Raw genomic sequence first — 144,179 nt, 5'->3', positions numbered from 1 at the left:
AAACCACCTGCCATGCTCCACTACCATTATCAGTGTTATGGAAACCACCTGCCATGCTCCACTACCATTATCAGTGTTATGGAAACCACCTCCCATGCTCCACTACCATTATCAGTGTTATGGAAACCACCTCCCATGCTCCACTACCATTATCAGTGTTATGGAAACCACCTGCCATGCTCCACTACCATTATCAGTGTTATGGAAACCACCTCCCATGCTCCACTACCATTATCAGTGTTATGGAAACCACCTGCCATGCTCCACTACCATTATCAGTGTTATGGAAACCACCTCCCATGCTCCACTACCATTATCAGTGTTATGGAAACCACCTGCCATGCTCCACTACCATTATCAGTGTTATGGAAACCACCTGCCATGCTCCACTACCATTATCAGTGTTATGGAAACCACCTGCCATGCTCCACTACCATTATCAGTGTTATGGAAACCACCTGCCATGCTCCACTACCATTATCAGTGTTATGGAAACCACCTGCCATGCTCCACTACCATTATCAGTGTTATGGAAACCACCTGCCATGCTCCACTACCATTATCAGTGTTATGGAAACCACCTGCCATGCTCCACTACCATTATCAGTGTTATGGAAACCACCTCCCATGCTCCACTACCATTATCAGTGTTATGGAAACCACCTCCCATGCTCCACTACCATTATCAGTGTTATGGAAACCACCTGCCATGCTCCACTACCATTATCAGTGTTATGGAAACCACCTCCCATGCTCCACTACCATTATCAGTGTTATGGAAACCACCTCCCATGCTCCACTACCATTATCAGTGTTATGGAAACCACCTGCCATGCTCCACTACCATTATCAGTGTTATGGAAACCACCTCCCATGCTCCACTTGTCATGCAGGTGAAAGAGGACCCAAACGCGACTTAACAGAAACAGAGTTTATTAATGTTCAAAACGGAATAACTGAAATCCTCTAGATTTGTAGAGGGGAAAACAACTGGAGAAGCGGCCACAGACTGCAGGTCGCTTCGGGTAGGCGCAGGCCGTAGTCGACTGAGACACCTGCTCACACGCAGCGTCTGAAGAAGGCACAAAACACGACAGGACAGGGTGATACACAATCACGGCAAAAACACGACAGGACAGGGCGAAACGCAATCACAGCATGGAATACAAAACAAGGAACCGACGGCACAGGAACGGATCACAAAGGAATAAATAGGGACTCTAATCAGGGAAAGGATCGGGAACAGGTGTGGGAAGACTAAATGATGATTAGGGGAATAGGAACAGCTGGGAGCAGGAACGGAACGATAGAGAGAAGAGAGAGCGAGAGAGTGAGAGAGGGAGGGGGAGAGAGGGGATAGGAGGGAAAGAACCAAATAAGACCAGCAGAGGGAAACGAATAGCATGGGGAGCACAGGGACAAGACATGATAATAAATGACAAACATGACAGTACCCCCACTCACCGAGCGCTCCTGGCGCTCTCGAGGAGGAACACTGGCAGCAACGGAGGAAATCATAGATCAAACGGTCCAGCACGTCCCGAGAAAGAACCCAACTCCTCTCCTCAGGACCGTAACGAAAACGATAAAAAGGGAAACTAGGGTACTACTCTAAAAAAAAATGAGAACTAGGGACAGACTGAGACACAGCAAGGGCAGGGACAAGAACAGGAGAGATGCGATGGCAGGGAACAGACTGAGACCCAGCAAGACCAGGAGCAGAAGCAGAAAAAAATTACCAGACTTCTTCTGCGCGCAGTCTGAACACGCAGCCACGAAACGGCGCGTGTCACGCTCCTGAGTCGGCCACCAAAAGCGCTGGCGAATAGACGCAAGAGTGCCTCGAACACCGGGATGACCAGCTAACTTGGCAGAGTGAGCCCACTGAAGAACAGCCAGACGAGTGGAAACAGGAACGAAAAGGAGGTTACTAGGACAAGCGCGCGGCGACGCAGTGTGCGTGAGTGCTTGCTTAACCTGTCTTTCAATTCCCCAGACTGTCAACCCGACAACACGCCCATAAGGAAGAATCCCCTCGGGATCAGTAGAAGCCACAGAAGAACTAAACAGACGGGATAAGGCATCAGGCTTGGTGTTCTTGCTACCCGGACGGTAAGAAATCACAAACTCGAAACGAGCGAAAAACAACGCCCAACGAGCTTGACGGGCATTAAGTCGTTTGGCAGAACGGATGTACTCAAGGTTCTTATGGTCTGTCCAAACGACAAAAGGAACGGTCGCCCCCTCCAACCACTGTCGCCATTCGCCTAGGGCTAAGCGGATGGCGAGCAGTTCACGGTTACCCACATCATAGTTGCGCTCAGATGGCGACAGGCGATGAGAAAAATAAGCGCACGGATGAACCTTATCGTCAGACTGGAAGCGCTGGGATAGAATGGCTCCCACGCCTACCTCTGAAGCGCCAACCTCGACAATGAATTGTCTAGTGACGTCAGGAGTAACGAGGATAGGAGCGGACGTAAAACGTTCTTTTAGAAGATCAAAAGCTCCTGGGCGGAACCGGACCACTTAAAACACGTCTTGACAGAAGTAAGAGCTGTGAGAGGGGCAGCAACTTGACCGAAATTACGAATGAAACGCCGATAGAAATTAGCGAAACCTAAAAGCGCTGCAACTCGACACGTGACCTTGGAACGGGCCAATCACTGACAGCTTGGACTTTAGCGGAATCCATCTGAATGCCTTCAGCGGAAATAACGGAACCGAGAAAAGTAACGGAGGAGACATGAAAAGAGCACTTCTCAGCCTTTACGTAGAGACAATTCTCTAAAAGGCGCTGTAGAACACGTCGAACGTGCTGAACATGAATCTCGAGTGACGGAGAAAAAATCAGGATATCGTCAAGATAGACAAAAACAAAAATGTTCAGCATGTCTCTCAGAACATCATTAACTAATGCCTGAAAAACAGCTGGCGCATTGGCGAGACCGAACGGCAGAACCCGGTACTCAAAATGCCCTAACGGAGTGTTAAACGCCGTTTTCCACTCGTCCCCCTCTCTGATGCGCACGAGATGGTAAGCGTTACGAAGGTCCAACTTAGTAAAGCACCTGGCTCCCTGCAGAATCTCGAAGGCTGATGACATAAGGGGAAGCGGATAACGATTCTTAACCGTTATGTCATTCAGCCCTCGATAATCCACGCAGGGGCGCAGAGTACCGTCCTTCTTCTTAACAAAAAGAACCCCGCCCCGGCCGGAGAAGAAGAAGGCACTATGGTACCGGCGTCAAGAGACACAGACAAATAATCCTCGAGAGCCTTACGTTCGGGAGCCGACAGAGAGTATAGTCTACCTCGAGGAGGCGTGGTCCCTGGAAGGAGATCAATACTACAATCATACGACCGGTGAGGAGGAAGGGAGTTGGCTCGGGACCGACTGAAGACCGTGCGCAGATCATGATATTCCTCCGGCACTCCTGTCAAATCGCCAGGTTCCTCCTGAGAAGTAGGGAGAGAAGAAACGGGAGGGATGGCAGACATTAAACACTTCACATGACAAGAAACGTTCCAGGATAGGATAGAATTACTAGACCAATTAATAGAAGGATTATGACATACTAGCCAGGGATGACCCAAAACAACAGGTGTAAACGGTGAACGGAAAATCAAAAAGAAATAGTCTCACTGTGGTTACCAGATACTGTGAGAGTTAAAGGTAGTGTCTCAAATTTGATACTGGGAAGATGACTACCATCTAAGGCAAACATGGGCGTAGGCTTGTCTAACGGTCTGAAAGGAATGTTATGTTTCCGAACCCATGCTTCGTCCATGAAACAACCCTCAGCCCCAGAGTCAATCAAGGCACTGCATGTAGCACCCGAACCGGTCCAGCGTAGATGGACCGACATAGTAGTACAAGATCTAGATGAAGGGACCTGAGTAGTAGCGCTCACCAGTAGCCCTCCGCTTACTGATGGGCTCTGGCCTCTTACTGGACATGAAATAACAAAATGTCCAGCAACTCCGCAATAGAGGCACAGGCGGTTGGTGATCCTCTGTTCCCTCTCCTTATTCGAGATGCGAATCCCTCCCAGCTGCATGGGCTCAGTCTCAAAGCCAGAGGAGGGAGATGGTTGCGATGCGGAGCAGGGAAACACCGTTGATGCGAGCTCTCTTCCACGAGCCCGGTGACGAAGATCTACCCGTCGTTCTATGCGGATGGCGAGAGCAATCAAAGAGTCCACATCTGAAGGAACCTCCCGGGAGAGAATCTCATCCTTAACCGCTGCGTGGAGTCCCTCCAGAAAACGAGCGAGCAGCGCCGGCTCGTTCCACTCACTAGAGGCAGCAAGAGTGCGAAACTCAATGGAATAATCCGTTATGGACCGTTCACCTTGGCATAAGGAAGCCAGGGCCCTAGAAGCCTCCTCACCAAAAACTGAACGGTCAAAAACCCGAATCATCTCCTCTTTAAAGTTCTGGAATCTGTTAGAGCAATCAGCCCTTGCCTCCCAGATAGCTGTGCCCCATTCTCGAGCCCGGCCAGTAAGGAGTGAAATGACGTAAGCAACCCGAGCTCTCTCTCTAGAGTATGTGTGGGGTTGGAGAGAGAACACAATCTCACACTGCGTGAGAAAGGAGCGGCACTCAGTGGGCTGCCCGGAGTAGCAAGGTGGGTTATTAACCCTGGGTTCTGGAGGCTCGGCAGGCCAGGGAGTAACAGGTGGCACGAGACGTAGACTCTGGAACTGTCCAGAGAGGTCGGAAACCTGAGCGGCCAGGTTCTCCACGGCATGGCGAGCAGCAGACAATTCCTGCTCGTGTCTGCCGAGCATGGCTCCTTGGAACTCGACGGCAGTGTAACGAGCGTCTGAAGTCGCTGGGTCCATTCCTTGGTCGGTTCCTTCTGTCATGCAGGTGAAAGAGGACCCAAACGCGACTTAACAGAAACAGAGTTTATTAATGTTCAAAACGGAATAACTGAAATCCTCTAGATTTGTAGAGGGGAAAACAACTGGAGAAGCGGCCACAGACTGCAGGTCGCTTCGGGTAGGCGCAGGCCGTAGTCGACTGAGACACCTGCTCACACGCAGCGTCTGAAGAAGGCACAAAACACGACAGGACAGGGTGATACACAATCACGGCAAAAAACACGACAGGACAGGGCGAAACGCAATCACAGCATGGAATACAAAACAAGGAACCGACGGCACAGGAACGGATCACAAAGGAATAAATAGGGACTCTAATCAGGGGAAAGGATCGGGAACAGGTGTGGGAAGACTAAATGATGATTAGGGGAATAGGAACAGCTGGGAGCAGGAACGGAACGATAGAGAGAAGAGAGAGCGAGAGAGTGAGAGAGGGAGGGGGAGAGAGAGGGATAGGAGGGAAAGAACCAAATAAGACCAGCAGAGGGAAACGAATAGCATGGGGAGCACAGGGACAAGACATGATAATAAATGACAAACATGACACCACTACCATTATCAGTGTTATGGAAACCACCTGCCATGCTCCACTACCATTATCAGTGTTATGGAAACCACCTGCCATGCTCCACTACCATTATCAGTGTTATGGAAACCACCTGCCATGCTCCACTACCATTATCAGTGTTATGGAAACCACCTGCCATGCTCCACTACCATTATCAGTGTTATGGAAACCACCTCCCATGCTCCACTACCATTATCAGTGTTATGGAAACCACCTGCCATGCTCCACTACCATTATCAGTGTTATGGAAACCACCTGCCATGCTCCACTACCATTATCAGTGTTATGGAAACCACCTGCCATGCTCCACTACCATTATCAGTGTTATGGAAACCACCTGCCATGCTCCACTACCATTATCAGTGTTATGGAAACCACCTGCCATGCTCCACTACCATTATCAGTGTTATGGAAACCACCTGCCATGCTCCACTACCATTATCAGTGTTATGGAAACCACCTGCCATGCTCCACTACCATTATCAGTGTTATGGAAACCACCTCCCATGCTCCACTACCATTATCAGTGTTATGGAAACCACCTCCCATGCTCCACTACCATTATCAGTGTTATGGAAACCACCTGCCATGCTCCACTACCATTATCAGTGTTATGGAAACCACCTCCCATGCTCCACTACCATTATCAGTGTTATGGAAACCACCTCCCATGCTCCACTACCATTATCAGTGTTATGGAAACCACCTGCCATGCTCCACTACCATTATCAGTGTTATGGAAACCACCTCCCATGCTCCACTACCATTATCAGTGTTATGGAAACCACCTGCCATGCTCCACTACCATTATCAGTGTTATGGAAACCACCTGCCATGCTCCACTACCATTATCAGTGTTATGGAAACCACCTGCCATGCTCCACTACCATTATCAGTGTTATGGAAACCACCTCCCATGCTCCACTACCATTATCAGTGTTATGGAAACCACCTGCCATGCTCCACTACCATTATCAGTGTTATGGAAACCACCTGCCATGCTCCACTACCATTATCAGTGTTATGGAAACCACTCCCATGCTCCACTACCATTATCAGTGTTATGGAAACCACCTGCCATGCTCCACTACCATTATCAGTGTTATGGAAACCACCTGCCATGCTCCACTACCATTATCAGTGTTATGGAAACCACCTCCCATGCTCCACTACCATTATCAGTGTTATGGAAACCACCTCCCATACTCCACTACCATTATCAGTGTTATGGAAACCACCTGCCATGCTCCACTACCATTATCAGTGTTATGGAAACCACCTCCCATGCTCCACTACCATTATCAGTGTTATGGAAACCACCTGCCATGCTCCACTACCATTATCAGTGTTATGGAAACCACCTGCCATGCTCCACTACCATTATCAGTGTTATGGAAACCACCTGCCATGCTCCACTACCATTATCAGTGTTATGGAAACCACCTCCCATGCTCCACTACCATTATCATTGTTATGGAAAAACCACCTGCCATGCTCTACTACCATTATCAGTGTTATGGAAACCACCTCCCATGCTCCACTACCATTATCAGTGTTACGGAAACCACCTCCCATGCTCCACTACCATTATCAGTGTTATGGAAACCACCTGCCATGCTCCACTACCATTATCAGTGTTATGGAAACCACCTGCCATGCTCTACTACCATTATCAGTGTTATGGAAACCACCTGCCATGCTCCAATACCATTATCAGTGTTATGGAAACCACCTGCCATGCTCCACTACCATTATCAGTGTTATGGAAACCACCTGCCAGGCTCCACTATCATTATCAGTGTTATGGAAACCACCTGCCATGCTCCACTACCATTATCAGTGTTATGGAAACCACCTGCCATGCTCCACTACCATTATCAGTGTTTAGAATACTGCCACATTCCCATAGAGAAGGCAGCTAAGCAGCGAGCATCGCTTGCATCTCCGAGGCTGCCTGTGGGGAGAGAATGTTTGGGTCTATCCGAGGTGGGGGATGACATGCATGAGGTGCCAAGCAGGGCCCCTTATTCTTAACAATTCACCACAGTTCCTGGCCCTCTCCCCAATGCACAGATGTATCAATAATGTGCTGACAAAGTTCACAGAGGTCAAACCAGAATAAAAACATAATTAGGGACATACTAATCATTGAAATAGTTAACAGTTAAGCTTTTCTCCCTATGCCTTGATAATCCTAATGGGTTTAATTAGAGCATATGGGTAATAAACTCAGCAAAAAAAGAAACGTCTCTCACTGTCAACTGTGTTTATTTTCAGCAATCTTAACATGTGGAAATATTTGTTTGAACATAACAAGATAGAACAACTGAGACATAAACTGAACAAGTTCCACAGACATGTGGCTAACAAAAATAGAATTAAGTGTCCCTGAACAAAGGGGGGGGGTCAAATCAAAAGTAACAGTCAGTATCTGGTGTGGCCACCAGCTGCATTAAGTACTGCAGTGCATCTCCTCCTCATGGACTGCACCAGATGTGTCAGTTCTTGCTGTGAGATGTTACCCCACTCTTCCACCAAGGCACCTGCAAGTTCCCGGACATTTCTGGGGGGAATGGCCCAAGCCCTCACCCTCCGATCCAACAGGTCCCAGACTTGCTCCATGGGAAAGAGATCCGGGCTCTTTGCTGGCCATGGCAGAACACTGACATTCCTGTCTTGCAGGAAATCACGCACAGAACGAGCAGTTTGGCTTGTGGCATTGTCAAGCTGAAGCATCATGTCAGGATGAGCCTGTAGGAAGGGTACCACATGAGGGATGAGGATGTCTTCCCTGTAACGCCCTGCGTTGAGATTGCCTGCAATGACAACAAGCTCAGTCCGACGATGCTGACACACCGCCCCAGACCATGACGGACCCTCCACCTCCAAATCGATCCCGCTCCAGAGTACAGTGCTCGGTGTAACGCTCATTCCTTTGACGATAAACGCGAATCCAACTATCACGCCTTGTGAGACAAAACCACGACTCGTCAGTGAAGAGCACTTTTTATCAGTCCTGTCTGGTCCAGCTACGGTGGGTTTGTGCCCATAGGCAACGTTGTTGCCGGTGATGTCTGGTCAGGATCTGCCTTACAACAGGTCTACAAGCCCTCAGTCCAGCCTCTCTCAGCCTATTTGCTGACAATCTGAGCACCGATGGAGGGATTGCGCGTTCCTGGTGTACCTCGGGCAGTTGTTGTTGCCTTTCTGTACCTGTCCCGCAGGTGTGATGTTAGGATGTTCCGATCCTGTGCAGGTGTTGTTACACGTGGTTTGCCACTGCGAGGATGGTCAGCTGTCCGTCCTGTCTCCCTGTAGCTCTGTCTTAGGCTAACAGTACGGACACATTGTCTCACAGTACGGACATTTCAATTTATTGCCCTGGCCACATTTGCAGTCCTCATGTCTCTTTGCAGCATGCCTAAGGCACGTTCACACAGACGAGCAGGGACCCAGGGCATCTTTCTTTTGGTGTTTTTCAGAGTCAGTAGAAAGCCTCTTTAGTGTCCTGTTTTCATACCTGTGACCTTAATTGCCTACCGTCTGTAAGCTGTTAGTGTCTTAGCCACCGTTCCACAGGTGCATGTTCATTCATTGTTTATGGTTCATTGAATAAGCATGGGAAACAGTGTTTAAACCCTTTACAATGAAGATCAGTGAAGATATTTGGATTTTTACAGATTATCTTTGAAAGACAGGGTCCTGAAAAGGGACGTTTCTTTTTTTGCTGAGTTTATGTTCCAAAGTTTTATCTCTAAGTACGCCATGTATGGCTCAGTGACAATACAGGCTGCTCTTCTCTGTCTGAGGTGCATGCCAACACGGCCAGTGATGAATATTCAGCCCAGGCCGTATTAGTCCCTGATGATCTCTTATCTTTCAGACCTTGTGGTTTGGAACCAATCCAAACACACATGTTATACAATTGTCTGTCAGCCCATTGAAACATGGAGTGCTTTCCAGACAGAAAAAGGGAGAGGGTAGTTGTTGGTTTCAATTAGGCAAGTTGTGAATGTGAGAAATCTGTTAATGATAATGATGTGAATGACAAAACAAATCATGGCGATTAGAGGAATGTCATATGTTGCCTGACTGGTGCCGACAGAGATGGCCGCCTCGCTTTGCATTCCTAGCAAACTATGCAGTATTTTGTTTTTTACGTGTTATTTCTTACATTGGTACCCCAGGTGATCTTAGGTTTTATTACATACAGTCGGGAGGAACTACTGGATATAAGAGCAACATCAACTCACCATCATTACGACCAGGAATACAACTTTCCCGAAGCGGATCCTCTGTTTTGCCCACTGCCCAGGACAATGGATCGGATCCCAGCCGGTGAACCAAAACAACGACCCTGTAAAAGGGGCAGACGAAGCGGTCTTCTGGTCAGGCTCTGGAGACGGGCACATCGCGCACCGCTCCCTAGCATACTACTCGCCAATGTCCAGTCTCTTGACAACAAGGTTGATGAAATCTGAGCAAGGGTAGCATTCCAGAGAGACATAAGAGACTGTGCTTTGCTTCACGGAAACATGGCTCACTCGAGACACGCTATCGGAGTCGGTGCAGCCGCCTGGTTTCTTCACGCATTGCGCCGACAGAAACAAGCATCTTTCTGGTAAGAAGTGGGGGGGGGGTATGTCTTATGATTAACGAGACGTGGTGTGATCATAACAACATTCAGGAACTCAAGTCCTTCTGTTCACCTGACTTAGAATTCCTCACAATCAAATGTCGACTGCATTATCTACCAAGATAATTCTCTTCGATTATAATCACAGCCGCATATATTCCCCCCCCCAAGCAGACACATTGATGGCCCTGAACAAACTTTATTTGACTCTATGTCAACTGGAAACCACATATCCTGAGGCTGCATTCATTGTAGCTGGGGATTTTAAGAAGGCGAATCTGAAAACAACTCTCCCTAAATTCTATCAGCATATTGATTGTGCTACCAGGGCTGGTAAAACCCTAAATCATTGTTATTCTAACTTCTAACTTCTGACGGACCTGCCCCCAGGTGGTGAGGGTAGGTAACAACATCTCCACCCCGCTGATCCTCAACACTGTGGCCCCACAAGGGTGCGTTCTGAGCCCTCTCCTGTACTCCGAAATTCGGCTTGTCACCAAAAGCACTCACAAACTTTTACAGATGCACAATCGAGAGCATCCTGTCGGGCTGTATCACCGCCTGGTATGGCAACTGCTCTGCCCACAACCGTAAGGCTCTCCAGAGGGTAGTGAGGTCTGCACAACGCATCACAGGGGGCAAACTACCTGCCCTCCAGGACACCTACACCACCCGATGTCACAGGAAGGCCATAAAGATCATCAAGGACAACAACCACCTGAGCCACTGCCTGTTCACCCCGCTATCATCCAGAAGGCGAGGTCAGTACAGGTGCATCAAAGCAGGGACCGAGAGACTGAAAAACAGCTTCTACCTCAAGGCCATCAGACTGTTAACCAGCCACCACTAACATTGAGTTGCTGCTGCCAACATACTGACTCAACTCCAGTCACTTTAATAATGGATATATTGATGTAAAAAATGTATCATTAGCCACTTTAAACAATGCCACTTCAACAATGCCACTTATGTTTACATATCCTACATTACTCATCTCATATGTATATACTGTACTCTATACCATCCACTGCATCTTGCCTATGCCGTTCTGCCATCACTCATTCATATATCCTTTTTATGTACATATTCTTATTCATTCCTGTTGTGAAATTGTTCGGTTAAATTACTTGTTGGATATTACTGAATTGTCGGAACTAGAAGCACTAGCGGCAAAATACAATACACACTTAATCCAGAAAAAAGGAAAGAAATTAGGAAATATCAGAACGAGATGGAATATAAATATACAGTGTGGCAAAAAAGTATTTAGTCAGCCACCAATTGTGCAAGTTCTCCCACTTAAAAAGATGAGAGAGGCCTGTAATTTTCATCATAGGTACACTTCAACTATGACAGACAAAATGAGAAAAAAAATATCCAGAAAATCACATTGTAGGATTTTTTTATTTATTTTTAAACTCTGTTTATTAAGTTTTACACACACACACACACACACACACACACACACACACACACACACACACACACACACACACACACACACACACACACACACACACACACACACACACACACACACACACACACACACACACACACACACACACACACACACACACACACACATAGACAAGACAAAGCAATATAAATAATATACTCAACTAGAAAAAAAATACAAATAAAAATACAACTAAAAAATAGCTTTAAAGATACCATACTTTAGACAAGTTAAACATACCAGGCAGAAGGCTACAGAGGTTAAAGGGCAATCTATAGTACAGGGACAGAGCAAACACATTTACATTTTACATTTACATTTACATTTAAGTCATTTAGCAGACGCTCTTATCCAGAGCGACTTACAAATTGGTGCATTCACCTTATGACATCCAGTGGAACAGCCACTTTACAATAGTGCATCTAAATATTTTAAGGGGGGGGGGTGAAAAGGATTACTTTATCCTATCCTAGGTATTCCTTAAAGAGGTGGGGTTTCAAGCGTCTCCAGAAGGTGGTGATTGACTCCGCTGTCCTGGCGTCGTGAGGGAGTTTGTTCCACCATTGGGGGGCCAGAGCAGCGAACAGTTTTGACTGGGCTGAGCGGGAACTGTACTTCCTCAGTGGTAGGGAGGCGAGCAGGCCAGAGGTGGATGAACGCAGTGCCCTTGTTTGGGTGTAGGGCCTGATCAGAGCCTGGAGGTACTGAGGTGCCGTTCCCCTCACAGCTCCGTAGGCAAGCACCATGGTCTTGTAGCGGATGCGAGCTTCAACGGGAAGCCAGTGGAGAGAGCGGAGGAGCGGGGTGACGTGAGAGAACTTGGGAAGGTTGAACACCAGACGGGCTGCGGCGTTCTGGATGAGTTGTAGGGGTTTAATGGCACAGGCAGGGAGCCCAGCCAACAGCGAGTTGCAGTAATCCAGACGGGAGATGACAAGTGCCTGGATTAGGACCTGCGCCGCTTCCTGTGTGAGGCAGGGTCGTACTCTGCGGATGTTGTAGAGCATGAACCTACAGGAACGGGCCACCGCCTTGATGTAAGTTGAGAACGACAGGGTGTTGTCCAGGATCACGCCAAGGTTCTTAGCGCTCTGGGAGGAGGACACAATGGAGTTGTCAACCGTGATGGCGAGATCATGGAACGGGCAGTCCTTCCCCGGGAGGAAGAGCAGCTCCGTCTTGCCGAGGTTTAGCTTGAGGTGGTGATCCGTCATCCACACTGATATGTCTGCCAGACATGCAGAGATGCGATTCGCCACCTGGTCATCAGAAGGGGGAAAGGAGAAGATTAGTTGTGTGTCGTCTGCATAGCAATGATAGGAGAGACCATGTGAGGTTATGACAGAGCCAAGTGACTTGGTGTATAGCGAGAATAGGAGGGACACCAGTGGTGACACCAGTGGTGAGAGCGCGTGGTGAGGAGACAGATTCTCGCCACGCCACCTGGTACGAGCGACCTGTCAGGTAGGACGCAATCCAAGCGTGGGCCGCGCCGGAGATGCCCAACTCGGAGAGGGTGGAGAGGAGGATCTGATGGTTCACAGTATCGAAGGCAGCCGATAGGTCTAGAAGGATGAGAGCAGAGGAGAGAGAGTTAGCTTTAGCAGTGCGGAGCGCCTCCGTGATACAGAGAAGAGCAGTCTCAGTTGAATGACTAGTCTTGAAACCTGACTGATTTGGATCAAGAAGGTCATTCAGAGAGAGATAGCGGGAGAGCTGGCCAAGGACGGCACGTTCAAGAGTTTTGGAGAGAAAAGAAAGAAGGGATACTGGTCTGTAGTTGTTGACATCGGAGGGATCGAGTGTAGGTTTTTTCAGAAGGGGGTGCAACTCTCGCTCTCTTGAAGACGGAAGGGACGTAGCCAGCGGTCAGGGATGAGTTGATGAGCGAGGTGAGGTAAGGGAGAAGGTCTCCGGAAATGGTCTGGAGAAGAGAGGAGGGGATAGGGTCAAGCGGGCAGGTTGTTGGGCGGCCGGCCGTCACAAGACGCGAGATTTCATCTGGAGAGAGAAGGGAGAAAGAGCACAGGGTAGGGCAGTGTGAGCAGAACCAGCGGTGTCGTTTGACTTAGCAAACGAGGATCGGATGTCGTCGACCTTCTTTTCAAAATGGTTGACGAAGTCATCTGCAGAGAGGGAGGAGGGGGGGGAGGGGGAGGAGGATACAGGAGGGAGGAGAAGGTGGCAAAGAGCTTCCTAGGGTTAGAGGCAGATGCTTGGAATTTAGAGTGGTAGAAAGTGGCTTTAGCAGCAGAGACAGAAGAGGAAAATGTAGAGAGGAGGGAGTGAAAGGATGCCAGGTCCGCAGGGAGGCCGAGTTTTCCTCCATTTCCGCTCGGCTGCCCGGAGCCCTGTTCTGTGAGCTCGCAATGAGTCGTCGAGCCACGGAGCGGGAGGGGAGGACCGAGCCGGCCTGGAGGATAGGGGGCATAGAGAGTCAAAGGATGCAGAGAGGGAGGAGAGGAGGGTTGAGTCTCTGCCCGAGCAAGATGAACAAGGCATCTGCAGATCACAATCAATAAGCACATGGACCTTAATGCCCCCCCCAGCAAAAACACAGAGAGAGGCTCCTCCAACCCTTAAGTCACAGACTTATTTTAGTATTAATTGGAATGCCATCAGAGGATGGACTGTTTAAAGTAAGACCGGAATGGAGCCCAAGCCTCATCAAACAGTTTGGGGTTCCCACGTGAATTGAATTTGATTTTTTTCTAGTTTCAGAGAGCACAACACATCCCTCAACCAATATTTATAAGTTGGGGGAGCTGCCATCTTCCAGTTCTGTAGTATTAGCCGTCTAGCTAAAAGAGTTGTATAAGCAACAGTGTCCGACTGGATTCTTGATAGGGGGCTACCCATGGGCAGTACTCCAAAAAGGGCTGTAAGGGGAGACGGATCTATAACAGTGTCATATATATCAGAGAAACATTTAAATATTAATTCCCAGAAACCTGACAGTTTATGACAGCCCCAAAACATATGCAACATTGTGGCTGGTTCCACTTTACATCTGACACAGGTATGATCAAAATCAGAGAATATTCTTCCAAGTTTGGCCCCCGACCAGTGGATACGGTGAACCACCTTGAATTGAATGAGGCTGTGTCTAGTGCTAAAAGAGGACGAGTGCACCCTGTGCAGCACAGATTCCCAGGCATCTTCCCCAAGTTCCTCCCCCAAATCCTTTTCCCATCGAGTCTTTAAAGGCACCAAAGAAGGGTTCTGTAAGTCATGAATGATTGCATATACATCTGAAATTGCGCCCCTAGGAAGCTTGTTCAGCTCCAAGATGCTCTCTATAGCTGTATTCGCAGGCCTATTGGGAAATCCAGGTGTGTTAGCCCTGACAAAGTTTCTAGTCTGGAGATAGTGGAAAAAGTGGGATTGGGAGAGATTGAACTTTTCCTGCAGCTGAGAAAAAGAGGCAAATGTATCATCAAAGAATAATTGGGCTAGCGAGGAGAGGCCTAGTGAGTGCCAAATGCCAAAAGCCCCATCATTCAAAGATGGAGGAAATAAAATGTTCTGATTGAGAAAAGCCTCGGAGGTTAAAGGCTAAACATCCTGCTCCTCCTCTCCATACCTCCTCTCCTACTTTCCTCTACGACCCCCCCCTGCCCAACTCCCTCCCAAACCCTTCTTTTATACAGTGTTACAAGGTTGTTACTTTGACCATGTTTCTTGACTGTTTTGACAGACCTGAGTATCCCATAAACACTCACACTCCCCATAATCCCCACTCCCTCCAAAGTTTGGTAAACTTGATTTTATTTGTTCTTGAAGAGCTCTTTACATTTGTTGCTGTCTTTTGAGTTGTTTTGGAATCTTAATGTTTTGTTTTTAAAATTAAAGTATTTAAAAAAAAAAATAATAATTAAAAGGCTAAACGGAACTGATTCCAAATTTTAAGAGACTGCTTACAATTGGTTTGACACACCTTTTGCATAGGGACACTGGGAGAGACGAGCACAGCACAGAGGAAAGTGCTGCAGGTTTACACGATTCAGACTCCATCTGGACCCAGAGTGGTCTAGGGCCAGTAGGATCAGTCTGCAGCCAGTACAGAACGGCTCTGAAATTTGCAGCCCAGTAGTATGTCTGAAAATTTGGTAGAGCTAAACCCCCCAATGACCTAGGCTTCTGTAAATGTTTTCTACCAATCCGTGGTACCTTGCCATCCCAAATAAAATGCATGAATGTTTGATCCAGTGAAATAAAAAAAGATTTTGGAATAAAAATGGGTAAACATTGAAATAAATATAAACATTTGGGCAACACATTCATTTCAATGACATTAATCCTTCCGATAAGAGAATGGGGTAGCGAATTCCAAAAAGTAAGATTGTTTCAATCTGTCTGCTAGAGCAACAAAGTTTTCCTGAAACAAATTTGAATATTTCCTTGTCACTTTTACTCCCAAGTAAGTGAATTGATCCCAGACAATCCTAAACTGAGAACTTGTAAAAGAGCACTTTAAAGCAGCCTTGTTTACCGGAAAAAGCTCACTCTTGCCTCGATTCAGCTTGTACCCTGAGATTTAAGAACAGATAGGGCACGTGGCAATGAGGTATCGGGGTTGGAGATAAACAAAAGGAGGTCGTCAGCATATAGCGATACTTTCTGCTCCCAGCCCGCCCTGATTATGCCTTGAATGGCATCATTAGAGCGTAGTGCAATGGCGAGAGGCTCGATTGCCAAAGCAAACAACAAGGGGGAGAGTGGGCAACCCTGTCTGGATCCGCGGTGCAAGGGAAAATAGTCAGAGGACAAGTTATTAGTCCGTACCGAAGCCATGGGGGAAAAATAAATAATCTTTATCCACGCAATGAATTTGGGGCCAAAGCCAAATCTATAAAGGAAAGCTGTTAGGTAATCCCACTCAACGCGGTCAAATGCCTTTTCGGCATCAAGTGAGACCACCACCTCCGGGTCCTCCGACGCTGGGGAGTACAGTATATAAATAAGGTGCCTAATATTGAAAAATAAATGGCTATTTCTCACAAAGCCAGTCTGGTCAGAGTGTATTACTTGGTGCAGCAAGCCTTCCATACGGATGGCTAAAAGCTTAGCTAGGATTTTGTAATCATAATTTAAAAGCGAGATTGGGCGATAGGATCCACATTCCAGGGGGTCTTTGTTTTTCTTTAGTAGTAATGAAATTGAAGCCTGATAAAGACTAGGCGGTAGCTTTGAAGTATTGAGGCACTCTGCAAATAGTCGAGACAAGAATGGGCAAAGCAGACCAGAAAACATCCAGATCAGAGGAAGGATCCGTAGCATACTTCTCATCCAGTGTGGCTATGGACTCGCTCAGGTCCCGAAGTCACTGGGAGCGAACTCTGTTTTGGTTGGCTGTATAAGAAATAATTTGGCCACGTAGGTATGCTTTGAGAGACTCCCATATGGTAGAGCAGGACATACCTGGTGTTGAATTCGTTTCTAGGAATAAGGTGATTTCAGAAGAGATGAAATTGACAAACTCCTTATCTGAGAGTAAAATGGGGTTGAGACGCCATTGATAACACATAGGAGGTTGCTGGGGAAACTCTAGTTCAAGCACTAATGGTGAATGGTCCGAGATAACAATACTCTCGTCAGTACACTGCCGAAGGTTAGGCAGAAGTTTTTTGTCCAAAAAGAAGTAATCAATCCGGGAGTATGTTTGATGAACATGAGAATAAAAGGAATATTGTCTATCTGTAGGATGTAGGAAACGCCAGGCCTCAAACATAGCATATTTCTGAAGAAAAGATTGAATAAGTAGGGCACATTTAGATGGGCCTGTATTTGTTTGTGAGGACTTGTCAAGAACTGGGGACATTTTACAGTTGAAACCCCCCCCTAAAATCAACAAATGAGAATCTAAATTGGGAATAGTAGACCGAAAGGAAGAAATGAAACTTGTGTCATCCCATTTGGGAGCATAAACACTAGCCAAGACAAGATGGGTAGAAAACAGTTCACCGGTTACTATGACGTATCGTCCCTTAGGATCAGCAATAACCTCAGAAGCTACAAAGGGAGTAGCTTTATCAACCAGAATAGCAGTACCTCTTGATTTACTATGAAAGTTTGAGTGGAACACTTGACCAACCCAGTCCTTACGCATCCTAAAATGCTCTCCAGTCCTCAAGTGAGTCTCTTCTAGAAATGCAATATTTGCATTCAAACCCTTTAAGTGTGTCAACACCCTCTTACGCTTCACCGGGTTGTTAACCCCTTTGGTATTCCAAGGAATGTACTTGATCGTATTATTTCGGCCCCTCTGGGCATTCCCGTTATTCAACCCTGTCATTAGAGCATAGAATGGAAAAGCAATGAGCGCCCAAAACCCCCAGAATAACTTGTCTCAGAGTAATAATGTATGGTGGTAAATGTTTGGAAAAAGTACAGAAAAAAAACAGATAAAAAAACTAAAAAGACAGAATGGCAACATTAGAACTGAACAATTCAACCTGCCCACCCACCCCTTCCCCCCATCCCAGACAATACCTCCCCGAACGAGGTACAAGCCTAAATAGAACATGTTCTCTTCGCACAGTATGTCTGTGAGAGTGCGGTCTTAAACCTAAAACCACAGTCCCGCTCTTTAAAGTCGCGTTTTGTTAGTGGATCAAGCAGCAAAAAGAAAGATTTGTATGTATTTTTTTTCAAATAAAAAAAAGGCGAATCCCTTGTGCAAACGGAGTGACAAAAGCACCACTTGTAGATGTATATAATTGTATTCCCAGTCTTATAACAGGCATTGAGAGGGAAAATAAATAAAATGTATAAAGCCTCTCAGCCAAAAACCTAATTTGAAGTAAGGAAATCATAGTAAGACAATCAAAAATAATAGTAATTATAATAGTAGTCTAGTTGAAGCTGAGACGGCTTACAACCAATACCAAAAACTATGCGTTTGCTGGGCATAAATGACGCTCAAAACTTTTCAAATTAAAGTGAGGCCCCAAAAACCGTGTACCCTCGGGAGACATTTACTGTTAACTGGGTCAATGCAAACAGATGCAGTAAACAAATAACCAAAAATATTTTGAGTCACCGAGACAATGTGTAAACGAACTAAATAGGTGAGCGAGATAAGGCACGCACACGAGACGATCAAAACATTAGATCACCTCAAATAAGCCTGAATAGTTTCAACAACTATACAAGACTAGCCTGTTATGTCTAAGCATAATTATACCACAAGTGGGTTACTTACTATCCACAGTACGCAAGCAACAGTTGCTGAACTGTGAGCATATTCAAGACTTCTTGATGTGACGTTGAATGTGAGCCTTAGCCTCATCCGGAGATTCAAATGTGTAGTCTTTACCCCCGTGAGATATCCATAAACGGGCCGGGAATCGCAGTCCATACTTCACACTTGGATGGTCCCGAAGTACTCGTTTGGCCTGTCCGAAAGCTGCGCGCTGCCTGGAAATAGTGGGGGAGTAGTCCTGGTAGATGGAAAAGCTCTGTCCTTGAAAGCTCAGAGTGGTATTGCGGGCTCGTCGGAGGATCTCCATCTTCTCATGAAAAAAGTGCACTCAAAGAATTATGTCACGTGGCCTCTCCCCATCCCGGGGCTTTGGGAGCAGCGACCGGTGGGCTCGATCAATCAGGGGCTTTTCATCTAAGGCAAGAACATCCTTCAGCAGCCCCGAAACTAAATCCGTGGCGCGATGCATTTCGGCGGACTCTGGGACCGATACAAGTCTCAGATTATTGCGGCGAGAGAATCCCTCTAGACTATCCCTCTAGAGAATCCCTCCTTCACCTTTTTCAAATCCGCAGCTAGGCGTTTAACTTCAGCCTCCAGGGATGTAGTTAAATCGGAGACATTAGTACCGGAGGCCTCCAGTGCCGCAATCGTTGTAGTGTGTGACGCAGTTGTTGTTTTGAGTATTGTGATTGCTGGCACAGTCTCGTTCCGCAGGATGGTTACATCTGCTTTTAAAGTATCAGAAACCTCCTGTATTCTGGCCTCAATCGTAGCAACCACCTGTGTTTTCATTTCAACTATCTCAGAGCGTAGTAGTTTGATGGCCTCGAGAATGTTCATTTCAGCGCCGCCAGGCCAAGCCGCGCCCCCAGTTAAAGTGTGCGTCCCCGGGCCCTCAGACTCAGGAGAGGGCGGTGATGAGAGCGTGTCTTGTAGGTCAGGTTTTCTCAAAGTCATGCTTTTGGCCTTATGTTTGGTCGACATGCTGACATTCGGAAGCAAAGTAGTCTTGTTTTTTACGGAAAGGGATCACCAAATTAATATTTGAAAATAAATACGGTTCTGCTGCAGAATTCACATAAACTTTAAGAATACCACGGGAGCAAACCGAAAACACGACAGTCGCACATATCGTCCCCTACATTGTAAGATTTTTAATGAATTAATTTGAAAATTATGGTGGAAAATAAGTATTTGGTCACCTACAAACAAGCAAGATTTCTGGCTCTCACAGAGCTGTAACTTCTTCTCTAAGAGGCTCATCTGTCCTCCACTCGTTACCTGTATTAATGGCACCTGTTTGAACTTGTTATCAGTATAAAAGACACCTGTCCACAACCTCAAACAGTCACACTCCAAACTCCACTATGGCCAAGACCAAAGAGCTGTGAAAGGACACCAGAAACAAAATTGTAGACCTGCACCAGGCTGGGAAGACGGAATCTGCAATAGGTAAGCAGCTTGGTTTGAAGAAATCAACTGTGGGAACAATTATTAGGAAATGGAAGACATACAAGACCACTGATATTCTCCCTCGATCTGGGGCTCCACGCAAGATCTCACGCCGTGGGGTCAAAATGATCACAAGAACGGTGAGCAAAAATCCCAGAACCACACGGGGGACCTAGTGAATGGCCTGCAGAGAGCTGGGACCAAAGTAACAAAGCCTACCATCAGTAACACCCTACGCCGCCAGGGATTCAAATCCTGCAGTGCCAGGCGTGTCCCCCTGCTTAAGCCAGTACATGTCCAGGCCCATCTGAAGTTTGCTAGTGAGAATTTGGATGATCCAGAAGAAGATTGGGAGAATGTCATATGTTCAGATGAAACCAAAATATAACTTTTTGGTAAAAACTCAACTCGTCATGTTTGGAGGACAAAGAATGCTGAGTTGCATCCAAAAAACACCATACCTACTGTGAAGCATGGGGGTGGAAACATCATGCTTTGGGGCTGCTTTTCTGCAAAGGGACCAGGACGACTGATCCGTGTAAAGGAAAGAATGAATGGGGCCATGTATCGTGAGATTTTGAGTGAAAACCTCCTTCCATCAGCAAGGGCATTGAAGATGAAACGTGGATGGGTCTTTCAGCATGACAATGATCCCAAACACACCGCCCGGGCAGCAAAGGAGTGGCTTCGTAAGAAGCACTTCAAGGTCCTGGAGTGGCCTAGCCAGTCTCCAGATCTCAACCCCATAGAAAACATTTGGAGGGAGTTGAAAGTCTGTGTTGCCCAGCAACAGCCCCAAAACATCACTGCTCTAGAGGAGATCTGCATGCAGGAATGGGCCAAAATACCAGCAACAGTGTGTGAAAACCTTGTGAAGACTTACAGAAAACGTTTGACCTCTGTCATTGCCAACAAAGGGTATATAACAAAGTATTGAGATAAACTTTTGTTATTGGGCGGCAGGGTAGCCTAGTGTTTAGAGCGTTGGACTAGTAACCGGAAAGTTGCAAGTTCAAACCCCTGAGCAGGCAGTTAACCCACTGTTCCTAGGCCGTCATTGAAAATAAGAATTTGTTCTTAACTGACTTGCCTGGGTAAAAAAAAAAAAAAAATTGACCAAATACTTATTTTCCACCATGATTTGCAAATAAATTCATTAAAAATCCTACAATGTGATTTTATGGATATTTTTTCTAATTTTGTCTGTCATAGTTGAAGTGTACCTATGATGAAAATTACAGGCCCTCTCTAATCTTTTTAAGTGGGAGAACTTGCACAATTGGTGGCTGACTAAATACTTTTTTGCCCCACTGTATACAGTGTCACGGCCGTCAAAAGAAGTGGTCCAAAGTGCAGCGTGTTGAGGTGTTGAGCGTACTTTCTTTTATTAAAAAATGTCACCAACAAAACAAAAAACGAAAGAAACAACCGTGAAGCTTACAGGGTTACTTGCCACAAACAAAGTTAACTACCCACACTGAAAGGAGGGAAAAAGCGCAGAGACAGTGGATTGAGAACCATACCCGGCCAAACATAGAAATAAAGAAACCTAGAAAACAAAACAAAGAATGCCCACCCCACATCACACCCTGACCTAACCAAATCCGGCCGCAAAACCTGAACCTATAGTGGAGGGTCCGGGTGGGTATCTATCCGCAGTGGCTCTTGAGGGCGAAAAAATGGGGGACCCTCGCTGGTGGCTCTGGACTGGGGACCCTCAGGACCCTCACTGGAGGCTCTGGGCCCAGGCGGGCTCCCTCGCTGGAGGCTTCATGCCATGGATCATCACTGGACTGGAGAGACCCACAGGAGACCTTTCTCTGGGAGCAGGCAGAGGACTCACCAGGCTGGGAAGACATACAGGAGGCCTGGTGTGTTTGGCCGATACAGGTGGCATCGGGCTGGTGACACGCACCTCAGGGCGAGTGCGGGGAGGAGGCACAGGATGTACTGGACTGGGGACACGTACTTCAAGGCGAATACGAGGAGGAGACACAAGACGTACCGGACTGGGGAGGTGCACTGGAGGCCTGATGCGTGGGACTGGCACAGATTTCACTGGACTGGTGACACGCTCCTCCAAACGCCTATGTTGCTGCATACTCCTCGCCAACTCCATCCTCCGGTATCCCTTCTCGCATTGTTCTATTGAATCCCAGGCGGGCTCTGACACTCTCCCTGGGTCGACCGACCACCTCCTCCCAGGTTGTCTCTGGTTCACACCTCGGCACCACCGACCATCCTGTGTGCCCCCCAAAAACATTTTTTGGGGGGGGCTGCCACTCCTGGCCACGCTGCTTGGTCCTTTGGTGGTGGGTAGTTCTGTCACGGCCGTCATTGGAAGGAGACCAAGGTGCAGCTTTGTGAGCGTACATTTTCTTTTATTATTGTAAATGTCGCCAACAAAACATCAAACGAAAGAAACAAACGTGACGCTTACAGAGCTCTCGTGCCACTATCAAAGATAACTACTGTCGTGTCTTTGGCAATGCCAGATTAAGTGATATGACATGCTATTCTATAAACTAATTTCTCCGTAATTAATATTACCTGATTGAGCTAATCATGTAAATGTAATTAACTAGAGAGTCGGGACACCACAAAATAATATTTATAGACCTGTTATCTTCCGAATAAACTCTTAAAGACCTAGTAATATTTTACATCAATAGCATTCAATATTAATCGTCACCTTAATTCAGTCTCATCTGAAAGTTGTAAATTCTTGGCTAACCTTCACAAACCCTGGCTAACAAGTTGAATCAGCAATACAAAATTGGGTTTAATATTTTTTTTACTAAATACCTAACTAATCACACAGAATTACACATAAGAATCATAAAACACGAGACGAGATATTAAAAACTGTCCATTGTGCCAATAGATGGAATGCACTCGCACGAGATTTGCCGTGATGTTGACAGAGTGGCATGGGAGGTTTATTTCTTAGACTGGGGTAAGATGTCAATTTTTGGGACACATCCTCAGTAGTGTGCCTTCGAATCAGTGGGTGTTTCGGCCTTTAATCACTAAACACCCTCATCAAAGGTGGCCAGCTAAAGGGTGATCAAGCCTTAGCTTGTGTCCCATGCCCAATTAAGATGTCCCACGGGACTATGCAAGGCAGGGGCGTCCTCTACCCTGAGCCAGCCATACAGCTGACCGCATACCTCATATGCCCTCCTCAAGTTGGAGGGATCTGAATTGGGTTCTCAGGTGGGGGTGGGGGGTCATGAAGTTATAGCCCAGCAAGGGTCCTTCCGTTTGATCCAGATCCACTGGCTGCCTCTTTCAGCTGCTTGAGAAACTGCTCTGACGGTCTGCCGCAGAGCCTGTCCATGGATTCCAAGTTCTTTCAGCAACCTGATAATGGAAGAAGCCACGAATCCTCTGCATCCCACTTCAACTAGCCAGACTTTTGCATTCCAGCCACGCTGAGTTGCGTCTGCTGCCAACTCTGTGTAACGCAGTTTCTTACGCTCGTAGGCCTCTTCAACAGAGTTTTCCCACGGGACTGTGAGCTCTATGATGTACACAGCCTTTCGTGAAGGGGACCAGAGTACCATGTCTGGCCTAAGGTTGATAGAAGCAATCTCAGGTGGAAAAATGAGTTGCTGGCCAATATCGACAAGCATCTTCCAGTCCCGGGCCATGGCTAGGTGTCCAGTTTCTGGCTTTGTAGGAGGATACTTGGGCCTTTTCTGTCCCTCTCGGATGAATGTTGTTGTTTTGACGGGATTGCTTGTTTTTGGAGGTAATGAATTGGTTGCACTCCTCTTGGTCTCAAGTGCTGCAGCCAGGCTCTTGAGGACCTGATTGTGCCTCCAGGTGTAGCGGCCTTGTGAGAGGCTGGTCTTGCAACCTGTCATTATATGCCTGAGAGTTGCTGGAGCTGGGCAGAGGGGGCAGGTCGAGTCCTCGCCATACCATTGATGTAGATTTTTTGGTGATGGAAGCACATCATAAACAGCTCTTATGATGAAGCTGATGTTGCTTGCCTCCATTTGCCAAAGCTCACTCCAGTTGATCTTTCTCCTCTTCAGGCCTTCCCACCGCGTCCATTGCCCTTGTTTAGCAAGAGAGACAGCCTTTGCACTTCTTGCAGTCTCCTCCTGTCTGCGCACCTCCTCGACCACAAGCTTCCTGCATTCAGATGTTGTTGCCTTATGGAACGCTGATTTGCTTGCTGCCAGGCCAAAGCCTCCTCTTCCATGCTGGATATTCCCCACAATGTCTTGGTGTCTCAGGGCTGATGTTGCTTGCTGCATAGCCTTGGATGATGTCCATTTCCGTCCAGTTTGTAGGGGAGGTGCAGCCTTGCTAATGGTCTGGTCTTTGGAGTCCTTCAATGTCATCTGAAGTCTTACTTTAGAGCACTTGTACTCCTCCGTTAGACTTGTAAGAGGTAGTTCATGGACCCCTTTGCCATAGAGGCCGATGTTACTCAGGCATTGTGGGACACCCAGCCATTTCTTCACGTATGAGGTAATGGTTCGCTCCATCTTCTCCACTGTTGTTATTGGGACCTCATAGACGGTGAGTGGCCACATTACCCGGGGGAGAAATCCAAACTGTAGGCACCAAAGCTTGAGCCTCCCAGGCAGTAGGGTCTTATTGATGTTCTCAAGACCGTCGGCGATGTCCTGCCTTACTTGCTGCACTTGATCTTTATCGCAGAGGCTTTCGTTGTACCATCTACCCAGGCTCTTGATGGGTTGCTCAGACACCGTTGGTATCGGGTCATCTCCAATGCAGAACCTCACATCTTTAAGCTGGCCCTTGACTATGGAGATGCTTCGAGATTTGCTTGGCTTGATTTTCATCCGGGCCCACTTGATGTTATCCTGCAGTTTTGCAAGTAGCCGCCTGGTGCATGCTGCAGTGGTGGTCAGTGTAGTCATGTCAGCCATGTATGCTCGGATAGGTGGGAGACGGAGCCCTTCCTTAGTTCTCTCACCGCCGACCACCCATCTCGATGCCCTGATGATGACTTCCATGGCCATAGTGAAGGCCAGAGGAGAAATTGTACAGCCTGCCATTATGCCTACTTCCAAGCGCTGCCATGTTGTTGTGAAGTCAGGTGTTGTGAAACACAATTGCAGGTCTTGGAAATAGGCCTTTACCAGTGTAGTGATGGGTTCTGGTACGTGGAAAATGTTGAAGGATTCCCAGAGGAGTTCATGGGGAACTGAGCCAAAGGCATTGGCCAGGTCGAGGAAGATGACATAGAGGTCTCTCTTGTCCTTCTTAGCTGTTTGGATCTGGTGCCAAATCATACTAGTATGTTCCAGGCAACCAGAGAAACCAGGAATGCCTGCTTTCTGTACAGATGTATCAATGTACTTGTTCCTTTCCAGATAAGTGGACAGCCTCTGTGCTATTATACTGAAAAAGATCTTCCCTTCAACGTTGAGAAGGGAGATTGGTCGGAATTGACTGATGTCTGTCGCATTCTTCTCTTTCGGGATTAGCACACCACCAGCCCTTTGCCATGCCTTTGGTATTATTTCCTTCTGCCACACTATCCTCATGAGCCTCCAAAGAAAGCGTAGAACATCCGGGGCATTCTTGTAGAGCTTGTATGGTACTCCATTAGGCCCAGGAGCCAAGGCCGCTCTTCCTCTTCAGACAACGTTCTCTACTTCCCTCCATTTTGGAGGGTCAGTGTCCAGATTGAATTCTGGTGGTTGAATAGGTGGGATGTCATGTGGGATGACTATCTGCTCATGCCTTTTCATGTCCTGGTGGACCTTTTCCAGATGTTCTTCCAGTTCAGGCTTTGGAGTTTTTAGGATTCCGCACTTTTCCTTTTTCGAAGAGATCTTTGACAAACTTAAAGGGGTTTTTATAGAACCGTGTTCTTGAGTGTTCCTTCTTCCTACGAAGTTTCCTTAAGTTTTCCGCTCTTCGCAAGGTTGCCAGCCGACATTTAATGTCTGCTTGGAGTAGCATGAGACCTTCTCTCTCTGCATCAGAGGCCTTCTTCCACTGCTTCCTCAGCTGCCTTCTCTCTCTGACAAGTATCTGGATCTCCTGCTGCCTCCTAGATTTGGCTGGCGCGGGTGGTGTCTTGCCACTTCTCCTTTCGTTTACTCCAAAGCGCTCTTCTCCGTAGTGGTAGATAATGTCTCCCATCCTTTCAAGCTTTGTCTCTGCTGTTCCTGTCATGTTTGTCAATTATTATCATGTCTTGTCCCTGTGCTCCCCATTCTATTCGTTTCCCTCTGCTGGTCTTATTAGGTTCTTTCCCTCTTTCTATCCCTCTCTCTCCCCCCCTCCCTCTCTCACTCTCTCGCTCTCTCTTCCTCTATCGTTCCGTTCCTGCTCCCAGCTGTTCCTATTCCCCTAATCAATCATTTAGTCTTCCCACACCTGTTCCCGATCCTTTCCCCTGATTAGAGTCCCTATTTCTTCCTTTGTGTTCCGTTCCTGTCCTGTCGGTTCCTTGTTTAGAATTCACCGTGCTGTGATTGTGTATCGCCCTGTCGTGTCGTGTTTTCCTCAGATGCTGCGTGGTGAGCAGGTGTCTGAGTCTGTCTGGTTCAAGTGCCTTCCCGAGGCAACCTGCTGTTCACCTGCTGTTCAAGATCGAGTCTCCAGTTTGTCCTCGTCATTTCGAGTGAAAGTTGTGTTTTTTGTTTGTATTTTCTTTACTGGATTAAAGACTCTGTTTTCGCCAAGTCGCTTTTGGGTCCTCTTTCACCTGCATGACAGTTCCTACCTGTTGTTCCAAGATTTTTGTCAGGTCGTTGTTGATTGTTTCCCATTCTCTCTTTTCAACGGCTTTGGGCCACTTCACACTCTGTCTGTGCCCTTTTGATCTTTTCCTCTTTTAGAGGTCTCTGTGGTTGGGTGAGTTCATCCACCAACATTTCTGTGCTTGTGTTATCCTCCTCAGTTACAGGGGTTTAATTAATCATAATTTGATTACAAATTACGTCATAAAGGAAAACGTCCCTAGTGGGTGGAACAGATATGACAGCTTGTTACACAAAAGAACAGGGCTGGGTTTGAGTGAAAGAGCTTGGAAGACTGAGTAACAAAGAAAGAAGCTGTGCTGTCGTAAATACAGTATCTTGTGCATTCTAAATTACCGCCAATTTGGAAAAGGAAAATGCAATAAATATTTACTCTGAGCTGCATTTTGGTAGGTTGGTGATAGATGGAAGGCCTTGTTGCCAAACCGAGTCCTTTGTCCTTTGAAGAATGTCTCTGGTGGTCAATTGGTACATTGTAGTAACATCGTTGTGTGATAGACGGGATACTCTGTCTGTACCTTCCTAACCCTCGTTTACAGCTGCTGTTGCTAACTCAACGGCTAGGAGTTATCACTTCTGTAGTGAATAAGAGTTCAAAGTTCATACCATTCGCAACCAAAGCTCACGCTGATGTTGGCTTCGTTCTGTAGTTATTATCTGAACGATTCTGACATCGGACCGTCGTCCTCACATCCTCGAAACAGGAGGTTATATTGTTGTCAAGGCTTTATATAGGAAGGGAGAGGAGGGCGTGTTTGAAACGTTTTATAGCCCATGTCCCTTCACAGGGGTGGGCCGCTGATTCAGCAGAGCCCTAACCTTATGAAAACCCAAATCTCACATTTGAGAAGCTAAAATCACATTTCATCCCATCACAAATAATTTCATATTCAAACATTTAAATTGAACAACAATTCCATGTGAATCTGATAACTCTGATGTGTAGACTTTCCACTGTAGAGTTTGTCATCTTATCATTGATGAGAATGTCTCAGATGACAACCGAACTGACATCATATTCATTAAGTACCACCGCATATGTTCAATTGGTCGAATTACCAGAATATTGTTCATTTCCCCCCACCTTCTGATGGTCCCAGAATCTCTATATTAACCAAGGGGTTTACAAATGTAACATCAGTAGGGTAGAGAGAGGAAAAAGGGGGGAAGAGGTATTTATGACTGCCATAAACCTATCCCCAGGCCAATGTCATGACACTACCCACACTGAAAGGAGAGAAAGGGCTACCTAAGTATGATTCCCAATCAGAGACAACGATAGACAGCTGTCCCTGATTGAGAACCATACCCGGCCAAAACATAGAAATAAAGAAACATAGAAAACAAAACATAGAATGCCCACCCCACATCACACCCTGACCTAACTAAATAGAGATATAAAATGTCTCTCTAAGGTCAGGGCGAGACATATAGATATAAATGACAGTATATGAACAGAAAAGGTGTGTACAGCAGTAGTTATATAGGATGGTGTGTATAGACAGCATGGACAGTATATGAATAGAAAAGGTGTGTACAGCAGTAGTTATATAGGATGGTGTGTATAGACAGTATGGACAGTATATGAACAGAAAAGGTGTGTACAGCAGTAGTTATATAGGATGGTGTGTATAGACAGTATGGACAGTATATGAACAGAAAAGGTGTGTACAGCAGTAGTTATATAGGATGGTGTGTATAGACAGTATGGACAGTATATGTCATGCAGGTGAACGAGGACCCAAACGCGACTTAACAGAAACAGAGTTTATTAATGTTCAAAACGGAATAACAGAAATCCTCTAGATTGTAGAGGGGAAAACAACTGGAGAAGCGGCCACAGACTGCAGGTCGCTATAGGCGCAGGCCGTAGTCGACTGAGACACCTGCTCACACGCAGCGTCTGATGAAGGCACAAAACACGACAGGACAGGGTGATACACAATCACGGCAAAAACACGACAGGACAGGGCGAAACGCAATCACAGCATGGTGAATACAATACAAGGAACCGACGGCACAGGAACGGAACACAAAGGAATAAATAGGGACTCTAATCAGGGGAAAGGATCGGGAACAGGTGTGGGAAGACTAAATGATGATTAGGGGAATAGGAACAGCTGGGAGCAGGAACGGAACGATAGAGAGAAGAGAGAGCGAGAGAGTGAGAGAGGGAGGGGGAGAGAGAGGGCTAGAAGGAGGGAAAGAACCAAATAAGACCAGCAGAGGGAAACGAATAGAATGGGAAGCACAGGGACAAGACAAGATAATAAATGACAAACATGACAGTACCCCCCACTCACCGAGCGCCTCCTGGCGCTCTCGAGGAGGAACACTGGCGGCAACGGAGGAAATCATAGATCAAACGGTCCAGCACGTCCCGAGAAAGAACCCAACTCCTCTCCTCAGGACCGTAACGAAAACGATAAAAAGGGAAACTAGGGTACTACTCTAAAAAAAAAATGAGAACTAGGGACAGACTGAGACACAGCAAGGGCAGGGACAAGAACAGGAGAGATGCGATGGCAGGGAACAGACTGAGACCCAGCAAGACCAGGAGCAGAAGCAGAAAAAAATTACCAGACTTCTTCTGCGCGCAGTCTGAACACGCAGCCACGAAACGGCGCGTGTCACGCTCCTGAGTCGGCCACCAAAAGCGCTGGCGAATAGACGCAAGAGTGCCTCGAACACCGGGATGACCAGCTAACTTGGCAGAGTGAGCCCACTGAAGAACAGCCAGACGAGTGGAAACAGGAACGAAAAGGAGGTTACTAGGACAAGCGCGCGGCGACGCAGTGTGCGTGAGTGCTTGCTTAACCTGTCTTTCAATTCCCCAGACTGTCAACCCGACAACACGCCCATAAGGAAGAATCCCTCGGGATCAGTAGAAGCCACAGAAGAACTAAACAGACGGGATAAGGCATCAGGCTTGGTGTTCTTGCTACCCGGACGGTAAGAAATCACAAACTCGAAACGAGCGAAAAACAACGCCCAACGAGCTTGACGGGCATTAAGTCGTTTGGCAGAACGGATGTACTCAAGGTTCTTATGGTCTGTCCAAACGACAAAAGGAACGGTCGCCCCTCCAACCACTGTCGCCATTCGCCTAGGGCTAAGCGGATGGCGAGCAGTTCACGGTTACCCACATCATAGTTGCGCTCAGATGGCGACAGGCGATGAGAAAAATAAGCGCACGGATGAACCTTATCGCAGACTGGAAGCGCTGGGATAGAATGGCTCCCACGCCTACCTCTGAAGCGTCAACCTCGACAATGAATTGTCTAGTGACGTCAGGAGTAACGAGGATAGGAGCGGACGTAAAACGTTCTTTTAGAAGATCAAAAGCTCCCTGGGCGGAACCGGACCACTTAAAACACGTCTTGACAGAAGTAAGAGCTGTGAGAGGGGCAGCAACTTGACCGAAATTACGAATGAAACGCCGATAGAAATTAGCGAAACCTAAAAAGCGCTGCAACTCGACACGTGACCTTGGAACGGGCCAATCACTGACAGCTTGACCTTAGCGGAATCCATCTGAATGCCTTCAGCGGAAATAACGGAACCGAGAAAAGTAACGGAGGAGACATGAAAAGAGCACTTCTCAGCCTTTACGTAGAGACAATTCTCTAAAAGGCGCTGTAGAACACGTCGAACGTGCTGAACATGAATCTCGAGTGACGGAGAAAAAATCAGGATATCGTCAAGATAGACAAAAACAAAAATGTTCAGCATGTCTCTCAGAACATCATTAACTAATGCCTGAAAAACAGCTGGCGCATTGGCGAGACCGAACGGCAGAACCCGGTACTCAAAATGCCCTAACGGAGTGTTAAACGCCGTTTTCCACTCGTCCCCTCTCTGATGCGCACGAGATGGTAAGCGTTTTTGGTCCAACTTAGTAAAGCACCTGGCTCCCTGCAGAATCTCGAAGGCTGATGACATAAGGGGAAGCGGATAACGATTCTTAACCGTTATGTCATTCAGCCCTCGATAATCCACGCAGGGGCGCAGAGTACCGTCCTTCTTAACAAAAAGAACCCCGCCCGGCCGGAGAAGAAGAAGGCACTATGGTACCGGCGTCAAGAGACACAGACAAATAATCCTCGAGAGCCTTACGTTCGGGAGCCGACAGAGAGTATAGTCTACCTCGAGGAGGCGTGGTCCCTGGAAGGAGATCAATACTACAATCATACGACCGGTGAGGAGGAAGGGAGTTGGCTCGGGACCGACTGAAGACCGTGCGCAGATCATGATATTCCTCCGGCACTCCTGTCAAATCACCAGGTTCTTCCTGAGAAGTAGGGAGAGAAGAAACGGGAGGATGGCAGACATTAAACACTTCACATGACAAGAAACGTTCCAGGATAGGATAGAATTACTAGACCAATTAATAGAAGGATTATGACATACTAGCCAGGGATGACCCAAAACAACAGGTGTAAACGGTGAACGGAAAATCAAAAAGAAATAGTCTCACTGTGGTTACCAGATACTGTGAGAGTTAAAGGTAGTGTCTCAAATTTGATACTGGGAAGATGACTACCATCTAAGGCAAACATGGGCGTAGGCTTGTCTAACGGTCTGAAAGGAATGTTATGTTTCCGAACCCATGCTTCGTCCATGAAACAACCCTCAGCCCCAGAGTCAATCAAGGCACTGCATGTAGCACTCCAGCGTAGATGGACCGACATAGTAGTACAAGATCTAGATGAAGGGACCTGAGTAGTAGCGCCACCAGTAGCCCTCCGCTTACTGATGGGCTCTGGCCTCTTACTGGACATGAATTAACAAAATGTCCAGCAACTCCGCAATAGAGGCACAGGCGGTTGGTGATCCTCCGTTCCCTCTCCTTAGTCGAGATGCGAATCCCTCCCAGCTGCATGGGCTCAGTCTCAAAGCCAGAGGAGGGAGATGGTTGCGATGCGGAGCAGGGAAACACCGTTGATGCGAGCTCTCTTCCACGAGCCCGGTGACGAAGATCTACCCGTCGTTCTATGCGGATGGCGAGAGCAATCAAAGAGTCCACATCTGAAGGAACCTCCCGGAGAGAATCTCATCCTTAACCACTGCGTGGAGTCCCTCCAGAAAACGAGCGAGCAGCGCCGGCTCGTTCCACTCACTAGAGGCAGCAAGAGTGCGAAACTCAATGGAATAATCCGTTATGGACCGTTCACCTTGGCATAAGGAAGCCAGGGCCCTAGAAGCCTCCCCACCAAAAACTGAACGGTCAAAAACCCGAATCATCTCCTCTTTAAAGTTCTGGAATCTGTTAGAGCAATCAGCCCTTGCCTCCCAGATAGCTGTGCCCCATTCTCGAGCCCGGCCAGTAAGGAGTGAAATGACGTAAGCAACCCGAGCTCTCTCTCTAGAGTATGTGGGGGTTGGAGAGAGAACACAATCTCACACTGCGTGAGAAAGGAGCGGCACTCAGTGGGCTGCCCGGAGTAGCAAGGTGGGTTATTAACCCTGGGTTCTGGAGGCTCGGCAGGCCAGGAAGTAACAGGTGGCACGAGACGTGACTCTGGAACTGTCCAGAGAGGTCGGAAACCTGAGCGGCCAGGTTCTCCACGGCATGGCGAGCAGCAGACAATTCCTGCTCGTGTCTGCCGAGCATGGCTCCTGGATCTTGACGGCAGTGTAAACAGCGTCTGAAGTCGCTGGGTCCATTCCTTGGTCGGTTCCTTCTGTCATGCAGGTGAACGAGGACCCAAACGCGACTTAACAGAAACAGAGTTTATTAATGTTCAAAACGGAATAACAGAAATCCTCTAGATTGTAGAGGGGAAAACAACTGGAGAAGCGGCCACAGACTGCAGGTCGCTGGTAGGCGCAGGCCGTAGTCGACTGAGACACCTGCTCACACGCAGCGTCTGATGAAGGCACAAAACACGACAGGACAGGGTGATACACAATCACGGCAAAAACACGACAGGACAGGGCGAAACGCAATCACAGCATGGTGAATACAATACAAGGAACCGACGGCACAGGAACGGAACACAAAGGAATAAATAGGGACTCTAATCAGGGGAAAGGATCGGGAACAGGTGTGGGAAGACTAAATGATGATTAGGGGAATAGGAACAGCTGGGAGCAGGAACGGAACGATAGAGAGAAGAGAGAGCGAGAGAGTGAGAGAGGGAGGGGGAGAGAGAGGGCTAGAAGGAGGGAAAGAACCAAATAAGACCAGCAGAGGGAAACGAATAGAATGGGAAGCACAGGGACAAGACAAGATAATAAATGACAAACATGACAGTATATGAATAGAAAAGGTGTGTACAGCAGTAGTTATATAGGATGGTGTGTATAGACAGTATGGACAGTATATGAACAGAAAAGGTGTGTACAGCAGCAGTAATTTCCATATCATAAAACTCATGTCATATAACCTAGAGTGTCAATGTTTATGATCACCATGTTTGATGTACAGTTACAGGATTACATGGCGACATACCCTGGGTTATTCTGAACAGAATGTATGTCTGTTGTGAAGGAAATTTGCTGCAGCTGAAGTACCTGAATGCACTCATGACCCTATGCGCACCAAAATGATGATCTGTTTCCCTGAATTGCATTGTGAAAGCCTAACACTGTTGTGTCCTATATTATAATGTAGCTAGTCATGTCGACAATAGAACAGACTTTCAAATGATGCCCATCTGACCCAGATTGTGATTTATAATGAACTGTTTTTGGATTGCGTAAACAGCAACAGTAATTGTGTGATGGTGGGGATGCAGGGTTGTATTCCAAACAAAACAACCACAAGTGTGCTGCTCTAGTTCCTCAACGGCACAGCCAGGAGAGCTAAAAAAAAGCACCTTATAGTTGAAGACACTCTGAGTCATAAAAGTGCATTGAAATTCATGTGTCATAACACTGTCCATGTGTCATAACCTCACATGGTCTCTCCTATCATTGCTATGCAGACGACACACAATTAATCTTCTCCTTTCCCCCTTCTGATGACCAGGTGGCGAATCGCATCTCTGCATGTCTGGCAGACATATCAGTGTGGATGACGGATCACCACCTCAAGCTGAACCTCGGCAAGACGGAGCTGCTCTTCCTCCCGGGGAAGGACTGCCCGTTCCATGATCTCGCCATCACGGTTGACAACTCCATTGTGTCCTCCTCCCAGAGCGCCAAGAACCTTGGCGTGATCCTGGACAACACCCTGTCGTTCTCAACCAAAATCAAGGCGGTGGCCCGTTCCTGTAGGTTCATGCTCTACAACATCCGCAGAGTACGACCCTGCCTCACACAGGAAGCGGTGCAGGTCCTAATCCAGGCACTTGTCATCTCCCGTCTGGATTACTGCAACTCGCTGTTGGCTGGGCTCCCTGCCTGTGCCATTAAACCCCTTCAACTCATCCAGAACGCCGCAGCCCGTCTGGTGTTCAACCTTCCCAAGTTCTCTCACGTCACCCCGCTCCTCCGTTCTCTCCACTGGCTTCCAGTTGAAGCTCGCATCCGCTACAAGACCATGGTGCTTGCCTACGGAGCTGTGAGGGGAACGGCACCTCAGTACCTCCAGGCTCTGATCAGGCCCTACACCCAAACAAGGGCACTGCGTTCATCCACCTCTGGCCTGCTCGCCTCCCTACCACTGAGGAAGTACAGCTCCCGCTCAGCCCAGTCAAAACTGTTCGCTGCTCTGGCCCCCCAATGGTGGAACAAACTCCCTCACGACGCCAGGACAGCGGAGTCAATCACCACCTTCCGGAGACACCTGAAACCCCACCTCTTTAAGGAATACCTAGGATAGGATAAGTAATCCCTCTCTGTTATGCAGGTGAATGAGGACCCAAAAGCGACTTGGCGAAAACAGAGTCTTTATTCCAGTAAAGGAAATAGGCAATACTCCTAGACAAATCGGAGCAGAAAACAAAACATAAAAAACTAATTCCACTCGTAGTGACGAGGACAGACTGGAGACTCGACCATAAACTGTAGGTTGCCTCGGGAAGGCACCGACCGTAGCAGACTCAGACACCTGCTCACACGCAGCATCTGAGGGAAACAAGACACGACAGGGCGAGACAAAGACACAGCACGGTGAACAATATACAAGGATCCGACAGGACAGAAACGGAAGACAAGGGGAGAAATAGGGACTCTAATCAGAGGGCAAGATACGGAACAGGTGTGAAAAGATTAGATGATTGATTAGGGGAATAGGAACAGCTGGGAGCGGGAACGGAACGATAGAGAGAAGAGAGAGAGGGAGGGAGAGAGAAAAAAGGGAACGAACCTAATACGACCAGCAGGGGGGAAAACGAACAGAAGGGAAAGCAAAATGACAAGACAATATAAGACCAAACATGACACTCTCACCCCCCCCCCCTTAAGATTTAGATGCAGTATTGTAAAGTGACTGTTCCACTGGATGTCATAAGGTGAATGCATCAATTTGTAAGTCGCTCTGGATAAGAGCGTCTGCTAAATGACTTAAATGTAATGTAAATGTAAATTACTTAGGAATTGTGCACATTGGAGAGGTGTGTAGCCACTTGGAGACACCCGTTCGTTCTCTCATCCGGAGTGGCGCAGGAATATTCTTATGTTACTGAAAGTATTTCGTTATCAACAAATGCGGCGAATGGTACAGTAAATATAAAATGCACATCAAATCAACAGTATAATGTTTGGATTCAGTCTTCTGTCAGGTGAACTGTGTTCTCACCTTTAGTCTAATCATTTTCCAATATTCTCCAAACGGTTCACTTTTAATTGCTATTATCTTTATGAATATGCTTTCCATATTTCTTCTGTAAGAAACATTTCAATTTAGCCCTATCCATATAGCCCTGTTTAAAAGGTTAAGTATTCTGTGAAAGTAAATGGTTACCTTTTTAGAATAGGGCTAGGTCTGATTATCTAGCCCATGCAAGGTCTTCATCAATGTGTGGTAACACCTCATCTTGTTCCTATTGCATCAGGTGCATGTGGTTCCTCTTGTCATTTGTATCCATCGAAAGAGGAGGACTGATGCCTTTACCTTGTCAGTGAAGTTATACAGTATAGCATTCTTCCCACGGGACGTCGTAAAAAATGGACCAAAGCGGAAATAGGATATGGAGAAAGTTCCATAGCTCAAGTGGTCAAACCACAGCTCTTTCCGTTTCTCTGCAGAAAATGGAACACATGCTGGAATAAAAAACAAAGCTACATAAACTGATGACTTGACCTTGGCGGCAGAGCAACATATAGATTGATCAGGACAGAGATCCCGTTGATTTCTACTGAAAGAAGAGAGGAGAAAAGGGCCGGGTTGTTGATACAGTGATGATGATGTCATGGGTTTGTGTATGATACTGAGATAGATGGGCTTTTAGACAATATACAATGAAAGTCCTGTGAAGTTGCCATGAAGGGAAACTATGCTGGTTATAGCACTACTTCACTGCCTCCCACTGCGCACAGACATCAGTTCAACGTTTAGTTTTTATTTACATTTGGTTGAGTTGTCCACTAATGTGAATTCAACATGAAATAAACAAACTAAGATTAACTTTGGTACCAAGGTCTTTAAATCTGACCCACATATACAATGCTAAATGAAGCATATATGTGGTATGTAAATTGAAAAGTACCCTAGATAGAAGCAAGGGAGCTGCAGCAGCAACACCTCTCTTTTGAGTTTCACAGTCCCCAATTAGCCATTTAATTGTGGCATGGCTTCTTGTGCCCCAATGGTAAATATAGTATCTCTGCCCCAGAGTAGTTGTGGTCGTTGTCAAGGCCAAGTGGGCAAGAACTGGAGGTGCTGCGAGGGGGCTACGGTGGCTGACTGTGCGACAGGGGCGGGTCGCACCCATCCTCATGACCATAACAGGGATCATGTTGTCTGTTGTGTGGCAGGCTGGGGGAGAGGCAGGGGGAGGGGAAGAGTGGCGGGTCTCTGCCACAGGAACCAGATGACTTGGCACACTATCATCTCTGTTTCCTCTGTGGAACAGAGGGATGGGTGGGGCCTGCAGGCGCGGCGGCACAGCCAACCATCCCTGAGCCCCGAGACTGTCCCGTACCCAAAGAAATGAAAGCCTGCACACTGCTATTTTCAGTTTGGCTTTGTGTTTCGGCGGTTGGGTGTGGGAAGAAAGGGGGGTGGGGATAGTGAAGATAGTAGCATGGGCCAAAAACTGTGAATGGGCCTTTACTGCAGTTGGTTGGCTACTCTCGTCATTATCACGGTGTTGATTACAAGTAGCTGTTAGTTGTGGCTTGAATTGAACATTTAGTAAATATAAACAATCACCATGTCAAAATAAATGTTTACTTATAGTGGTGATGATCATAATTATAGAATGTCTGTTTTCTATAATAATCCCCTTCAGGACTGCCTTTAACTTGAGTCGAAACACAGTAGCTTCTGGGATAGGACTGCTGTACAATACTACAATAGTTACATACATTCCAAAGTGAGCAACTATAGCCAGGATATTTACAACTGAAACTATAGACACTTTTCTGTAAAAAGTGTGGAATCGGTCCAAAATTGTGTTCATGCTGCATTTGTGCATGGTCTTCCACTAAGTTAAAAACCAAAGAGGAAGAAAAAAATAACTTAACCAAACAGAGGGTGCATGCAGTGTGCTGGCTGGATGTTGGCATGTGTTTAGTGGGTTGAGGTGAGTGTGGGTGTTAGTCTGCCTTTGTGCATGTCAAGTAAACAGTACCATGCCCTCGCCATTGCTATAGCGCATAGCTTTCAGTATTATCTTTTTTAATTTTGGAATCTAGGGCCATTTAGAGACATTATTGAAAACAAAAAGGATTACCGGTAGCTCCAGTAGTTCATTTGATGAGATAAGTATGAAGTGTAGTAAGAAATAACTTGAGTAATAACAGTGAGGACCTTGAAACCAGCACTTTTAACAGTTCTGTACTGTCACTGACAGCACTAAGCATGGTTTAGTTCATGTTAATGTGACAACAATCATTTTACAGGATACCTTACTGCCATTAACTTACATTTATGTCAGTGATGAATAAATTGTGAATGAGGAACAAACAAAAAATACGACATTCTTAACAAACCATGGGAATTGGTTAACTAACTCACCTGTTGCTTTGACCAAAGTCACCCTACATATGTAGGATCTTAATTTGAGCCAGTTTGCTACCGCTGGAAAATGATCCTGCAGCAAAAGGAAATGTGAATTATATGGATTATAATTAATAGACATATTTGTAGTGGTTGATACATTTTTCCCAAGGGATAATCAAGTCTGACATTTCAAAGTGGAAATTACAAGCTTCAGAAGCCTTTTCAAGCCTCAAATACACTACAAGTTTTAAATGTCCTGCATTGCAGGAAGGTTCTGCAACAGGGTGATCAAATGAAGATCCTACATTTGTACCATGAACCCCTCCCTCCCCTTGTTACAGAGCTATAAAACCCTGCCAGTAGAGAACTATACACATCTAAGTCAGCATGAGCAAACCATTCATCCTTTTTCCCATCCTGTATATCCTAGTGATATACAGCCAGACGTCAAACCCAGTTTGGTTCTGTCTTAAAGGAGGAAAATGCGATGGACTGTCACTAATTTGCATCCAGTGCTATTTACCTCTTATGGCTAATCTCACATTGTGGACTGTAACAATGTAGCTCGAGATGAGGAGGAAATGTCAGGTTATGTTTCAGTGCCAGCCTCCTCCTCACTCTCCATCTGTAGCAATAGCCGGTGAGTATTGGAACATATGCTGCTTGTTACACACCAACCATCTGTTGGCTGAACTGATGGAGTGGTCCTGTTGCCAGGGTGATGGGGCCATTCAGTGAAATAACCCTGTGTACAAACATTTCCTGTTTCTAGTACATAGGAATGTCTTTGCTACTGCATGTTACCTAGAGCAACTTTTGTCAGTGAAAACGGTTTTGAAGACAATAAACATTTTTGTAAAGTAACAACCTAACAATTTTGTGTCTTAATCCCAAACTGCTTTTAGGAGATGTCAATATCTACATTTCAATCATCAAAATAAGTCTGCTTCCAATATGATCTAACATTTAGTGATATGAAAGTAACTGCCCAGTGATGATTTATAATTACTTACAATTACTTACAATAATTACTCTATAATTACTTATGAGTGAAGTAGATTTCCTTTAAAAGAAAAAAGGTAATTAAGGTATGTTAAAAATCAGCTTTTCTGTGTTGGAATGGTGTAGGCGTACCCCAACAACAGAATGGTGTGGGTGTATAATGTTATTTAAAAATATTCATGCAAGTAGACCCCTGATTGGCCAGTTCATCTTCCTCTAGGCAGCTGATTGGCCAGCTCATCTTCCTCAGGGAGTTGACATCATGTTCTCTGAGGAAAAAGCAAGCATTTTTTAAAAAGGTCGGTTTGAGATACAAGTTTGAGGTGGGGTTTGAGTGTTTTTCTCAAATGTATGATTTGGCCACAAATACATGTATAGGATGAGTCAACAATATTATTTTGGTATAAGTTAACAGAATATGAACTTTAAAAAGTATGATTTTCACTGGGCAGTTACTTTAAGACATGTTACGTCTCTCCCAACGGAAAGTATCATTCAAAGCCTATCTACTGTTGATTTCCGTTATGTTCATGTAGGTATGGCTCTCAGGGGTATAGACCTCAGGTATATTTCCCCAAGGAAGGCCATGCCCAGAGAGAGAGAGAGAGAGAGAGAGTTGTGCTGTGCACACTCTAGTGTGATGTGTCGTTGAGCCCAGCCGTGTCTGATTTCTGTTCATTCAACTGCCGTCACTCCAGCCAACCTGAGACACAAAGGGGAGAGGAGCGCCCCAACACAAAGGACAAGGGAGAAAGTAAAAGCATTTGAAACCCAATCCTCAAGACATATGCTACCATTTTGGCCGTCTACTTTGCTCTCAACTGTATCTAACTGATGCTGTATTCACTTGAGTCAAAAGGCTGAAGGACCCTCTATACTCCCTACTCCACCCTCCATTCCATAGGCCTGGTGACCATATGTCAGCCCCAAACGTGACTTACTACTGTATCAAAGTCACAGAGCATCTCCAGGGAAAAGTTCTCAAAAGTGCACCAAACTCTTTGGGTAACCTTGTCTGAATGAATACAAGGGTATAGCTATGAGTTGCAGCTGTGGCTTGCTGAAACACTGTGAACTAACTGAATGAAACAGCAAAATATTAAATGACAGCCTGGTGGGGATGATGTCATTCAACGTACAAAACAGAAATTCAAGGAAAGTTGCCTTCGACTGTGGTCTCGTGTGATCAGTGTTAGGACAGAACTTGCATTGTTGCAGCATAAGCTCTTTTTGTCACATAAGTGACGACAGCCGCTCACCACCACCACAAGGTTCTGTGAAATACCCGGAACAACAGGTCAGCCAACAGGTCAGCCAAACATGGCTGTCTGTGCCTTCCCCACATTGAAGCATATCAACATGACAGGTAGGCTATCTATGCCTTCCCCACATTGAAGTATATCAACATGACAGGTAGGCTATCTATGCCTTCCCCACATTGAAGTATATCAACATGTCAGGTAGGCTATCTATGCCTTCCCCACATTGAAGTATATCAACATGTCAGGTAGGCTATCTATGCCTTCCCCACATTGAAGTATATCAACATGACAGGTAGGCTATCTATGCCTTCCCCACATTGAAGTATATCAACATGACAGGTAGGCTATCTATGCCTTCCCCACATTGAAGCATATCAACATGTCAGGTAGGCTATCTATGCCTTCCCCACATTGAAGTATATCAACATGTCAGGTAGGCTATCTATGCCTTCCCCACATTGAAGTATATCAACATGTCAGGTAGGCTGTCTATGCCTTCCCCACATTGAAGTATATCAACATGTCAGGTAGGCTATCTATGCCTTCCCCACATTGAAGTATATCAACATGTCAGGTAGGCTATCTATGCCTTCCCCACATTGAAGTATATCAACATGTCAGGTAGGCTATCTATGCCTTCCCCACATTGAAGTATATCAACATATCAGGTAGGCTATCTATGCCTTCCCCACATTGAAGTATATCAACATGTCAGGTAGGCTATCTATGCCTTCCCCACATTGAAGTATATCAACATGTCAGGTAGGCTATCTATGCCTTCCCCACATTGAAGTATATCAACATGTCAGGTAGGCTATCTATGCCTTCCCCACATTGAAGTATATCAACATGTCAGGTAGGCTATCTATGCCTTCCCCACATTGAAGCATATCAACATGTCAGGTAGGCTATCTATGCCTTCCCCACATTGAAGTATATCAACATGTCAGGTAGGCTATCTATGCCTTCCCCACATTGAAGTATATCAACATGTCAGGTAGGCTATCTATGCCTTCCCCACATTGAAGCATATCAACATGTCAGGTAGGCTGTCTATGCCTTCCCCACAGTGAAGCATATCAACATGTCAGGTAGGCTATCTATGCCTTCCCCACATTGAAGTATATCAACATGTCAGGTAGGCTGTCTATGCCTTCCCCACATTGAAGCATATCAACATGTCAGGTAGGCTATCTATGCCTTCCCCACATTGAAGTATATCAACATGTCAGGTAGGCTGTCTATGCCTTCCCCACATTGAAGCATATCAACATGTCAGGTAGGCTGTCTATGCCTTCCCCACAGTGAAGTATATGAAATGCTGTGCCGTTGTACAGAATTTAAATTCTAACTTGCAGGGATGAATGTTGGAGACGCAAGCCAAATGAGATGACAAGCCAAATCTGTGCAGAGTGACAGTCGGGCCAAATATAACCTTTGTGTGCTCTAGAATGTTTTAATTTCAGGCCAGACTTTTCTCAGTTTTAAAAAATAATGTGTATCATGTTAAATATTAGCCACCACTGTCAGTAATACCCACCCACACACTTTTAGAACTGTCACTTGTCTCCAAGGGCAAGTGCTGAGGCACATTCTATTAGACATTCGAATGTCCCTATTCATGTGGCCGCTGTAGAGGTCTTTTTTCTCCCTGTATATTAAACCCCGCCCTCCACTTTGGCCTTTATTTATTATAATAGTGCTACTGCAAGTGACTACAATTCCCATCCCACTGGGCAAAAACTGGTTGTTTACACATCATTTCAACCAAAACAATCTATATGACGATGTTGAATCAATGTGGAAACCTGATTGGACTGAAAAAGTCATCAACGTAAGAGTATTTCATCTTTTTTTCACACGACTTTTAACCTAAATCCAATGAAATGGTGACATTTGTTGTTGATTTCACATTGAATTCATGTCAGTTGACAACTCATCCAATTGTAATTCAAAACTAGACGTTGAACTGACGTCTGTGACCAGTGGGATGATGTGCTCTTGTATATTAGAAGCATTTGTCTGCAACTCATTCCCACAGCATTGTGTTAGATCTGGGTTTATGTGCCACTGACTGCCACCAACCATTGCCCTCGTTGGCATTCTTTTGTCTCGATTTATATTGAAGGTAAACAGAGGGAGGTGCCTTGGTTGCATATCAATGAGGAGTAAGGGGGTTGGTGCCCATAGAGGACCCAGTTATTTAAATACTCATCTCCATGCCAATCCACCCATCCTGCTAACATTTGATTGAGCCACCAACTCATGGTTTGGAGTCCAGGTTCACCGGATTTTACTAAATGTGAATTCAAGTAAAACCTCAACAGTGTTTTATGTTCATTCTGGATCTGTTTATTTTGAACCAGCATGATCAAATAGTGACAACAATGGCTTGAGGAGGTCTCTACCAATATCATCGCCATATTCCCCTCTGAATTAGATCAACAACAGTGCTAACTAAAGCACACAGAATCTTAGTAGACACAGTAGTAATTGCCATATCATATACAATATTTAGGGGTTGACATTATCAATGCATACAATTTTTATTGTAATCAACCAGATCACTCAGAAATAAACTGTGTTGATGCAACAGGCACAAGGATACCTAATGTTTCGTAGCTGCAAACGTGTGTGTATCATTTTGTTTGTTTGGGGGTTCATTTTGTTACTTGGGGGGAAAAACACCCCCAACCCCATTGGCCTTTCATATTCTGCCACAATTGCCTGCGCATGTCCTCAGACAAGCTAAGCATCAAGTTTAGCAGAGTTGTGATTTACTGGAGACTGTCACAGCCATAGATCCTCCCCTAGAAAAACTGAAGAAAGAAACCTCACCGATTCCATGCAATGGCTTACCCACTAAATCATCAGGGTTCTGGTGGCAAACTGATCCAAACCAGTCTTATTTCCCAAGACATTTGAGGGACTTCTGTACATTAGACTCAAGTATGTTTTCACGCAACACACAGAGTCAACCAAGAGGACAAGGACAGACAATAAAAAGTAACAAGGAGGTCATAATGGTGCTTAGTCCAGTACCAAGCCTGTCATTATGAAGTTCCTTGATCTCCTTCTGGCCGTTTCGCTCCCAGTTCCAACACAGCGACATTTAAATAACTTTTCTCCTAACAGGATGGCTTTGGCAAAGTCTCGTTCAGATCCGCTATATTTAGATGTCAGTGTTTATAAATTGCATCCGTTCACAAATGTGTCAAGCTCGGCTTTACCGAGGCAGGCAGGCAGAAGGCCTAGCAGCCCTTTCTCTCTGGTCTCATCCAGGCAGTCAGAGGTTGCTGTGGCAGTAGTCAGCTAGCCATGGGGGGACAGCAGTCAGCCAGCCATGGGGGGACAGAAGTCAGCCAGCCATGGGGGTACAGCAGTCAGCCAGCCATGGGGGGACAGCAGTCAGCCAGCCATGTGGGGACAGCAGTCAGCCAGCCATGGGGGGACAGCAGTCAGCCAGCCATGGGGGGACAGAAGTCAGCCAGCCAGGGGTGGACAGCAGTCAGCCAGCCATCGGGGGACAACAGTCAGCCAGCCAGATGTGGACAGCAGTCAGCCAGCCAGGGGGTGGACAGCAGACAGCCAGCTGGGGGTGGACAGAAGGCTTGCAGCCGGCTGCATTCTCCCGGTCACAGAGGGCCAGCGTGCCCTAAATTCTTGCACTTAACCGTCCCTTCTCTTTAGAGTTACTGTATTCTGGAGAATTTGGCCACAAGAAAGATGGTGAGGACGATAGTAGGCTATGTAGTCAATAGAACACTGGAGCCATTGTCTCCCCTTTAGAAAGATTTGGACTGTGTCCTCTTTCCCATTGTGATTCCCCAATTACTCTTAATGATACTGTCAGAATGGTAAAAGTTGTGGTTCTTACATCTATTGAGGATTTATGCTATTGGAATCTTTCCCTTGGCCATCATTACCCCTAAAGATGTTTTCTCGGTAGCGTGAGGGACACTGCCATGCTGCTGTGTACTTTGTGCTCGTAGATGACATCTGGAACAGGCTGAGGGGCGTTGCGGGTCCAATGAGCCCAGTGATCATTTAGCACGTCTTTAGCAGGGCCGGTGACTGAGGAGCTGCTAGACTGACTCCCAGTAGCATATGGCTTTGTAGTTAGGCAAGGAATCACCCCCTCCTGAGCCGAACAGCTGTCAGGCCACAAACAGCCAATTACATGTACATTTAAAAGCCAGTGAACTGAACAGATCCAACAATCACTGCTAGGTTCCCTCAACCTCAGGATGCCCCCATGTCTTCCTCCTCCTGGGTTATTTCCATGGAAACTTCTGCCCTGGCCAGCCGGCCCCACACTCAGGAACATCGGGTTGTGAATGGACTAGCTAATTCCACCCAGATGGCACCTGGAATGGAGATGCCGTGCACTTCCTCTGATCTGGTGTCAATCACATGCTTGAAGCCTGGTGTTAAGAGGGAGTGGCAGGGGGTGCAGGGGTCACCACGGGCCAGGATCCTCTCTTCCATGACCTGAGCTGTGGAAGATCAGCATAAGGTGAGTCACTCAGGTGTTTTCTCCCTCCCATGGGTTCCTTATGATAAATCATGGGGAAGTGGCGGCCGCTATTCCACAGAGCAGACCCTTTGATCCTGTCTCCATGGTAATAAAGAGCTTTGAAGCTGCTTTAGCACTGTCCATGTTTCACAATAGACTCCAAGCTGAGATTGCTTTCCTGAATGGAGGTGTTGTTGCCTTGATCTTAAATTTTAAAGGGGCGTGGCCTCCTTGGCTACTGTTAGGTGAGAGGCAGGACATCACCTCCTTGGCTACTGCTAGGTGAGAGTCAGGACATCACCTCCTTGGCTACTGCTAGGTGAGAGTCAGGATGTGGCCTCCTTGGCTACTGCTAGGTGAGAGTCAGGACATCACCTCCTTGGCTACTGCTAGGTGAGAGTCAGGACATCACCTCCTTGGCTACTGCTAGGTGAGAGTCAGGACATCACCTCCTTGGCTACTGCTAGGTGAGAGTCGGGACATCACCTCCTTGGCTACTGCTAGGTGAGAGTCAGGACATCACCTCCTTGGCTACTGCTAGGTGAGAGTCAGGACATCACCACCTTGGCTACTGCTGGGTGAGAGTCAGGACATCACCACCTTGGCTACTGCTAGGTGAGAGTCAGGACATCACCACCTTGGCTACTGCTAGATGAGAGTCAGGATGTGGCCTCCTTGGTTACTTTTAGGTGAGAGTCAGGACATCACCTCCTTGGCTACTGCTAGGTGAGAGTCAGGACATCACCACCTTGGCTACTGCTAGGTGAGAGTCAGGACATCACCACCTTGGCTACTGCTAGGTGAGAGTCAGGATGTGGCCTCCTTGGCTACTGCTAGGTGAGAGTCAGGACATCACCTCCTTGGCTACTGCTAGGTGAGAGTCAGGACATCACCTCCTTGGCTACTGCTAGATGAGAGTCAGGATGTGGCCTCCTTGGCTACTGCTAGGTGAGAGTCAGGACATCACCTCCTTGGCTACTGCTAGATGAGAGTCAGGATGTGGCCTCCTTGGTTACTTTTAGGTGAGAGTCAGGACATCACCTCCTTGGCTACTGCTAGATGAGAGTCAGGATGTGGCCTCCTTGGCTACTGCTAGGTGAGAGTCAGGACATCACCTCCTTGGCTACTGCTAGATGAGAGTCAGGACATCACCTCCTTGGCTACTGCTAGATGAGAGTCAGGACATCACCTCCTTGGCTACTGCTAGGTGAGAGTCAGGACATCACCTCCTTGGCTACTGCTAGATGAGAGTCAGGATGTGGCCTCCTTGGCTACTGCTAGATGAGAGTCAGGATGTGGCCTCCTTGGCTACTGCTAGGTGAGAGTCAGGACATTACCACCTTGGCTACTGCTAGGTGAGAGTCAGGACATCACCACCTTGGCTACTGCTAGGTGAGAGTCAGGACATCACCTCCTTGGCTACTGCTAGGTGAGAGTCAGGATGTGGCCTCCTTGGCTACTGCTAGATGAGAGTCAGGATGTGGCCTCCTTGGCTACTGCTAGGTGAGAGTCAGGACATTACCACCTTGGCTACTGCTAGGTGAGAGTCAGGACATCACCTCCTTGGCTACTGCTAGATGAGAGTCAGGACATCACCTCCTTGGCTACTGCTAGGTGAGAGTCAGGACATCACCTCCTTGGCTACTGCTAGATGAGAGTCAGGATGTGGCCTCCTTGGCTACTGCTAGATGAGAGTCAGGATGTGGCCTCCTTGGCTACTGCTAGGTGAGAGTCAGGACATTACCACCTTGGCTACTGCTAGGTGAGAGTCAGGACATCACCACCTTGGCTACTGCTAGGTGAGAGTCAGGACATCACCTCCTTGGCTACTGCTAGGTGAGAGTCAGGATGTGGCCTCCTTGGTTACTTTTAGGTGAGAGTCAGGACATCACCTCTTTGGCTACTGCTAGGTGAGAGTCAGGACATCACCACCTTGGCTACTGCTAGATGAGAGTCAGGATGTGGCCTCCTTGGTTACTTTTAGGTGAGAGTCAGGACATCACCTCCTTGGCTACTGCTAGGTGAGAGTCAGGACATCACCTCCTTGGCTACTGCTAGGTGAGAGTCAGGATGTGGCCTCCTTGGCTACTGCTAGGTGAGAGTCAGGACATCACCACCTTGGTTACTTTTAGGTGAGAGTCAGGACATCACCACCTTGGCTACTGCTAGGTGAGAGTCAGGACATCACCACCTTGGCTACTGCTAGGTGAGAGTCAGGATGTGGCCTCCTTGGCTACTGCTAGGTGAGAGTCAGGACATCACCACCTTGGTTACTTTTAGGTGAGAGTCAGGACATCACCTCCTTGGCTACTGCTAGATGAGAGTCAGGATGTGGCCTCCTTGGCTACTGCTAGGTGAGAGTCAGGACATCACCACCTTCACTACTGCTAGGTGATAGTCAGGACATCACCACCTTGGCTACTGCTAGGTGAGAGTCAGGATGTGGCCTCCTTGGCTACTGCTAGGTGAGAGTCAGGACATCACCTCCTTGGCTACTGCTAGGTGAGAGTCAGGATGTGGCCTCCTTGGCTACTGCTAGGTGAGAGTCAGGACATCACCACCTTGGCTACTGCTAGGTGAGAGTCAGGACATCACCTCCTTGGCTACTGCTAGGTGAGAGTCAGGACATCACCTCCTTGGCTACTGCTAGGTGAGAGTCAGGACATCACCACCTTGGCTACTGCTAGATGAGAGTCAGGATGTGGCCTCCTTGGCTACTGCTAGATGAGAGTCAGGACATCACCTCCTTGGCTACTGCTAGGTGAGAGTCAGGACATCACCACCTTGGCTACTGCTAGATGAGAGTCAGGATGTGGCCTCCTTGGCTACTGCTAGATGAGAGTCAGGACATCACCTCCTTGGCTACTGCTAGGTGAGAGTCAGGACATCACCACCTTGGCTACTGCTAGGTGAGAGTCAGGACATCACCTCCTTCACTACTGCTAGGTGATAGTCAGGACATCACCACCTTGGTTACTGCTAGATGAGAGTCAGGATGTGGCCTCCTTGGCTACTGCTAGGTGAGAGTCAGGACATCACCACCTTGGCTACTGCTAGGTGAGAGTCAGGACATCACCTCCTTGGCTACTGCTAGGTGAGAGTCAGGACATCACCTCCTTGGCTACTGCTAGGTGAGAGTCAGGACATCACCACCTTGGCTACTGCTAGATGAGAGTCAGGATGTGGCCTCCTTGGCTACTGCTAGATGAGAGTCAGGACATCACCTCCTTGGCTACTGCTAGGTGATAGTCAGGACATCACCACCTTGGCTACTGCTAGGTGAGAGTCAGGACATCACCTCCTTCACTACTGCTAGGTGATAGTCAGGACATCACCACCTTGGTTACTGCTAGATGAGAGTCAGGATGTGGCCTCCTTGGCTACTGCTAGGTGAGAGTCAGGACATCACCTCCTTGGCTACTGCTAGGTGAGAGTCAGGACATCACCACCTTGGCTACTGCTAGGTGAGAGTCAGGACATCACCACCTTCACTACTGCTAGGTGATAGTCAGGACATCACCTCCTTGGCTACTGCTAGGTGAGAGTCAGGACATCACCTCCTTGGCTACTGCTAGGTGAGAGTCAGGACATCACCACCTTCACTACTGCTAGGTGAGAGTCAGGACATCACCTCCTTGGCTACTGCTAGATGAGAGTCAGGATGTGGCCTCCTTGGCTACTGCTAGGTGAGAGTCAGGACATCACCACCTTGGCTACTGCTAGGTGAGAGTCAGGACATCACCTCCTTCACTACTGCTAGATGAGAGTCAGGATGTGGCCTCCTTGGCTACTGCTAGGTGAGAGTCAGGACATCACCACCTTGGCTACTGCTAGGTGAGAGTCAGGACATCACCACCTTCACTACTGCTAGATGAGAGTCAGGATGTGGCCTCCTTGGCTACTGCTAGGTGAGAGTCAGGACATCACCACCTTGGCTACTGCTAGGTGAGAGTCAGGACATCACCACCTTCACTACTGCTAGGTGATAGTCAGGACATCACCTCCTTGGCTACTGCTAGGTGAGAGTCAGGACATCACCTCCTTGGCTACTGCTAGGTGAGAGTCAGGATGTGGCCTCCTTGGCTACTGCTAGGTGAGAGTCAGGACATCGCCTCTTTGGCTACTGCTAGGTGAGAGTCAGGACATCACCACCTTGGCTACTGCTAGGTGAGAGTCAGGACATCACCACCTTCACTACTGCTAGGTGATAGTCAGGACATCACCTCCTTGGCTACTGCTAGGTGAGAGTCAGGACATCACCTCCTTGGCTACTGCTAGGTGAGAGTCAGGATGTGGCCTCCTTGGTTACTTTTAGGTGAGAGTCAGTGGAAGTGCTTGGAGTCAGCCATGGTGTCCTCCTGTCCTCCTATAGTCGTGCTAATGAGAACTTCCAATTCTGATCCAGATATATCTTTCCACAGGAAACCAAGCAACATAGGTCTACCTATATAGTACCCTACACAGTAACCATGGTATGCTGCTAATATTACCACGTCAAAAGCAGGCTTACTCATTTAGTCAGTTTCTCAATTTAGTCAGTTTCTCATTTTAGTCAGTTTCTCATTCCATCCTAAACTACCACAGCATCCTGAGGACAGAGGACATCCTGTAGACGAGCTGTGTAATTGAGCAGTAAACAGGAATCGTTCCTAATAGTCAGGTACATGCCATCAGGCTGTCTCTTTGATAAGAAGACGTGCTTCCCCTTGGCAGGGTCTTGTCAACCGCATCCTGCCAAGGAATTCAACAAGCTCTCACAGTCTCACTTCAGAATTCGACGTTCATACGTTTCTCAAACGTCAAATTTCTAAATTGTTCCAATCATCAAATTTCTAAGGGTTTAAGGTTACGTGTAGGCATTAACTCCGAATTCTTAGTTAAGCATTAACCCCGAATGGTTAAAGTAAGGGTCAAGGTTTGTGATAGGCTTAAAACAAAAATATAAAAAACCAGAGGCAGAGGCACACGCCCATTTTTAAAATGTGTTTATTTAACCTTTATTTAACTAGCTAGGCACGTCAGTTAAGAACAAGTTCTTATTTACAATGACTGCTTACCCTGGCCAAACCGTAACCCAGACAATGCTGGGACAATTGTGCGTCATCCTATAGGAGGCATTACACCCATCCACCATCCCTGTCCACAACACCCTAGCAAAACCAAAATCTACTTGAAAGTAACAGTGCTCACTGTTGCCCCTAGCGGCCGGTTTCCATGTAATCTCCCGACATGAATGGACGTCGAATACTGACTTGTATGAAGGAACTTGCTAATATACTGTAACCTCTAGAGCGAGGAGCCCAAGGTCTACTTTCAAAGGGAGGAGCCCAAGACCTACTTCTAGAGGGAGGAGCCTACTTTTAAAAAAAAGGTTAGTAATTTGGGTAGACTCTTATCCAGAGAGACTTACAGGAGCAATTACGGTAAAGAGCCTTGTTGAAGGGAATGGGATTCAAACAAGCAACCTTTCAGTTAATGAACCAAAGTTCTTAACCACTAGGCTACCTGCCACCCTTTTAGAGGGCTGAGCCCAAGGCCGACCGCTGGTTCTTTAGGGGACAGTAAACATGTTCTAATGCAGCAGACTGGTAGACACGCGAGGCAGTGTGTGTGGGGGGGGTTCTCTCTTGTTTGTCTGTGTGTGAGTGAGTGTGTGTGTGTGTGGGGGGGGGTTCTGTCTGTCCTTCTGTGTGTGCATGTGTGTGTGCGTGTGTGTGTGTGTGTGTATGTGGGGGTGGGGTCTGTCTGTCTGTCTAGGTGTGTGTGTGGGATGTGGGTGGGGTTCTGTGTGTGTGTGAGTGAGTGAGTGAGTGAGTGAGTGAGTGAGTGAGTGAGTGAGTGAGTGAGTGAGTGAACTGAGGGTCAATGGGGAGGAACGCCTGAGCTAGCTGCTGCATCGTTAACTCCAGTCAAGGAGCATCCCCTGCTGCCAGGCAGGTGTGAATAACCCCCATTTTCACCTTGGACCGTTCCCAAGTGCCAAATGCCTGCTGGGCTACCACTTCACAGATTCCTGCTGGGCTGCCACTTCACATAGGCCTGCTGGGAAAGATCCAGGCAGAAACAACACAGACAGAGAGACCCCAACCAGAGGAACACCAGGAAGTAGCGACACCAGAGGGACACCAGGAAGTAGCGACACCAGAGGAACACCAGGAAGTAGCGACACCAGAGGGACACCAGGAAGTAGCGACACCAGAGGGACACCTGGAAGTAGCGACACCAGAGGGACACCAGGAAGTAGCGACACCAGAGGGACACCAGGATGTAGCGACACCAGAGGGACACCAGGAAGTAGCGACACCAGAGGGACACCTGGAAGTAGCGACACCAGAGGGACACCTGGAAGTAGCGACACCAGAGGGACACCAGGAAGTAGCGACACCAGAGGGACACCAGGAAGTAGCGACACCAGAGGGACACCAGGAAGTAGCGACACAAGGTTATGCATACAATGACTTCGTAGTTTTTTAAGGCATAGTTTTTTAAGGCATTGTTTTTTATCTTATAACCTGTGCTTTGCTAAGTAGGGAAGACCATGATTTTGACCCAGATTATTGATGAAGTGGTTTAGTAGAGGGCTCTCCAAGAACAGGGCTGTCGGAAGCACACATCTGTCGGTTTATAAGGAATCCTTTATTTATCTAGATGACTACTGCATAGTGTATATCACAGCATATGTGACTCACCACCTGAATTTGCTCTTTTGGAGCAATATTTGAAATTGTGTTTTTTACATTAGATAAAAGTAGAGAGGAACAATGGGAAAGTATTTCTGCTTTGAAAGTTGATAAACTTATAAACTCAATTTTGAGAAAATGGCCTTTGAAGGTTTTGGTATCTAGTGAAGAGCTCTTCTTTGTCTACACCCATTCAGCATCGTACACACCCTCTTAACCTTTAGCCCAACCCATATCGTTTCGCTCTTGAAGCATTCAGAGAGCACAATTGACGCTATGGCCAATGATTTGTTTACCTCTGAATAACATGATAACAGCCTAACCAGCTCGGCTGGCAAGAATTTCATTAGGCTTTTTTGGCAACGTTTCCTGACACCGGCCATATTCAACGGGTGTTGTACACTTTAGCTTAAGACATGTAGCTAGCTAGGTAAACAATGAACCTAGCTAGGTAAACAACGATGAACATAGTGCCAAATCATGTCGTTACTACCCTGCATGAATCTGCTGGGAGCTAACCAACCAGGTTCAATATTAACTAGCTAACATTAGACTCTAACTACCAATGCAAACAGCGCTGGGATACGAATAATAACGTCAGCTATGGAGCCAGCCAGCTAACTTTAGCTAGATAGCTAACAGTACACTTTAGCTTGAAATGAAACCACTTTCTGTCAAAATTGGAAACGTGTAATATCTGAAAAGAAAATGTAGCTAGCTAACACTAGACTATCTTACCTGTATACATCATCGTGTCTCCCTGTCACAGATGCCATGCCATGGTTGCCCTTTGTTTGAAGATGTAATCTCTAGACAAGTGTTTTCTATTTCTCTTTAGCTATCATACTCTAATTCCACTGATTTCAAAACTCTTATCAAATCAAATCGAATCTATTGGTCACATACACGTGTTTAGCAGATGTTATTGCGGGTGTAACGAAATGTTTGTATTTCGAAATTATTATTATTTATGCAGCCCCACTACACAATACATTTTTAAAACGTTGCGTTGAACAGGATTACCAACACAGACTGACCAGCTCAAATAGACAGAAGCTTTCTATATGGCAGACCAATCCAAACCCCTCTTTCGTCATGTTTATAGGGTATATAGGGTATATAGGATATATAGGGTATATATGTATACAGAGTATATATGATATATATGGTATATAGAGTATATATGATATAAAGGGTATATTAGGGTATAACATGGATTATAGGACATATACAGAACCAAATGTTGGACACACCTACTCATTCCAGGGTTTTTCTTTATTTTACTATTTTCTACACTGTAGAATAATAGTGAAGATATCACAACTATGAAATAACACATACGAATCACGTAGTAACCAAAAAAGTGTTAATCAAATCAAAATATATTTTAGATGTTAGATTCTTCCAAGTAGCCACCATTTGCCTTGATGACAGCTTTGCACACTCTTGGCATTCTCTCAACCAACTATTTTCTACACTGTAGAATAATAATGCCAGACGGCATCCCCAGCCGCGCCCTCAGAGCATGCGCAGACCAGCTGGCCGGTGTGTTTACGGACATATTCAATCAATCCCTATACCAGTCTGCTGTTCCCACATGCTTCAAGAGGGCCACCATTGTTCCTGTTCCCAAGAAAGCTAAGGTAACTGAGCTAAACGACTACCGCCCCGTAGCACTCACTTCCGTCATCATGAAGTGCTTTGAGAGACTAGTCAAGGACCATATCACCTCCACCCTACCTGACACCCTAGACCCACTCCAATTTGCTTACCGCCCAAATAGGTCCACAGACGATGCAATCTCAACCACACTGCACACTGCCCTAACCCACCTGGACAAGAGGAATACCTATGTGAGAATGCTGTTCATCGACTACAGCTCGGCATTCAACACCATAGTACCCTCCAAGCTCGTCATCAAGCTCGAGACCCTGGGTCTCGACCCCGCCCTGTGCAACTGGGTACTGGACTTCCTGACGGGCCGCCCCCAGGTGGTGAGGGTAGGCAACAACATCTCCTCCCCGCTGATCCTCAACACGGGGCCCCACAAGGGTGCGTTCTGAGCCCTCTCCTGTACTCCCTGTTCACCCACGACTGCGTGGCCACGCACGCCTCCAACTCAATCATCAAGTTTGCGGACGACACAACAGTGGTAGGCTTGATTACCAACAACGACGAGACGGCCTACAGGGAGGAGGTGAGGGCCCTCGGAGTGTGGTGTCAGGAAAATAACCTCACACTCAACGTCAACAAAACTAAGGAGATGATTGTGGACTTCAGGAAACAGCAGAGGGAACACCCCCTATCCACATCGATGGAACAGTAGTGGAGAGGGTAGCTAGTTTTAAGTTCCTCGGCATACACATCACAGACAAACTGAATTGGTCCACTCACACTGACAGCGTCGTGAAGAAGGCGCAGCAGCGCCTATTCAACCTCAGAAGGCTGAAGAAATTCGGCTTGTCACCAAAAGCACTCACAAACTTCTACAGATGCACAATCGAGAGCATCCTGGCGGGCTGTATCACCGCCTGGTACGGCAACTGCTCCGCCCTCAACCGTAAGGCTCTCCAGAGGGTAGTGAGGACTGCACAACGCATCACCGGGGGCAAACTACCTGCCCTCCAGGACACCTACACCACCCGTTGTTACAGGAAGGCCATAAAGATCATCAAGGACATCAACCACCCGAACCACTGCCTGTTCACCCTGCTATCATCCAGAAGGCGAGGTCAGTACAGGTGCATCAAAGCTGGGACCGAGAGACTGAAAAACAGCTTCTATCTCAAGGCCATCAGACTGTTAAACAGCCACCACTAACACTGAGTGGCTGCTGCCAACACACTGTCATTGACACTGACCCAACTCCAGCCATTTTAATAATGGGAATTGATGGGAAATGATGTAAATATATCACTAGCCACTTTAAACAATGCTACCTTATATAATGTTACTTACCCTACATTATTCATCTCATATGCATATGTATATACTGTACTCTACATCATCGACTGCATCCTTATGTAACACATGTATCACTAGCCACTTTAACTATGCCACTTTGTTTACTTTGTCTACACACTCATCTCATATGTATATACTGTACTCGATACCATCTACTGTATGCTGCTCTGTACCATCACTCATTCATATATCCTTATGTACATGTTCCTTATCCCCTTACACTGTGTATAAGACAGTAGTTTTGGAATTGTTAGTTAGATTACTTGTTGGTTATCACTGCATTGTCGGAACTAGAAGCACAAGCATTTCGCTACACTCGCATTAACATCTGCTAACCATGTGTATGTGACAAATAAAATTTGATTTGATTTGATTTGATTTGATTTGAAGATATCACAACTATGAAATAACACATACGAATCACGTAGTAACCAAAAAAGTGTTAATCAAATCAAAATATATTTTAGATGTTAGATTCTTCCAAGTAGCCACCATTTGCCTTGATGACAGCTTTGCACACTCTTGGCATTCTCTCAACCAGCTTCATGAGGTATTCACCTGGAATAAATTTCAATCTCAATCTCTTTCCCACCTGGACAAAAGGATCACCAATGTGAAGATACTGTTCATTGTCTACAGCTCAGCGTTCAACACCATAGTGCCCACAAACTTCATCACAAAGCTATAGACCCTGGGACGAAACACCTCCCTCTGTAACTGGATCCTGGACTTCCTGATGGGCCGCCCCCAGGTGGTAAATGTAGGCAACAACACGTCTGCCACGCTGATCCTCACAGAATCCAAGATGGCCTAGCAGTGGAGACATGTTTTGTTCGTCCTCTCGTGTACTTTTGTATTTTTCGTCTTTTTGAATATATTTCTATTTTATATTCAATCTCTTTTCCATTTTAATTCAATTATACATTCCGGTAACCTGCCTCACCCAAGATGATACGGAACCGCTATTATTATATATTTCTTTAGACCTTATAGCCAGAACCACCTAGCCATCAGATGCTAACCAGCTAATTAGGTACAAGCTACTTTGTCATTGTTAGCCACTGATAGCGGCCTTTAGCTTCTGCACAGATACCAGCCCTTTTTTTAGCCTGGATAATACTTACCAGCCTACCAGTAACGGATTGTCTCTCCACTACAACGCCGGATTCCTGCCGTCATCCCTGGACCATTACTCCTGATCTTCACAGCTAGCTAGCACCCACCGAGTTACCAAGTACCGAAGCTCTCCCTGAGGCCCAGCTCCCGGCCTACTCACCCGGACTTCACCCGTACTCCACCCAAACACAGCTGGAACCCACTACTCAACCGGATCCTTGCAGTAAGCTCTGGAACTTGGAACCGGATCACCGCTGCTGCCAAGTGGCTATAGTGGCTAACCCCCCTGCCCCGAAGCTAGCACCAGTTAGCCGTGAGCCAGGCGCATCTCCCGGCTAGCAAACTAAATTACTACAACTACAGTACCTCTTTCGTCATCTGGCTTGGATCCTTTGTCGACACAGCATCACACCGCATCACCACGACTGGTCTGCCGACGAATACTCCATCCGCTATGCCTTCAACCGGACTCAGTCGGACGTCGGAGCAGAGGCTTCTGATTGCCCCGGGCTACTAACTTTAAACGCTGTGTCGCCCGCGTGCTAGCGTAGTAGCGACTACTCCACTGCTTCCCTGTTCCATCTATTGCTGCCCCCTGAACCATATGATCACTTGACTACATAGCTAATGCCTGCTGGACTGTCCATTAATGACAGTACTCCCATTCTGTTTATTTTTTTGTTTATCTGTCGGCCCCAGCTGCGAACTCAGGCTCTATGTGTAGTTAACCGACCCTCTCTGCCCATTCATTGCCATTTTACCTGTTGTTGTTGTTTTAGCTGATTAGCTGTTGTTGTCTGAGTTAGCTCTCCAAATCAACACCTGTGATTACTTCATGCCCCGATGTATGTCTCTCTCAAAAGTCTCTCACTGTTGCCGCCTGCTATTGACCCCCCTCCGCTCCCAGCTGTGCCCTGGACACCATTTGTGAATTGATCGCCCCCCATCTAGCTTCAGAGTTTGTTCTGTTAGGTGACCTAAACTGGGATATACTTAACACCCTGGCAGTCCTACAATCTAAGCTGAGCCGGTCACGGGTGCACCTCAGCCACGCTCAAGGTACTAAACGATATCATAACCGCAATCGATAAAAGACAGTACTGTGCAGCCGTATTTATCGACCTGGCCAAGGCTTTCGACTGTCAATCACCGTATTATTATCGGTAGACTCAATAGCCTTGGTTTTTCTAATGACTGCCTCGCCTGGTTCACCAACTACTTTGCAGACAGAGTTCAGTGTGTCAAATCGGGAGGGCATGTTGTCTGGACCTCTGGCAGTCTCTATGGGGGTACCACAGGGTTCAATTCTCGGGCCGGCTCTTTTCTCTGTATATATCAATGATGTCGCTCTTGCTGCGGGCGATTCCCTGATCCACCTCTACGCAGACGACCCCAGTCTGTATACTTCTGGCCCTTCCTTGGTCACTGTGCTAAGTAACCTCCAAACAAGCTGCAATGCCATACAACACTCCTTCCGAGGCCTCCAACTTCTCTTAAATGCAAGTAAAACCAAATGCATGCTTTTCAACCGTTCGCTGCCCGCACCCGCCCGCCCGACTAGCATCACCACCCTGGACGGTTCCGACCTAGAATATGTGGACAGCTATAAATACCTAGGTGTCTGGTTAGACTGTAAACTATCCTTCCAGACTCATATTAAATATATCCAATCCAAAATCAAATCTAGAATCGGCTTTCTAATTCACAACAAAGCCTCCTTCACTCACGCCGCCAAACTTACCCTAGTAAAACTGACTATCCTACCGATCCTCGACATCGTTGATGTCATCTACAAAATTGCTTCCAACACTCTACTCATCAAACTGGATGCAGTCTATCACAGTTCCATCCATTTTGTTACCAAAGCACCTTATACCACCCACCACTGCGACCTGTATGCTCCAGTCGGCTGGCCCTCGCTACAAATTCGTCGCCAGACCCACTGGCTCCAGGTCATCTATAAGTCTATGCTAGGTAAAGCTCCGCCTTATCTCGGTTCACTGGTCACGATAACAAAACCCACCTGTGGCACACGTTCCAGCAGGTATATCTCATTGATCATCCCCAAAGCCAACACCTCATTTGGCCGCCTTTCCTTCCAGTTCTCTGCTGCCAGTGACTGGAACAAATTGCAAAAATTGCAGAAGTTGGAGACTTTTATTTCCCTCACCAACTTTAAACATCAGCTATCTGAGCAGCTAACCGATCGCTGCAGCTGTACATAGTCCATCTGTAAATAGCCCACCCAATCTACTTACCTCATCCCCATACTGTTTTTATTTACTTTTCTGCTCTTTTGCACACCAGTATCTCTACTTGCACATCATCATCTGCTCATTTATCATTCCAGTGTTAATCTGCTAAATTGTAATTATTCGCTCCTATGGCCTATTTATTGCCTACCTCCTCATGCCTTTTGCACACACTGTATATAGACTTTCTTCGTTCTACTGTGTCATTGACTCGTTTATTGTGTTATTGGCTTGTTTATTGTTTACTCCATGTGTAACTCTGTGTTGTTGTCTGTGTCACACTGCTTTGCTTTATCTTGGCCAGGTCACAGTTGTAAATGAGAACTTGTTCTCAACTTGTCTACCTGTTTAAATACAGGTGAAAATAAAACAATCAAAAACACTAATTCCTGTTTCTAGCCTCGTTATTGTTATTTTATTGTGTTACTTTTTATCATTTTTTACTTTAGTTTATTTGGTAAATATTTTCTTAACCCTTTCTTGAACTGCATTGTTGGTTAAGGGCTTGTAAGTAAGCATTTCACAGTACCTGTTATATTCGGCGCATGTGACAAATACTGTTTGATTTGATTTGATTTGTTGAGCTACAAGTTCTTGGTGTAGTGCGTTTCTCAAAATACCGAAAATAAAATGTATTGTGTCTCATCTGAAATATGTGATGATAATTGTCATTAGTCAAGTGATACACATGCTGGGATATTAATGTGCTGCCATGATCTACTAAATGTATCAAGTCAAACTTATCTGCCATTTTCTACTAAATGTTTCAAGTCATTTTGCTGCCATTTTCTACCAAATGTATCAAGTCAAACTTATCTGCCATTATCTGCCAAATGTATCAAGTCAAACTTATCTGCCATTAATCTACCAAATGTATCAAGTCAAACTTATCTGCCATTATCTACCAAATGTATTAAGTCAAACTTATCTGCCATTATCTACCAAATGTATCAAGTCATTTTGCTGCCATTATCTACCAAATGTATCAAATCATTTTGCTGCCATTATCTACTGAATCTATCAAGTAATATTGCTGCCATTATCTACTGAATGTATCAAGTAATATTGCTGCCAATACAGTATCTACCAAATGTATCAAGTCATTTTTGCTGCCATTATCTAGTAAATGTAATCTCGTCAAATGTATCTGCCATTATCAACTAAGTGTATCAATTCAAAAATATCTACCATTATCTGCTAAACATATCAAGTCATTTTTGCTGCCATTATCTACTAAATGTATCAAGTACATTTGCTGTCATTATCTACTAAATGTATCAAGTCAAACTTATCTGCCATTTTCTACTAAATGTTTCAAGTCATTTTGCTGCCATTTTCTACCAAATGTATCAAGTCAAACTTATCTGCCATTATCTGCCAAATGTATCAAGTCAAACTTATCTGCCATTAATCTACCAAATGTATCAAGTCAAACTTATCTGCCATTATCTACCAAATGTATTAAGTCAAACTTATCTGCCATTATCTACCAAATGTATCAAGTCATTTTGCTGCCATTATCTACCAAATGTATCAAATCATTTTGCTGCCATTATCTACTGAATCTATCAAGTAATATTGCTGCCATTATCTACTGAATGTATCAAGTAATATTGCTGCCAATACAGTATCTACCAAATGTATCAAGTCATTTTTGCTGCCATTATCTAGTAAATGTAATCTCGTCAAATGTATCTGCCATTATCAACTAAGTGTATCAATTCAAAAATATCTACCATTATCTGCTAAACATATCAAGTCATTTTTGCTGCCATTATCTACTAAATGTATCAAGTAAATTTGCTGTCATTATCTACTAAATGTATCAAGTCATTTCTGTTGCCAATATCTACTAAATGAACCAAGTCATTTTGCTGCCATTATCTACTAACTGTATCAAGTCATTTGGCTGCAATCAGCAGATTTTGCCTGTACTCTCTGAGCATTGTCTTTATTTCTTGAGTGCATAATTTGGTTGTTAGTGACCCAGCAATCTGCCACAAAATACAACATTCTAACTTAATAAAGTGTACATCTGTTTCTTTAGTTTTTCTGTAATGCATTAACTATTTACAATTCTTTAGATTTGTTCCATGAAAAGAAATTCTGATTTAAATATATCTCTTTCCCACAAGCTGTTGTCTCCGTCCATGTTTTGAACCCCTCCCCTTCCATTTGGAGCTGTCTGTGGGAAAAGCCATCCAGCTAGCAGGGTAGAGAAACCATTGAAATGGGTAATTCAATTTCAGTGTATTGCAATGAGGAGAGAGAAAGGTAGACAGGGAGGAAGAGGGAGACAGAGAGAGGGAGGGTGACTGGGAAGAGGGTGAGAGAAAGACAGAGAGAGTATCTTGTCTGGCTACTGCATTTTGAATTAATAAAAATAACTGGTGGATCACTTAAATCATTTTGGAGTTGAACCAATGCGCCACCTATTGGGGATGTTGTGTAACACATTAATTTTTTCATGTTTGTATGATATAATATAATATGAATATTATATAATAATATATATGCCATTTAGCAGACGCTTTTATCCAAAGCGACTTACAGTCATGTGTGCATACATTCTACGTATGGGTGGTCCCGGGGATCGAACCCACTAGCGTTACAAGCGCCATGCTCTACCAACTGAGCTACACTGCTTGGTATAGAGAGGTTCTTACATACTTTGTTATTGGATGAAGTGAGTGACACTACCACAATGTAAAGCACTTTGATACATTGTAGAAATAACATCCCTACATGAATGCAGTCATTTAATGTTATCACTATATGATAGTAGGCCCCTCAGTGAACATCCAAACCAGTTCACAACAAGCAGTAAGATTCAGTTGGAGCACCTCTGATACATCTCAATATGGATATGCAAAACTGGTATATTATGACCCCTTGTTGACTGCAGTAGTCTGAAGAATGATGGAATCTAATGCCCAAACAATCAAAATATTACACTTCACTATAAAACTCACAAAGATGTTTGATTTTAGCGAACAGGAATGAATAAGTCAGCAGGAAAGAGAATGCCATGTTGCATTCGGGCTCTACTACTGCAGTAGCTGAGAGAAGGTAGCTGGACCATGTTGCAGCAGGGCTCTACTACTGCAGTAGCTGAGAGAAGGTAGCTGGACCATGTTGCAGCAGGGCTCTACTACTGCAGTAGCTGAGAGAAGGTAGCTGGACCATGTTGCAGCAGGGCTCTACTACTGCAGTAGCTGAGAGAATGTAGCTGGACCATGTTGCAGCAGGGCTCTACTACTGCAGTAGCTGAGAGAAGGTAGCTGGACCATGTTGCAGCAGGGCTCTACTACTGCAGTAGCTGAGAGAAGGTAGCTGGACCATGTTGCATTCAGGCTCTACTACTGCAGTAGCTGAGAGAAGGTAGCTGGACCATGTTGCATTCAGGCTCTACTACTGCAGTAGCTGGGAGAAGGTAGCTGGACCATGTTGCAGCAGGGCTCTACTAATGCAGTAGCTGAGAGAAGGTAGCTGGACCATGTTGCAGCAGGGCTCTACTACTGCAGTAGCTGAGAGAAGGTAGCTGGACCATGTTGCAGCAGGGCTCTACTACTGCAGTAGCTGAGAGAAGGTAGCTGGACCATGTTGCAGCAGGGCTCTACTACTGCAGTAGCTGAGAGAAGGTAGCTGGACCATGTTGCATTCGGGCTCTACTACTGCAGTAGCTGAGAGAAGGTAGCTGGACCATGTTGCATTCGGGCTCTACTACTGCAGTAGCTGAGAGAAGGTAGCTGGACCATGTTGTATTCGGGCTCTACTAATGCAGTAGCTGAGAGAAGGTAGCTGGACCATGTTGCAGCAGGGCTTTACTACTGCAGTAGCTGAGAGAAGGTAGCTGGACCATGTTGCATTCAGGCTCTACTACTGCAGTAGCTGAGATAAGGTAGCTGGACCATGTTGCAGCAGGGCTTTACTACTGCAGTAGCTGAGAAAAGGTAGCTAGACCATGTTGCATTCGGGCTTTACTACTGCAGTAGCTGAGAGACGGTAGCAGGACCATGTTGCAGCAGGGCTTTACTACTGCAGTAGCTGAGATAAGGTAGCTGGACCATGTTGCATTCGGGCTCTACTACTGCAGTAGCTGAGAGAAGGTAGCTGGACCATGTTGCATTCGGGCTCTACTACTGCAGTAGCTGAGATAAGGTAGCTGGACCATGTTGCAGCAGGGCTTTACTACTGCAGTAGCTGAGATAAGGTAGCTGGACCATGTTGCATTCGGGCTCTACTACTGCAGTAGCTGAGAGAAGGTAGCTGGACCATGTTGCATTCGGGCTCTACTACTGCAGCAGCTGAGAGAAGGTAGCTGGACCATGTTGCATTCGGGCTCTACTACTGCAGTTGCTGAGAGACGGTAGCTGGACCATGTTGCAGCAGGGCTTTACTACTGCAGTAGCTGAGATAAGGTAGCTGGACCATGTTGCATTCGAGCTCTACTACTGCAGTAGCTGAGAGACGGTAGCTGGACGATGTTGCAGCAGGGCTTTACTACTGCAGTAGCTGAGATAAGGTAGCTGGACCATATTGCATTCGGGCTCTACTACTGCAGTAGCTGAGAGGAGGTAGCTGGACCATGTTGCATTCAGGCTCTACTACTGCAGTAGCTGAGAGAAGATAGCTGGACCATGTTGGAGCAGGGCTCTACTACTGCAGTAGCTGAGATAAGGTAGCTGGACCATGTTGCATTCAGTCTCTACTACTGCAGCAGCTGAGAGAAGGTAGCTGGACCATGTTGCATTCGGGCTCTACTACTGCAGTAGCTGAGAGACGGTAGCTGGACCATGTTGCAGCAGGGCTCTACTACTGCAGTAGCTGAGAGAAGGTAGCTGGACCATGTTGCATCCGAGCTCTACTACTGCAGTAGCTGAGAGAAGGTAGCTGGACCATGTTGCATTCGGGCTCTACTACTGCAGTAGCTGAGAGAAGGTAGCTGGACCATGTTGCAGCAGGGCTCTACTACTGCAGTAGCTGAGAGAAGGTAGCTGGACCATGTTGCAGCAGGGCTCTACTACTGCAGTCGCTGAGATAAGGTAGCTGGACCATGTTGCAGCAGGGCTTTACTACTGCAGTAGCTGAGATAAGGTAGCTGGACCATGTTGCATTCGAGCTCTACTACTGCAGTAGCTGAGAGACGGTAGCTGGACCATGTTGCAGCAGGGCTCTACTACTGCAGTAGCTGAGAGAAGGTAGCTGGACCATGTTGCATCCGAGCTCTACTACTGCAGTAGCTGAGAGAAGGTAGCTGGACCATGTTGCATTCGGGCTCTACTACTGCAGTAGCTGAGAGAAGGTAGCTGGACCATGTTGCAGCAGGGCTCTACTACTGCAGTAGCTGAGAGAAGGTAGCTGGACCATGTTGCAGCAGGGCTCTACTACTGCAGTCGCTGAGATAAGGTAGCTGGACCATGTTGCAGCAGGGCTCTACTACTGCAGTAGCTGAGAGAAGGTAGCTGGACCATGTTGCAGCAGGGCTCTACTAATGCAGTAGCTGAGAGAAGGTAGCTGGACCATGTTGCAGCGGGGCTCTACTAATGCAGTAGCTGAGAGAAGGTAGCTGGACCATGTTGCAGCAGGGATCTACTAATGCAGTAGCTGAGAGAAGGTAACTGGACCATGTTGCAGCAGGGCTCAATTACTGCAGTTGCTGAGAGAAAGTAGCTGGACCATGTTGCAGCAGGGCCCTACTACTGCAGTTGCTGAGAGAAGGTAGCTGGACCATGTTGCAGCAGGGCCCTACTACTGCAGTTGCTGAGAGGTAGCTGGACCTTGTCAACAGTTAGTCTCTCTTGTCACTGAGTGTAGAAGAGCCCTGATAACAGCCAGCAGGTTGGTGAGAGGTGCCGTTAGAGCAGACAGGGCTGAGCTCCAGCCTCACGCCACCAGGGTGTTTGCCCCCCCATCCTCTCCCCCTCTGCCCCCACTGCCATGCCCTGTGCCTCTTTAATGAGTGTCAAAAACAGGGATGATCAATATAAAGTGGCCTTGTACAGATACAGTGTGAGAAGTGGGGGGAGCAATGGTGTGTGTGAGTGCAAGTGCATGTAAGTGTGTGTTTGTGTGTGTGGAGGACTAAGACGGTATGCAGATCAAAAGAGGTTCTGCTGTGGACCTGTAGTATGGACCACAACATCCTTTACCATCATCCCACAACAACAATGGGCTTCCTGAAGCTGTGGAGGAATACCACAAATAACTGTCTCCAATCAGCCAGTCTGCCTCGGCATGGAGTGTATGTGAGCCTACAGGTCAACCTGAACCATTGTAACGAAAGTCTATACTTCTAAACAATCATGTTGAGGGAGTGGTGCCTAGAATGGTGTCGGGGAAGTAACAGATATGTGTGGTTTGTTAAAAAAGCTGAGTAAAATATTTCAAATGAAATCAAATGGAATTGGTCACGTAAACATTTAGCAGATGTTATTGCAGGTGTAGTGAAATGCGTGTGTTCCTAGTTCCAACAGTGCAGTAATACCTAACAATTCACAACAATACACACAAATCTAAGAAACATATAAATATTAGGACAAGCAATGTCAGACCAATGTCAGAGTGGCATTGACCAAAATACAGTAGAGTATAGTATATGCATACAGTGCATTTGGAAAGTATTCAGACACCTTGACCTTTTCCACCTTTTGTTACCTTACAGCCTTATTCTAAAATGGATTAAATACTTTTTTCCCTCATCAAGCTACACATAATACCCCATAACGACAAAGCAAAAACAAGTTTTTAGACAACACATGGGATAAACAAATGTACAGTCATTAACACAATAGAAAAATCTGTAAACAGTGTGTGCAAATGAAGTAAGGAGGTAAGGCAATAAATAGGCCATAGTGGTGAAGTAATTACAATTTAGCAATTAACACTGGAGTGATAGTTGTGCAGTTGAGGATGTGCAAGTAGAAATACTGGTGTACAAAAGAGCAGAAAAGGGGGTTCTTCGGCTGTTCACGTAGGATAACCTTTTGAAGAACCCTTATTGGTTCCAGGAAGAACCCTTTTGAGTTCCATGTAGAATGCTTTAGACAGAGGGTTCTACATAGAATCTAAAAGTGTTATACCTGGAACCGAAAAGGAGTATCCTGAGGACAGCCGAAGAACACTTTTGGAACACTTTTTTCTAAGAGTGTATTAACCCATACACGACACGTGGTCCACAGAGGATGTACACACCAATTGAGAATCTTATACAAGGTGGCTGTCATTTGGTGCATGTGATGCCAAACGAATAGATCAGTGGAGATGCTATCTGAGGCCCAAGCCACCATCTGCAGTGGAATTCCTAAATCTGGCATGAACGTGCACCCTCGTAGCTGTGGAGGCTAATGTAGTCAACATGTTTGTGTTGGGGTAAGTTGAGCATCAATGGCCATGGGTTTGAGCCAATGGTTGAGCCATTGGCAAGTTGAGAAAATGTAGTTGTTTAATGCATTTATTTCTATTGACTGATTTCCTTATATGAACTGTAATAGTAAAATCTTTGAAATTGTTTCTATTTTTGTTCAGTCCCTTGATGGAGTGATGCTGAATGCATAAACTTACCCCACTCCCCCTACTCCGAAAGTCATGAAAAGAGAAAATGAATCAGATTGTCACCACTTTTTCACGTGAATTTAACATTCCCAGGGACTCAGTCCACTCCACTCAAAAATATATATTTAGATATTTGTTTCAGTAGTCCCTTGTTGATAAAGTCCCAAAATCATTTCGGCATCACCAATCAAGTTTTCAAGATACAGAAAGTATCAGTCTCTAAAGTATATCTTGAAAACTTGATTGATAACATTCAAAACATTTTAAACAGTTCTTAACTTGATATGATAGTTCTAATCTAGATATGTGTTGGTGTAGACTAGAGAGGTATTGAGGGAACACTGGAGAGCCTCTACGTATGACAAGTAAGGTAAAGGATATCCTGGAGAGAGGGGTTTGGCCCGTGCCTTGCGCCTGTCACAAATAACAATAAAAAGTATGAATAACTCATAAGGAGACCCCTGATGTCCTGGGGAAGTTGTTAGATTAAAGGCTAAACAACATTAGTAGCTCAACGTGTGTGTGTGTGTGTGTGTGTGTGTGTGTGTGTGTGTGTGTGTGTGTGTGTGTGTGTGTGTGTGTGTGTGTGTGTGTGTGTGTGTGTGTGTGTGTGTGTGTGTGTGTGTGTGTGTGTGTGTGTGTGTGTGTGTGCGTGCGTGCGTGCGTGCGTGCGTGCGTGCGTGCGTGCGTGCGTGCGTGTGTGTGTGTGTGTGTGTGATAGAGAGAGAGAGAGAAAGAGAGAAGAGAGACAACAAGAGAGAGGGGGGAAAGAGAGCAAACAGTCCCTTGTCCATTCAAAGACAAAAACTTGGGCGGGCGTTTCAAGTACTGATTGAATAAATGAGCCTAGTGACAGTGTGAAAAGAGACTGTGAATGGAGAAGGGAAAGGTGGATGGCAGTTATTATATTTCCCTCTGGAGACTGGTGTTCCCAGGGGATGTAATTGATTTAGATGGATCAACAGTGGGGTTCCCACAGCCTGCGTCTGTTTGTTCTCCAACAGCAGACCCCATTGAGCAGACTGACCCTCTCCACGAACAAGAGGGGAGAGAAAAACAAAAACAACTACAAAACCCGGGTGGAAGAGAGCAAAAGGACTGTTCACACTGGCCCATAAATCGGTCCCTTTCCTCTCCAACATTTGATTGTTTTCCTGCCCCTCCCCACACACCCTTATTTTTAGGACTTTGATAGACTTTATTCTCAGGCTTCTATTTGAGACTGTTTTTATTGAGTTTTTACGTGAAATCGTAATGGCCTGTTAAATTCTGAATTTGTTGCTGTAGCGTTGATAAAGAAAGAACAAAGAGAATCTCAGACCACTTCTTTTCAATGCAACATCAAGCCGGGTCAACTCCCCTTTGATATAACAGCACCACTAGAGATGTTCTAAGTTAACTGAAATATGCTAAAGTTGTACTGTAAAAGCTATCTACCTATGGTTCAGCTACAGTAGTAGCTTATGTTAGCATTCAGCTAACTAGTAGCTAATGATCTATGACGATGCAGAAATAATTTTGTTAAGTGTGCTCAGCTCTTTATAAATGGCACGGTATGGTAACATTACTGCACTTTCATATATGAGCGGTAGTAATCGTTCCTTTTAAATCAGCTAACGTTATTTGATTGTTAGCCAGCTAGCAGTGCTAAATGTGCTATTGTCTTGAAAATTAGCTAATGAGTTTTACGGATGAGAAAATAACCCCTTTATTTGTCTGCACATGCTTGTGAATGGTTGCAATATGGTTAAGATGGGAAGTTGCTCACATAGTTGATTAATAGTTAGTTAAAGCATGCTTACTGGCTATTGTCACAGTAACTGTGATGTTTACAGTAAATATTGCTGCTTAGCAACGTGGTGTTACCATTCCACATCCAAATGTAAGGCAATAATGTAATGTAATTTGTAGAAATCTCTTCGCGACACCTCTCCTCCAACTCTCTTCCAACTCTCCCATCAATCTGAATGGGCCCTTGACTATCAGCAGAGGAACAGAAGGGGAAAAACATCAGACCTGCTACTTTTCACAGCAATCTTCTCCAAAACAATGCCGACTCTGCCGGTTAAACAAGAGGTGAAAAAAGCAAACGTATTAAATAAAGTTTCTCCATACTCTGCCAAGAAAGAGAGTCCACATTAGCTTAGTACACTGTTATCTAGAACCTTTATATATTTATTTTTTATTTCACCTTTATTTAACCAGGTAGGCCAGTTGAGAACAAGTTCACATTTACAACTGCGACCTGGCCAAGATAAAGCAAAGCAGTGCGACAAAAACAACAACACAGAGTTACACATGGGATAAACAAACGTACAGTCAGTAACACAATAGAAAAATGTGTAAACAGTGTGTGCCAATGAAGTAAAGAGGTAAGGCAATAAATAGGCCACAGTGGCAAAGTAATTACAATTTAGCAATTAACACTGGAGTGATAGTTGTGCAGTTGAGGATGTGCAAGTAGATATACTGGTGTACAAAAGAGCAGAAAAGGGGGTTCCCGTGGGATAACCTTTTGAAGAACCCTTATTGGTTCCAGGAAGAACCATTTTGAGTTCCATGTAGAATGCTTTAGACAGAGGGTTCTACATGGAATCTAAAAGTGTTATACCTGGAACCGAAAAGGAGTATCCTGAGGACAGCCGAAGAACACTTTTGGAACACTTTTTTCTAAGAGTGTATTAACCCATACACGACACGTGGTCCACCGAGGATGTACACACCAATTGAGAATCTTATACAAGGTGGCTGTCATTTGGTGCATGTGATGCCAAACGAATAGATCAGTGGAGATGCTATCTGAGCCCCAAGCCACCATCTGCAGTGGAATTCCTTGCATGAGCTCAGTCTGATAGTAGGACACTCAGGTCTGTCACTTTTTAATCCACTCCATCATCACCCTCGTGTGTGTGTGTGTGTGTGTGTGTGTGTGTGTGTGTGTGTGTGTGTGTGTGTGTGTGTGTGTGTGTGTGTGTGTGTGTGTGTGTGTGTGTGTGTGTGTGTGTGTGTGTGTGTGTGTGTGTGTGTGTGTGTGTGTGTGTGTGTGTGTGTGTGTGTGTGTGTGTGTGTGTGTGTGTGTGTGTGTGTGTGTGTGTGTGTGCTGGCTCTTGACAATGTATTGAATGTTGATCAAATCTTTTTTTTTTTAAACAGATAAGGAAAATGTTCTGACTTTAATCTCTTGAAAACAATCATGTTTAAAGCTAATTCATAATGGTTTGATTTACCTAAACTGAGTAAGCTATGCGGATGACACACAGCTGTACATTTCAATAAACATGGTGAAGCCCCAAAATTGCCCTCGCTAGAAGCATGTGTTTCAGACATAAGGAAGTGGATGGCTGCAAACTTTCTACTATTAAACTCGGACAAAACAGAGATGCTTGTTCTAGGTCCCAAGAAACAAAGAGATCTTCTGTTGAATCTGACAATTAATCTTAATGGTTGTACAGTCGTCTCAAATAAAACTGTGAAGGACCTCGGCGTTACTCTGGACCCTGATCTCTCTTTTGAAGAACATATCAAGACCATTTCGAGGACAGCTTTTTTCCATCTACGTAACATTGCAAAAATCAGAAACTTTCTGTCCAAAAATGATGCAGAAAAATTAATCCATGCTTTTGTCACTTCTAGGTTAGACTACTGCAATGCTCTATTTTCCGGCTACCCGGATAAAGCACTAAATAAACTTCAGTTAGTGCTAAATACGGCTGCTAGAATCCTGACTAGAACCCAAAAATTTGATCATATTACTCCAGTGCTAGCCTCTCTACACTGGCTTCCTGTCAAAGCAAGGGCTGATTTCAAGGTTTTACTGCTAACCTACAAAGCATTACATGGGCTTGCTCCTACCTACCTCTCTGATTTGGTCCTGCCGTACATACCTACACGTACGCTACGGTCACAAGACGCAGGCCTCCTAATTGTCCCTAGAATTTCTAAGCAAACAGCTGGAGGCAGGGCTTTCTCCTATAGAGCTCCATTTTTATGGAACGGTCTGCCTACCCATGTCAGAGACGCAAACTCGGTCTCAACCTTTAAGTCTTTACTGAAGACTCATCTCTTCAGTGGGTCATATGATTGAGTGTAGTCTGGCCCAGGAGTGGGAAGGTGAACGGAAAGGCTCTGGAGCAACGAACCGCCCTTGCTGTCTCTGCCTGGCCGGTTCCCCTCTTTTCACTGGGATTCTTTGCCTCTAACCCTGTTACGGGGGCTGAGTCACTGGCTTGCTGGGGCTCTCTCGTGCCGTCCCTGGGGGGGGTGCGTCACCTGGGTGGGTTGATTCACTGTTGTGGTCGGCCTGTCTGGGTCCCCCCCCCCCCCCTTGGGTTGTACCGTGTCGGAGATCTTTGTGGGCTATACTCGGCCTTGTCTCAGGATGGTAAGTTGGTGGTTGAAGATTTCCCTCTAGTGGTGTGGGGGCTGTGCTTTGGCAAAGTGGGTGGGGTTATATCCTTCCTGTTTGGCCCTGTCCGGGGGTGTCCTCGGATGGGGCCACAGTGTCTCCTGACCCCTCCTGTCTCAGCCTCCAGTATTTATGCTGCAGTAGTTTATGTGTCGGGGGGCTAGGGTCAGTTTGTTTATCTGGAGTACTTCTCCTGTCCTATTCAGGTGTCCTGTGTGAATCTAAGTGTGCGTTCTCTAATTCTCTCCTTCTCTCTTTCTTTCTCTCTCTCGGAGGACCTGAGCCCTAGGACCATGCCCCAGGACTACCTGACATGATGACTCCTTGCTGTCCCCAGTCCACCTGGCCATGCTGCTGCTCCAGTTTCAACTGGCCTGGGCCCTAGGACCATGTCCCAGGACTACCTGACATGAGGACTCCTTGCTGTCCCCAGTCCACCTGGCCATGCTCCTGCTCCAGTTTCAACTGTTCTGCCTTACTATTATTCAACCATGCTGGTCATTTATGAACATTTGAACATCTTGGCCACGTTCTGTTATAATCTCCACCCGGCACAGCCAGAAGAGGACTGGCCACCCCACATATGCTCTCTCTAATTCTCTCTTTCTTTCTCTCTCTCGGAGGACCTGAGCCCTAGGACCGTGCCCCAGGACTACCTGACATGATGGCTCCTTGCTGTCCCCAGTCCACCTGACTGTGCTGCTGCTCCAGTTTCAACTGTTCTGCCTTATTGTTATTTGACCATGCTGGTCATTTATGAACATTTGAACATCTTGGTCATGTTCTGTTATAATCTCTACCCGGCACAGCCAGAAGAGGACTGGCCACCCCACATAGCCCGGTTCCTCTCTAGGTTTCTTCCTAGGTTTTGGCCTTTCTAGGGAGTTTTTCCTAGCCACCATGCCTTTACACCTGCATTGTTTGCTGTTTGGGGTTTTAGGCTGGGTTTCTGTACAGCACTTTGAGATATCAGCTGATGTACGAAGGGCTATATAAATAAATTTGATTTGATTTGATTTAAGCCTGTAATAAAATCACTTCTCCTTTGCCATGCCCTTTGACAACCCACTGTATGTATGGATTTACTCCCACACTTCAAACCAGACAAGAATACCTTGTGGCATGGTCAAGGACACGGACAGCTTTTTATGGTTAGTTTATTTTTTCCCCAAGTACGGCTTTATTGTGTCTAGGAGCTTATGCATTCAAATGAGTCTATCTGCCCTCTTTCTCACACTCTGGCCACAGGCAGCTGGCTAGTGGACAAACTGAGGGTGAATCAAGGGTGTTCTAGCTTTTAATCTTTGTTTTATAGCTATTTCAGCCCAGGCAATGCTTATTTAGGCTTCAATAAGGAGGTGATGGGACACTAGGACTCTTGTATCAGTTTGAGGGAGCATTCAAAAGCACATGACCAACATCAATCACTGATGAATTGTAGGCCTGCTACAACAATGAACGATTGTCACTGGTGCTGTGAAATTCTGTATGTATCATTACCTTATTCAATCCATGTTATTTCCCTCATCAACAGGATCTTTGAGTCTACAACAAGAGCACCATATTGCCAGAGGGACATCCATCATTGTGTGGAAAGGTGCCTTTTATTTTAGTATGGCACTTAAAATTCTGCCTGATTCTTCTGGTTCAGTGCCTCACATGCAGACAGTCGTTTTTTTCTAGGTGACTGCTGAGGTCATACTGTCCTGGGAAATTTAAGTTATCCATTTAAATCAACAAATGATCGCGACCTCTTCTGAGTATATGAATGTGCCTGGTGGCAGATGGCAGTGTTCCATAACCCATAGACTTAGAGCACTACCCCCCCAAGGGGGATCATGCATCCCTGGGTCATCAGTTGGTCACACCAAGGAAGAGGGAGAGAGTGAGAGATAAAGGGAGGGGAGGGTGGAAGAATGAGATAGAGGTGACTCTTGTTCGCCCTTAATCCCCCAAATTGAGCAAATACATTTTAGAGTTCTGCATATGCAAACAGAGGGGTTTACGACTCTCTCCAACCCTGATTAGGCCTCTATCTTATCAAGGATAGGGATGCCTATGAATAATTACAGACAGCCATGTAGACTTATTTTACCCGCTTGTCTTTTTGACAGCTGCCAGCAGTATTTTCTATTTGACCAGGCAAGTCAAACCCAAATAAACAAGACAGCTAAGTCTATTCTATCCCAAATAAACTAGACAGCAAAGTCTATTCTATCCCAAATAAACTAGACAGCTAAGTCTATTCTATCCCAAATAAACTAGACAGCTAAGTCTATTCTATCCCAAATAAACTAGACAGCTAAGTCTATTCTATCCCAAATAAACTAGACAGCTAAGTCTATTCTATCCCAAATAAACTAGACAGCTAAGTCTATTTTATCCCAAAAAACAAGCTAAGTCTATCCTATCCCAAATAAACAAGACAGCTAAGTCTATCCTATCCCAAATAAACAAGACAGCTAAGTCTATCCTATCCCAAATAAACAAGCTAAGTCTATCCTATCCCAAATAAACAAGCTAAGTCTATCCTATCCCAAATAAACAAGACAGCTAAGTCTATCCTATCCCAAATAAACAAGACAGCTAAGTCTATCCTATCCCAAATAAACAAGCTAAGTCTATCCTATCCCAAATAAACAAGCTAAGTCTATCCTATCCCAAATAAACAAGACAGCTAAGTCTATTTTATCCCAAATAAACAAGCTAAGTCTATCCTATCCCAAATAAACAAGACAGCTAAGTCTATCCTATCCCAAATAAACAAGACAGCTAAGTCTATTCTATCCCAAATAAACTAGACAGCTAAGTCTATTCTATCCCAAATAAACTAGACAGCTAAGTCTATTCTATCCCAAATAAACTAGACAGCTAAGTCTATTCTATCCCAAATAAACTAGACAGCTAAGTCTATTCTATCCCAAATAAACTAGACAGCTAAGTCTATTTTATCCCAAATAAACAAGCTAAGTCTATCCTATCCCAAATAAACAAGACAGCTAAGTCTATCCTATCCCAAATAAACAAGACAGCTAAGTCTATCCTATCCCAAATAAACTAGACAGCTAAGTCTATTCTATCCCAAATAAACTAGACAGCTAAGTCTATTCTATCCCAAATAAACAAGACAGCTAAGTCTATCCTATCCCAAATAAACAAGACAGCTAAGTCTATCCTATCCCAAATAAACAAGACAGCTAAGTCTATCCTATCCCAAATAAACTAGACAGCTAAGTCTATCCTATCCCAAATAAACAAGACAGCTAAGTCTATCCTATCCCAAATAAACAAGACAGCTAAGTCTATTCTATCCCAAATAAACAAGACAGCTAAGTCTATCCTATCCCAAATAAACTAGACAGCTAAGTCTATCTTATCCCAAATAAACAAGACAGCTAAGTCTATTCTATCCCAAATAAACTAGACAGCTAAGTCTATCCTATCCCAAATAAACAAGACAGCTTAATCAAGGCAACCAATAGTGGTGCATCAATATCATAATTTTAAACAGATTGCAACACTCCAGTTATGGCTTATTTTCCCATGGAGGAGGCACACTGTTGTCTGACACTCATAACATGAAGGAGCCAGTTGTCACGACTTCCGCCGGAGTGGGTCCCTCTCCTTGTTCGGGCGGCATTCGGTGGTCGACGTCACCGGCCTTCTAGCCATCGCCGATCCACTTTTCATTTTCCATTTGTTTTGTCTTTGTCTTACACACCTGGTTTCAATTCCCCAATTACTTGTTCATTATTTAACCCTCTGTTCCCCCATGTTTGTTTGTGAGTAATTGTTTGTATGTAATATGGTCCGTTATGTGGGCTACCTTTATTGTATTGTATTTGTCTATTTTGAGTAAATTACGTTTATTTACTCATATCTGCTGTCCTGCGCCTGACTCCTCTACACCAGCTACACACAGACCACATTACACCAGTGGTTTAGTGGAGGGTAAATGCAAGTAAATGCATTTTACCCAAACTTTTTTTTGCAAGACAGTTTACCCACCTTTGAGGGAAAATGCTTTGAATGTACAGGGAGCATTACTTAATTCACTGCGACCGGCAATCAGAGTTTACTCAGCTATTCCTTGACCACTACATCACTGGTATGAGCCGTGTCTGTGTGTGTTGAGACACATCAGCTGCTATCTCAATTAAAACCAGAGATCTCTGTGACTCAGTAGTTGAAGGAGGAATTTGTCCAACCCCATCTCTGAGAGAGAGAAAGAGAGAGAGACAGAGAGAGAGAGAGATAGAGACGGATCAACAAAAGAACAGTGCAAACTAGAATGCTATTTGGCCCTAAACAGAGAGTACACAGTGGCAGAATACCTGACCACTGTGACTGATGCAAACTTAAGGAAAGCTTTGACTATGTACAGACTCAATGAGCATAGCCTTGCTATTGAGGAAGTCCACCCTAGGCAGACCTGGCTCTCAAGAGAAGACAGGCTATGCCCACAAAATGAGGTGGAAACTGAGCTGCACTTCCTAACCTCCTGCCAAATGTATGACCATATTAGAGACACATATTTCAATCAGATTACACAGATCCACAAAGATTTAGAAAACAAATCAAATTTGATAAACTCCCATATCTATTGGGTGAAATATCACAGTGTGCCATCACAGCAGCAAGATTTGTGAGATGTTGCCCCAAGAAAAGACAACCAGTGAGGAACAAACACCATTGTAAATACAACCTATATTTGTGTTTATTTACTTTCCCTTTTGTACTTTAACTGCATATTATTACAACACTGTATATAGACATAATATTACATTTGAAATGGCTATTCTTTTGGAACTTTTGTGAGTGAAATGTTTTATTGTTTATTTCACTTTTGTTTAACTATTTCACTTGCTTTGGCAATGTAAACATATGTTTCCCATGCCAATAAAGCCCGTTAAATTGATATTGAGAGAGAAAGAGAGGTTCTCACAGAATCACACCTCTCCATCTGGACAGGCCCCTTTCCAAATGTTAATCACAGCAGGGACCCCCATTTTTCAACCTACATCAGGGACAACTCTCTTTAAAAGACTTTGGGGGTAAACAACTGCTGTTTTTTGGGGGAGGGGGTTGTTGTTTTTTTGGTCCTCACTTTCTAGATTCACTTTCTAGGATGTCAATCATCAACTGTTGTCAATTGTCAACAATAATTTCCACATCAAGTTACACTGTGTCTAAACTTTAGACAATTAGTATACGTTACAGGACCATTTATAAGACTATATACGTACTTTTATAAAACTAACCACACATGCATTCCATGTTTAAAACTTTGTGTTGTTCTTGCCGAGAGATTAAACAGTGGTCTTTAAATACCTATGCTAAACTTTGACCCATGATAAAGCACGCTGGGTCCAGATCAACTCAGCCTTTTCTGTGTAAATCTGTGAGTTATATGTGCCACCTGCTACAGTATATCGATCATTAGCCTACAGAGACCCATCAACTTTATTTTACCATAAGATTCAACCTGTTCAGTATAGTCATCTTGACTCTGACAAACATATATTAGCACTGGTGTGTGTCTCCCCCCTTGTGTTTAATGATGAACTAGGCAACCCTTTCAAGCTCCACCAACTCTGTTCCCATTCTCAGGGCAGAACAATCTACCCCGAGAGAAGGGGAATCTCAAATGTTGTAATGGTATTACAGAATTACAAGAAAACGGGAGTCAGAATAGTTAGACTAAACAATAGGAGCAATACCAACAGCACAGGACAAGATATTGGCACTAAAAATCTGTTTTTTCTTTGTTTTTTTGTTTTTTCCCATCTACTGTTATGTATGCTGGGGTACAGTGAAGAAGTGGGTATACTCTAATTTTGTAAAACATTTCCCAAATGGCTCGCCCAGGGAAGGAAAGACACCCTGTGGGGAAAATTATTTGAGAACAGTGACAAACACTCTGAATTACCTAAAATTATAAATCCCATATTGGTCTTTCACAGTAATGCCAACCCAAACTGTACTATGCAAGTAGGCTAACAGTAGTCCTACTATTGAAACAGATAAATGAGGCTTTCAACTGAGTAAAAAAATGGCCACTGGATTGAAGCAAATAATCATAATATCTTTATGCTAGCTAGGAATAGGCTACTTTGTAACTAGTTAACATTTAATTGAGAAGTTTACTGGGAAAGCCTTTCTATCTACCAGAAGATGGTTAGGCATATCATTAGCATCGCTATATTTTTCCTGTTCCTCAATTGTTTGAAACCTAAACATTTTACTTGCGGTATGTCTTACTTTGCTTCAAAGTAGCCTATAGCCAAAATTCCACGATAGAAACTTGGAGGCAATTATATTCTAATGACTTTCTTATATGCATTCTGTTCTATTGGTTTTCTTTCAACTTTCTTTCATTGTCTAGCAACCAAAGCCATTATCCTACTCATGTTAGCATCCCATGATAGTTATTGCATCTTTAGATCTCCCCTCTTTCTACATTTCTAATGGATATTTCCAAATCTGTGCATGAAACCTCTCGCATGTATGGTGCACATTTTAGAACATGTTTCCCTCAAGTTGCATTACCGCCATGAGCACATTGCTGCTCCTTAAATGTGAATAAATAATAGTTCATCAACATTTTAAGCTAAACATTCAATGCAGTCATGCAGTCTTCTCGATTTTCATTTGAAGCTTTAAAAAAAAATATGTGTCTTGTTTGTATCAATTGTAAAGACATTACATTTACATTTTTTACATTTAAGTCATTTAGCAGACGCTCTTATCCAGAGCGACTTACAAATTGGTGCATTCACCTTATGACATCCAGTGGAACAGTCACTTTACAATAGTGGATCTAAATCTAATTGGCAATGTTGTTTCTGTAGTCAACTTTGTTCTGAAGTTATCAGTGGTCAAATCTAACAAAGCACTTTGCTGTTCTACCAGTGGTCTGAAGCGGGTGTTAGATTTGATAATTTTCAAGTGCAACTTTAATAAGGATGGTTTTGGGAAACAGCTCGGAGATTAACGATGCTCCTATAAAGGTTTTAATGATGAACCTAGCCTTAAAATATAAACAGTACCCTAGGCTATATAGCCTATTTCAATCATATTGAAACACATGTCATAATCAATCAATTGACTTATACTTTGATTCTTGTAGGCTCTATCTGAAACTTGTCTCAATATATTTCATGATGTGTAGCCGAACGTGCGCAATGATGTGCCAAATTAGTGATTTTGTGCATTTTCATTGGATAAGCTTCATAATAAGCAGCCTCAGTATTTGCAGTCATAGGTGGTAATATCTCTCTAGGTCTCGTCAGTATTGTGAAATAATTATAATGTTAAGGTAAGATTTGAATGGAGAAAGCAGGCCTATACACAATGCCCATTGAAGAATATGTGGGTATACAACGTATACCTGCGTAAACCTTCCACTACACCACTGATTGCGTATTTAGCCTCTCTTTCATGTCTACCGATGAAATAACTTTATGTTAAAAGTAAAAGAAACGAGCAAAGGAAATAGCAGTGGTGGAAAAAGTACCCAATTGTTATACTTGAGTAAAACTAAAGATACCTTCATAGAAAATGACTCATGTAACGTATTTGGTTTTACATACTATTTTAAATATACTTAAGTGTCAAAAGTAAATGTAATTGCTCAAATATACCTAAGTATCCAAAGTAAAAGTTCAAGTGAAAATAATTTCAAATTCTTTATATTAAGCAAAGCAGGTGGCCACATTTTGTAGTTTTAATTTATTTACTGGTAGCCAAGGACACACTCCAACACTCACATCATTTACAGATGAAGCATGTGTTTAGTGAGTCCACCAGATCATAGGCAGTAGGAATGACCAGGCATGTTCTCTTGACAAGTGTGTGAATTACACAATTTTCCTGTCCTGCTTATCATTTAGAATGCAACGAGTACTTTTGGGTGTCAGGGAAAATGTATGGAGTAAAATTACCATCATTTTGTTTAGGAATTTATTGAAGTAAAAGTAAAAGTTGTCAAAAATATAAATGACAAAGTAAAGTGCAGATACCCCAAACACCTACTTTCAAGTATTTTTACGTAAGTACATTACACCACTGGGAAATAGGGATCTACTTCCACGTTTGTTGGCCACACTGGAATCGGTGGCTTTGGCGACACCACATGGACGTCTTCGTTCATTGCATATAAAGTTTTGGCGCACTTTCTGAACCGACGCTTTCTGAACGCCCCTGCTCACAAATAGGCATGCGTGTTTCTCATTCATCACAGCGTTTCCGCTTCCTTTATGTCTCCCGTTCTTTTTGAGAGGTATGTTTATAGCTAGCTAGCTATGTTGTTAACGTTTGCAGTACACGTGCTTCTATTTTCCCGTACAATGTTCAAATTGTGACTCACAGGCCAGAAATGTTTTGATAGCAACTATAATCTTCCGGTTGATGGTGTTTGAAGTTTCCCATTTGGCTTCTCTGTAATGGAAATGGCTCGTTTGCGAGTAAACACTGTAGCTAGCTATGCTCGTTTGTTAGCCTAGCCAACGTTAGCTATCAATAATAATAAGGAAGCCCTTTGTGACAATTGCAATGTTTGTACTCCACTGTATGATATAAGGAATTCTAAGATGAAGTTGGAGCATCTGTGTAATTTAATTGATCACCATGTTTTTGTCCTGCTAACGTTAAATCGGATTTTCCAACACCAACCAGATTGAAACCCACTGTTTGTTGGTAGCTACATCATGGGAGCCTACTTGTCGCAACCCAACACAGTGAAGTCCTCTTCCAATGGTGGAAACCAAAAGATGAGCTTCGGCTTTGCAGCCATGCAGGGCTGGCGTGTCTCTATGGAGGTAAGATGATCTAAAAACATTGTTTGTTGGATTGGATTCATCAGTAGTTCTTTGCCAATGTTGTCTAGTTACCACCTAGCAAGAATGCGAATGACATGATTTGGTTTAGACGACAATAAAAAGCTTGATCTAACTGGCTGTAAAGGATAGGTAGTCCTTATATAACTTTAAAGTTTGGCATCTTAGGTAACTAGCTATATGATTCCAACCATTAATGTGTCATAGTGTTAACTTAGTTGAGGCTTAAATATGAAACTCAACGTTGTTGTGCAGGAAGACTTTGTTTGTAGCTATCGTTAGCTGGGTAGCTAAATTGTTACTGGGTAGCTAAACTAGCTAGCTATGTAGCTAACTTTCCTGCATGTACTGATATGGAGATTCCACGCTAAATTTGATTTGGTATGTTCCCCTTTAAAGCCACGTCTGTAAGATGTGCATACCATTAAGACGGTGCCAACAAATGCATTTCATTCCATTTTCACATTCAAATGGCACTAGTCTGATTTAATGATTTATAAAATCTGATGGAAGGCTCAAAATGTGTCTTTATTTTTACCAGGTAAGTTGACTGACACATTCTCATTTACAGCAACTACTTGGGGAATAGTTACCTGAGAGAGGTAGGGGGGTGATTTAGTCAATTGGAAGCTGGTGATGATTAGGTACAGTGGTGGAAGAACTACCCAACTGTCAAACTTCAGTAAAGGTAAAGATATATTAATAGAAAATAACAAAAGTAAGTCACCCAGTAACATGCTACTTGAGTAAACGTATTTGATTTAAAATATACTTGAGTATCAAAAGTAAAATTGTAAATCATTTCAAATTGCTTATATTAAGCAAACCAGGTGGCACCATTTTCTTTATTATTTACAGAAAGGGGCTGAAAGCTAGGGGCACACTCTGTCATAATTTACAACCAAAGTGTTTGTCTTTAGTGAGTCCCCCAGATCAGAGGCAGTAGTGATGACCAGGGATGTTCGGTTCATAAGTGTGTGAATTTGACTGTTTTCCAGTCCTGCTAAGCATTCAAAATGTAACAAGTACTTTTGGGTGTCAGAGAATTTATGGAGTAAAAGGTACATTTTTCTTTAGGAATGTAGTAAAGTAACCCCAAAAATACAAATTCAGTATTTTAAAGTATTTATACTTAAGTACTTTACACCACTGATTCGGTATGATGAGGATCAGATTGGGAATTTGGCATTCCATGAGAGTAAAATGTTTTTGTTTCTTGCAACAGGATGCTCACAACTGCATTTTAGAACTGGACGATGAAACGGCCATGTTTTCTGTGTATGATGGACATGGAGGTACTGTGTATTCTTACTATCCCTAAGATAAACTTTTTTGAGCATACCACAACCTTGTTTTTGTTAATACCGGAGACTATTAAGCTAGTTACTTTAAGTTAAGTAATCATTACTTTAAATGCTTTTGCCTTCACAGGTGAGGAAGTTGCATTGTACTGTTCCAAGTACCTACCTGATACCATTAAAGAACAAAAGGCTTACAAAGATGGCAAACTGCAAAAGGTGAGTGGAAGAATGCATTTGGGCTAGGGAAAGGAATCCCTTTGACATGGGCAGTTTAAAAAATACAATTTTACCTTCATTTAACTAAGCCAATCAGTTAAGAACAAATTATTATTTACAATGACAACTTACTGGGGAACAGTGGGTTAATTGCCTTGTTCAGGGGCAGAATGACAGATTTTTACCTTGTCTGTCTTGTTTTACCTTGTCAGTCACTGGCCCAAAGGTCTAACCACTATCCACCTTCTGTTGGATATGTAACAGTTAAGCAGGCCTACCAATAGATAATGCATTTTGGGCACCCTTAAAGCTACATGGTAACCTTTTGGGTGACATGACCAAAATATTTTTTACTTTAGTTTGTTTAGTCAATATTTTCTTTATTTCTTGAACGCATTGTTGGTTAAGGGCTTGTAAGTAAGCATTTCACGGTAAGGTCTATCTATACCTGTTGTATTCGGCATGTGTAACAAATACAATTTCATTTGAAATATGCGTAGAAATGTGTTTTATAGATATGTCAGTCATTGAAAGCAAGTCGACGAGGTGTATGTTCTATGTGCTCTATTTCTATGCTTCCCGTAAAGTTTTGTTATTGCGTCTTGTCCATCAGCTGTAAATATACTAGATTTTTGGTTATAGAAAATATATTTCACAGCGGTTTAGACGGTACAATGATTTTCTACACAACGACTGCTTGTGTTGTCACAAACTGAAACTAGGCAAACTATTAGAATTTAAGCAACTAGGAAATTGTGGAGCGATTTCTTCGATATTGCATCTTTAAACAATATTAAAGTGAGTACCCATTTCGGTTGTAGATCTTGTGCTCTTTGTCAAACTTTCCTCCATAGGAGCATACATTGTCTTACTGGGTGGATGCATGTCGATGTGTTTCAGGCTTTGGAGGATGCGTTTCTGGCAATTGATAGCAGGGTGACCACAGAGGAAGTGATCAAAGAGCTTGTTCAGATCGCTGGCCGCCCACAGGAGGAAGCACCAAATGAAAAAGTTGCTGAAGAAGATGATTGTGAGTAGACTCCAACTGCCCAATATCTAGTAAAATGGTTGGTCACATACATGTTTAGCGGGTGTAGCAAAATGCTTCATATGTAGTTAGACATTCCTGTGGCTGGAATCATAAACCATTATTCAAAACAAATTATTTGTAATTCAACCCCGTGTGTTCCTTTCCCTCTGTTAGTGGACAATGAGGAGGCTGAACTTTTGCATGAGGAGGCCACCTTGACCATTGAAGAGCTGCTCGTTCGCTACGGACAGAACCGCAATGCACTCAAACACAAGAAGCTCTGTCCGGAGGGCAATAAAGAGTCTGGGGAAGGTGAACCACATTCCTATGGGGAGAAGGGCATCAATGGAGAAGTGGAGGGTGAGATAGACAGCAATGGGAAGGCCAAGGCTGGTGGTGGTGCAGGATTCTCCAAGCTGCGGGCCTGCAGGAGAGCAGGAGCGGACAGCTCTTCAGCGACAGGAGCAGCAGGGTCCTGTGAAGGAGAGAAGGACACCGGGCCTTCTTGCTCTTCGTCAGCGGCCCCGGCTCCGGGAGATACCAGCTCCAAGTTCTTTGAGGACAGTGACGAGTCGGGGGAAGAGGAAGATGGGGGAAGTGAAGAGGAGGTGAGGTGGAAGAACAAGCCTTCAGGAATTACTGTAACTCTGGCCAACCCTCTACCTGAAGAGCTACTGGGTGTGTAGGCTTTTGCCAACGGTTCTTACTCACCTGGTTAAGATAATCATCGTCCTGGTGAGCAGCTATTGTCTGAGATTCTGGTTGGAGAAAATGTCTGCAGAAGGACTGCTCTCCAGGAGGAGGGTTGGTCACCTCTGCTGGATCAGATTTCCCCCCACTGGATTTGCACAATTAAAGTCTAAGCTTTTTATACTTTTTTGAAAGAATCGTATGTGTGTTAATGATGTAATTATGTTTCTACAGGATGGCAGTGAGGAAGGTGAAAGCAGTGATGATGAAGAGGAAGACACTGAAGAGGGAGAGGATGAGGAGGAAGAGATGTGCTACCCTGGAATGGATGGAAAAGAAGAGGTAGAATACACAGCTTAATTTAGATCCTGCCATAACCCTAAAGGAAACAAACTTGAATGGAGAGCCTGAGTAGCCCTGGTTGTTGTAATGGGGCTATTCCTGTCTATCTGGAGTAGTGGTCACTTTTTTGTCTCACTAATGCAACATTCTATCCTGCCTTTGTGTTTTGACTTGGATTAAACTGAAGGCGGCTATTCTCCGATAAGAGCTCTGTGTCTCTACCCCTCCTAGCCTGGCTCAGACAGTGGCACTACAGCGGTGGTGGCTCTGATCAGAGGCAAACAGCTGATTGTAGCAAATGCCGGGGACTCCCGCTGTGTGGTGTCTGAGAAGGGCAAGGCCATAGACATGTCCTACGACCACAAGCCAGAGGATGAGCTGGAGCTGGCCAGGATAAAGAATGCTGGGGGAAAGGTCACCATGGACGGCCGCGTCAACGGAGGACTCAACCTCTCCAGGGCCATCGGTAAATGGATCCTCCTGCATATCCTAGCCCTGGCATTGGTGTTTCGATTGAAATATCAGGCATAGTTTCCAGTAAAGAATGGCCTTGCTGTTGAAGAACGGGCATCAGACTGAAAGGACATAACTGAATGGCCTTTGTTGTGTTTTCAGGCGATCACTTTTACAAACGAAACAAGGCCCTTGGCCCAGAGGAGCAGATGATCTCCTCAATGCCTGACGTCAAAGTGCTCACCCTCAACCCGGAGCATGACTTCATGGTCATTGCATGCGACGGAATCTGGTACAGCTTGTTTGATACTAGCGTTTTATAGTACTGTTTTCTCTTAAATTAGGCCGTACTTCAATAATCAGTTTGTGAAATGGAACCACCTCTGAATTCCTCCTTAATGAGTGTCATCCGCAGGAACGTCATGAGCAGTCAGGATGTTGTGGACTTTGTCAGTCAGAAAATAAAGCCTGATGCCAGTGGCGTTGCCAGGCCTCTGTCCTCCATAGTTGAAGAGGTAAGAGATATAGCTTTTTTAATACATTTGTTTTACTTGATCCATCAATCCCCTGTATGCATAACATTTTTCATTCTTTAACAATGAACTATGAACTTTTTATTTGGTCTCCGTAGCTACTTGACCATTGCCTTGCACCTGATACGTCTGGAGATGGTACAGGCTGTGACAACATGACCTGCATCATCATCACGTTCGGCGCTCACCCTGGCAACAGCATGGCCGACATCACCAATAAGAGAAAGCCTGAAGAGATTATCCCAGAGAAGAATGGGAATGACAGCAAGAAGTCAAAAAGCGAATAGAACTGCCATCAAGTAGAATAGCTCCAGTCCTTTTCACAAGCCAGGACTTTTTCTCTGGAAACTTTTAAAGACAGTGGTCTCTGGAATAGGATGAGTTTTAGTTAATGTCCCAAGATACAAGAATAAATGGAAAACAGAAAAAACATTTTCTTGGTGTGTAATTGATTTTGCTTATCTGCCCCATTGGAAATGTGACTCCTAGTGTACTGTTTGTCACCACACCCTTTATGTATATACTTGTTAATTGAATAAATGCATTTTCTTTAATTATGGATCAATGTGACATTTGGTGCATACTTCTGACACCATTGTAATTACGAATACATTTTAAATGTGATGAGTGACATCTTGTCTACTTTACCAGGACAATCCCTGTTTGCATTGGGCACATGTCCCCTGACGGAACACTGAGAAACTACTCAACAGTTAAATAGATTTAAACATATAAAATGATTCAATTCATGTAACATTTTATACTAGCTGTATTTTAATGAATACATTTTACATTCCTTGCACTCACTGATTCCCGGAACTTAGCCAACCTGCTGAGTTAAGGCCACTTGCTATTTAAATGTCTCATACCTTGGTTTGCACACCCTACCTTGGTTTCTCTAACTATGCCTTGAATTTTGCATTACTCGATTATGGTCCAGGTTTTGTTAGTAAACTATTCAAGGGACAGAAGCTCCACTTAATCTGTTTTATGCTGGACTAAAAGGTCCACTCAGTTAAAGGGATACTAAAATATATTTTAGTACATTTATTACTTTCAGAGAACATTGTGAGTTCCACATGAACAATCACATGAATATTTTTTTCCCTCCCTAAATCAATAAAGTTGACAAACCTGTAATTTTGTTTCTATTTAATCAGTGATGGAAATGGCAAGGTTGCACAATCATGTAGCAAAGCACTAAAGCATCATGCCAATAGTTTCATACCTAAAAAATAAATGGTTTGGAACTAGCCTGTTTATGCGATCATTCTATGCTGTCAAGGAGTGGAATGAAAGCACAAACTGACTGGTACACAAGCTAGTTGGAACTACTGTACCCAAAATACAAGTGAGATTAGTTTATTTTACTTGGTGAACAAAGTTTTGATGCTGGTATTCAAAAGAAAATGGAATTTCCATACCATTCAAACTTTTCATAGATTTTAAAGATATTTAACAGTTAAAATCCAATACAAAGATGTCATAATACGTATACATTAACCAGATGGAATGGAAAGTTCCTTAAACACGTTGGGCCTAGAACACCACATAGGTGTTCTGATGAACATCCCCAACCAGCTGTTGTGAGAATCAGCCATCTGAAACAATATCCTATATAAAACACAATCTGAATGTCACATAGCCAGTAGACTGTTTGTGGTACACGTTTTAGTGCTCGAATCGAGTAAACCCTCATCCTTTATGCAGTAACAGAAAATCTACTTTTTTAATCAGAAAATCACACTGCCCATATTTGTCATCAGCAATGATTACCTGCATTCTTTTATGAATACATCAACTGTAGGTTCATCAACAATTTCCTATCAAAAAAAGAAGGAATAATTGAGTCGACATGGATTTACATGTATGATAATTCTGTAATTCGATTATAATTCGATTATAGCCAGCTGTACCAATGTGTCAGAGAAAACGACCGAAGTCAGCCTGCAGGTGCCCATCCTGCCACATGTAGTCACTAGAGCACGATGAGCCAAGTAAGGCCCCCCTGGCCAAACCCTTCCCTAACCCAGATGATGCTGGTCCAATTGTGCGCCACCCTATTGTACTCCCGGTCACGGCCGGTAATGACACAGCCTGGGCTGTAGTGAAATCTCGAACCCCAGGCTGTAGTGACTGCGCAACACTGCGATGCAGTGCCTTAGTCCGCTGCGCAACTCGGAAGGCAGATGTTTTTCATTTATTTAATCCATTTTAGAATAAGGCTGTAACAAAATGGAAAAAAAGTGAAGGGGTCTGAATACTTTCCGAATGCACTGTGTGTGTGTGTGTGTGTGTGTGTGTGTGTGTGTGTGTGTGTGTGTGTGTGTGTGTGTGTGTGTGTGTGTGTGTGTGTGTGTGTGTGTGTGTGTGTGTGTGTGTGTGTGTGTGTGTGTGTGTGTGTGTGTGTGTGTGTGTGCTATCCTTAACGAGGCATGTGATACACAACATTACGAGCTAGCATGACTGGCTAATATCTTGGCTAGCAGGCTAGAAGCAGCATGACTCACATGGAATAGGTATAACTTTATAAACTTTATGAATATGGTAAATATTTTTCTGTCTTAGAAATACCCAACTAAAACCCCATGACATGTTGGAGAGTACTTATAATTACATGCACACACTAAACACAGGTCAAATAAAAGAAACATGAGGAATAGTCCAGTGAGTCCCTTCTTATTTGACCTCGATCTCACTCTGCGCGGGGAATGGCGAACTATGGCCAGTACAAGTGGTGTGACTTAAAGGTACACTAATAAGATATAAGGGGTGTTTGGCAATTACAACAAATGAATGGTTCAGGGGTGCTGAAACTGCTCAATAAGAGCTGGCCTTTTCAACTCGCTCTCCCGTTTGTGTCTGCATGGCACAATGAGCCAGAAGAGGCGGGCTCAGGTCATCTAGGAGATACAGAGCGGCACACTCTGGGGCCCATTGATCATGCTGTTGTCACTCAAAGCCGGAGGGGGGGTAAAACTCACTGCCGCTTCACCCGTCTTTCTCATGGACCCAGTGAGTGTGTGTACCGTGCAGTAACAGACATACACACCGAGATGTGTGTACCATGCAGTAACAGACACACACACAGAGATGTGTGTACCATGCAGTAACAGACATACACACCGAGATGTGTGTACCATGCAGTAACAGACATACACACCGAGATGTGTGTACCATGCAGTAACAGACATACACACCGAGATGTGTGTACCATGCAGTAACAGACACACACACAGAGATGTGTGTACCATGCAGTAACAGACATACACACCGAGATGTGTGTACCATGCAGTAACAGACATACACACCGAGATGTGTGTACCATGCAGTAACAGACACACACATAGAGATGTGTGTACCATGCAGTAACAGACATACACACCGAGATGTGTGTACCATGCAGTAACAGACATACACACCGAGATGTGTGTAACATGCAGTAACAGACATACACACCGAGATGTGTGTACCATGCAGTAACAGACATACACACCGAGATGTGTGTAACATGCAGTAACAGACATACACACCGAGATGTGTGTACCATGCAGTAACAGACATACACACCGAGATGTGTGTACCATGCAGTAACAGACATACACACCGAGATGTGTGTACCATGCAGTAACAGACATACACACCGAGATGTGTGTACCATGCAGTAACAGACATACACACCGAGATGTGTGTACCATGCAGTAACAGACATACACACCGAGATGTGTGTACCATGCAGTAACAGACATACACACCGAGATGTGTGTACCATGCAGTAACAGACATACACACCGAGATGTGTGTACCATGCAGTAACAGACATACACACCGAGATGTGTGTACCATGCAGTAACAGACATACACACCGAGATGTGTGTACCATGCAGTAACAGACATACACACCGAGATGTGTGTACCATGCAGTAACAGACATACACACCGAAAGATGTGTGTACCGAGATGTGTGTACCATGCAGTAACAGACATACACACCGAGATGTGTGTACCATGCAGTAACAGACATACACACCCATGAGATGTGTGTGTACCATGCAGTAACAGACATACACACCGAGATGTGTGTACCATGCAGTAACAGACATACACACCGAGATGTGTGTACCATGCAGTAACAGACATACACACCGAGATGTGTGTACCATGCAGTAACAGACATACACACCGAGATACACACCGTGTGTACCATGCAGTAACAGACATACACACCGAGATGTGTGTACCATGCAGTAACAGACATACACACCGAGATTTGTGTACCATGCAGTAACAGACATACACACCGAGATTTGTGTACCATGCAGTAACAGACATACACACCGAGATGTGTGTACCATGCAGTAACAGACATACACACCGAGATGTGTGTACCATGCAGTAACAGACATACACACCGAGATTTGTGTACCATGCAGTAACAGACATACCGAGATGTGTGTACCATGCAGTAACAGACATACACACCGAGATGTGTGTAACTGCAGTAACAGACATACACACCGAGATGTGTGTAACCATGCAGTAACAGACATACACACCGAGATGTGTGTACCATGCAGTAACAGACATACACACCGAGATGTGTGTACCATGCAGTAACAGACATACACACCGAGATGTGTACCATGTACCATGCAGTAACAGACATACACACCGAGATGTGTGTACCATGCAGTAACAGACATACACACCGAGATGTGTGTACCATGCAGTAACAGACATACACACCGAGATGTGTGTACCATGCAGTAACAGACATACACACCGAGATGTGTGTAACCATGCAGTAACAGACATACACACCGAGATGTGTGTACCATGCAGTAACAGACATACACACCGAGATGTGTGTACCATGCAGTAACAGACATACACACCGAGATGTGTGTACCATGCAGTAACAGACATACACACCGAGATGTGTGTACCATGCAGTAACAGACATACACACCGAGATGTGTACCATGTACCATGCAGTAACAGACATACACACCGAGATGTGTGTACCATGCAGTAACAGACATACACACCGAGATGTGTGTACCATGCAGTAACAGACATACACACCGAGATGTGTGTACCATGCAGTAACAGACATACACACCGAGATGTGTGTACCATGCAGTAACAGACATACACACCGAGATGTGTGTACCATGCAGTAACAGACATACACACCGAGATGTGTGTACCATGCAGTAACAGACAGACATACACACCGAGATGTGTGTACCATGCAGTAACAGACATACACACCGAGATGTGTGTACCATGCAGTAACAGACATACACACCGAACAGACATACACACAGAGATGTGTGTACCATGAGATGTGTGTACCATGCAGTAACAGACATACACACCGAGATTTGTGTACCATGCAGTAACAGACATACACACAGAGATTTGTGTACCATGCAGTAACAGACATACACACCGAGATGTGTGTACCATGCAGTAACAGACATACACACCGAGATTTGTGTACCATGCAGTAACAGACATACACACCGAGATGTGTGTACCATGCAGTAACAGACATACAGACACACACACCGAGATGTGTGTACCATGCAGTAAGACATACACACCGAGATGTGTGTAGAACAGACATACACACCGAGATGTGTGTACCATGCAGTAACAGACATACACACCGAGATTTGTGTACCATGCAGTAACAGACATACACACCGAGATGTGTGTAACATGCAGTAACAGACATACACACCGAGATGTGTGTAACATGCAGTAACAGACATACACACAGAGATATGTGTAACATGCAGTAACAGACATACACACCGAGATTTGTGTACCATGCAGTAACAGACATACACACCGAGATTTGTGTACCATGCAGTAACAGACATACACACCGAGATGTGTGTACCATGCAGTAACAGACATACACACCGAGATGTGTGTACCATGCAGTAACAGACATACACACCGAGATTTGTGTACCATGCAGTAACAGACATACACACCGAGATGTGTGTAACATGCAGTAACAGACATACACACAGAGATGTGTGTAACATGCAGTAACAGACATACACACAGAGATATGTGTAACATGCAGTAACAGACATACACATCGAGATTTGTGTACCATGCAGTAACAGACATACACACCGAGATTTGTGTACCATGCAGTAACAGACATACACACCGAGATGTGTGTACCATGCAGTAACAGACATACACACAGAGATTTGTGTACCATGCAGTAACAGACATACACACCGAGATTTGTGTACCATGCAGTAACAGACATACACACCGAGATTTGTGTACCATGCAGTAACAGACATACACACCGAGATTTGTGTACCATGCAGTAACAGACATACACACCGAGATTTGTGTACCATGCAGTAACAGACATACACACCGAGATGTGTGTACCATGCAGTAACAGACATACACACCGAGATGTGTGTACCATGCAGTAACAGACATACACACCGAGATTTGTGTACCATGCAGTAACAGACATACACACCGAGATTTGTGTACCATGCAGTAACAGACATACACACCGAGATTTGTGTACCATGCAGTAACAGACATACACACCGAGATTTGTGTACCATGCAGTAACAGACATACACACAGAGATATGTGTAACATGCAGTAACAGACATACACACCGAGATGTGTGTACCATGCAGTAACAGACATACACACCGATATTTGTGTACCATGCAGTAACAGACATACACACCGAGATGTGTGTACCATGCAGTAACAGACATACACACCGAGATGTGTGTACCATGCAGTAACAGACATACACACAGAGATGTGTGTACCATGCAGTAACAGACATACACACAGAGATGTGTGTAACATGCAGTAACAGACATACACACAGAGATGTGTGTAACATGCAGTAACAGACACTCTGACATGTGTGTAACATGCAGTAACAGACATACACACAGAGATGTGTGTAACATGCAGTAACAGACACTCTGAGATGTGTGTAACATGCAGTAACAGACATACACACTGAGATGTGTGTAACATGCAGTAACAGACACTCTGAGATGTGTGTACCATGCAGTAATAGACATACACACCGAGATGTGTGTACCATGCAGTAACAGACACACACAGAGATGTGTGTAACATGCAGTAACAGACATACACACAGAGATATGTGTAACATGCAGTAACAGACACTCTGAGATGTGTGTACCATGCAGTAATAGACATACACACCGAGATGTGTGTACCATGCAGTAACAGACACACACAGAGATGTGTGTAACATGCAGTAACAGACATACACACAGAGATATGTGTAACATTGCAGTAACAGACACTCTGAGATGTGTGTAACATGCAGTAACAGACATACACACTGAGATGTGTGTAACATGCAGTAACAGACACTCTGAGATATGTGTAACATGCAGTAACAGACACTCTGAGATATGTGTAACATGCAGTAACAGACACTCTGAGATGTGTGTAACATGCAGTAACAGACACTCTGAGATGTGTGTACCATGCAGTAACAGACACTCTGAGATGTGTGTACCATGCAGTAACAGACATACACACAGAGATGTGTGTAACATGCAGCAACAGACACTGAGATGTGTGTGTGTGTGTACGTGTGTGTACGCGTGTGTGTACATGTGCGTGTGCGTGTGTACCAGGCTTGGAACCCAGCAGCAGAGCACCAGTTTGTGGACCCCTGTCACCGCCTCAGCCAGAAGAAAGATGTTGTCATCACTAAGGTCAGAGGTTACATGGCTGGGGGTTGTCGGTAATGTAGTCACTAAAGTGCATAGTTTTGTGTGTAGTCTAGACTGAAGGACAGAGCGGCAGGAACGCAGAAATAGAGTTTCTGTGACAAACCAGATATACATTGGTCTTGTTTCTTTAAATATTATGTCTTAAATTCCCCACAGAGGGAAATCCAGGCATCCAACCTCTGTCACATCCTCCTCTAGGCCAGTGTCTCCAGTCTTCCAGTAGTGGCAGGTAGCCTAGTGGTGTTGGACTAGTAACCGAAAGGTTGCGAGATCGAATCACCGAGCTGACGAGGTTCAAATCTGTCGCTCTACCCCCAAACAAGGCAGTTAACCCACTGTTCCTAGGCCATCATTGAAAATAAGAATTTGTTCTTAACTGACTTGCCTAGTTAAATAAAGGTAACAAAAAAAACTCAAGGTCTTGATGATTATTTGACAAGTTGAATCAGGTGTGCTTGTCCGGGACTACAACAACAACGTGTGCTGTTGGGAAACACTCCTATAGAGAATGGGCGAGGCATGGTTTTACTGTACAATTTACTGACTTGCTTTTCTTTAGAGGCCAGATGAAAATATTCTGAGGCTAAACGAATGTGATTCCTAACAAAACCAAGATCTGAAATAATCTCGATACCAGTGTTTGCTTCCCCTTTTTGGCCAACTGCCATATAATGCTAAACCAGCAGAAACTCACACTGGCATGTAGGCTAGAGGGTATTTATTGACAACACTTATTGACAATTACTGCATCCCAAACAGTACCTAATTCCCTATATATAGTGCATTGCTTTTGACCAGGGCCCATAGGAGACACACATATTTGTTTGTAATTTATCAATTTCATATGGCTGTTAGCCTATAACCAGAGAATATTCCCCACTGTAGTTCTAAAGGGAAGTAACAGTCAGTTTGGTCACAGACTCCTAGAAAACCAGATGATGTTTCACGAGGGACTGAATAGAACTATATATTGAGTCACTCCCATTTTTCATAGCTCTCTGTATGTGTTCCTGTCCCCCAGTCTCCATTCTCTCAGTGTTGTTCCTTTACACAGTCAGTAGAACAGGAAATGATACAGATGCAGTCAGGCAAGTTGAAACCTGTGCACACACACACAGCCCTGTGGTAGACAACTAGGCTTTATAACCAACACTACAGGAGCTCAAAACTTTCTTGGACAAGTGAACTGTAATGTGATGGAAAATAGATGCTAAAAGAGAAATATTTACCAGGTATAATATGATGGGAATTAATGCAAATGGTAGATTTACTAAACTTACTCTAACGTCTGGAATCCACTGAACATTCAGAGAGTAGAGGACAGAGTTTGTACAAGTCTTCTGGCTGTATGCCCACCTCCAGGTATGAATACCTACTGTATTGTCAAGCCTTGAATTACATTAGTTTTATTGTAAAAGTTTGATGTACTGTTAATGTGCATTATTATTTTAACATGAGATTCCCTTTGAACAACACTTCTGCTAGACCCCCTTAGTGTGGATTACATCATGTTTAATGTATTCTAGACCCCCTTAGTGTGGATTACATCATGTTTAATGTATTCTAGTCCCCCTTACTGGGGATGAAATCATGTTTAATATATTCTAGTCCCCCTTACTGGGGATGAAATCATGTTTAATTTCTGCTAGTCCCCCTTTAGTGTGGATTAAATCATGTTTACCTTCTGCTAGTCCCTTTTAGTGGGGATTAAATCATGTTTAACTTCTGCTAGACCCCCTTAGTGGGGATTAAATAATGTTTAACTTCTGCTAGACCCCTTGGTGGGGATTAAATCATGTTTATCTTCTGATAGGCCCCTTTAGTGGGGATTAAATCATGTTTAACTTCTGCTAGACCCCTTGGTGGGGATTAAATCATGTTTATCTTCTGATAGGCCCCTTTAGTGGGGATTAAATTATGTTTAACTTCTGCTAGACCCCTTGGTGGGGATTAAATCATGTTTATCTTCTGATAGGCCCCTTTAGTGGGGATTAAATCATGTTTAACTTCTGCTAGACCCCTTGGTGGGGATTAAATCATGTTTATCTTCTGATAGGCCCCTTTAGTGGGGATTAAATCAAGTTTAACTTCTGCTAGACCCCTTAGTAGGGATTAAATCATGTTTATTTTATGATAGGCCCCTTTAGTGGGGATTAAATCATGTTTATCTTCTGCTAGACCCCTTGGTGGGGATTAAATCATGTTTATCTTCTGCTAGACCCTTTTAGTGGGGATTAAATCATGTTTATCTTCTGCTAGACCCTTTTAGTGGGGATTAAATCATGTTTATCTTCTGCTAGGCCCTTTTAGTGGGGATTAAATCATGTTTATCTTCTGCTAGGCCCCTTTAGTGGGGATTAAATCATGTTTAACTCATGCTAGGCCCCCTTGGTGGGGATTAAATCATGTTTAACTTCTGCTAGGCCCCCTTGGTGGGGATTAAATCATGTTTAACTTCTGCTAGTCTCCCCTTTAGTGTGGATGAAATCATGTTTAACTTCTGTTTTCCATGCACTATTTTACCTTTATTTAACTAGGCAAGTCAGTTAAGAACAAATTCTTATTTTCAATGATGGTTTAGGAACAGTGCCTTGTTCAGGGGCAGAACAACAGATTTGAACCTTGTCAGCTCGGGGATTCGATCTTGCAACCTTACGGATACTAGTCCAACGCTCTAACCACTAGGCTACCTGCCACCCCTACCTGACTCCTTATAATTTAGGGTTGGATTGTTACTGTAGGCTATATCAAGTTCGAAAAGTTACCCTTTCCTAAAGAAAATATTTAAAATGCACTCTTACTAGAACAATTGAACTAAGTATTATGTCAGTTGACAACAAAAAAACAACTGTCATGTTGACAGATCAGTTGGTCCACTCACTTTGAATGGGTTAGTATGGAGAGGGAATAGACTTGGACTTCTGACCAGTTATTGGTCCTGGTTGTCAATGATGTCACTATTGAAATTAGAAGAAGGAATTGAGTCCTTTGTTTTCACAAGTTCTCCCCGTGTTTCTGGAGGCCTTATATGGCAAACTGAGATTGCAGCTTGACAATGGAGTGAGCTGTGCATCATCAACCCAGGTTGGTGCTGGGCTACAGGCTTCCTGTTCTGTGGGCTCTGTGTTGTGAGTCTATAGAGCTCTTTAAGTTTTGACATTCTGAACTGTAGTGACTGCTGGCAGCAACTTCCTGTAGCAATATTTTTATGCACAGCGATGGGAGACAACATTTACTGATGTCTGCCTGTCCATTGTTCAGGTTAAAATCATGAAACCGAAACAGCCTTACTGGTGGTCACTGCATTCTTTATGATGATAATCTGTAAGGCAGAAGTGGATCATGTTGAATGAGGACAACTATGACGTTAGTAACTGAGTACTCCCACCTCAGAGATCCTATTAAAACACATGTATATAATTCAATGGCTCCGATAATGTTGAGGTTTCCAAATGTCTACAACTGTATGGCCGGAGTCCTGTCTCAGTTTACTGGATATGAATTTGTTTTCATCATGTTTTTAATGTGTGTATGTCCCAAATGCCCACAATATTCTCTATGTGCCCTGGTTCAAAAGTAGTGCACTATAAAGGGAATAGGGTGCTGTTTGAGACGCACAAAGTCAGATATGCCCATTTTAAATGTACTGTTTTGAATGTTTCCAGCTCCAAGATGAACTCTTTTGAACCGTGACCATCTGCATTTCAACATAGAGGCTCCAGCCAGCAGAGCGGCTAACTAGGCCTAACTACAGTAACTGTAGGCCTAACTACAGTAACATGGCGATGGTGCAGGTGCAGTTTGAGTATGAGTACACAGCCAAGGACGGGGCTCTGGTCTCCATCAAGCCCAACGAGAGGTAATTGAATTGAATTATTGTCCAGAAAATATTTCACAAAATGGAAATTAGTCTTTAGGTAAAAAAGTAAAATTACAATGGAACAGATCAGACAACATGATATAGATGATAGAACTTAACAATACATGCACAGTACACGCATCATTGCACAGCCCAAACACATTCTTCACGTTGCCTCTCTGGGCCTCTAATGTTCACAGGTACATTCTGGTCTCCAGGACCAACGACTACTGGTGGCATGTCCGGAAGGACCAGAGGACCAAACCCTTCTATATCCCTGCCAAGTATGTGAGGGAGCTCTCTGTGAAGACCCAGGGCCCACTGGACCTCACTAATTCTGGGACTCAGAGTCGCACATTCTTGCAGTCAACGACTGACAGAGAGCCACTGGACATGTCTAACAAAGGTCAATGGTCAGGTGCTGTGACGAAGGTCCGCATGTCCACGGATCACTCTGCGAGAGCCACCACTCTCAGGATGTCCACGTTTGGGGTCTCACTCGACATTGATGATATCAAGCATTATGAGCACATGAAGACCATGGTGGGACTGCAGACCTCCAATAACGAGACTAGAGATATCCCACCACATGATCTGAAGAGGCGAAGTTTAGCTCCAAGTTTCTCATTCACCTCAGCCTCAGACGCTCAAGGTCTTGGTGATATGTTGCAGCACTGTTCCCTAAAGCTCCATGTCTCACCTGAGCCCACAAGCAGACTTCCCCAGTTGCAGTCAAGCCCTCCTACACTTATCAAGGATCAAGATAAACAGCTGATCTCAGGTGGCCGGATAACGAAAACACTGCCAGGGGATCCTAGTGGGCTATCTCATTTATCTCAGGACTCAGATATCCATGAGACTATATCAGATACCCAGCACTCAGAGTTGACAGACTTTGTGGGGACAGAACTGGCTGGATCTTTGGGTTCAACTGAAACACCAGCAGAACAACAGCAGAGCCTGGATCGAACTTCTGGTCCGATTGACATTACAGCCCCTTCCCCTACAGCTCAGGTAGGATTAAGTTTCACTGTAGACATTCATAACATCCTACATACATTTATAGTATGCAAGTATTTTATTTGACTTTATAATGATTTACATGAGGCCATTTGTAAAGGATGTGAGTTGGATGGGAACGTCAGAGAAAATAACTGGTATTACTAACTTCTGACATCAGAGTGTGCTGTTCAGTCATGGTAGAACTGGCATCCAGACAAGCATTAGAGGTCTGATGGATAAGCACAGAAGTAATCAAGCCTTGAAATGCTCTGTCAATGCTTTTTTTCCCTCAGCTTTTTGAAGAAAGTATTACTGAGGTTGGGAATCACTATGTTCACTATTTGGTTTGTTCATTGTCGTTACCCTGTTGTGTTTATCTTAAGAAAATGAGATATTTTATCCAAGATTCACAGAGGAATTATTGTTATACTCTGGGAAATACTCCATGGTTTGCATCCCCAATGGCACCCTATTCCTTATATATCAGGGGTACTCAACTCTTACCAGTGGTCCAGGGCCTGCTGGTGTTCTGTTCTACCTGATAACTGATTGCATGCACCTGGTGTCCCAGGTCTAAATCAGTCACTGATTAGAGGGGAACAATGAAAAAACATAGAGGAACTGGCTTCGAGGTCCAGAGTTGAGTTTGAGGGCCATATGTAACAGTATAATTTTAAACCGTCCCCTCGCCCATACCCGGGCGCGAACCAGGGACCTTCTGCACACAACGACAACAGTCACCCTCGAAGAATCGTTACCCATCGCTCCACAAAAGCCGCTGCCTTTGCAGAGCAAGGGGAACTACTACTTCAAGGTCTCAGAGCAAGTGACGTAACCGATTGAAACGCTATTTAGCACACACCGCTAACTAAGCTAGCCGTTTCACATCCGTTACACATATATACAATGCACTACTTTTAACCAGGGCCTCTGTTTAAAAGTTGTGCCCTATTTATATAAGGAATAGGGTGCCATTTAGGATGCACAAATGAATCACAAACAGATGAGAACTAGGCATATTACTTATTCTGTCAGATTTCCCAAAGTTAATATGGTCAACAGGACTCCGCTAATGAATCACAAACTATATCACATTCAGGGAAATAGTTATACCATCTGGTTTCCAAAAGCATGACTCAAAAGATGCTTTCAGTAAGTGAGCCTTGTGATCTGCATTAAAGATACATGGTGAGTTTATGGATAACAGAATGCTGTTTGTTTGATTGAAGGTTGTGCTGTTGTCTTGTACAGACATGTACAAGTTATCCATGAAAGGGTAAACTCCCTGCTAATGTATGGAAAGATTCCTAACATAGCATATACTAGCTGTAGTAGACTCCATGTGTTATTCTGTGGCAGCTCATATACACAAGCCCTTTTGCTTTTGTGTGCCAGCCCAATGGGGTAAGGGGTGCCACTGCCCCTAGAATGCAACTGTAGGTTCTGGACGGTTTGTCCCAGCTGATTCAAGTGCTCTATCTGGTCCTTTTGGTACACCTGTCTGGAATACGATTCGCAGGACACAATCACTGTTAGGTGTATGGACCTATGCAATTTGATTGGAACATTTGACTATCTGAGATTTCCTAAAAGAATCCTAGAATCTTCTTTCTACCTTTTCTTTCCTCTTTTTTACTTTCGTGAATGTGGGTGGGGGTTAGGGGAGTTGGTGGGGCAACCACAGAACAGGTTAGAAACCGGTTAGTTCGGCTGGTTCAAATACATACCAACTGTAACAAGAAAGGAAAGAGTTAATCAGAAATTTAGGCTACCAACAAACCACTCCCAAACTACTGGCTGTAGCTTCCAGCTGCTACCTGTTGCCAGAGCACCGGTGACGTTGACGAGAATTATACCGCCGTAAAAAAATATAAACATTTTGCAAAAGCAAATTACATTGACTTCAGTTGGTTGGTTTGACAGGCGTCACAGTGAAGCAACATCGTTTTTTTGAGAAAGCTGAAACATTCCGCGAGTCTGCTTTTCGTCGTTGGTTCACCTGTTCCGAGGTAAAGTGACGTAGGCCGCTCCTAGTATCAGGATGTTGTCAAGCATGGAACGAACATTTTATATCCTTCTCAATGCTGAGAATTAATTTATTACATTGTTGCGCTTGCGGGTGGCAATGTGTAAACATTTACATTTCTGTATAAACTAGTGTGCATAGTTTGAAAGTAGTCTGTAAAGTAGGCCTACATTGTTGTTACATTTGCTATAACAGAATTTGAACTAGTTTGCTAACTTAACTTCCAGAGAGCTGGTTTGTGGCTCTCCACAATCCTCCTCAGTGGAATTAATGACCCCCTTACTTTCACCTGTCTGTTGGGACACCGATTTGCATCCCAAGTGGCACCCTATTCCCTATGTAGTGCATTTAGGACAGACAGGAGCTGTTACTCATGTGGACTTGCCAGGACCCCTCAAGTGGAGCCCCACTGTCCCACAATAGAGGTTCCGTTTCCATGATGATGTGTGGGGTATAGAGTTGAATTTAGTCGATGAAGCTAGCCAGGGCTTAGGTTAGGTGGCAGTGCCAACCATGCCGTGTGTGTGTGTGTGTGTGTGTGTGTGTGTGTGTGTGTGTGTGTGTGTGTGTGTGTGTGTGTGTGTGTGTGTGTGTGTGTGTGTGTGTGTGTGTGTGTGTGTGTGTGTGTGTGTGTGTAGGCAGGCTGTGCACACCGGCAATCAAGCTAACATTATTGGTAATTTCTCATCGCTACTCAGTACATGTACCTTAGGCTAGTTCCATTGTTTCCTGACTTTAAGCCTTCTAGGTAAATAGTTAATTTGCATACACTGTATACAGGTGTTCTATTATGTTATTGTCTGTCATTTTGTTTATCCCATGTGTAACTCTGTTGTTGTTTTTGTCGCACTGTTTGGCTTTATCTTGGCCAGGTCGCAGTTGTAAATGAGAACTTGTTCTCAACTGGCCTACCTGGTTAAATAAAGGTGAAATAAAAAATCTGGGATGGTTAATTGGCTAGGCTGTTCTGGGTTTGATCCCTATGGTCAAAAGTAGTGCACTATATAGTTCTGTCCTTTCTGGCATGGGATCCATCCACAGTTCCTGTGTTAGTGCCAGCTATTTGCATGTTCTATACATTTCCTCTCCCAGCTATGTCATTATTTTCATGCATCCAAATCAACATATGCTAAAACATTTAAGTTGTGTACAGTACAGTGAATGCATTCTAAATTCTGATGAATAATTTTTAATCAAACAGAATGTACAGAGAGCCTTCAACCTGTATTCACTGTGTTCTAGAGCTGTAATGATGTGCCATGTGCTACAGATTCCTGAAATAAGTAGATGTTTTGGTGTAGCTAGATATCAGTCCTGGAGGCTTTTTCAGGAGTGAATGACAAGGGGTTTTACACTTTGACTTTGACTTTAAAAGGTATGCTAACAAAAAACATTGATTTCAAAGTTTAACAAACCATATAGGTCTATGCACAATGACTACTTTTAACAATTTCCACTGAAAAATGTTCAAAATTAAATTTAGTGGAAGAACTGTGCAGATTCAAACTTTGGTAAAGAAATTACAGTAAAATCATGCAATCGCGTTTTCCAAAGAACTGTTAAACATCATGGCAACATGAGTTTGAAAAAGTATATTTTGGTTATTGAACTTCAGTAAGTGAAGTGGATTTACAGTTGAAGTTTACATTCACTTAGGTCGGAGTCATTAAAACTTGTTTTTCAACCACTCCACAAATTTCCTGTTAACAAACTATAGTTTTGGCAAGTCGATTAGGACATCTGCTTTGTGCATGACACAAGTAATTTTTCCAACAATTGTTTACAGAAAGATTTTTTCACTTATAACTCACTGTATCATAATTCCAGTGGGTCAGAAGTTTACATACACTAAGTTGACTGCCTTTAAACAGCTTGGAAAATTCCAGAAGATTATGTCATGGCTTTAGAAGCTTCTGATAGGCTAATTTACACCATTTGAGTCAATTGAAGGTGTACCTGTGGATGTATTTCAAGGCCTACCTTCAAACTTAGTGCCTCTTTGCTTGACATCATGGGAAAATCAAAACAAATCAGCCAAGACCTCAGAAAATTTTTTGTAGACCTCCACAAGTCTGGTTCATCCTTGGGAGAAATTTCCAAACGCCTGAAGGTACCACGTTCATCTGTACAAACAATAGTACACAAGTATAAACACCATGGGACCACACAGCTGTCATACCGCTCAGGAATGAGACGCGTTCTGTCTCCTAGAGATGAACGTACTTTGGTGCGAAAAGTGCAAATCAATCCCACAACAACAGCAAAGGACCCTGTGAAGACGCTGAAGGAAACAGGTACAAAAGTATCTATATCCACAGTAAAACAAGTCCTATATCAACATAACCTGAAAGGCTGCTCAGCAAGGAGGAAGCCACTGCTCCAAAACCGCCATAAAAAAAGCCAGACTACGGTTTGCAACTGCACATGGGGACAAAGATCGTACTTTTTGGAGAAATGCCCTCTGGGTTGAACTGTTTGGCCATAAATAGATCTGTTTGGCCATAATGACCATCGTTATGTTTGGATGAAAAAGGGGGAGGCTTACAAGCCGAAGAACACCATCCCAACCGTGAAGCACGTGGTGGCAGCATCATGTTGTGGGAGTGCTTTGCTGCAGGAGGGACTGGTGCACTTCACAAAATAGATGGCATCATGAGGAAATAAATTATGTGGATATATTGAAGCAACATCTCAAGACATCAGTCAGGAAGTTAAAGCTTGGTCGCAAATGGGTCTTCCAAATGGACATTGACCCCAAGCATACTTCCAAAATTGTGGCAAAATGGCTTTAGGACAACAAAGTCAATGTATTGGAGTGGCCATCACAAAAATCCCTGACCTCAATCCCATGGAAAATCTGTGGGCAGAACTGAAAAAGTGTGTGCGAGCAAGGAGGCCTACAAACTTGACTCAGTTACACCAGCTCTGTCAAGTGGAATGGGCCTAAATTCACCCAACTTATTGTGGGAAGCTTGTGGAAGGCTACCCAAAACTTTGACCCAAGTTAAACAATTTAAAGGCAATGCTACCAAATACTAATTGAGTGTATGTAAACTTCTGACCCACTGGAAATGTTATTAAAGAAATAAAAGCTGAAGTAAATCATTCTCTCTACTATTATTCTGACATTTCACATTCTTAAAATAAAGTGGTGACCCTAACTGACCTAAGACCGGGACCTTTTACTATGATTAAATGTCAGGAAATGTGAAGAACTGAGTTTAAATGTATTTGGCTAAGGTGTATGTAAACCTCCGACTTCAACTGTACATCCGATAACGGAAATACGGTAACATAATTGCATCAGGGATCCTTAATCTGTACCACACAGAAATGCATAATTATGGATATGAATGTCCAAACTTGTGAAACATGAGGAGAATGACATCACAGCAGAGTACAGTACATTGTATTCTACCTTTCTTTACTGTACTGTACTATTAGATTGTGCAGTACTGTGTTCTACTCACTGTATTGTGCTCTACTCACTGTGCACTGTGCTCTACTCACTGTGCTCTACTCACGGTACTCTGATGTGTTCTAGTCACTGTGCTGACGTTGCTTTCAGAGGCAATTTCTTTTCTTTGGAAATGGTGCCTTCTATGCCTTCATTTCCCAATAAGATAGACTCTTAGCTTTCATATGACACCAATTTGATATGCTCCTATTCGATGGAAATGCCCATCACCTTTACGTGTCTTGTAACTGTTGCCTTCACTTATGCTGTGCAATAAGACATGTAGGGACTAGGGTGCCATTTGGACCTTGATTTCAATCCCTTTCTGACAGCACCCCTTTTTGATTTGAACAAAACCTTCCATACGTGTTTGCCCGTGGTAGAAGTGGTCAGAAAAGTGACTTTTTAGACCTGAATGCCAAAACATTCAGGAGATAGAGGTGCTCAAATTGACCCATTTTACATACCCCAGCCTATCATGACACATCCATGTCTTCATCACTGGAAAAGATCAACGGTTGAGTTTGATATCATTTGAAAGCTTATAAAAAGTTTTGTCAAACTACTCTATGATTTCTTGAAAAAAAGTATACAATAAATAAACATCTACAGTACCAGTCAAAAGTCTGGACACTTACTCACTCAAGGGTTTGACAAAAACAAATGTTTTCTACATTATAAAATAATAGTGGAGCCATCAAAAACTACGAAATAACACATGTGGAATCATGTAGTAACCAAAAAAGTGTTAAACAAATTAGATTCTTCAAAGTAGTCACCCTTTGCCTTGATCACAGCTTTGCACACTCTTGGCATTCTCGCAACCAGCTTCACCTGGAATGCTTTTCCAACAGTCTTGCAGGAGTGTGTTGGGTTTGAAAAACAAATGGTAGTCCCACTAAGCGCAAACCAGATAGGATGGCGTATTGCTGCAGAATGCTGTGGTTGCCATGCTGGTTAAGTATGCCTTGAATTCTAAATGAATCACTGGTACTGTGATGGACTCATCTGACCAAAGGACAGATTTCCACCAGTCGAATGTCCATTGCTTGTGATTTTTGGCCCAAGCAAGTCTGTTCTTCTTATTGGTGTTCTTTAGTTCTTTTGCAACAATTTGACCATGAAAGCCTGATTCAGTCTCCACTGACCAGTCGATGTTGAGATGTGTCTGTTACTTGACCTTTGAAGAATTCATTTGGTCTGCAAATGTTGAGGCTGGTAACTCAAATGAACATATCCTCTGCAGCAGAGGCATCTCTGGGTCATCATTTCCTGTGTCGAGAGCCTGTTTCATCACAGCGCTTGATGGTTTTTGCGACTGCACTTGAAGAAACTTATAAAGTTCTTGAAATGTTCCGGATTGACTGACCTTCATGTCTTAAAGTAATGATGGACTGTTGTTTCTCTTTGCTTATTTGAGCTGTTCTTGCCATAATATGGACTTGGTCTTTTACCAAATAGGGCTGGCTATCTTCTGTATACCACCCCTACCTTGTCACAACACAACTGATTGGCTCAAATGCATTAATTAACTTTTAACAAGGCACACCTGTTAATTGAAATGCATTCCAAGTGACTCATGAAGCTGGTTGAGAGAATGCCAAGAGTGTGCAAAGCTGTCATCAAGGTAAAGGATGGCTACTTTCAAGAATTTGCTTAACAGTTTTTTTGGTTACTACATGATTCCTTAGGTGTTTTTTCATAGTTTTGATGTCTTCATTATTTTTCTACAATGTAGAAAATACAAAAAATAAAAACCCCGGAATGAGTAGGTGTGTCCTAACTTTTGACTGGTACTTTGTAATTGTATAACATTTAACATTAATTAGGGTACGGTATGCAAAATATGTCAGCTTTGGAATGAACCAGGTTTTAAAAAAGTTTTTCTGTTTCTAATTAAATTTACTGGCAAAAAGAATGCATTTATTTGATCAGAGTTCAACGTTTTGATTGAATATTGACCTCTGCCTGCCAAAATCAAATGCCAGGAAACTGCTCCAACAGATTATGTGTGAGAGAAAGACCTATCTATCTGATCCTGCTCTCTGACAGAAAAGAAGACTGAACACTGTCTGTTTTTTCTCTCCTCCTAAACAGCAACACTGGCCCAAATGACTCCCGATTCCCTATATGGTGCATCTTATTTGTATGGTGCACTTAATACTTTTTACCAGAGCCCTATGGGTCATTCCCTATGGCTCTGTTCAAAAGTAGTGCACTATATAGATAATAGACAGTCATTTGGGACACATGCTAGGCTTGGCTTCTCACTGGGCACAGACGTCAATTCAATGTCTATTCTTCTTTGATTCAACCAACATTCATTCAACCAGTGTGTGCCCAGTGGGTTCTTACTGAAATCATTGGGAGGTTATTTGAGAGTAAGGATGGGTGAATACATTTAGATTAATCCAACATTTAGGGTAACACCGGATGTCATGATCCCAAGACTCTGTGGAAAATAGTGATGGTTAGACTATCGAGTGGAGTGGACTACCCTAGTTAAATGGACTCAATTTACATGAAAATGAATGTAGGAATGGTGTTCTTACATGATCAAATGAGCCATAAATTCCTTAACTATTGTTATAAACAAAATATGAATGTAAAAAACTGTTGCGATCTTGTTGATATCATCATGTTCATGCATACTTCACCAGATCACTAGGTTATTTGCATTAGTACTGGTAAATTGTAACTGCCAAGGACCGAAAGGCTCCTTAGCAGCTTCTACCCCCAAGCCATAAGACTGCTGAACAGTCCCCCCTCCCCCCCATCCCCCCTCCTTTTGTTTGTACACTGCTGCTGCTCACTGTTTATTATCTATGCATAGTCACTTCACCCCTACCTACATGTACGGATTGCCTCGGCTGGCCTTTGCCCCCGCACATTGTCTCTGTGCCTGTACCCCCCTGTATATAGCCTCGTTATTTTATTGTTACTTTTTATAATTTTTTACTTTAGTTCTTTGGGTAAATATTTGTTTCACTCTTTCTTGAACTGCATTGTTAGTTAAGGGCTTGTAAGTAAGCATTTCACGGAAAGGTCTACACTTGTTGTATTCTGCCCATGTGACAAAAATGTTTGATTTGATTTAGTAAACGTACACACACCATTTGAGAGAGAAATGGAAATTCAGCATTTTTCTCTGTGCTTGTTGTGCAAATCTCCTCTAGAGGCTCCCAATGACCGCTCCTCAGCTGTAATGAGACTATTTCATGGCTGTGTTTACACAGGCAGCTCAATTCTGATCTTTTTTTCACTAATTCAGATCAGCTCTGAAAAATATCTGATGTGATTGGTCAAAAGTCTAATTCATGGGGAAAAAATATCAGATTTGGCCTGCCTGTCTAAACGCAGCCTTTGGCCACGTTCCTCTGCCTAGGTGCTGCTGCTGCCTGCCAGATCTTACAATGCCTGGGTAGGTATTTTATTTATCAGCTAACCACATATGTTATAGCAATGTCTCAGTCGATGACATGGCACGCAACCATTGGTTGATGCATGCAATCTTTGGTTGATGCATGCAACATCTGAGCAACATCTGAGCAGGGGAACGCAACCATTGTCTAAAGCGGGTATTCCCAAACTGGGATACGTGTAATGCTGTCGGGGGTACCCCAAATAAAAATGTGATTCACATTAAAAAATATATCATAATATTAAGTTTTTGAACATTTTTTTCCTTCACATTTTCAGAGTATCCTGCCTTGGCAAATTGCGCTGTTAAGACACTGATGCCTTTTGCAACCACGTACCTACAGTATGTGAGAGTGGACTCTCAGCCCTCACTAGCATGAAAACTAAATACAGGCAGAGACTGGAGAATGATTTAAGACAGAGACTCTCTCCAATACAACCCAACATTGCAGTTAAGGTGCATCCTTCTCATTAACTTGTGGTGAGTTATTTAAATAAGGTTTTATATGTAAGATGGTTAAAGAAAGAGAAAAATAATTGATTATTATTTGTGCCCTGGTCCTATAAGAGCTCTTTGTCAGTTCCCACGTGTCGGGATGTGACAAGAACTCACACTCATTCTTATGTTTAATAAATGTATAGTGTGTGTGTGTGTGTGGCAGTCTTACAATGATGGCAAAAAAACATTTGAAAGTGTGCTGACCCTGGTGCTGGAGGGGGTACGCAGCTGGAGGTTGAATGTTTGAAGGGGTACGGGACTATAAAAAGTTTTGGAACCACTGGTCTAAAGTATCTTGTCTCCTTAGTCATAGAATCATATTAGATCTGGAATGTCTTTAATTTCATCTTGATGCATGGTTCTTTTTTATGTACTCTATGTTTGTTATGATAGGGTTAACTGCTTGGGACTTCGCTATCAAAGCTCTTGAGATCTACATACCTGTAAATATGCATTTTAACTAAGCGGCTTTACTGCCCTTACATAAAAACCACATTAGTTCACATGTGAAATGTATTTTCGGAACACTTCACATGTGATCACGTTTTCACTTGTAGTACCGTATGCATTCTTGGACAGCAGTTGTTACCCAACACCTAAGTCAGTTTCGCTATCTTATGTTTCAGACACTGCAGTATGTTCAGAGATTACCATATCTTCTCTTTTTTTTCTCTATCCATACATGTAGAATGTATACATCTCTGTGTTCCATCTATGTTCTAGAATTTGTATGTTCTCGAAACTCTATGTTCTCCTGCTTCATATGCGAGCAGGTTCTCTGCCTCGGGGCAGTCAGAAGAGACATGTCAATCAGCCTGGCCTGAGTTAAAGTGAAGTGAGGAGATGGGTAGGGAAGTGATACGGCTGCTGTGCTGTATGTAGATTGTAAATGGAGCCATAACTGCCGTCTCTGGGGTAATCCAGGATTCTGGGCCATGAGGAGTGATTGCTGCTTTGTAGCATTGCTCAAGGCTATAAGAGAAAGTTCTGATTATTCTCCTTTAGGCCAATTGGAGGCTATACAAAATATGGCTACCATTTCCTTCAGGAGCTAGTTCAACATCACAACGAGGTTTCCTCTTCAACCATCTCCTTCTTCAGGAGCTAGTTCAACATCACAATGATGTTTCCTCTTCAACCATCTCCTTCTTCAGGAGCTAGTTCAACATCACAACGATGTTTCCTCTTCAACCATCTCCTTCTTCAGGAGCTAGTTCAACATCACAACGATATTTCCTCTTCAATCATCTCCTTCTTCAGGAGCTAGTTCAACATCACAACGATGTTTCCTTTTCCGCAGTACATCGCTGTCCCTCTTTTAGTCAACATTATTAATTATAAGGGATGATATTTTTATTTTAAACACTAATTTGAAATAGTATTGGTTGGTGTGTTATTATGATACTGTTGGGTGTTATTATTATAATATTGGTTGGGGTGTTGGGAGTCATTGTGATACTATTGGTTGGGGTGGTGTTATGATACTATTGGTTGTGGTCCCTGGGAAAAATCACATGATTTCATATTTTCTGATCCAAGATGGCATAGCAGTCAGACATCTTTGTCTTGTCGAGTCCCTGTATATATCTTTTTCGTCGCATATCCTTTAAATAATTTTGCAAAACCTCATCTAAATACTCTCCTGCAACCCGCCTCAACCAATGTGTCGTGGATCTGCTTTTTTTTCTAAAGTATTTAAATTTACTTCGGATCTGGAATCTCTCAACTGAAGCTAGCCAGCTAACTACCAGCTATCAGTCAGCAAACCATTGCCAGCGGTCATCAGCTAACCTTCAGCTCGGAAAGCTCTCGCCAGTTTGAACAACGTGACTCTAACCAGAGCATAACGGACCTGTTATTTTTATCCCCGGATTCCTACCGCAAACTGAACATTTTCATCTGGATCTTCACAACTAGCTAACCGCAATCCCGGATGACTACTCTTGGCTAGCGTTTCCATCCCAGAGCAAGCACCAATTAGCTTGAAGCTAGCCCGGACAGGGCTCCTGTGATACCACCGAAGTATACTTCTGGGCTACAATATCCGGACCCCTTCTACAGCCGGTACGGGGCATGGAACCCCGCAGATCCCCTACGACTTGAATACCGACATAATCTGCCCGAGGACTCCAAAAGGCCCCTCAGGCGCGACGCCCGCTGAAGGCCTATTATGCTAACCAGCTAGGCCTGCTAGAGCTACTTGGAACCCTACTAATTCCACGACTGGTCTATCGACGTCACTGCATGAAGAGGCAAAAACAGATTTACCCCCATCGCGATGTCCCCCAAAGGCTAACTTTCTAGCCCCTGCTATCTGCTTGCTTTCTTTCCCGGTCTGCTAACTGCTAGCTGCCGGACCCGGTCTGCTAACTGCTAGCTTGCCTGCCCGGTCTGCTAACTGCTAGCCATTGCTAACTGCTTGCTTGCTAACCCGGTATGCTAACTGCTTGCTAACCCGGCCTGCTAACTGCTAGCTTGCCCCGGTCTGCTAACTGCTTGCTTGCTAACCCGGCCTGCTAACTGCTAGCTTCTAGCTTGCTTTACTCCCGGCCTACTAACTGTTAGCTTGTTAGCATCGGCCTGCTAACTGTCTGAATCGCCGTTTCCCCAGCCAGCCCAACCACTCAGTGTGCTAACATTGGTTAGCACACTTGGAATACATTTCTGTACTTTGCTAAAAGTTTTCCTGAATCAACTCAATGATTGTGCGATTATCTGACAACACCAACGAAAAAGTAGCAGTGCTCAGGGAAACTTGACACCAAGGCCTAAATTCAATCAGATCAATCAAACAAGTGATTGCAGAAACCTGCATTTTTTATTTAACCTTTATTTAACCAGTCAAGTCAGTTTAAGAACAAATTCTTATTTACAGTGACGGCCTACCCCGGACAACGCTGGGGCAATTGTGCGCCGCCCTATGGGACCCCAAATCACAGCCGGTTGGGATACATCCTGGAATCAAACCAGGGTCTGGTGACACCTTTAGCACTGAGATACAGTGCCTTAGACCGCTGCGCCACTTAGGAGCCTATCTGGTGTTTTGGCGATGTCTGATGTGTAACTGCTGTCGTGTCTCTGACTTCTTTAATGAGATGACATGCTAGTTTCAAATTGATTACATAATGTTTAATTGATTACCTGATTGAATTAAACCATGCAACAATTAAAACATTAACCTGGGCCACCATGGAAGCATTCATTTATATAGAACAGCTATCTCGCAAATCCACTCTTAAAGATCTGAAGATCTTTTATATCAATAGCAGTCAATCAGTCATTAATTATTCTTTACCTGATATCAGTCTCATCTGAACATCGTAACATTCTTAGTTATCTGCACAAACCCAGCCTTTACTTATAAATCATCCATACACAAATTGGCTCAATTATTTATTTACTAACCAATTAAACAATTACAGAATATACCGTACATTATACAGTAAATACCGTAAATAGTGTCCCTAGTGGACTAAACAAAAACAGTTCAGGGCGGCAGTTAGCATAGTGGTTAGAACTTTGGGCCAGTAACCGAAAGGTTGCTGGATCAAATCCCCGATCTGACAAGGTAAAAATCTGTCACTTTGCCCCTGAACAAGGCAGTTAACCCACTGTTCCTAGGCTGTCATTGTAAAAATAATTTGCCTAGTTAAATAAAAAATAAAAATAACACGATAGATTCAGAGAGAGGAGAAAGGGTTTTTGGAAGTAAGACTAAGGAACATGGGTCTCTATCAGGCCTGGGAAGCTATTCTCACATAAATACATATGCCACTAACGATCGCTCATTCTGAACAGTAATGCATTGTATTTACGTGAAGCTGGCTTCAATAGTTGAGCTGGTGATATGAGGCTCTGGTTTGCCCAGTCGATGACGCCCTCATCCTTGGTGGAATCTTCCAGGTCGTCGTGTGAGAAGTTCACGTGCTCTGAGAGGTTCAGCTCACTCTGGAGATGCTTCCTCGTCGGTCAGTGTTCTCATACTAGATTTACACATATGTTCAGCTGCAGTCTGATATATGCACTTCTTCTCTAGGTGATCAATAGTTCAGAGTTCATCCCATTTCACCTATGGAGCATTTTTAGGCCTGTAGGGTTGAAATTAGAATTATCCCTTTTTAATCCCTCACTGTATTTGGAACTGAGGTGACTTTTTGTTACGGAGGCTTTTATTCAAGAGTGGAACGGAGGTTGGTTCATAATTTCCAACCAATGTCTATTCACTTAGGCGTGGCTACTGACTTAGTCAGAATTGACATGGAAGGCTAATTCTGTAATTTTAAAGGTTAACATCACTTTACATCATTTCGCAAATAGTTTAAGATTTACTCATTCATTTTATACAATAATTAGATGCAAGCCTCATAACTGAGGAACCTGTATAAACAGAGTTAGGGTAATCAAATGTATTTATATAGCCCTTACATCAGCTGATATATCAAAGTGCTGTACAGAAACCCAGCCTAAAACCCCAAACAGCAAGCAATGCAGGTGTAGAAGCATGGTGGCTAGGGAATCTCCCTGTGCCAAAACCTAGAGAGGAGCCAGGCTATGAGGGGTGGCCAGTCCTCTTCTGGCTGTGCCGGGTGGAAATTATAACAGAAGATGGCCAAGATGTTGAAATGTTCGTAAATGACCAGCATGGTCAACTAATAATAATCAAACATTAAGGAGTCATCATGCCAGGTATAAATACTGGAGGCTGAGACAGGAGGGGACAGGAGACACTGTGGCCCCATCCGATGATACCCCCGGACAGGGTCAAACAGGCAGGATATATAGCCCCACCCACTTTGCCAAGGCACAGCCCCCACACCACTAGAGGGATATCTTCAAGCACCAACTTACCATCCTGAGACAAGGCCGAGTATAGCCCACAAAGATCTCCGCCAAGGCACAACCCAAGGGGGGGGGCGCTAACCCAAACAGGAAGACCACGTCAGTGACTCAACCCACTCAAGTGACGCACCCCTCCTAGGGACGGCATGGAAGAGCACCAGTAAGCCAGTGACTCAGCTTTCTGGGGAATGTGGCTGTATTGTTTTTCATGAGGTCACAAACATGAAACAAAATGGACCGGCTCGTTAGCTGGCTTCTCCACCGACCGTTTACACATTCTCCAAAATAGGAATATTGTTCAATTCTAAAATTCTGGGATTTAGTAGAATTTGGCGGAATTTCCTTTGTTTCTTTGACCCTTTCTCTTCCATACTGCATTGTCAGGGAGACGAGTCTCTGCAAGGAATTTACAACGACGTGGTTGTAAAGTCATAAAACTGCCCCCCCCCCCCTAACAGGAGAGGGGGGGGGGGTTGAGTCACTGAAAGGGCTAGCTCATGACACTGCATTAGACCTGTCAAATCGGTGAGCAGCTGCTCGTATGGTCATCGCCACAAAGCCATACCAGTCTCACTCGCATTAGAAGTTCAGAAGGAGAAATTGTAGGCTGTATAGAAATAACGACACTCAAATTGAACATAATTTTAAGTCATTAAATGGGTGAAAAAATGAATCTATTTAATACGTTTTGAATTCAGGCTCTAATAAAACAATGTGAAATAAGTCAAGGGATATGAATACTTTCTGAAGGCACTGTATTTGATCACAAGCCAAAATATGCTAATGAGCCCCAACCAGTACACAGTACAGACTTATACAGAGAGCTAAATCAGAATACAGCAGCATTTGATTTGATACTGTCATTTTATAGAAATAACACCTTCAGGTTGTTGTATATTTAATTTTACTGCAAAATGCAAAAGAAATTGTAGCAATAAATGCATAGCGATTCTCCATTATGTCCATAGACTAGTGGCTCAGTTGGAACTTCAGGTAGCTAGCAGCCAAGAGGTTGCGAGTTTAAATCCTGAGTGAGGTTGAGTCCTCAGTAATCAGAATACAGTCACATACCGTACTTTAACATGAACACCTTTAGCTGTAAAAATACAGCAACTAGTTATAGATTTACCGTATTTTCACCACAACTAGAAAACGCCTCCAGGGAACCATAATACAAAGTTCTGAGACCATCCTGAAAATGTCCTTATGGACGTCTCTGCCTGGAACAAACTGGAATAAACCGAGAATTAGACAAAACATGACTGTTTCAATTGAATTCATGTCTTTTAACGTAAAGTATTATTAATTACATTTAATGACTGGGCTTTCACATGTGCTCAAAAGTTGTCACGTGTTCTAATACAGTATGTTGAATTTTTGGATCACCATTTCCCATTAATTTAACATGAGATCGTGTTCTCAGATGTGCTCACATGTTGTTGCGTGTAGTTTTATGTTATCACATTGCTTCACATTAAATAAAAAAAGAAGAAGAACATGAGAAAGTAAGTCAGCATACAGGGTCAGTTCCAATACCATATTTACAATGTGCAGGGATACTAGAGTGATAGAGGTAGATATGTATAGGGGTAAGCATACTAGATACAGGGTCAGGGTGTTATTACGATACTATTGGTTGGTGTGTTATTATGACACTTGGTTGGTGTGTTATTATGACACTTGGTTGGTATGTTATTATGATGCTATTGGTTGGTGTGTTATTGTGACACTTGGTTGGTGTGTTATTATGATGCTATTGGTTGGTGTGTTATTATGACACTTGGTTGGTGTGTTATTATGACACTTGGTTGGTGTGTTATTATGATGCTATTGGTTGGTGTGTTATTATGACACTTGGTTGGTGTGTTATTATGATGCTATTGGTTGGTGTGTTATTATGACACTTGGTTGGTGTGTTATTATGATACTATTGGTTGATGTGTTATTATGATGCTATTGGCTGGTGTGTTATTATGACACTTGGTTGGTGTGTTATTATGACACTTGGTTGGTGTGTTATTATGATGCTATTGGTTGGTATGTTATTATGATGCTATTGGTTGGTGTGTTATTATGACACTATTGGTTGGTGTGTTATGACACTATTTGTTGTGGTGTTATTATGACACTATTGGTTGATGTGTTATTATGATACTATTGGTTGGTGTGTTATGATACTATTGGTTGGTGTGTTATGATACTATTGGTTCGTGTGTTATTATGACACTTGGTTGGAGTGTTATTATGAGGATGTACTATTGGTTGGTGTGTTATTATGATACTATTGGTTGGTGTGTTATTATGACACTTGGTTGGTGTGTTATTATGACACTTGGTTGGTATGTTATTATGATGCTATTGGTTGGTGTGTTATTATGACACTATTGGTTGGTGTGTTATTATGATACTATTGGTTGGTGTGTTATGACACTATTTGTTGGGGTGTTATTATGACACTATTGGTTGATGTGTTATTATGATACTATTGGTTGGTGTGTTATTATGACACTATTGGTTGGGGTGTTATTATGATACTATTGGTTGGTGTGTTATGACACTATTGGTTGGGGTGTTATTATGACACTTTGTTGGGGTGTTATTATGATACTATTGGTTGGTGTGTTATGATACTATTGGTTGGTGTGTTATTATGCTATTGGTTGGTGTGTTATTATGACACTATTGGTTGGTGTGTTATTATGACACTTGGTTGGTGTGTTATTATGATACTATTGGTTGGTGTGTTATTATGATACTATTGGTTGGTGTGTTATTATGACACTATTGGTTGGGGTGTTGTTATGATACTATTGGTTGGTGTGTTATTATGACACTTGGTTGGGGTGTTATAATGACACTATTGGTTGGTGTGTTATTATGATACTATTGGTTGGTGTGTTATTATGACACTTGGTTGGTGTGTTATTATGATACTATTGGTTGGTGTGTTATTATGATACTATTGGTTGGTGTGTTATTATGACACTTGGTTGGTGTGTTATTATGACACTTGGTTGGTGTGTTATTATGACACTTGGTTGGTGTGTTATTATGATACTATTGGTTGGTGTGTTATTATGATACTATTGGTTGATGTGTTATTATGATACTATTGGTTGGTGTGTTATGATACTATTGGTTGGTGTGTTATGATACTATTGGTTTGTGTGTTATTATGACACTTGGTTGGTGTGTTATTATGATACTATTAGTTGGTGTGTTATTATGACACTTGGTTGGTGTGTTATTATGATACTATTGGTTGGTGTGTTATTATGATACTATTGGTTGGTGTGTTATTGTCATGTTTGTCATTTATTATCATGTCTTGTCCCTGTGCTCCCCATTCTGTTCGTTTCCCTCTGCTGGTCTTATTGGGTTCTTTCCCTCTTTCTATCCCTCTCTCTCCCCCTCCCCCTCTCACTCTCTCGCTCTCTCTTCTCTCTATCGTTCCGTTCCTGCTCCCAGCTGTTCCTATTCCCCTAATCATCATTTAGTCTTCCCACACCTGTTCCCGATCCTTTCCCCTGATTAGAGTCCCTATTTATTCCTTTGTGTTCCGTTCCTGTCCCGTCGGTTCCTTGTTTAGTATTCACCATGCTGTGATTGCGTTTTATGCCCTGTCCTGTCGTGTTTTTGCTGTGATTGTGTATCGCCCTGTCCTGTCGTGTTTTTGCCTTCATCAGATGCTGCGTGTGAGCAGGTGTCTCTGTCTACTACGGCCTGCGCCTACCCGATACGACCTGCAGTCTGTGGTTGACCGCTTCTCAGTTATTCCCCTCTACAGACTAGAGGATTTCTGTTATTCCCTGTTTGGACTTAAATAAACTCTGTTTCTGTTAAGTCGCTTTTGGTCCTCTTTCACCTGCATGACAGAAGGAACCGACCAAGGAATGGACCCAGCGACTTAGACGCTCGTTACACTGCCGTCAAGATCCAAGGAGCCATGCTCGGCAGACACGAGCAGGAATTGTCTGCTGCTCGCCATGCCGTGGAGAACCTGGCTCAGGTTTGTGACCTCTGATGGACAGTTCCAGAGTCTACGTCTCGTGCCACCTGTTACTTCCTGGCCTGCCGAGCCTCCAGAACCTAGGGTTAATAACCCACCTTGCTACTCCGGGCAGCCCACTGAGTGCCGCTCCTTTCTCACGCAGTGTGAGATTGTGTTCTCTCTCCAACCCAACACATACTCTAGAGAGAGAGCTCGGGTTGCTTACGTCATTTCACTCCTTACTGGCCGGGCTCGAGAATGGGGCACAGCTATCTGGGAGGCAAGGGCTGATTGCTCTAACAAGTTCCAGAACTTTAAAGAGGAGATGATTGGGGTTTTTGACCGTTCAGTTTTTGGTGGGGAGGCTTCTGGGCCCTGGCTTCCTTATGCCAAGGTGAACGGTCCATAACGGATTATTCTATTGAGTTTTATGCACTCTTGCTGCCTCTAGTGAGTGGAACTATTGGTTGCTGCTCGCTATGTTTTCTGGAGGGACTCCACGCAGTGGTTAAGGATGAGATTCTCTCCCGGGAGGTTCCTTCAGATGTGGACTCTTTGATTGCTCTCGCCATCCGCATAGAACTATTGGTTGGGTAGATCTTCGTCACCGGGCTCGTGGAAGAGAGCTTGCATCAACGGTGTTTCCCTGCTCCGCATCGCAACCATCTCCCTCCTCTGGCTTTGAGACTGAGCCCATGCAGCTGGGAGGGATTCGCATCTCGACTAAGGAGAGGGAACGGAGGATCACCAATTGCCTGTGCCTCTATTGGGAGTTGCTGGACATTTTGTTAATTCATGTCCAGTAAGAGGCCAGAGTTATCAGATACGGAGGGCTACTGGTGATTATGCTACTACTCAGGTCTCTTCATCTAGATCTTGTACTACTATGTTGGTCCATCTATGATACTGGACCGGTTGGTGTGTTACATGCAGTGCCTTGATTGACTCTGGGGCTGAGGGTTGTTTCATGGACGAAGCATGGGTTGGTGTGTTATAACATTCCTTTCAGACCGTTAGACAAGATACTATGTTTGCCTTAGATGGTAGTCATCTTCCCAGTATCAAATTTGAGACACTACCTTTAACTCTCACAGTATCTGGTAACCACAGTGAGACTATTTCTTTTTTATTATGATTTTCCGTTCACCGTTTACACCTGTTGTTTTGGGTCATCCCTGGCTAGTATGTCATAATCCTTCTATTAATTGGTCTAGTAATTCTATCCTATCCTGGAACGTTTCTTGTCATGTGAAGTGTTTAATGTCTGCCATCCCTCCCGTTTCTTCTGTCCCTACTTCTCAGGAGGAACCTGGCGATTTGACAGGAGTGCCGGAGGAATATCATGATCTGCGCACGGTCTTCAGTCGGTCCCGAGCCAACTCCCTTCCTCCTCACCGGTCGTATGATTGTAGTATTGATCTCCTTCCGGGGGACCACCCCTCCTCGAGGTAGACTATACTCTCTGTCGGCTCCCGAACGTAAGGCTCTCGAGGATTATTTGTCTGTGTCTCTTGGTTGCCGGTTATTATAGTGCCTTCTTCTTCTTATGCCGGGGCGGGGTTCTTTTATGTTAAGAAGAAGGACGGTTATTATGACACTGCGCCCCTGCGTGGATTATCGAGGGCTGAATGACATAACGGTTAAGAATCGTTATCCGTTGGTGTGTTATTATGTCATCAGCCTTCGAGATTCTGCAGGAGCCAGGTGGTTGGTGTGTTATTAGTTGGACCTTCGTTGGTGTTACCATCTCGTGCGCATCAGAGACTACGAGTGGAAAACGGCGTTTAACACTCCGTTAGGGCATTTTGAGTACCGGGTTCTGCCGTTGGTCTCGCCAATGCGCCAGCTGTTTTTATGACAGGCATTAGTTAATGATGTTCTGAGAGACATGCTGAACATCTTTGTTTTTGTCTATCTTGACGATATCCTGATTTTTTTCCGTCATTATGAGATTCATGTTCAGCACGTTCGACGTGTTCTACAGCGCCTTTTAGAGAATTGTCTCTACGTAAAGGCTGAGAAGTGCTCTTTTGGTGTCTCCTCCGTTACTTTTCTCGGTTCCGTTATTTCCGCTGAAGGCATTCAGATGGATTCCGCTAAGGTCTAGCTGTTGGTGTGATTGGCCCGTTCCAAGGTCACGTGTCGATTGCAGCGCTTTTTGGGTTTCGCTAATTTCTATCGGCGTTTCATTCGTTTCGGTCAAGTTGCTGCTCCTCTCACAGCTCTTACTTCTGTCAAGACGTTTTAAGTGGTCCTATTCCGGTTGGGAGCTTTTGATCTTCTAAAAGAGTGTTATTATACGTTTTATTCCGCTCCTATCCTCGTTACTCCTGACGTCACTAGACAATTCATTGTCGAGGTTGACGCTTCAGAGGTATTGCGTGGGAGCCATTCTATCCCAGCGCTTCCAGTCTGACGATATTCATCCTTTGGCTTATTTTTCTCATCGCCTGTCGCCATCTGAGCGCAACTATGATGTGGGTAACCGTGAACTGCTCGCCATCCGCTGGTAGCCCTAGGCGAATGGCGACAGTGGTTGGAGGGGGCGACCGTTCCTTTTGTCGTTTGGACAGACCATAAGAACCTTGAGTACATCCGTTCTGCCAAACGACTTAATGCCCGTCAAGCTTGTTGGGCGTTGTTTTTCGATACGTTTGAGTTTGTGATTTCTTACCTATTGTCCGGGTAGCAAGAACACCAAGCCTGATGCCTTATCCCGTCTGTTTAGTTCTTCTGTGGCTTTACTGATCCTATTGGGGATTCTTCCTTATGGGCGTGTTGTCGGGTTAACAGTCTGGGGAATTGAAAGACAGGTTAAGCAAGCACTCACGCACACTGCGTCGACCGTTGCGCTTATCCTAGTAACCTCCTTTTGGTTCCTGTTTCCACTCGTCTGGCTGTTCTTCAGTGGGCTCACTCTGCCAAATTAGCTGGTCATCCCGGTGTTATTATGCACTCTTGCGTCTATTATGATAGCGCTTTTGGTGGCCGACTCAGGAGCGTGACACGCGTGTTATTATGGCTGCTTGTTGGACTGCGCGCAGACTAAGTCGGGTAACTCTCCTCCTGCCGGTCGTCTTATGACCTTTGGTCCCCATTCCTTCTCGACCATGGTCTCACATCGCCTTATGCTACACTACCGGTCTGCCTTTGTCTGCGGGGAAGACTGTTGAGAGCCGCCAATAAACGCAGGATTAAGAGTCCAAGGTATTGTGCGGCCAGAGGTGTGGCTTTCCACTCGCAACCTTCCTCTTATGACACTTTGGTGTGTTGACTATGATACTTCATTGGTGTGTTATTATGTACTCCCAGTGTCTCCCAGGTGTGTTAATCCTGACACTGTTGGTGTTCTTCCGCGACATCTTGGTTGGTGTCCATCCTGTCTTCCATGTCTCCTGTGTTAAGCCCTTTATTCGACACCCCCGTTGGTCTTCCCTCCCCCTCCCGTCCTTGTTGGTGCACCTATTTACAAGGTACATAAGATCATGGACATGCGTTCTCGGGGACGGGGTCACCAATACTTGGATTGGGAGGGTTATTATGGTCCTGAGGAGGGAGTTGGGTTCCGTCTCGGGGCGTGCTGGACCGTTACTCATCGATGATTTCCTCCGTTGCCGCCAGGATTCCTCCTCGTGTGCGCCAGGAGGCGCTGGTGAGTGGGGGGTTACTGTCATTGTTTGTCATTTATTATCATGTCTTGTCCCTGTGCTCCCCATTCTGTTCGTTTCCCTCTGCTGGTCTTATTGGGTTCTTTCCCTCTTTCTATCCCTCTCTCTCCCCCTCCCCTCTCACTCTCTCGCTCTGTCTTCTCTCTATCGTTCCGTTGACTATTGGTTTTGATGTGTTATTATTACCTGCTCCCAGCTGTTCCTATTCCCCTAATCATCATTTAGTCTTCCCACACCTGTTCCCGATCCTTTCCCCTGATTAGAGTCCCTATTTATTCCTTTGTGTTCCGTTCCTGTCCCTATTGGTTCCTTGTTTATTATTCACCATGCTGTGGTGTGTTATGACACTGTTTGTCGTGTTTTTGCTGTGATTGTTATTATGATGCCCTTGTCCTGGTGTGTTTTTGACCTTCATCAGATGTGTTATGTGAGCATTGGTGTCTCTGTCTACTACGGCCTGTGTTATTATGCTACCTGCAGTCTGTGTGTTATTCTCCAGTTATTCCCCTCTTACAGACTAGAGGATTTCTGTTATTATGATACTATTGTTTGGACTTAAATAAACTCTGTTTCTGTTAAGTCGCTTTTGTTGGGGTCCTCTTTCACCTGCATGATGTGTTATTATGACACTTGGTTGGGGTGTTATTATGACACTTGGTTGGGGTGTTATTATGATACTTGGTTGGTGTGTTATTATGATACCATTGGTTGGTGTTATTATGACACTTGGTTGGGGTGTTATTATGATGCTATTGGTTGGGGTGTTATTATGACACTATTGGTTGGGGTGTTATTATGACACTATTTGTTGGGGTGTTATTATGACACTATTGGTTGATGTGTTATTATGATACTATTGGTTGATGTGTTATTATGATACTATTGGTTGGTGTGTTGTGACACTATTTGTTGGGGTGTTATTATGACATTATTGGTTGATATTGTGTTATTATGATACTATTGGTTGGTGTTATTATGATGCTATTGGTTGGTGTGTTATTATGACACTATTGGTTGGTATGTTATTATGACACTATTGGTTGGTGTGTTATTATGACACTATTGGTTGGTGTGTTATTATGACACTATTTGTTGGGGTGTTATTATGACACTATTGGTTGATGTTATTATGATACTATTGGTTGGTGTGTTATTATGACACTATTTGTTGGGGTGTTATTATGACTATTGGTTGATGTGTTATTATGATGCTATTGGTTGGTGTTATTATGACACTTGGTTGGTGTGTTATTATGACACTTGGTTGGTGTGTTATTATGATACTATTGGTTGGTATGTTATTATGACTTGGTTGGTGTGTTATTATGATACTATTGGTTGGTGTGTTATTATGATACTATTTGTTGGTGTTATTATGACACTATTGGTTGGTGTGTTATTATGATACTATTGGTTGGTGTGTTATTATGATACTATTGGTTGGTGTGTTATTATGACACTATTGGTTGGTGTGTTATTATGACACTTTGGTTGATGTGTTATTATGACACTATTGGTTGATGTGTTATTATGATACTATTGGTTGGTGTGTTATGATACTATTGGTTGGTGTGTTATTATACTATTGGTTTGTGTGTTATTATGATACTATTGGTTGGTGTGTTATTATGACACTTGGTTGGTGTGTTATTATGATACTATTGGTTGGTGTGTTATTATGATACTATTGGTTGGTGTGTTATTATGACACTTGGTTGGGGTGTTATTATGACACTATTTGTTGGGGTGTTATTATGACACTATTGGTTGATGTGTTATTATGATGCTATTGGTTGATGTGTTATTATGATACTATTGGTTGGTGTGTTATTATGACACTTGGTTGGTGTGTTATTATGATGCTATTGGTTGGTATGTTATTATGATGCTATTGGTTGGTGTGTTATTATGACACTATTGGTTGGTGTGTTATGACACTATTTGTTGGGGTTATTATGACACTATTGGTTGATGTGTTATTATGATACTATTGGTTGGTGTGTTATTATGATACTATTGGTTGGTGTGTTATGACACTATTGGTTGGGGTGTTATTATGACACTTTGTTGGGGTGTTATTATGACACTATTGGTTGATGTGTTATTATGATACTATTGGTTGGTGTGTTATGATACTATTGGTTGGTGTGTTATTATGACACTATTGGTTGGTGTGTTATTATGACACTATTGGTTGGTGTGTTATTATGACACTTGGTTGGTGTGTTATTATGATACTATTGGTTGGTGTGTTATTATGATACTATTGGTTGGTGTGTTATTATGACACTATTGGTTGGGGTGTTATTATGATACTATTGGTTGGTGTGTTATTATGACACTTGGTTGGGGTGTTATTATGATACTATTGGTTGGTGTGTTATTATGATACTATTGGTTGGTGTGTTATTATGACACTTGGTTGGTGTGTTATTATGACACTTGGTTGGTGTGTTATTATGATACTATTGGTTGGTGTGTTATTATGACTTGGTTGGTGTGTTATTATGATACTATTGGTTGGTGTGTTATTATGATACTATTGGTTGGTGTGTTATTATGACACTTGGTTGGTGTGTTATTATGACACTTGGTTGGTGTGTTATTATGACACTTGGTTGGTGTGTTATTATGATACTATTGGTTGGTGTGTTATTATGATACTATTGGTTGATGTGTTATTATGATACTATTGGTTGGTGTGTTATGATACTATTGGTTGGTGTGTTATGATACTATTGGTTGGTGTGTTATGATACTATTGGTTTGTGTGTTATTATGACACTTGGTTGGTGTGTTATTATGATACTATTAGTTGGTGTGTTATTATGACACTTGGTTGGTGTGTTATTATGATACTATTGGTTGGTGTGTTATTATGATACTATTGGTTGGTGTGTTATTATGACACTTGGTTGGGGTGTTATTATGATACTATTGGTTGGTGTGTTATTATGACACTTGGTTGGGGTGTTATTATGACACTATTGGTTGGGGTGTTATTATGACACTATTGGTTGAGGTGTTATTATGACACTATTGGTTGGGGTGTTATTATGACACTATTGGTTGATGTGTTATTATGATACTATTGGTTGGTGTGTTATTATGACACTTGGTTGGTGTGTTATTATGACACTTGGTTGGTATGTTATTATGATGCTATTGGTTGGTGTGTTATTATGACACTATTGGTTGGTGTGTTATGACACTATTTGTTGGGGTGTTATTATGACACTATTGGTTGATGTGTTATTATGATACTATTGGTTGGTGTGTTATGACACTATTTGTTGGGGTGTTATTATGACACTATTGGTTGATGTGTTATTATGATGCTATTGGTTGGTGTGTTATTATGACACTTGGTTGGTGTGTTATTATGACACTTGGTTGGTGTGTTATTATGACACTTGGTTGGTGTGTTATTATGATGCTATTGGTTGGTGTGTTATTATGACACTATTGGTTGGTGTGTTATGACACTATTTGTTGTGGTGTTATTATGACACTTGGTTGGTGTGTTATTATGACACTTGGTTGGTTATTATGACACTTGGTTATTATGACACTTGGTTGGTATGTTATTATGATGCTATTGGTTGGTGTGTTATTATGACACTATTGGTTGGTGTGTTATGACACTATTTGTTGTGGTGTTATTATGACACTATTGGTTGATGTGTTATTATTATACTATTGGTTGGTGTGTTATGATACTATTTGTTGGTGTGTTATGATACTATTGGTTCGTGTGGTATTATGACACTTGGTTGGAGTGTTATTATGATACTATTGGTTGGTGTGTTATTATGATACTATTGGTTGGTGTGTTATTATGACACTTGGTTGGTGTGTTATTATGACACTTGGTTGGTGTGTTATTATGACACTTGGTTGGTGTGTTATTATGACACTTGGTGGGTGTGTTATTATGATGCTATTGGTTGGTGTGTTATTATGACACTATTGGTTGGTGTGTTATGACACTATTTGTTGGGGTGTTATTATGACACTATTGGTTGATGTGTTATTATGATACTATTGGTTGATGTGTTATTATGATACTATTGGTTGGTGTGTTATTATGACACTATTGGTTGGGGTGTTATTATGATACTATTGGTTGGTGTGTTATTATGATACTATTGGTTGGTGTGTTATGACACTATTTGTTGGGGTGTTATTATGACACTTGGTTGATGTGTTATTATGATACTATTGGTTGGTGTGTTATGATACTATTGGTTGGTGTGTTATTATGACACTTGGTTGGAGTGTTATTATGATACTATTGGTTGGTGTGTTATTATGACACTTGGTTGGTGTGTTATTATGATACTATTGGTTGGTGTGTTATTATGACACTATTGGTTGGTGTGTTATTATGACACTTGGTTGGTGTGTTATTATGACACTTGGTTGGTGTGTTATTATGATACTTGGTTGGTGTGTTATTATGACACTATTGGTTGGGGTGTTATGACACTATTGGTTGGGGTGTTATTATGACACTATTGGTTGGGGTGTTATTATGACACTATTGGTTGGGGTGTTATTATGACACTATTGGTTGGGGTGTTATTATGACACTATTGGTTGGGGTGTTATTATGACACTATTGGTTGGGGTGTTATTATGACACTATTGGTTGGGGTGTTATGACACTATTGGTTGGGGTGTTATGACACTATTGGTTGGGGTGTTATTATGACACTATTGGTTGGGGTGTTATTATGACACTATTGGTTGGGGTGTTATTATGACACTATTGGTTGGGGTGTTATTATGACACTATTGGTTGGGGTGTTATTATGACACTATTGGTTGGGGTGGTTCAAAGGCATCAGACAGTCAGCAGATATAACAGTCAGATCCCGTCCCTTCCCTACCGTTTCCTGTGTCAAGTCAAGCTCTCACCAACTCTGCAGAACTTCAGATAATCTGGGTTCATCCTTGTGTACTTTTACAGATATGTTTTCCCCTGAAATGTGTACATTTCACCTCTCCCCAGTGCACAATTGTGTTTTGCTGTGTACATTTCAGATTTGTTGTCATTGATTTTAAAACTATACTTTAGTAGTATTGTTGTAGTTACTTTCAGGGTGATTACAGACGTGATGTTCAAAGGGAAGATGTAATCCAAACCTGAGTTGTAGCAGTGAACACATGAGCTGTGAGGACAGTGGATGAGGTAAAGTTCCTTCTTATTTCAGAATGAAGATAAACCAAGTTTTTTTTCACTATCTTAGCTTTCTCTCTCTCTCTCTGAACCCCCTCCCCCTGTCATTGTAACAGAAAAGGCTGTTCTTTTTTTTCAAGGAATCTCTAACTGTCATTGGTCACCAGCAGACACAGCTGGTCTGAGAGGATGTGTGTGTTAGGGTGTGTGCCTGCCCGCCTGCCTCAGCTCGTGTCAGTTCAGTCCTGTGATAGCTAGCGTAGCTGTGCTCTATTCAGCTGTAGGATTATATGGCTCTATTTATTGGGATTACTTAAACATGGTGGATCTTTATGCAAAGCCCCAGCATGGGTACCGGGTCCGGGGGACCTTGGCTCTCCCAATACCAGCTCAGGTAGGTCCAGAACTAACTGTACACTATGCTGTATATCTAGATACAACAGTACAGCCTCAGTAAAACTATGGCTAAATTAGGCTGTCCAGAATAGAGATCAGAGTGGGTTGGGTTTGTTCAGTATGTACAATATTAACAGTATTTACGTCTACCTTGTTATCACCTTCCTACTTCCTGTTTATTCTACTTAGTCTCATCCTACTGTACAGAGAGCATGCTCAATAACACAAGCCATGCCTGCTTCAACATGTTTAGCACATAGCTCCGTTAAGCACTCTTGATGTAGACTTGAGGTTAGACTTTTGCTAGTTGGTAGTTGACACATTTGCCAACACAAAACCATAGTTTCTCACATATAGGTATTGCATTTACTGTGGGCTGCTTACTGTGGGTGTTGGTGCAATGGGGGTTAAGCCTGTAGTTTATTTTTATTGGTGACACTGACATTTTATCTCACAAACATCTGGTTAGTGTGTGCTTATTGTGGTTAGATATCTCTTTCCAGTGGGCAGGTGAGGGGGCATTCCACAATCAGAGAGATCAATGATGCAGCTCTCTCATTTCAACTCTCTTGTCTGTCTAGTCATGTGTATTGATTACCTTGTGGTGATAATGAGATCAATAATGATGCTATTGAGCTCCCGAGTGGTGGAGAGGTCTAAGACACTGCATCTCAGTGCAAGAGGTGTCACTACAGTCCCCGGTTCGAATCCAGGCTGTAGCACATCCGTCCGTGATTGCGAGTCCCATAGGGGATTTGTTCTTAACTGACTTGCCTAGTTAAATAAAGGTTAAATAAATAAATACATATTTTTTTTAACTCTATGGTGCACCGAGTCCATATCTGATCACCACAAAACATGAAATGGTCAAATATACCCATTACTATACATATCTGCCTTCCGACCATTGACCTAAATAGGTTTCCGACCTGTCACCATTCCTTAATCCAGTGGTTGGTTGAGCAGGGAGAATATTTAACAAAAAAACTATTGAATGCTATTTGGCCCTAAACAGAGTACACAGTGGCAGAATACCTGACCGCTTTGACTATGTACAGACTCTGTGAGCATGGCCATTGCTCTTGAGACTGGCCGCCGTAGGCAGACCTGGCTCTCAAGAGAAAACAGGCTATGTGCACACTGCTCACAAAATGAGGTGAAAACTGAGCTGCACCTCCTAACCTCCTGCCAGCTGTATGACCATATTAGAGACGCATACAGGGGCAGCAGGGTAGCCTTGTGTTTAGAGCGTTGGACTAGTAACCGGAAGGTTGCAAGTTCAAACCCCCGAGCTGACAAGGTACAAATCTGTCGTTCTGCCCCTGAACAGGCAGTTAACCCACTGTTCCTAGGCCGTCATTGAAAATAAGAATTTGTTCTTAACTGACTTGCCTAGTTAAATAAAGGTAAAATAAAAAAACAGTGCTTTCGGAAAGTATTCAGACCCCTTGACTTTTTCCACATTTTGTTACATTACAGCCTTATTCTAAAATGAATTCAATAGTCATCAATCAACACGCAATACCCCATAATGACAAAGCAAAAACAGGTAAAAAACAAAAACAAAAAACATTTACATAAGTTCTCAGACACTTCACTCAGTACTTTGTTGAAGTACCTTTGGCAGCTATTACAGCCCCGAGTCTTCTTGGGTATGACGCTACACGCTTGGCACACTTGTATTTGTGGAGTTTCTCCCATTCTTCTCTGCAGATCCTCTGAAGCTCTGTCAGGTTGGATGGGGAGCGTCGCTGCACAGCTATTTTCAGGTCTCTCCAGAGATGTTCGATTGGGTTCAAGTCCGGGTTCTGGATGGGCCACTCAAGGACATTCAGAGACTTTTCCCGAAGCCACTCCTGTGTTATCTTGGCTGTGTGCTTTGGGCCGTTGTCCTGTTGGAAGGTGAACCTTCGCCCCAATCTGAGGTCCTGAGTGCTCTGGACAGGTTTTCATCAAGGATCTCTCTGTACTTTGCTCTGTTCATCTTTCCCTCAAACCTGTCTTGTCTCCCAGTTCCTGCCGCTGAAAAACATCCCCAGAGCATGATGTTGCCACCACCATGCTTCACCGTAGGGATGCTGCCAGGTTTCCTCCAGATGTGACACTTGGCATTTAGGCCAAAGAGTTCAATCTTGGTTTCATCACACCAGGGAATCTGGTTTCTCATGGTCTGAGAGTTATTTAGGTGCCTTTTTGGCAAACTCCAAATGGGCTGTCGTGTGCCTTTAACTATGGAGTGGCTTCTGTCTGACACCACTACCACAAAGGCCTGATTGGTGGAGTGCTGCAGAGATGGTTGTGCTTCTGGAAGGTTCTCCCATCTTCACAGGTGTGTGCCTTTCCGAATCATGTCCAATCAATAGAATTTACCACAGGATGATCAACGGAAACAGGCTGCATCTGAGCTCAATTTCATAGCAAAGGGTCTGAATACTTAAGTAAATAAGGTATTTCTGTTTTTAATTTTTAATACATTTGCAAAGATTTCTAAAACTTGTTTTTGCTTTGTCATTATGGGGTATTGTGTGTAGATGGACGTGGAACAAAATTAATTTAATCCATTTTAGAATAAGGCTGTAACAAAATGTAGAAAAAGTCAAGGGGTCTGAATACTTTCCAAGTGCATGCACTGTATTTCTCTCAGATTACACAGATCACACACCCCATTTTGATAAACTCCCATATCTAATAGGTGAAATACCACAGTGTGCCACCACAGCAGCAATATTTGTGATCTGTTGCAACAAGGGCAACCAGTGGAGCACAAACAACATTGAAAATACAACCTATATTTATCTTCCCTTTCATACGTAAAACTATTTGCACATTGTTATAACATTTTACATTGCCAATAATATAACATTTGAAATGTCTCTTCTTTTAGTGTGTAGTATTTACTGTTCATTTAGTTTATTTCCCTTGTTTCTTGCCTATTCCATTTGCTTTGGCAATGTAAACACATTTCCCATGCCAATAAATCCCTTTGAATTTGAGGGAGGGAGGGGGAGATGGAGGGAGAGCACTCTCACAATGCCATGATGAGGATATCATAGGCAGCAGTGTTCCCAGGGGGACCCCCCAGGAGTCATAAAGTCAGGCAGAGACCTCTCATGGGATACAGGAGAAGAGACTCTGGCCTCTAGAACAGATGAGAATCCAGGTGAGACTCTGGCCTCTGGAACAGGTGAGACTCTGGCCTCTGGAACAAATGAGACTCCAGGTGAGACTCTGGCTTCTGGAACAGATGAGACTCCAGGTGAGACTCTGGCCTCGAACAGGTGACACTCCAGGTGAGACTCTGACCTCTGGAACAGGTGACACTCCAGGTGAGACTCTGGCCTCTGGAACAGGTGAGACTCCAGGTGAGGCTCTGGCCTCTGGAAGAGATGAGACTCCAGGTGAGCCTCTGGCCCAGTTGAGCCTCTGGCCTCTGGAACAGGTGAGACTCTGACCTCTGGCACAGGTGAGACTCTGGCCTCTGAAACAGGTGAGCATCCAGGTGAGACTCTGGCCTCTGGAACAGGTGAGACTCTGACCTCTGGAACAGGTGAGACTCTGGCCTCTGAAACAGGTGAGCATCCAGGCCTCTGAAACAGGTGAGCATCCAGGTGTGACTCTGGCCTCTGGAACAGGTGAGACTCTGGCCTCTGGAACAGGTGAGCCTTTGGCCTCTGGAACAGGTGAGTCTCCAGGTGAGGCTCTGGCTTCTGGAACAGGTGAGTCTCCAGGTGAGGCTCTGGCCTCTGGAACAGGTGAGACTCCAGGTGAGGCTCTGGCTTCTGGAACAGGTGAGACTCCAGGTGAGACTCTGACCTCTGAAACAGGTGACACTCCAGGTGAGACTCTGGCCTCTGGAACAGGTGAGACTCCAGGTGAGGCTCTGGCCTCTGGAACAGGTGAGAGTCCAGGTGAGGCTCTGGCCTCTGGAACAGGTGAGAATCCAGGTGAGACTCTGACCTCTGAAACAGGTGAGCATCCAGGTGAGACTCTGGCCTCTGGAACAGGTGAGACTCTGGCCTCTGGAACAGGTGAGACGCTGACCTCTGGAACAGGTGAGACTCTGGCCTCTGAAACAGGTGAGACTCCTGGTGAGACTCTAGCCTCTGGAACAGGTGAGCCTCCAGGTGACGCTCTGACCTCTAGAACAGGTGAGCCTCCAGGTGAGGCTCTGGCCTCTGGAATAGACAAGACTCCAGGTGAGACTCTGGCCCAGTTGATTCTCTGGCCTCTGGAACATGTGAGGTTCTGGCCTCTGGAACAGGTGAGCCTCCAGGTGAAGATCTGGCCTCTGGAACAGGTGAGACTCCAGGTGAGCCTCTTGCCAAGGTGAGCCTGCCCTCTGGAACAGGTGAGGCTCTGGCCTCTGGAACAGGTGAGACTACAGGTGAGGCTCTGGCCTCTAGAACAGGTGAGACTCTAGCCTCTGGAACAGGTGAGACTGACCTCTGGAACAGGTGAGACTCCAGTTGAGCCTCTGGCCTCTGGTACAGATGAGGCTCCAGGTGAGCCTCTGGAATAGATGAGACTCCAGGTGAGACTCTGACCTCTGGAACAGGTGAGACTCTGACCTCTGGAACAGGTAAGACTCCAGGTGAGACTCTGACCTCTGGAACAGGTGAGACTCTGACCTCTGGAACAGGTGAGACTCCAGTTGAGCCTCTGGCCTCTGGTACAGATGAGGCTCCAGGTGAGCCTCTGGAATAGATGAGACTCCAGGTGAGACTCTGACCTCTGGAACAGGTGAGACTCTGACCTCTGGAACAGGCGAGACTCCAGGTGAGACTCTGGCAATGTGGTATCAGAGAGTGAGTGTGCCAATGTTTACTGGAAGGATGGACACTCATTTACTTCTCTCATTTATTAAATTAAAACAACTTTATTTATCCCAAAGGAGCAATTACTTTAGGCAGCTGCAGCAATGACAACAAGACTAACATTTATGCTAACAAGGTTAACTCGACAATCCTTACCATGTGTATTGGCTTTGACAAGGCCTATATTTACATACTCTGAATTGCGTTTTGTGCTTCATACGGTAAAATACTGGAACTTTCTATAGCTGTGGGTTCCAGAAAGGTATTTGAAGTTATATTCAGTCAGCTGTTTGAGTCATGTAAGCATTCTTGACATAGTTTTTTGACTGGCTTCAATTAGTAACCATTGTGTCAGTAACCATTGTGAAACTGTTGCATGAAACCTGAATATTGGCCTTGCGTACAGGGTTGGGGAGTAACTGATTACATGTCATCTGATTACAACAAAAAACAAACTACTGTAATCAGATTAGATTCTTTTGAAAAACTACATTATTATTTATTGGATTACAGTTCAATTCAGAAAGGATGTTTGAGAAATACATTGATACCTTTCTGTTTTCTCAATGACATTGAAATCAGCATCAAACCAAGGCGCAAGTTAAAATGTGAGATGTCACCTGAGAGAGTCGACCAGAAGTCAGAGACCTCTATGATGGCACACAAAATGCTTTTGATGGATATTTTTTGTCTTCTTCTAATGCCATTTAAGGGAAAAGTAATAAGATTACCTTATTTAGATGTTATTTATTCTGGTTAGTCTTATTGGCCCTTTATTTAGATGGTATTTATTCTGGTTAGTCTTATTGACCCTTTATTTAGATGTTATTTATTCTGGTTAGTCTTATTGACCCTTTATTTAGATGTTATTTATTCTGGTTAGTCTTATTGACCCTTTATTTAGATGTTATTTATTCTGGTTAGTCTTATTGACCCTTTATTTAGATGGTATTTATTCTGGTTAGTCTTATTGGCCCTTTATTTAGATGTTATTTATTCTGGTTCGTCTCATTTGAGATAAAAAATGTACTTTTCAAGTGAGAGCTGTCCATGAATGCAGTCTAGGGGTAAACCGTGTCACTCAGCTTGAAGGAATATCACGGCTAAATGCACCATTATGCTATTAGACTAGAAGATATTGTAAGTGTATGCACTACGTAATATGCACTACGTTTTCTCCAGAAGGGTTCAGTAAAGTCAATATTTAACCGGAAGTCTTTGTCATTGTGTGTGTGGTAACAGTGGATCAAATCGTTGGATGACAGAGGACTGACGTACTACTACCTTAGAGATGGCTCCAGATCCCAGTGGAACCTGCCTGAGGTAGAGATCAAGATTAGAAAACACCCATAGCGAGTATGAAATGGAAGATCTCAAGAATGTATGCACACATGACTGTAAGTCGCTTTGGATAAATGCGTCTGCTAAATGGCATATATTATTATTATATTATTCATGTGAATAGATTGATCTAAATTTGCCTCTCGCAAAGACCGCATTCTGTTATTATTACTCGTCTTCATTCCCATTGGAACACAAGGCCACAGTGAGCTTCTCCCCTTCTTCATGTCCTCAGCAACATGTGTGCATGACTTAAAGAGAGGTTCATCTTGGCCGGTTTAGATCAGTATTTTCCTCATGTAGATGTGAAAGATTTCTCCTCTGTGAACATGCATTTCTCCATTATCATTTGACCAACCAAGGCCCCTGTAGTGTCAGGCCAGTCCAAGGTGGGGAACGGTGTTGAGCTGGACGGGGTCTCTTTAACGGTCCACCTGAGAGAGTCGACCAGAAGTCAGAGACCTCTATGATGGCACACAAAATGCTTTTGATGGATATTTTTTGTCTTCTTCTAATGCCATTTAAGGGAAAAGTAATAAGATTACCTTATTTAGTTTGGGTAATCCAAAAGTTACATATACTGATTTACAATTTTGGACAAGTAACTGTTAACTGTAACGGATTACTTTGGAAAATAACCTACCCAACCCTGCTTATTTCTTATTATTTCTTTATTATTCTTTCTTTGTGGACAGCTGTCATGAATCTTTCTTTTCACTGGAAAAGCCCACCTAAATGGAAGACAATGTCACATATGAATGCCTCGGCAGTATTGTGAAGCAGTACGGTTTCAGTTTGTTGAGTGGTGAACGTTGTACATCCCTGTTGCACCTCCAGTTTTGGCAATGCAGTTTCAGTGTCTGTAGGTAACTGGGTAATCAATCAAATCACATTTTATTTGTCACATGTGCTGAATACAACATGAAATGCTTACAAGCCCTTAACCAACAATAAAGGATTTTTTTTAATTAAAGAAAATATTTGCTAAAAAAATAAATAAGCTAAAATAAGAAAAAAAAGCAACACAATAAAAGAACAATAACGAGGCTATGTACAGGGGGTACCGGTACCGAGTCAATGTGCAGGGGTACATGTTAGTCGAGGTAATATGTACATGTAGGTAGGGGTGAAGTGATGACTCATAAATAATAAAAAATCAGTAGCAGCAATGTATAACATGGGAACAATGCAAATAGTCTGGGTAGTCATTTGATTAACTATTTAGCAGTGTAATGGTTTGGGATTAGAAGCTGTCGGATGCCGAGCACTTGCCGTACCAACAGGTGATGCAACCAGTCAGGATGCTCTCGATGGTGCAGCTGTATAACATTTTGATGATCTGACTACCCATGTCAAAAGAAATTCAGGCTCCTGAGGGGGAATAGGTTTAGTAATAGTGGGTGTCTGTAAATTTAGACAGAATGAGGCGTTGGTTTGTGGTCTGGAGCTTGATGCTCTCTCTTCAGCTTTAGAATTTACTTCCTGAGCTGACTGCTCCGGAAGACCGTCTCTGTTCTGCTCTGTCACCCTCTCACTGAGTGCTATAAGCCTCTTGTTCCTCCAGAAAAGAACACCTACTTTTATCTACACAGAACCAACTGACTGTCTGTAGAGGTGATAGACTAAAGTTAATTTTGGTTATATTGTTCACAGGCTTGGCTCTCTGCTGCAAGAAGCATTTTGACCGTCTAGAGTAACTCAATGTCACTTAGCCTCAACCTGGTCCCAGATCAGTTTGTGTTCCTGCTGTAAGTTTGTTGTAAAGACAGTGCAAACCGATCTGGCATCAGATAGTGTTCTAACTACTTGGTGTCACACTTTAGTTCGAAACTTTTCCAGCTGACCTCTGTCTCCATATTATCTGCTCTTCCCATAGGTCAAAGAGAGTGTCCAGAACGCTGTGTACGTTAATGTAGCGGAGCTTGGCAGAAACATCTCTGAGTCCCCTCCCTCAGCCTTCTCCCCTCCCTGCACTCCTCCATGCCTGGACTCTAAGGGATGGGAAGTGCACACTGACCAGGAGAGTGGACGGGAGTACTACTACCACCCAGAATCGGGGCAGACCACCTGGGACAACCCCCACATAGACCCTGAGGCTCCCGCCGAGGTGTCTGTGTGTTCGCCCTCCACTCAGTTCCCCTCCCTGTCCCCCACCTCCGCCTCCCTCCCTGCATGGACCTCTGACTGGGAGCAGTGTTTGGATGTGACCAGCGGCCACCAGTACTTCTACAACCCAGTATCGGGGGAGACGTCTTGGGAGTCCCCTGATCCACAGTGCCCCTACCCCGCTCTGATGGAGCCTCTGAGTGGGCTCCGGTCTCTGGAGGAAGGGCCGGTAAAGCCTGCTCCACTTACACACCCAGTCTATTTTAGTTTCATCATGGGACATCTACAAATAATACGCTCATCTTTTTAATGAAGTTTAAGCTCCTGCAAAGTCCTACACCTACCGTACATAGCAGACAGTTGGTTTTCATAGATTATGTAATTATCCTCCTGCTAAGTCCTACACCTACCGTACATAGCAGACAGTTGGTTTTCATAGATTATGTAATTATCCTCCTGCTAAATCCTACACCTACCGTACATAGCATGTCCTGGTCTCCATCTGTTTTGAAGTAGAACACTGAATGTAACATTCTCACAACGTGTGTGTCTGTCTGTGTACATGCGTATGGGTGTGTACATGTGTCTGTTTACACACCTGCGTGCGTGTGTGTGTCTGACATGATGTTTGTGCAATGCATAATGTGTGTGAGTGTGTGTGTCTGACATGTTTGTGCAATGCATAATGTGTGTGAGTGTGTGTGTCTGACATGATGTTTGTGCAATACATAATGTGTGTGAGTGTGTGTGTCTGACATGATGTTTGTGCAATACATAATGTGTGTGAGTGTGTGTGTCTGACATGATGTTTGTGCAATGCATAATGTGTGTGAGTGTGTGTGTCCAGCCTCCCCTGCCTGAGGAGGACTACCATGCAGATAACTACCTAGTCGAGGTTGACCTACCAGAAGAGGAGTTGTTGGCTGTGTCCGCTGTCACCCCTCACTCCTTCCCTAAGGTCTACACCCCCAGCCATGTGACCCGGGCAGTCATCCCCAGGGCCAGCCTGGACAGGAGTGCCCCGACGGGCTGGAACCTCAACATAGACCCTGATGGGACTTGGGTGTTCTCCAACAGACACTCACCTGATCAGGTACACAGACTCTTTATTTAGATGTTATTTATTCTGGTTAGTCTTATTGGCCCTTTATTTAGATGTTATTTATTCTGGTTAGTCTTATTGACCCTTTATTTAGATGGTATTTATTCTGGTTAGTCTTATTGACCCTTTATTTAGATGGTATTTATTCTGGTTAGTCTTATTGACCCTTTATTTAGATGTTATTTATTCTGGTTAGTCTTATTGACCCTTTATTTAGATGGTATTTATTCTGGTTAGTCTTATTGACCCTTTATTTAGACGTTATTTATTCTGGTTAGTCTTATTGACCCTTTATTTAGATGTTATTTATTCTGGTTAGTCTTTTAGATGGTATTTATTCTGGTTAGTCTTATTGGTTTTATTCTTATTAGTCTTATTGGCCCTTTATTTAGATGGTATTTATTCTGGTTAGTCTTATTGACCCTTTATTTAGACGTTATTTATTCTGGTTAGTCTTATTGGCCCTTTATTTAGATGTTATTTATTCTGGTTAGTCTTATTGGCCCTTTATTTAGATGTTATTTATTCTGGTTAGTCTCATTTGAGATAAAAATGTACTTTTCAAGTGAGAGCTGTCCATGAATGCAGTCTAGGGGTAAACCGTGTCACTCAGCTTGAAGGAATATCACGGCTAAATGCACCATTATGCTATTAGACTAGACGATATTGTAAGTGTATGCACTATGTAATATGCACTACGTTTTCTCCAGAAGGGTTCAATAAAGTCAATATTTAACCGGAAGTCTTTGTCATTGTGTGTGTGGTAACAGTGGATCAAATCGCTGGATGACAGAGGACTGACGTACTACTACCTTAGAGATGGCTCCAGATCCCAGTGGAACCTGCCTGAGGTAGAGATCAAGATTAGAAAACACCCATAGCGAGTATGAAATGGAAGATCTCATTCATGTGAATAGATTGATCTAAATTTGCCTCTTGCAAAGACCGCATTCTGTTATTATTACTCGTCTTCATTCCCATTGGAACACAAGGCCACAGTGAGCTTCTCCCCTTCTTCATGTCCTCAGCAACATGTTGTGCATGACTTAAAGAGAGGTTCATCTTGGCCGGTTTAGATCAGTATTTTCCTCATGTAGATGTGAAAGATTTCTCCTCTGTGAACATGCATTTCTCCATTATCATTTGACCAACCAAGGCCCCTGTAGTGTCAGGCCAGTCCAAGGTGGGGAACGGTGTTGAGCTGGACGGGGTCTCTTTAACGGTCATGAAGAACTGGAGACACACCATGGGTGCAACTTATGTCAGCTCAGCCCTGCAGGAGGTGGTGAGGACTAATAACACATACTGGAGCATTAACATACCTCACATCCCCAAACACAGAGCCCACCACAGTAGAGCTATGAGGTAGAGTAGGTGTGTCAGCTGACTCTGACCACAGTGTTCAGTAAGGCAGAGTGAAGTGACTGAGCACCTTATGAAACCCCTGACCCTCAGCTTTCTTACTGAGCCACCCTGACACCGCTTTCTAAACGAGAGAGCGCCCAGCACCTGGGACATTTCAGTCAACCTTGCGTTCAATGTACCACAACAGAGTAGACAGTGTACCACGACAGAGTAGACAGTGTACCACGACAGAGTAGACAGTGTACCACGACAGAGTAGACAGTGTACCACGACAGAGTAGACAGTGTACCACGACAGAGTAGACAGTGTACCACGACAGAGTAGACAGTGTACCATGACAGAGTAGACAGTGTACCACGACAGAGTAGACGGTGTACCACGACAGAGTAGACGGTGTACCACGACAGAGTAGACGGTGTACCACGACAGAGTAGACGGTGTACCACGACAGAGTAGACGGTGTACCACGACAGAGTAGACGGTGTACCATGACAGAGTAGACGGTGTACCACGACAGAGTAGACGGTGTACCACGACAGAGTAGACGGTGTACCACGACAGAGTAGACGGTGTACCACGACAGAGTAGACGGTGTACCACGACAGAGTAGACGGTGTACCACGACAGAGTAGACGGTGTACCACGACAGAGTAGACGGTGTACCACGACAGAGTAGACTGTGTACCACGACAGAGTAGACTGTGTACTCTGGGGTAAGATTAAGTGATTGCAGACACTAGGAAGTTAGGAATTAAGTAAAAGTAAAGCATCCATTATTCTTCTCCTGTTGGGCAAAAGTTCTCCCCGACTCACAGAAGAAATGCCTCAGACTACGGCTCCTATGTGAACAACTCTCCAGAGATGGGGCAGCACCACGTGAGTTCTCCTTCTCCTCTCCTGTCCTCCTCACCTGCCCTCCCCTACTGATCCTCATCATATCAGTCCTGTTCTAGCTAAAATGACAGTTCTGTGATGCCCCAGCTAGAGCACTGTTTTGTGTTTTTTCCTGAAGGCCTAATTGGTTGAGACTCCAAAGAAGCCTCTCCAATCAGAGCCCAGAGTCTCAGCGGTACAATGTGTTTAAAAAAAAGAGATATAATTTGTTTTACGGTTTTCTACATTGTAGAATAATAGTGAAGACATTACAACTATGAAATAAAACATGGAATCATTTAGTAACCAAAAAGTATTAAACAAATCAAAATATACTTCAAAGTAGCCATCATTTGCCTTGGTGAAAGCTTTGCACACTCTTGGTATTCTATCAACCATCTTCACGAGGTAGTCACCTGGAATGCATTTCAATTACCTTGTTGATGTTCATTTGTGGAATATCTTTCCTTCTTAATGCATAATCATTTGTTCTTAACTGACTTGCCTAGTTAAATAAAGGATTATTTATATATATATATATATTTCTTTTTTTTAAGCCAATGAGTTCTGTTGTGACAAGGTAGGGGTGGTATACAGTAGATAGCCCTATGTGGTACATTTCAAGAAATGTCAAGAAATTTGTGCATTCGCAAAAACCATCAAGCACTGTGATGAAACTGGCTATCATGAGGACTGCCACAGGAAAGGAAGACCCAGACTTACCTCTGCTGCAGAGGATATGTTCATTTGAGTTACCAGCCTCAACATTTGCAGCCCAAATAAATTCTTCACAGAGTTCAAGTAACAGACACATCTCAACATCAACTGTTCAGAGGAGACTGTGTGAATCATGGTCAAATTGCTGCAGAGAAACCACTACTAAAGGACACCAATAATAAGAAGAGACATGCTTGGGCTAAGAAATACGAGCTGAAATCTGTCCTTTGGTCAGATGAGTCCAAATTTGAGATTTTTGGTGCCAACCACCGTGTCTGTGAGATGCAGAGTAGGTGAACGGTTTATCTCTGCATGTGTGGTTCCCACCGTGAAACATGGAGGAGGAGGTTTGATGGTGTGTGGGTGCTTTGCTGGTGACACTGTCAGTGATTTATTTAGAATTTAAGACACACTTAACCAGCATGGCTACCATCCCATCTGCTTTGGGCTTAGTGGGACTAGAATTCGTTTTTCAGCAAGACAATGACCCAACATACTTCCAGGCTGTGTAGGGGCTATTTGACCAATAAGGAGAGTGATGGAGTGCTGCATCAGATGACCACAATCACACAACCTCAACCCAATTGAGATGGTTTGGGATGAGTTGGACCTCTCAGTGAAGGAAATGCAGCCAAGTGCTCAGCATATGTGGGAACTACTTCAAGACTGTTGGAAAAGCATTTCAGGTTAAGCCGGTTGAGAGAATGCCAAGAATGTTCAAAGTTGTCAGCAAGGCAAAGGGTGGCTACTTCGAAGAATCTCAAATGTAAAATCAATTTTTATTTGTTTAACACTTTAGGTTACTACATGATTCTATATGTGTTATTTCATGTTTTTGAAGTATTCACTATTATTCTACAATGTAGAAAATAGTAAGAAGAAAGAAAAACCATAGTGTGTCCAAACTTTTGACTGGTACTGTAATGCATGCGATCTATCGAAGGGCTAATGGCGTGACGTACTAATGGTGTGTTGTACTTGTAGAGTAGTAGTTTCTTGGGACTATTCTGATATGGCATAGCTACCCCTGGGAGAGTGGAAAACAGATGTCACTTGGAAATGTAATATTTCCTGGTATATTAATTGATTTCCCTTCCGAGGACAGCTGATGTCACATCACCATTGGCAAACTGTCAGCCAAAACCACGAACTGCCACACCCCCCCCATCACACCTCACTACACCCTGATAGAAAGCATGCACTAGTGGAAAATGTCTGTGCTTTCATCCCCTCCATGCTGTTCATTATAAAACACAGAGGTAGAGGTGTCCGTTCACGAGCTTAGACAAAGTAGCTTGTTGTGAGAGTTTAGCCACAGTTGTCAAATCCGCCTGTTGCTTTTTTTGTGCATTTCTATTTGTAGAGCTTAAGGTTAGTATCAAGGCACCAATAATGATGTCTCACTTGAACACTTGGCCTCACATCCTTAAAAGCATGTTATGTGTGGATCCTTTTTCAGGTGCAGAGTTTGGAAAAAGTTGGAATACTCAACAAAACTAAAGTGTCAGAGAACGGGAAAAGAGTAAGGTAATTCTGACCTCATCCAAAGTCTGAGCATAGCTGACATGAAAGACACGGAATAATCAGCCATCTACTTGAATGTATAGTCATGGATTATCCATTACATTACCAAATTACTTTCTACACTGCAACATTCCCTGAAGTACAGTACAGCTCACACTCAGTGACTTTCCTGTAGGAAAAACTGGGCCCAGTCATGGACGGTTCTTCACGGAGGGGTTCTGACCTTCCATAAAGAGCCCAAGTCTGCAGCCACAGGAGCCTATGTGAGTGAGAGGTGTACATGTGTTACCTGCACAGAAAAATATTTCTAACATCTCCTTGGTTACACATTCCCTCACCTGACTATGTGGGAAGTCTACATTCCTGTCCTGGGACATTCAGTACATTTCTGAGGGAGTGAGGGAACTAACAGCTTTGAGACATTAGCGCTGAGCTGAACACCTAGACATGGTATCAGAAACATCTACAGTAAAATGTTTCACTGTGTCTTATTAGAAGGAATGAAAGAAAATGCTGTGAACATCTTCGAATACAACATACAGGATGTTGTGTTGAAGCCAGACAAGCCCTGAAGGCTCAATGAGGCATGACAGTCAAAGCTTTGTCCAGCTGTCTGATTTCATGGAATGCAGTGCTGTCAGTTTTCATCAACTGGTTCTCCATGATGTCTTTCTCTCTTCACAGATCAAGACCAATCAGATCGTCCCAGAGGTCATGGTGGATCTACGAGGGGCAACGATTGGCTGGGCTCTCAGGGATAAATCCAGCAAAAAGAATGTTGTAGAAGTGAGTTGACAGTTGGTTGCTATGGAATCATAATAGGAGTTGTACTAGATACAGAAAAGACAAACCTGACAGGATAGACTTAATTCAAGCATACCAATTTCCTGCCCATTGTGATAAGTGATTCTGGGAAGCAACATCATGTGAGAATACATTTGCCATTAATCCAAGACTGTTACCCTTTGTATAAATCTGTAAAGCAAATGTTTAACATATAATAACCTCTCTATGTTGTCTTCAGTTAAAAGACAGAAATGGCGTTGAGTTTCTGCTACAGTACGACACTGAGAGTATCATCAACGACTGGCACAAAGTTCTAATGGACACCATACGACAGCTGGTATGTTTCTTTAAGTGAAATAACTCGCACACGTTAACGTGCTACCAGGTACATGGAGACAAATATGTACTGGATAAAATTCAAATAAACTCCCCAATGAAAGTTCATTTAGGTCGGTTAACTTAATGGCTGCTGGTTCAAACATCATGCATGTTAGTCAATGACATTGCAGGACCAGGAACACCACCAATCTGAGGAGGAGGATGGGGACGTCAGTGAGAAGTCCTATAGTACAGACAGAGATCAGAGGTCACCAGGTACCATGGACAGGAGGAGGAGGTGTAAGTTCTCCTTGCTCCAAATACACTGTAGCAGATGTTTCAGCTGCAAATACCTCCGCTAGGTCAACTTGCTCATGTTTCGTGACTGTGTACCCCCCCCCCTCATGTACCCTCCCTCCTCTTCCTCCTCCTTGTCTTCCTTCTCCTCCTCCCCAGCCTCCAGACCGAGCACGGCCACCTCCTCTGGGGGAGAGACCGAACAGAAGAAGGTTCGTACCAAGCTGATGAAGTTCCTCCTGAAACGACCCACACTGCAGTTCGTCAAGGAGAAGGGTTACATCCGAGGTTGGCTCATAGGGTCTTCCTTCCTACAAAGCAGCACATGTCTAACTGGCTCCAAATCAGGCTACATAACATTTACTGTCAGGATTTGTCACGACCATGTTACTAATCCAGAGAGGGATCATATGTTCATATCTTCTGTTGTTGTTGTGATATGGGTCAGGGTTGGGGTCAAGAGAATTTAATCATTGAAGGAATTGGAATGTCAATGTACTTCCTGAATAGACTGGAATTGACCCCAACCCTGATACGGGTCAGCATCACATATATACACTGTACACACTAACCTCCATCATCGTTTCCCTCAGACAATGTGTTTTGCTGTCATCTGGCTGCACTGTGTGCCCAGGAGAAAACTACAATCCCCAGCTTTGTGGAGAAATGTATTCGAGCAGTGGAAAAGAGAGGTTATGATTAGTAATCACACTGATGATGATTGTTATATGCCAGAAATAACATTATAATAGCAGTGTATTATTCAGCACAGTGTATATGGTAATAGAAACAATGGTTACCACAGTAGTTGATTGACCCATGTGCTGATGTGTGTGTGTGTCTTCACAGGTCTGGACATGGATGGACTCTACAGAGTCAGTGGGAATCTAGCTGTCATTCAGAAACTACGCTTCAAGGCAGATCATGGTAATGCCTTTACATTTACTGTGTGTGTGAGAGACTGTGTTCTGTGAATGTGTTCTGTAATGTCCAGAGGGTCATTATATGTTTTATGTTAGCCTCCATATTGTTTTATGGGTTCCATTGATGTGGCTGAATATTGTTTTATGGATTCTACTAATGTGGCTGAATATTGTTTTATGGGTTCCACTGATGTGGCTGAATATTGTTTTATGGGTTCCACTGATGTGGCTGAATATTGTTTTATGGGTTCCACTGATGTGGCTGAATATTGTTTTATGGGTTCCACTGATGTGGCTGAATATTGTTTTATGGGTTCCACTGATGTGGCTGAATATTGTTTTATGGGTTCCACTGATGTGGCTGAATATTGTTTTATGGGTTCCACTGGTGTGGCTGAATATTGTTTTATGGGTTCCACTGGTGTGGCTGAATATTGTTTTATGGGTTCCACTGGTGTGGCTGAATATTGTTTTATGGGTTCCACTGGTGTGGCTGAATATTGTTTTATGGGTTCCACTGGTGTGGCTGAATATTGTTTTATGGGTTCCACTGGTGTGGCTGAATATTGTTTTATGGGTTCCACTGATGTGGCTGAATATTGTTTTATGGGTTCCACTGATGTGGCTGAATATTGTTTTATGGGTTCCACTGATGTGGCTGAATATTGTTTTATGGGTTCCACTGATGTGGCTGAATATTGTTTTATGGGTTCCACTGATGTGGCTGAATATTGTTTTATGGGTTCCACTGATGTGGCTGAATATTGTTTTATGGGTTCCACTGGTGTGGCTGAATATTGTTTTATGGGTTCCACTGGTGTGGCTGAATATTGTTTTATGGGTTCCACTGGTGTGGCTGAATATTGTTTTATGGGTTCCACTGGTGTGGCTGAATATTGTTTTATGGGTTCCACTGGTGTGGCTGAATATTGTTTTATGGGTTCCACTGGTGTGGCTGAATATTGTTTTATGGGTTCCACTGGTGTGGCTGAATATTGTTTTATGGGTTCCACTGATGTGGCTAAATATTGTTTTAAATGGACAAATAAAACATATATCAAAAAAGTAATTGTGTTCCACAGAGGAGCTGGACCTGGAGGATGGCCAGTGGGAGGACATCCACGTTATCACAGGGGCTCTGAAGCTGTTCTTCAGGGAGCTTCCTGAACCCCTTTTCCCCTTCAGTCACTTCAGCCGCTTCATCCAGGCCATCAGTAAGCAGCAGGCCAGACGCTGTCCCCCTAATGGAACCTCAGTTTCCTCATTCAATGTCGTGCAGTCTGAAACTGTGTTAAGCATTAGACCCACAATACCAACTCAGTTTCCTCACGGACTGAAACTATCCCCACAATGCCACAGTTTCCTCACAGACTGAAACTGCATTAGGCCCACAATACCACCTCAGTTTCCTCACACTGTATAATAGTCTGAAATTGTGTTGAGCATTAGACCCACAATACCACCTCAGTTTCCTCACACAGTGTAGAATTTTTATTTTACCTTTATTTAACTAGGCAAGTCAGTTAAGAACAAATTCTTATTTTCAATGACAGCCTAGGAACAGTGGGTTAACTGCCTGTTCAGTGGCAGAACGACAGATTTGTACCTTGTCAGCTCGGGGATTTGAACTTGCAACCTTTCGGTTACTAGTCCAACTCTCACTAGGCTACCCTGCCGCCCCTAGAATAGTCTGAAACTGTGTTGAGCATTATCCCCACAATGCCACCTCAGTTTCAAATCAAATCAAAGTTTATTTGTCACGTGTGCCGAATACAACAGGTTACAGTGAAATGCTTACTTACAGGCTCTAACCAATAGTGCAAAAAAGGTATTGGTTGTAAAGAAATAAAAACAACAGTAAAAAGACAGTGAAAAATAACAGTAGCGAGGCTACAAAAGTAGCGAGGCTACGTACAGACACCGGTGAGTCAGACACCGGTTTCCTCAGTGTAGAATAGTCTGAAACTGTGTTAAGCATTATCCCCACAATGCCACCTCAGTTTCCTCACAGAGGGTAGAATAGTCTGAAATTGTTAATTATTAGCCCCACAAAGCCAACTTAGTTTCCTCACAGTGTAGAATAGTCTGAAACTGTTAAGCATTAGACCCACAATGCCACCTCAGTTAACAGTCTGAAACTGTTAAGCTATTACTTCACTATCAAGGAAGGACTAATCGTGTTTACCACCTCACTTCCCTTTTTAATAAGCAGGGGAGATTGTAACACACTTGTGCCCTTGAATCTATACATTAGTAAAATGTGTATTGTTCTATCCTGTCTTGTTTACAGGAACTGTTGATTACCACCACAAAGTGTCTTGCATGCGAGAGCTTGTTGAGTCTCTCCCTCGGCCAAACCATGATACCATGGAACTCCTCTTCAGCCATTTACGCAAGTATGTCTTTCACACACTCACATTTAGCCTGTGCATCAAATGGAGCCCTATTGTATTGATGATATTATGATAACTAATGATAACTGGTTGTATTCTGCTTCTCTCCCCTTGTCTTCTTGCTCTCTCTCTCCCTCTTTCTCTCCCTCTTTCTCTCCCCTCTCTCTCTCCCTCTTTTTCTCCCCTCTTTCTCCCCCCTATCGTCCCTCTTTCTCGCTCTCTTTCTCGCTCTCTTTCTTGCTCGTTCTCTCTCTCGCTTTCGCTCTCTTCCCCCCCCCCCCCCCCCCCCTTGCCACTCTTAGAGTGATAGAGTATGGAGAGGAGAACCGTATGACTGTGCAGAACGTGGCTATCGTCTTTGGTCCCACACTGCTCCGGCCAGAGTTGGAGTCAGCCAACATCGCCATGCACATGGTTTTCCAGAACCAGATAGTGGAGCTAATCCTCAACCAATATGAATACATCTTCCATTCCAGTTGAACCAATGGTAAGCATCTGTCAGTCAGAGGACAGGGGTCAAATTAAGCAATGTTGCAGGAGTGGAAAAAACACAATCACTACCGCACAGAGAGTGCATCCAACTACAATTTCCTTCTTTCTAAAGTGTGCACTTGTTCACTACTCCTCACAAATTGCATTGGTGTAGCATGGACTAGAAGGAGTTTAAATATAGGCCTACCTGTCATTTCCTTTCAAATCCATGAAGGGAAGGGAACAAGCGCACACTACAGGAGAAAGGAGAGATTGGGAGGCAACCACGGAGAAGCTAGTTGAAGGGGATGTCAAATATTTGCACTGCATTTATTGTAATATCTGCATTGGATAATCATTAACCAATTCAGATTGTTCTCTGAATTTCTGCAACTCATTGCATTCCTCATTGTGAAATAGCACACCTGCTCAAGGCATCACTTATGTGCAGTCTAAAAAGACATGTGGGTTACTATAGGCCTACTTTGAAATCTTCCTTTCATGTAGAAATGTAACATCACAATAACGTGATTTTATCTTAACACCCCAATTCCCAAGGGAACCTGGAAAGACACTTTGATACTTTGTTTTGACCACAGATCAGGCAAACCATTTCAGATCTATTTTTAAAGATTACATTGAAATGTTTAAAGGTGGATCTGATGTTGCTGTGTAGCTCAGCAGTCCTGTGTTATGAATGTGTCTTATTCAGTCAATGTATATAACTAATTTAGACATTTATAAAATACATGCTGTGACACTGACGTCCCTTGTACAGCCTCTCTAGATTTGGTACTGGATCAGATGACATCTTTTTTTAAATACATTTAGTTTTAACTTACATTGAGAATTTGTTTAATTAACATAGAATGATAATAAACTATGGCGGTACTATTTAAGGATGTTTGTTAGAATTAATAGAGTCGAGAAAGACCAAAATGAAAAGACAGGTGTGATAAGCATGACATTAGGTTTTTGTTCTGTACATAGAAATAAATATCATATTTATGCTGTAAATTACTGAAATTGCACAATGTGTTTCTTTAATAAAATAACTGCACAAACGTGTCAAGTAACATGACTCACTCCTTTCTCAATATATCTTGTAATATAAACCAGTTTTCATGACATAATGTAACTTATCCACAGATGTGTGATAGATGTGTGTGATATATAGCCCAACCGGCCGCCAGATTGCGCTATTTAAGCAATAAGTATGTGGGATATGACACAACACGGAGTGCCTGGATACAGCCCTTAGCCGTGGTGTATTGGCCATATCCCACAAACCCCTGCGGTGCCTTATTGCAATTATAAACGTGTTACCAACGTAATTAGAGCAGTAAAAATGTTTTTTTGTCATACCTGTGGTATACGGTCTGATATACCACGGTTGTCAGTCAATCATCATTCAGGGCTCCTACCACCCAGTTTATAATATTACTTTTACGTCATTTGTCATCGGATGAGTTGAGGAATAATATCATCCGATGACAAACGACAGGAAGAGCACGCTGGTTTGAAATGGAAAAGTGTTGCGGTAGCTTTTGATAAAGAAGAACATCAAGACGAAGCGACTGCTTTGTAAGTGGGTTGTACTGTTGAGCGTTACATTGTACGGAGATTGTGACAGCCGGTTAAATGCATCCCTTGAGAATGCAAGAACTAGATGTACATCAGGAGAAGTGCAGTATTATCATAAGGAGACGTATACTTGGAATATGGAGGAGGAATGGAGGAAAAAGAGAGGCAGAGGAGGTCTAAGAGAGAGAGGGAGGAAGAGGGCGAGCTTGAGTCGGTTAAAAATGCTGGAGAAAAGGGAGATGGTTTCTTAAAGAAGAA

General features: G+C 43.9%; 2 protein-coding genes across 7 annotated transcripts; both read left to right on the top strand.

Moving 5' to 3' along the window:
- The first annotated feature begins 77,970 nt into the window (after positions 1–77,970).
- Positions 77,971–83,737, top strand: LOC124038607 (protein phosphatase 1G-like). The gene is made up of 11 exons (XM_046354664.1): positions 77,971–78,057; positions 78,453–78,595; positions 79,839–79,908; positions 80,045–80,130; positions 81,031–81,160; positions 81,335–81,768; positions 82,085–82,192; positions 82,424–82,658; positions 82,808–82,937; positions 83,061–83,160; positions 83,277–83,737. Exons 2-11 carry the CDS (start codon positions 78,485–78,487, stop codon positions 83,463–83,465), a joined length of 1,593 nt encoding a protein of 530 aa, XP_046210620.1. The 5' UTR covers positions 77,971–78,057; positions 78,453–78,484; the 3' UTR covers positions 83,466–83,737.
- An 8,336-nt stretch (positions 83,738–92,073) lies between these two features.
- On the top strand, positions 92,074–143,405 carry LOC124038605 (rho GTPase-activating protein 27-like). Of its 6 annotated transcripts, none has more exons than XM_046354657.1 (19): positions 92,074–92,330; positions 94,634–94,827; positions 95,028–95,841; positions 131,339–131,797; positions 132,416–132,661; positions 133,441–133,521; positions 133,827–133,955; positions 134,834–134,911; positions 137,085–137,152; positions 137,325–137,412; positions 137,834–137,935; positions 138,174–138,272; positions 138,445–138,553; positions 138,710–138,838; positions 139,144–139,242; positions 139,400–139,477; positions 140,556–140,687; positions 141,764–141,869; positions 142,169–143,405. In XM_046354657.1, the coding sequence occupies exons 2-19, from the start codon at positions 94,748–94,750 to the stop codon at positions 142,344–142,346; spliced, it is 3,075 nt and encodes a 1,024-aa protein (XP_046210613.1). In that variant the 5' UTR covers positions 92,074–92,330; positions 94,634–94,747; the 3' UTR covers positions 142,347–143,405. The 6 variants fall into 6 exon arrangements, with proteins under 6 accessions (XP_046210613.1, XP_046210614.1, XP_046210618.1 ...); XM_046354662.1 differs by lacking the exons at positions 92,074–92,330; positions 94,634–94,827; positions 95,028–95,841 and adding exons at positions 97,613–97,838; positions 105,012–105,213; positions 129,364–129,518; XM_046354658.1 differs by lacking the exon at positions 133,827–133,955.
- The last annotated feature ends 774 nt before the right edge of the window (positions 143,406–144,179 follow it).

Source organism: Oncorhynchus gorbuscha, linkage group LG06, assembly GCF_021184085.1.
Source record: "Oncorhynchus gorbuscha isolate QuinsamMale2020 ecotype Even-year linkage group LG06, OgorEven_v1.0, whole genome shotgun sequence".
In the NCBI taxonomy this organism is placed as follows: Eukaryota; Metazoa; Chordata; class Actinopteri; order Salmoniformes; family Salmonidae; genus Oncorhynchus; species Oncorhynchus gorbuscha.
Note: the sequence above shows the minus strand (reverse complement) of the source record. Positions and strands in the feature narration are given on the sequence as shown.

What these genes read in the sequence shown, in the direction of transcription:
- LOC124038605 (XM_046354657.1), top strand. Translation starts at nt 94,748, where the DNA reads ATGGCGATGGTGCAGGTGCAGTTTGAGTATGAGTACACAGCCAAGGAC. An exon ending in CCCAGTGGAACCTGCCTGAG is followed by an intron (nt 133,522 to 133,826) that starts GTAGAGATCAAG and finishes TGACCAACCAAG; the next exon opens with GCCCCTGTAGTGTCAGGCCA. An exon ending in TCGAGCAGTGGAAAAGAGAG is followed by an intron (nt 139,243 to 139,399) that starts GTTATGATTAGT and finishes GTGTCTTCACAG; the next exon opens with GTCTGGACATGGATGGACTC.
- LOC124038607 (XM_046354664.1), top strand. Translation starts at nt 78,485, where the DNA reads ATGGGAGCCTACTTGTCGCAACCCAACACAGTGAAGTCCTCTTCCAAT. An exon ending in TGTGTATGATGGACATGGAG is followed by an intron (nt 79,909 to 80,044) that starts GTACTGTGTATT and finishes TTGCCTTCACAG; the next exon opens with GTGAGGAAGTTGCATTGTAC. An exon ending in ATGGGGGAAGTGAAGAGGAG is followed by an intron (nt 81,769 to 82,084) that starts GTGAGGTGGAAG and finishes ATGTTTCTACAG; the next exon opens with GATGGCAGTGAGGAAGGTGA.